This window comes from Micropterus dolomieu, linkage group LG18 (assembly GCF_021292245.1).
Source record: "Micropterus dolomieu isolate WLL.071019.BEF.003 ecotype Adirondacks linkage group LG18, ASM2129224v1, whole genome shotgun sequence".
Lineage (NCBI taxonomy): Eukaryota > Metazoa > Chordata > Actinopteri > Centrarchiformes > Centrarchidae > Micropterus > Micropterus dolomieu.
The window spans coordinates 15,131,343-15,255,594 of NC_060167.1; the positions used below are offsets into that span (position 1 = coordinate 15,131,343).

Sequence of the window (124,252 nt, forward strand, 5' to 3'; positions counted from 1 at the left end):
TGCAACTGAGCTGTGTGTGTGTGAGTGTGTGAGAGAGCTGTGTTGACTGACGCAGCTCTGAACCACGTGTTGGGCACATTCTTTACATATTTATTTTCCTGACTCATGAAAATGCTTCGACAAAAGTGCCGCCCAAAGGCAGCGATACATGTACCTTGTTAAACCTGCTTTGATTTCATGCCTGCAGTGCTTGTTATGGTCATCAGTATAAATGCGTTAAAAGGCTGCAAAATAAACTATTACACAACATTCTTGATCAAACACAGCTCCCTCTGGTGGAGATAAAAGGTGATGTGCACACAGACCCAAAGGGAGGAATGGACTCGTTTACTTTATACACTGCTCAGAAAAATAAAGGGAACACTTAAACAACACAATATAACCAAGTCAATCACACTCCTGTGAAATCAAACTGTCCACTTAGGAAGCAACACTGATTGACAATCAATTTCACATGCTGTTGTGCAAATGGAATAGACAGCAGGTGGAAATTATAGGCAATTAGCAAGACACCCCCAATAAATGAGTGGTTCTGCAGGTGGTGACCACAGACCACTTCTCAGTTCCTATGCTTCCTGGCTGATGTTTTGATCACTTTTGAATGCTGGCGGTGCTTTCACTCTAGTGGTAGCATGAGACGGAGTCTACAACCCACACAAGTGGCTCAGGTAGTGCAGCTCATCCAGGATGGCACATAAATGCGAGCTGTGGCAAGAAGGTTTGCTGTGTCTGTCAGCGTAGCGTCCAGAGCATGGAGGCGCTACCAGAAGACAGGCCAGTACATCAGGAGATGTGGAGGAGGCCGTAGGAGGGCAAAAACCCAGCAGCAGGACTGCTACCAGAGGTAGCCTGACTGCCATTAGGTACCAAGACGAGATCCTCAGACCCCTTGCGAGACCACATGCTGGTGCGGTTGGCCCTGGGTTCCTCCTAATGCAAGACAATGCTAGACCTCATGTGGCTGGAGTGTGTCAGCAGTTCCTGCAAGAGGAAGGCATTGATGCTATGGACTGGCCCGCCCGTTACCCAGACCTGAATCCAATTGAGCACATCTGGGAACGCCACGTTGCACCACCAGGAGTTGGCGAATGCTTGAGTCCAGGTCTGGGAGGAGATCCCTCAGGAGACCATCCACCACCTCATCAGGAGCATGCCCAGGCGTTGTAGGGAGGTCATACAGGCACGTGAAGGCCACACACACTACTGAGCCTCATTTTGACTTGTTTTAAGGACATTACATCAAAGTTGGATCGGCCTGTAGTGTGGTTTTCCACTTTGATTTTAGTGTGACTCCAAATCCAGACCTCCATGGGTTGATAAATTTGATTTCCATTGATAATTTTTGTGTGATTTTGTTGTCAGCACATTCAACTATGTAAAGAAAGGAGTATTTAATGAGATTATTTCATTCATTCAGATCTAGGAGGTGTTATTTTAGTGTTCCCTTTATTTTTTTTGAGCAGTGTATTTAATGTCCCCCTCCTGGTCCTTGAGGAACCAGCCAGGAACAACAGCTAGGCAAAAGCAAGAGAGGTTGTTGTTGCCTCTTGAAGCTTTTAGGACTTTTTTGTTTAGGCTCTGAAGCTCAGGCACGTTTCAACGTTTATTTTCTTTCCGTAGTAATCCAGCCTATAGAAAGTAATCTTATTGTTAAGATGTATGGGGGGTTTGGATGGCTGTTTACCATTATTATTTTCTCATGTGTTTTAAATTTTATTTCATTACATTTATTAATTATTTTATAATTAATTTATTTTATTTTTAAAAGTTGTTCCTTTTATCATTATGTTACATTGTTGTTTTGTACTTCTCACCAATTTTCCATGTCATTTGTCTCCCCAGTGGGATCGATATGACGGCCTTGCTGTGCAAACTGGGCTTCAGCGAAGCAGTCGTTCGGTCTAAAATGGCAGCAGGGACGAGCACATTCGTCTTGGCTTATGCCATCCACAAGCTTTTCGCTCCGGTTCGCATCAGCATCACTCTGGTGTCGGTGCCTCTCATCGTGCGTTACTTCAGAAAGACTGGTCTCTTTAAACCGCCCACACCTGCCCCCTGATGACCCTCTACTCCTCTGCTTCCTCATTAAGCAACAAACATCCTGACTGTTATTGGCCATAATTAAACCGCCTGTATATATTCTTACTCATTTGCCTTCATCTTGAAATGCGTAATCTTTCCTCAGCTGTTGTTGTGAAGTCAGGTGAAGAATTTCCTATATTTGTCCCAGTTGCAACAGAATGAAAATTTAAATTGTGTTACTGTAGGATTAAAAGTGTGAAACAGCGCTCCACAAAATAAGTGTATATAAATTCATGCCTTAATGTGTGCATTCCAAAAACAAAGCTGGGTTTGTTTGTCAATACTTATTTACAATCAAAAGTATGATCAGGGATTATAAGTTTTATTTCTGTGCTCTTTCAGTAGGCAGATTTCTCTCAATGCTGTGAAGGTTTCCCGTGGGGGAAGAAGTGGAAAAAGCTGATCTCTCCTCCATTGTTCCCTGTTAGCTGACTAGGCCATGTTCTGGTGTTATATGAATCAGCAGAATAATTCAGGTTCCCTCTGTCTCCTACTCCTCCTTGCATCCTTTCTCTCGTTACTTAGCTCAGGCTCTCTCTCCCACGGTCTGTTTTTATTTTCTGCTGTATAGCTTCCCTCCTATATTTCTTCTAAGCATCTCTCCTGGAATCCATTTTCTTCCCCTTTATATCCCTTTGCTTTGCCATCCTCCTTTTTTCTATCCTCCTTGTTATTTAATTTAGCAAATGCCAATGTCCAAGCAGTAATTTCAAGAACATTAATCTCAAATTAGTGAAGCTGATTATAGTTCATTGCAAGCTTTGAAGAAGAATGTAGGTTTGTGAGTTTTTTCCTGATTGAATGGACTATTTAACTAATAAAAGGGATGCTCTCTTTTATATTTGGTGTTAATTTGTCATGAAATATACTTTGAGCTCATTGTTTTGGTTTTATAGCCCGCAATTTAACGTTTTGATTCACTCTCACCACTCAGTGTTTTCACTGAGTGGCTATTTGCCTGCTGCAGCTGTTTAGAACAAATAGCTCTAAAAACCCACTGGAGGCTACCTGCCCAGCACCAGACAGCAAAGTTAGCAAACTAGCCGGTGAATGCTGTGGAGCATTTAGCAGCTAAAGAGCCAAAGATTTCCCTCAAGATTGGGGGAGATCTACAAGGAGAGTGAATATTGGCCAGAAATTTAATAGGAATAAATACCCGTTTGCTCATGTCAGCAATATCAAAACGTGAAAATTTGTTGTTGCATAATTGTTTTTTTTCCAATGCAGATAAGTTCATCTACAGTCAAGCTGGTTTCACCTTTTTAGTTAACCATTTTTATCCAGTAGAAAACTCCACATTTCTAATTCACAACAGATAACAAATGGAAAAAGAACAATTTTAACTGCCATTATTATATGTCTGTATTACTTTTCAACCAAATCTATGGAAGGATGTTTGAAAGGAAAAAAAACAACATTTTGAAACTCTAGTTGCACTTTTTAACCACACTGGGGAGCTCATGAACTGCAAATACAGTGCCGTTCTTCCTCCATTCCTCTGACACAAACGCATCACACAGTTCTCATCTCTTATAAGATTGAATGTATTTGTACTCTTAATGTCCTCAAGATGGATACCGGCATTATATCACAAGAAGGAGCATCCCTCCTCCATATATCCCACAGATAAGATCTACTAAAATGCATATCAAACTACTTAAGTGTTGTTCAACCTGACAGATTGGTGTGTGTATAAAACGATGAAACAAAATGAGTGTAAACATTTTGTGAAATTACTCAAAACATTACAGAAAAAAAAATTTAGTTTTCTGTCACAGACACATGGGAATTAGATTAAACTTCAACTTGAAAAACTAGGCTGGAAAAAAAACCCCAGTGATTAAGATTTGAATAAAGCATTTGCCATATGTTTCCTAAGGGGTTAGGTCATCATACGTTGACCAGTTTTAGTCCTCATGAGAATTCATTATTTCAGGGTGTATTTTATCACAGCAGGTGTGGCGCCATCCCTCTCCTCTCTCTTCCCTCCTGTCCTCCCTCTCCTTCCTCGAGGGTTTGATGGGTCAGCCAGCACAGCAAGCAAACCTCAGCTGGTGTGGCGTCCCTGAAGATCCGCAATGTATTGAATGGTGGTCGCCTTGAACAAGACTCTCACCCTGTGTGTGTGTTTCTTGACCCAGTAAAATATTCAGCCAGGAGAGTTGTATAAGGAGAGCTATGAGTGCACGGTGATCTGTGCCAGATATCAACCCTGGTTTTTCAGGAATAGTAGCTTTGGCAGCATTGTGACACGAACTGATACAAACTGATCTTTCTCTCTCCCTCTCCCTCTCACACACACACACACACACACACACACACACACACAAAGCAGGAGAAGCCTGGGCCTCATTAGCCATGATGAGGACAGGGAGCTGCCATCGCCTCTCCATCCCCTGCATATCCCCCATGGCTAGGAACAAATTGGTGACAGCGCTCCCAGCCACTCTGTCGGGCTACCTGCGATGCACCGGGCTCTGTCAGGCTCCTCTCCGTCACTGCTGTGCATTTGCGCGTGGGGGTCGTGATACAAGTGAACACTTCATCTGGCTGGCCTTGAGTTGGATGAGGGGCCCCTCCCCCCAGCATCAGGGGTTCAAGGGGGTTCAAATCCCTGCCTCAGCTCCTGACTTGTGCCCGCTGCACCTTTTATTAAAGTCAGGTACACTGTCAGCGCCACCACTGTCAGAGCAACACACAGAGTGAATCCATTATGGCTGTGTATTCAGACCCAGGCTGCATTTCTGACACAAGAGTCGGAAGGCATGTGTGTGTGCGCGTGTGTGTAGCAGCTGCAAAGTGCTGATGCATGCAGTGATATATCAACATATGGCAACAACACATCCACTCTTACTCCTTATACGCACTCCCAAACTAACTTCCTGACAAGCTGCCTTTTCCCCCGCCTTGCACCTTCTTTTATTTCATTTCTTCTTTTTTTTTTTATTATTAATATGAACTATTTCCTCTCCATCATTTTCTGCACCTGCTCATTATCTCCCCCTTATTACCTTTCCCTTGCCATCTCACTCATCTCCTGACCTGCTCAGTAAACTTGTTAGCCCTCCGGAGTGTCAGGGTCTAGACGTCAACCTCGCGGGTTCAAAGACACCCTATGAATTTCTTCACAGGAAGGGGCTGGCATAAAGTTTCAAGGTGCACGCAATCAGACACACCGCAAACTCAAACACTTATTCTCGCTCTCTCTTGCCTTCTCACCATCATCTGTCTTCTTTGCATAAACCCTCTTTTCCTCATATGTTTTTGGCCACTCCTCTCCTTTTTCCCTGCTCACTCTCGAGCATTTTTGTCTTTCACTCTCTTTTCCTCCCCCTCTCCCTCCCTATCTCTCCTCTCCTGCCTCTGAGTTAAGTTTAGCAGATGCACCTGATGGCAGCATCATCCTGGAGCACCTGTCAGCTGTCTGCCTTCATCACGGCTCCTCGGCTGCCACAGGGGCCACGGGGAAGTAAACCTGGAGACAGTCACTACTATCAACAGCTGCATCTTATTATTTTAAACGCCGTTGCCAGTCAATTTCCACCAGAGATGCGTGCATTTATTATTTTATTTTTTTGTGCATGTCGCCACCTCCTCCTCCTCCTCGTCTTTGCTCCTCAGGATTCAGAAGCTCAGCTGTTAAATGTGAGCAATTATAATCGAGCAGAGTGGGAGGCGAGGTTGGAGACAGAGAGTTTATCCAACAGGTAACAGAAGAGAAAGGAGAGGAGACAGCAGGCATAGGATTATGTTTTTGACTGTTACTGTAACTTAGACAAGTGACAGGCATTCAGCTAACAGGCAGCTGGTCATTGAGTTTGGGCTTTGTTAATGCAATACTTCAGAATGTAGGTGCAGTGTACTGCGACATGTAATGATATTGAGAGTCTCCGTCCTTTCTTAGTCCAATTAATGCCACAGTTCCCCCATTTTTGAGTCAAATCATGACCTCCATTTTGTCTTCTGTGAATTCACAATAACCATTTTTAAGAATTACATAGACATACGGGCATGAAAATACTGATCTGGCTGACAGGCTAATAGGATTTGTTTCCGCAAAATATTTTCTAGTACAGATTTACTCACAACAAACATATTCAGCATTAGATGCCAGACTGAATGCAAAATGAAATAAAACCAGCTCTCCTACATCTGTTGATTTCATATGTCCCCATCCAGAATTGCTAACATCACATACAGTATAACTGGTAGTTTAGGTGGTAGTTATCATATATTTGATTTGTTTACTTACAAATGAATCTCATCCAGGTTTAGTTTTAATAGATGTTCAGCAACGTGACACCTTCTGGTTTACTCTCAATCTCCCTCCTACATATACTGTACACATTGCATCACACTGACATTTAGCAATGGGGATGCCCCAACTGTTCCACTACAATTTCTTGTTAAAAATGAGGATGCATTTGATAAACATGAATGTTACATTGTTGGTGGAAAGGGTTTATCTCATTTCCTCTTAAGTCTACGGAAGCCTTAAGTGGCCATCCATTCAAATATACAGTTTTCCTGTGATAACGGATAATTTTCTCGTGATCTTGAGATAACAAACCACAGCTGAATAAAGGGGTAGGCCTGTGTGTTTCTTTTTGATAATTATAATAGCATTTTTCAGTGTGACTGGTCAGTTGGTAGAGCGCAGGAATTGTAATCCAAGGATTGTGGGTTCTAATCCTGTTTTCAGCAACTTGTTTTTTTATTATCCTCTTTAACAAAGTTAACATTTCCCGATGGCTATTTAAGAAACTTTTAGATAGCGGCCAGGTAATGTGTAACGTTAAATGGATTCCCCTGAATGAGAAGCACAGGAATTTCCGCTGCCTGGGAATGATGTAGAAATGAAAAGTACATAGGTTGATGGATGTGGACCAATCGCTGGGATGCACACAGTCCAGCAACAATCTCTTCATAAGAACTTTGTTGAAAAGGATTATGGAAAAAAAAGAAAAGAAAAAACAATTTTGGTCCTGTGCTCTACCAATTGAGCTAACCAGTGAGTGATTTGACCAGGGATGCACCAAATGTTCAGCCACCGAAATTAATCTGCCGAAAATAGCAAAAAAGGCACTTTCCGTGTTCGGCCTAATAAGTAAAAAGACCGAATAAATTTTACCAGACAATTAGGTTGACATGTCAGCAGTGTGGAAGCATTTTAAAGTGTCCGAGAAAGACACAAAAATCGCCGTTTGCAGACACTGTTCTGCTGAATTGTCTCCTACCACATCCACTCCCATCTGTGGCTGACTTCTTAGAAAAGGCAACAAACGGTCTGACCCGCTTTGAGTGTTTGAGTGTCACTCGTTTCTGAGAAGTCCATAAAGCTAGCCGCACCTAAATTTGGACTGCACACGTAATCAAGCCTTTATGGTGAATCCACTGAAACGGATCAGTGCGAGCTGACAGGCAGGTTAGCGACTTTATCCATTTCTCTCTTTACAAAGAGAAGTGAAGAGAGGCTAAGAAGTCTTCATGTTACGCAATTTGAGTCAACATTTATCAAATTGGGACGGACTTGATGAATTTAGCGCGAGGATACACACGTGACAACATCCGGTTTTTAAAATAAGGTGTATATACACAGTAGACACTTGCGCGGAACTGTTTTCTCGTTCCCGCTCCCGCTGATTTTGTGACCATAACCGCCCACTCCCGCATCATGTGTTGCTCTACCGCCTGCTCCTGCAACATGTGTATCCACTCCCGTCCGCAAACATTGTGACATGCAGTGTAAAAAAAGTACACAAATGTTTGGGCTAAGCTAAACGTTCAGAATAATCAACATAAATTAATTTTATTATAAGCGCGTGTGATGGACACCGATGAGGCTATGCAGTGAGTAAACTTTATTCCCCCATACCTTAAGAGAATCACTGGCGACCAACACAGTGCCCATGGGGTTTAGCCTCCTCGTCAGTGTATATACTTCTTTTACTCGAGGTCGCCGGTTCGAATCAGTCTCGTGTAGTACGTTCTCGGGAGCAGTGCATGCACTCACTTTAATCTTCTTTTCAACTTCATTTCTTGACTCCATCTTATCAGCGCTACTGCGGGACCCCCAGTATATTTTTTAACTGCCCACTCCCACCCGCAGCAGAGTTAAAACCACCCACTCCAGCGCGATTTGTGATGGGTCCCGGGGGATCCCAATACAGCATACTGTATTTCCCTACAGTATACTGTATTTCCATACAGTATGGAAATAAGATTAATTGGATTATATTCACAGAAAGTATAAAACATATTACATGTGTACATTAAAAGTAAATGGATACATGTAATTTACTTTACCGGACCCTCTTGGGCCTTGGGCCCACCCACCATAGTCTCTCCAAATCCTGTGGGAAACACTGAATAAAAAGCACATTTTGATTATTTAATTTATGCAATGGTAAAAAAAAAAAAAAAAAAAAAAAGGCAAAACTATTGGAAAAGTGTGAATTTTTTCAATATATTCGGTTTTGGCTTCAGCCAAGAATTTTAATTTCGGTGCATCCCTAATATTTACATTATTAACATTTTAACATCCTGGTACTCCTTTACAGGTCCAAAAGGGCAGACAATTAGGTTTTAAACAAATTTAGACAATAACTTAATTGTTTAAACCATTTATTCAGACGTTAGGTCATACTTGAATTAGAAAGTTGCTCTGCAAGATCTAATGAAGTTTACCCAAATGCAACACACTATGTCTGTAGATCAAGGTAATTGGTAAATAAATAGTTGGTGATAAAAAGAGAGAGATATGAAAATTCTAAAGACCCAAGTAGTTAAAAAGTATTTTCAACCTTCAACCATTCTTCTATAATATCATATTATTTCCCTCTTTGGCAGAGGGACAATAGAGATGTTGACAAAGGTCATTTGAACTGGCTGCTGCATTAGGTAGGTTTAATGTCTTGCTCAAGGACTCTTTGACAATGATGAAAACTGAACATTCAAGTTTACAACTGTGTCCAATTGCTTGGACACTATAATAGTGTTAAGAAATACACCAGTAACCTAATGACTTGCAGTAAAACCAGCTATAATCTCAAATCAACATTTATGGAAGATCCCGTTGTTGCATCTAAAACAATATTTCAAAATCACAAGGCTGAGATGATCAGTCATAATCAGTTTGTTTGCACTCTGGGAGAAGAGTGGACCAAAACTACAGCAAGTGCAGAAACAGCGCTGTAAACCACCACTGAGCTGCCATTACCGATCGAAGTCGGTTTGCCTGTACACACTTCATAATGAATGCATCTCATAAATCCTCCCTAAACGATTCCTCCTTAAATGATTCCCACAGCTCAGACTGTCCGCTCAGTGGAGGGCGCTCATGGATCAAACCATTAATGGAAAACTAGGCCCGGGTGACGAGCGGAGGGCAACAAGCTCAGGCCCCAGATCATCACCCCGCCCCAACCCACCGCCCTCTACAAACATAATGGAAAGCAAACAGACAGACAATTTCTTTCAATTAGCCCGAACTGGCCGACCCAATAAATTTTAGTTTGTTCCTCAAGACGTAAGGGCCCCACTGCATGTCCTGCTGAAAATGAAGACTAATGGGGTATTGTGGAGCTGCTGAATGCTTGATTTTGTGCCACTCTACTGGTCGCCTGCTCTTCTTTTCTTTCCCTGGCCTTCCCTCCTTCCTTCAGCTAACTGGAGTCAGTGCTGACCACGCACAACACAAATGTTTAATACATTTATTCACGACTTGGATTCATTTTCTGTTTTAAGCATTATTCCTGAGTGGTTAGGCGGAGCTATTCATCACAGCTTGACAACAGCCGTGATCGTAACCATTGTTCACCCTTGGTGTCAGCTGAAGTGATGGCCTGCAGAGAAAGACTCAGCCACTCAGCTGCCAGCTGAATTACTTTAGTTTCTTTTTTCTCTTTTTTTAAAAAAACATACAGCACATTTTATGTGAATTTAGAGCTATAATTAAAAACAGAATCTTTGTTGGGGCTGTTCAAAATAGGCCAGTGAGTAATTCACTATCTTTAAGATTCCAATTTCCCTGCGTCACTCCCAAAGCACTGACTTTACCAGTGGTTGAAGTAGTATACACAGATCCTTTATTTAAGTAGCAATACCACACAATAAAAATACAAGTAAAAGCCTTGCAAGTACAAAAGTATTAAAAGAAAAAAGGGTGACACTTAAATAAAGGCACATTAAATAAATGGTTTAACACATTCTAATGTAGTTGTGCGCAGAATTACATATTTAAGTGTACAGTATTTTTCAGCAATATAACTTCTCTTATATAGTGTCAATAACCAACACCAAAACATTTACTTACTTCCATTATTGATTATATTTGTACATCATGCACTGTTACTGTCTGCATGATGTATACAGACACGTGCATATACTGTACATAATTATCCATGTAGCCTAATCCCTTTAAACATTACTTTACACTATTTGTATTGTTTACAACTTACAAAAGCACTTGACTTGTATATAGATATTTTATGTTGTTTGTCATTGGTGCCTTTTATACATGCACACACGTACACCAATAAGCCATAACATTATGACCATCTGCCTAAAATTGTGTTGGTCCCCCTTTTGCCACCAAAACAGCCCTGAGCCTTCAAGGCATGGACTCCACCTCTGAAGGTGTGCTGTGGTATCTGACACCAACACATTAGCAGCAGATCCTTTAAGTCCTGTGATCCTTTAACTCCTTGTGTTCCTCAAACCATTCCTGAACCATTTTGCTTTGTGGCAGGGCGCATTATTCTCCTGGAAGAGGCCACTGCCATCAGGGAATACCAATTTCATGAAAGGGTGTGCATGGTCTGCAGCAATCCTTAGGTAAGTGGTACATGTCAAAGTAACATCCACATGAATGACAGGACCCAAGGTTTCCCAGCAGAACATTGCCCAAATCACACTGCCTCGGCCTGAATTGCCTTTTCCCATTGTGCATCCTCGTGCCAAGCAATTCCCAGGTAAGCAACGCACACGCACACGCCACCTTCTTCCATTTGGTCAAGTTCTGATGCCCATTGTAGGCACAGTGGACAGGGGTCAGCACGGGCACCCTGACTGGTCGTTGGCTACGCAGCCCCATACGAAACCAACTAGTTGCCAGTTTTCAACGTTCACGTCAACTATGGGGACAAAACATTCACTTGCTGCCTAATATATAACACCCACTGACAGGTGCCACACTAACGAGATAATCAGTGTTCACCTGTCAGTGGTCATGTTATGGCTGATACACATATAGGCTACATACTGTATATATACACACACACACACACATATATTTAGGTAGAGAAAATAGTGTTCCCACAGAATCCCTCTTTATCTGACCACTGTTTGATAACCTTTGAGTTTGTATTGCTGAACTACATGCCATTGGGCAAACATTTCTATACAAGATGTCTGTCTGATAGTGTTGTAGCTAAATTTAAGGATGCGATTCCATCAGCTCTAAATTCATTATCAAGTCACAAAGTATGGAGGAAAGTATGGAGGACTCTTATGCTAATTTCAGTCCCTCCCAAATCGATCATTTTGTTGATAGTGCTGCAGGCTCGGTGCGAATGACACTCGACTCTGTAGCCCCTCTAAAAAAGAACATAATCAAACAAAGACGGTTAGCTCCATGGTATAATACTGAAACTCGCAAATTAAAGCAAATATCACAGAAACTTGAGAGGAATAGGCATTCCACCAAAATGGAAAATTCTTGTTTAATTTGGCAAGATAGTCTTAAAACTTATAGGAAGGCCCTCCATAATGCCAGAGCAGCGTACTACTTGTCATAGAGGAAAATAGGAACATCCCCAGGTTTCTTTTCAGCACTGTAGCCAGTGCTGACAGAGAGTCACAGCTCTATTGAGCCAAGTATTCCCATAGCTCAGTAGTTACGACTTCATGAGCTTCTTTAATGATAAAATTCTAACTATTAGAAACAAAATTCACCAAGACCTGCCCTCAACTGGCACCGACTTATCTCCAAACTCAGGAACCTTAGAAACAGCTGTAAAACCAGATATATGATGTTTAGACTGCTTTACTTCCCTCAGTCTTTACCAACTAACTTCTATAATTTCTTCATCTAAACCATCAACCTGCCTCTTAGACCCCATCCTGACTAGGCTGCTTAAAGATGTTTTACCCTTAGTCAGCACTTACTAGATATGATCAATCTTTATCAACAGGCTATGTACCACAGTACTTTAAAGTAACTGTAATTATACCTCTTCTGAAAAAGCCCAAACTTGATCCAGATGTTTTAGCCAACTATAGACCTATATCTAACCTTCCATTTCTCTCCAAGATCCTGGAGAAAGCAGTTGCTAAAATAATCATACATTTTATTTAAGGAGCCTTTCTCGGCACTCAAGGACACCGTACAGGGATGCATTGATTTAGAGATGCATGATTTAGAGTTGCTAACGACCTCCTCATTGCATCAGACAAAGGACTCTGTACTGGTTTTATTAGATCTTAGTGCTGCATTTGATACCATTGACCATCACCAACATTTCATTGGGATTAAAGGAACCACTCTTAGCTGGTTTAAGTCCTATTAATCAGATCGATTTCAGTTTGTACATGTTAACAATGAGTCCTCCATGCACGCCAAAGTTAGTCATGGAGTTCCTCAAGGATCTGTCCTCAGACCAATCCTCTTCACTTTATATATGCTTCCTTTAGGCAATATTATCAGGAAATATTCCTGCCCTTGATGGCATCGCTCTGGCCTCCAGCACCACTGTGAGGAATCTTGGAGTTATCTTTGATCAGGACATGTTGTTTAAGTCTTACATTAAGCAAATTTCAAGGACCGCCTTTTTTCACCTACGTAATATTGTGAAAATCAGGAACATCCTGTCTAAAAATGATGCAGAAAAACTAGTCCATGCATTTGTTACTTCTAGCCTGGATTACTACAATTCCCTATTATCAGGCTGCTCGAAAGAGTCCATTGAGACTCTTCAGCTGATCCAGAATGCTGCAGCACGTGTTCTGACAGGAACCAGGAAAAGAGATCACATTTCTCCTGTCTTAGCTTCTTTGCATTGGCTTCCAGTAAAATCCAGAATAGAATTTAAAATCATTCTTCTTACCTACAAAGCTCTTAATGGTCAGGCACCATCTTATCTTAAAGAGCTCATAGTACCTTACTACCCCACCAGAGCACTGCGCTCCCAGAATGCAGGGTTACTTGTGGTTCCTAGAGTCTCCAAAAGTAGAATGGGAGCCAGAGCGTTCAGCTATCAAGCTCCTCTCCTGTGGAACCAGGTTCCAGTTTGGGTTCAGGAGGCAGACACCATCTCCACATTTAAGAGTAGGCTTAAGACTTTCCTCTTTGATAAAGCTTATAGTTATGGATGGCTCAGGTAAGTCCTGAACCATCCCTTAGTTATGCTGCTATAGGCCTAGACGGCCGGGGGACTTCCCATGATGCACTGAGGTCCTCTCTCCTCTACTTTCTCTCCCTCTCTACGCAACCTCATCCCATTAATGCATGTTACTAACACAACTTCTCCCCTTTCCGGTAGTCTTGTGCTTTCTCTTCCCTCTCCTCTCTCCTCCTATCATTTCCTGCAGGTGTTTCTGGCTCTGGAGCTGTGGAGTCTGGATCTGTGGCTGCAAGTCACCTGCTGCCCCCGTGTTCTATTAACTATTGTTACTAGTCCTATTGTTATTATTGTTATTATTGTTATTATAAATCATTAACATTACGATTATTGTCATTAACACTACTATAAATATCTGTACCATTTTTCATTTAGTCTATAGCAACATTACCTTTACTGTCTGTACCTCTGTGTGTATATTGTCCCCCTCCCTCCCCCTCCTTCCTAATCCTTCCTCTGAATGCTGAGTTTCTTTTTTATCTGCAGTATCAGAAACTTTTTTGGACTCTTCTTACTACTAGCCTACTCTATTGCTACAGTTGATCCCCTCTTCAGCTCTGGCAAAACAATCCTGCTGGTTGACATGAACCGCATCACTACCAGTGCACCAGTGCAGGAATGTCACCAGATTTCAAAACTTAATCAGTATTAGGTGAACACTTTTGGCAAGGGCTTGAATGTAACTGATGTTAATTTATATGTAAAAGTCCCACACTCCAGCTTTAAAGTGAGATGAGATAACCATGAAAAAAAGAAAATAAAATACTGGTTGTCGCCAAAAAACACAAAAAAACCCCGGACATAACAGCAATGCCAATAACAACAATAAAGATGAATAATTAGAGGTATATTTGCCATCAAAAGCTGATGTATGGAGATCCTGAGGCCACCGCTGGTTGATGAGGGAAGAAACAAAGCTTTGTCATAGAAAGAAATATTAACTACAAGAGGACAGGGGGCAAAGAGACATCGATTTTACAATTCAGGACTCAATCAAAGAGAATTATGGATGGCAATACTACTGTGATTTGCCTGTGCTGCTCATTAAGCGAAACATCCATAGTGTATGTCTTCCCGCTGGCAATGTAGGAATAAGATTTACAGGGGTAGGTTAAATACAGTTCAATATTTAAGAGGTGAAGTCACATGATGGCTAATAAAAAGGTGGGTGAGCTGAAAAAGGTAGTCAATACAACGCAGGGGAAGAAAGAAGGAAACAAAGAGGAAGAAGAAGTGGAACAGACAGAAAAGGAGGAGAAGGAAAAAGGAAAAGAGGATGCACACAAAAGACAGACACAGAGAGAGAAAGAAAGAGAAACCACCATTATTATAGCCTGAACAGATAAACTATGCATCAAAGTGTAGCGTTTATTGAAAAACCATTTTTATGTGTGCTTTGAGGGCATGAAAATGAGAGCCCCATGTTCAAACACATCAATACAACACTGCAGCAGCCAATGTATTTTTTCCCCCTTTTTCTTCTGATTCCCAATCAGATCGTGTGGCTCCCTGCAGGCTTTTATGCCAGCCACAAATGGTGCGACTGCCAGACTGACAAACACGCAATCACTCAGAGTGGAGAGGGAGAAAAAAAATTTAAATAAACACATCCTCTCTTACTCAGCCTCCTATCACAAAAGGCCCTTTTAATAAGCCCATGAAAAAGAGCAAGTAATCCTTTGTAATGATTTCATTAAATGCCCTCATCACACCTGGAGATAATTCCATTATGATTGTGGCAATAAAATGAGGTTTTCATCAAAACCCCCAGACAGAAGGAGGAAAAGCTATTATTCCTCTCATATTCAGATATGACGTTGCCTTTCATATTATGATATTAGGCTATTTGGCAGAATTTATGACACTCAAGTCAATCCATAATGCTTGTGGAGTGTTTCCCCCACTGACAACACCAGACATTTTAAACGTGCTTCATGATGCACCCGCAACAGGATAATTAAGTATGGTTTTAGAAATCGCACACGATAAAGAAACTGCAGTATTTCTTGGTCCCTTATATTATAAGTGAGGGTTTTCAAATGAAGATCCTAGGTAGGCAGAAAGGAAGGTGTAAGAATCTTCCCATAGAAAGTGTAAATTCACCTTTCTTCGTGCCTCAGGATAATACTACTTCATTTCATTTTTAATACACGGCAATAGGAGAGATGACTTATTTAGACTTAAAGCTACATTAGCTCAAAACTCAACCTTAGCATATTCTCCCCTTGTAAAGTTTTTTATGGCAATATTGTTACCAAACAGTTGCTTATTTACAAATCCAGCAGTCATGGAGCGACATCAGCCTTCATCTGAAATCATATTTCTGGCTGCCAGAAAAATATAACGAAACCATCCTCATCACGTGGACACTAATAACTATTAGGGCATTCATTAATTAACGCCGACAATTATTTTATGACACGTTAACGCAGTTTTAGAAAAGTTTTTTGAAAGCATTTTGAAAGTACGTTGCTCACTGGCTCTGAATACACATACAGACAAACCACGGGTCACAGGAGGGGTGGGATGTTGATCAGCCTGCATGCAAATCACCCACCCAAACAAGCAGTGGAGCGAGGCTTCGGGAGACTACTTAGATGCAGCGTGTGGGAGAAGTAGAGCAAGACAAAAGCAAGACAAGCGATCAAATGCCATAGCGAAGTGGATAGCTACACGCTGATTACTATTGGGGAGGATGTCGGTCTTAGGAACGTTTGTGGGGTTGCTCTGCGCTCCGGTGATCAGACAGCACTCCGCGAGTAAATGGCAGACGCTCTTTGGATAGTAACCATGGCAACGGTTTCTGTATGCTACACAGCTGTAGCCTATTTAACTTAAGTTAAAATTAAAACAACTTTACCTGATAGGCCTCTATCAAGATGCTCTGCCATGTGAATTCCCTCCTGTTGATGTCCTATCTAGTAAACAGTAATAGGTTCTTGAAACTCACAAACAACGAGGATCAGTCTCTCTTCAAATGATTTGTGCTGCGCTTCGCGTACAAAATGTTCAAGACAATTCAACTTCGGCAGTGGGCGGGCGTGTGTGTGAGGCGAGCACTTCACTAACAGAGACACTTGCTACTGAACACAGACCGTTTATACTGCTCCCTGATAAAAGAAAAATGTTTCTGCTGATACTTCAGAAAAAAAAACAAACAAGAAAACAGATTTACATTTGTTAACCTGTTTCTCAGAAGGTGCCTGTTATGATGTTATGATCGTGGCTCTGGATGATAACTTGTTTAAACAAGCTAGATAAAAAGGTAATGCCCTGGCAGTGTTTAATAGCTTTTGTTTTATATTTGATTTAATTACATTAATGTTTAAGTTGAGATTTACAAGAAATATTTTATTGCTATTGTGTAAAAGAACTACTGCTGGTAAAAAAGCCCCTTCTTTGTTTAAAGTGTTTGCAAATCATGTTATTGCACTTTTGTGTATATAGCAGTACATGCATGTTGCGGTACCTCGCGGGTCTATTTCAAGTAGCCGGCCATTTAAACACGATAAAATATTCTTTGTGTGGTTCATCAACGGTGATAAATTATCATAAAGTCCAACACCAGGGAAGTTGGGGCTCCATCTCTTCTGCCACTACACACACGGACGCTATGCCTACACATGCTCATTGACAACTCAATGTTAGGGTTACAATTTTGGATTTATTTATGCAGTTTAAAAATATTTATTGAAAGTTTTATTCTTTTTACATGTTCATTTACAACATTAAATGTTGAAATGTATATTGTAATGTAGTTCTATGTAAAATCTATGTAAAACCCCCAATATCTTCAAAATGGCATAATCCTTATTTCGCTGCGAAGCTTCGACTGTGAGATTGACAGTCGAATCAGGCTCCGCCCATCGAAGCATCGAATCTTCGACTATTTGGGGTCAGCCCTAGAAGACACCTGTCAAGATTTTGTTGAGAGCTGGAGGTGGGACGACATTTGACAGAGATGGCTACCTCGTAATTCTTTATGCAGGAAAAACCCTGTTTAAGTCCAATATTTAAGTCTATCCTTTTTACTCTGGTTTTTGTGTGCTCACCTGCTAGTCGCTAACCTTTCCTGTCAGCCATTTGTTGCTAGCCTGATAATCTGACTAAACCATCAGTTTGTTTTGCTCCACAAGTCATTTTGACTCTGTGTTCCTGTTAGCCATTTTCTGTTTGGGAGGGGTTGTTATTTTGCAGCCGTTTTTTTTTTTTTTTCCACGTGAAAGAAGAGTCATTTCTGTAAGTCGACTTACAACAACCCTTATTACTGTATCAATCTCATCCACTATTTCATGGCTTGGGACCAGGAAGCATAGACTGTATATTACTGGATGAAGCCACCCCGCGGGTTTCAATGGAGAGCAGTGAAGCCGGTTTTGGTCCTCTGAAATACTACTACGGGGCTACTTTCTTTTGGCACCAGTGTCTACTGCGCATGATCACACATAAGCATGGTTTAATGACGTAGAGCAACGGCAGAAACCCTGTAATTCTGGTAGCTGCATAGCTGCGTCAACAAAATGTCTCTTGGCTCACTGTGTTTGTGTGATTCGGATCATGACTGTTTAATCAGCCCACCTACAAGGCTTATCTGCCAAACACAAACGCAGCATCACTGATGGCCGAATAGTTTTTTTTAGATTCACAGAGAGTTTATAATCTAAGCAATACGGTTAAATCTCTCATGTGTGACGGTATGGCTCAGGGCTTTTGGGCCTACATTGAACCTTCCATGCAGGCTTTGGTCGGCTTTATTTTTATTTTGATGGACTTGAATTGAAGCTCACATTGGTCCTCAACTCTCTCTGTGTGCATTCTCAAAGTAAAAAATTGGTTGTTTTTTGAGGAAAACAACTGTCAGTGAGAGTAGATGTGGGCAGCAATTCACAGATTTGGAACCAGCACAATTATGTGCAGGTAAGCATATGGTGGGTTTCTTAATCCTTTTTTCTGTTAAACAGCTGTGAGAGTAGTGTTTGTGGGCCAGAAAACCACAATAATTCTACAATGCCAGTAAAGCTCTGTAGTCGGTAGATTATTCTCTGTGGGTTTGTGACACCTTTAACATTAAACTAGGGCTGTTTGATAAGATAAAACAATCATATTGTGATCATTTTGACAGATATTACAATTGTGATTCACAATTAGTGGTAATGATCATTTTAAAATGTTGCGTCACAATTTTCATTTTCACCAAAAAAAAAAAAATTAAAATCATGATGATGGGACATTTGTTGGGGTCTGTACCAAACAAACGTGTTTTATTTCTTGAGAATAACATTTGTAGACTGGGGTATATCTGCAGCACGATAGAAATTTTTGCACATTTTACCTTCATCAAAAAATGGCAGCTTCTACAATATTACACTTGGCCATTTCGTGATTTCGATAACATTTTGATTAATCACATTAAACAATAACACAGTAACGTTAATAAAAAGTTGGATATTATGATGAGACAATATCCAGATATTCTAGTTGTATTTTTGCCTCGGTCTGGATAAACACAGTCTAACCTGCAAAACATTATAGAGGAGGAGACAAAGAGAAAAAGAAGAGGGGGAGAAAGAGTTTCTTAACAAAGTGTACCAAAACAGAACTTGAGCACTGCCACAATTCTGTCAGCTGGCAGTGTGGAGCTACAGTATAGCGCTCTCAACAGAACTTATATTATTGTTACAAACGGCAAAGAAAACGGTAAGGCAAGAAAATGTGACAAAGGAGAAATGGTGAGGATACTGTGTGCTGTCTGGAGGAATGGGAAGCTATGTGTTTTTGGCATTCATGTCACAGCCCTTTTGAAAAATGCATCAAAGCAATTGCAGAACTCGTGGGACTGGGTTTGGGCACACAAAGTCGTGACCATCATCCAAACCTCAGTGGTGAGGATGGAAGGGAGCTGCTGCTGCTTATAGTGGAGGGTTTGAAATGCTACTGTGCCACTTAATAATAAAAACAAGCGCCCTGCCAGACCATGGTAACACAGATTCCTTTAATTTCTATGGCTGTGCCTGTTGAGATCTAAAATGTGTGTGTGTGTGTGTGTGTGTGTGTGTGTGTGTGTGTGTGTGTGTGTGTGTGTGTGTGTGTGTGTGTGTGTGTGTGTGTGTGTGTGTGTGTGTGGGGTGCGTGTGTGTGTGGGGTGCGCGCTACAGTGTACAGAAACAATTTGTCAGTGGCGGTGACTGGTATTTTCCATGCCTCTTGAAAACTTGGAAACAGATTGTGCTGTTTTTCATGCTTACATTCACACACGGCTATTAGCTGAAATGCCTTCTGCTTTAGGAACAACTCTCTCTTCCACCGTCTGCTCGGAGAAATCGCAAATAACGATGGTCACAGTCTAACTATGACTTTCTTACGTTTGCACTGGTAGTTAGGCAGAACTGAAATCAGATCATTCACAGATGGATTATTCCCCACAGACGTCATGCACTCCACTCATCTGCTCTCTAAGAAGGAAAAAGGAAAGTTCATCGCTCTGAGTTATTAAAGCAGCAAAGCTCATGCTGTTATTACTACTATTACTACTTCTGCTCCATTTCTGATAAGTAGGCCTACACACACACACACACACACACACACACACCCCTCTGAAGATCTCTAGGGGTAGAAACCCATATTGATATCTATACGCATCAGTGCAGAAACTCTTTTTTTTGCGTGTGCGAAAAAACTTTTTTCATTATCTGCAAATTATTTTCCCCTATCATTTTTTTTGTTTAAAATGTTGGAAAATGTGGCCACATGGGTGGCAGTGAAGGTCAGGGACCTCGACTGACCTGACCCGGGCGGCAGAGGCTGGCTATGGGGATATGGAACGTTACCTCTCTGTGGGGGAAGGAGCCGGAACTTGTGCGCGAGATGGAGCGCTACAAATTAGATCTGGTGGGGTGACCTCCACGCACAGTCTCGGTTCTGGAACCGTACTCCTTGATAGGGGATGGACACCATTCTCTGGAGTTGCTCAAGGTGTGAGGCGCAAGGCGGGTGTGGGGATACTCACAAGTCCCCAGCTGAGCACCGCTAAGTTGGAGTTTACTCCAGTGAACGAGAGGGTCGCCTCCCTACGCCTTCGGATACTGGGGGGGGGGGGGGGGGGGGGGGGGGGGGGGGGGGGGACTCTGTTGTTTGTGCGTATGCACCAAATAGCAGTTTAGAGTATTCGGCCTTCTTGGAGACCCTGAATGGAGTTCTGTATGGGGCTACAGTAGGGGACTCCATAGTTCTGCTGGGAGACTTCAATGCGCATGTGGGCAATGATGGAGATACCTGGAAAGGCGTGATTGGGAGGAACGGCCCCCCTGATCTGAACCCGAGTGGGTGTTTGTTGTTAGACTTCTGTGCTAGTCATGGATTGTCTATAACGAACACCATGTTCGAGCATAAGGATGCTCATAAGTGTACACGGTACTAGAACACCCTAGGCCGAAGATCAATGATCGATTTTGTAATCGTTTCATCTGATTTGAGGCCGCATGTTTCGGACACTCGGGTGAAGAGAGGGGCAGAGCTGTCAACTGATCACCATCTGGTGATGAGTTGGGTCAGGGGGTGGGGGAAGACTCTGGACAGACCTGGTAAGCCCAAACGGGTAGTGCGGGTGAACTGGGAATGTCTGGAGGAGGCCCCTGTCCGTGAGATCTTCAACTCAAACCTCCGGCGGAGCTTTTCTGGCATCCCTGTGGAGGTTGGGGACATTGAACATGAGTGAGCAATGTTTAAAACCTCTATTGCTGAAGCTGCAGCGGAAAGCTGTGGTCTCAAGGTCTTAAGTGCCTCAAGGGGCGGTAACCCTCGAACACCGTGGTGGACACCGGTGGTCAGGGAAGCCGTCCGACTGAAGGAGGCCTTCCGGGATTTGTTGTCTCGGAGGACTCCGGAGGCAGTTGCAAGGTACCGATGGGCCCGAAGGACTGCAGCCTCTGCTGTGGCAGATGGAAAGCAGCGGGTGTGGGAGAAGTTCGGAGAAAAAAATTGGAGAAGGACTTTCGGTCGGCACCAAAGTGTTTCTGGAGAACTGTCCGCCATCTCAGGAGGGGGAAGTGGGGAACCGTCCAAGCTGTGTACAGTAAGGATGGGACCCTGTTGACCTCAACTGGGGAGGTAATTGGGCGGTGGAAGGAACACTTTGAGGAACTCCTAAATCCGACTGACACGCCCTCTTTAGTAGACGCAGAGCTCGAGGCTGATGGGGGATTCTGGTCAATTTCCCTGGTGGAAGTCACTGAGGTAGTCAAACAACTCCACAGTGGCAAAGCCCCAGGGATTGATGAGATCCGCCCAGAAATGCTAAAAGCTTTGGGTGTGGAGGGGCTGTCTTGGATAACACGTCTCTTTAACATTGCGTGGAAGTTGGGTACAGTGCCCAAGGAGTGGCAGACTGGGGTGGTGGTTCCCCTGTTCAAAAAGGGAGACCAGAGAGTGTGTGCCAATTACAGGGGTATCACACTTCTCAGCCTCCCCGGTAAAGTCTACTCCAAGGTGCTGGAACGGAGGGTTCGGCCGATTGTCGAACCTCAGATCGAAGAGGAACAATGCGGTTTTCGTCCCGGTCGTGGAACAACTGACCAGCTCTTTACTCTCACAAGGATCCTGGAGTGGGCTTGGGAGTATGCCCATCCAGTCTACATGTGCTTTGTAGATCTGGAGCAGGCGTATGACCGGATCCCCCGGGAGATACTGTAGGAGGTGCTGCAGGAGTATGGGGTGAGAGGGGCCCTTCTCAGGGCTATCCAATCCCTGTACATCCAAAGCGAGAGCTGTGTCCGAGTACTCGGCAGTAAGTCGGACTCTTTCTAGGTGAGGGTTGGCCTTCGCCAGGGCTGCGCTTTGTCACCTATCCTGTTTGTGATATTCATGGACAGGATATCGAGGCGTAGTCGTGGTGAGGAGGGGCTGCGGTTCGGGAGGCTTGGGATCTCGTCACTGCTTTTTGCGGATGATGTGGTCCTGATGGCTCATCGGTCCGTGACCTTCAGCTCTCACTGGATCGGTTCGCAGCCGAGTGCGAAGCGGTTGGGATGAGGATTAGCACCTCTAAATCTGTGGCCATGGTTCTCAGCAGGAAACCGGTGGAGTGCCAACTCCAGGTAGGGAATGAGTCCTTACCCCAAGTGAAGGAGTACCTCGGGGTCTTGTTCACGAGTGAGGGGAGACTGGAGCAGGAGATTGGCCGGTGCTGCACTCGCTTTACCGCACCGTTGTGGCGAAGGGAGAGCTGAGCCGTAAGGCAAAGCTCTCGATCTACCGGTCGATTTTTGCTAGTCTTTCATGACTGAAAGAACGAGATCGCGGGTACAAGCGGCCGAAATGGGTTTCCTCAGGCGGGTGGCTGGTGTCTCCCTTAGAGATAGGGTGAGAAGCTCTGCCATCTGCGAGGAGCTCAGAGTACAGCCGCTGCTCCTTTGCGTTGAAAGGAGCCAGTTGAGGTGGTTTGGACATCTGGTAAGGATGCCTCCCAGACACCTCCCTAGGGAGGTGTTCCAGGCACGTCCAGCTGGGAGGAGGCCTCGGGGAAGACCCAGGACTTGGTGGAGAGATTAAATCTCCACAGTGGCCTGGGTACGCCTCGGGATCCCCCAGTCAGAGCTGGTTAATGTGGCTCGGGAAAGAGAAGTTTGGGGTTCCCTGCTGGAGCTGCTCCCCCTGCGACCCGATCCTGGATAAGCGGATGAAGATGGATGGATGGATGGATGCATGTTGGAAAACTGTGAAGAATAAGCATTATATACCTACCCTAGAGGCCAAGGTGCCAACTCAAAATTATCCAACTTACACCTCAAAACCCATTTATATTCAGTTTACAACCATACCTATGAAACAACGAATCAATGATCAAAATTGTTATCTTTTAATTGACTAATCGATAAATTAACTCATATTGGCTCTCATATTACTTTTCATACTACATCACCAAAAATTATCTCTTAAATTTGGCTGTGTTGTAGACTTGTGACCAAGACGTACAAGATGACATATGACAGCTGGAAAAAACACAACACAACGACTATTTAACAGCTGACATATGATACCAATGTGCTAAAATCAGCTGATAATAATCCGACATGCTGATGTTGGGCTCTAATTATAATGAACTAGTTCTGACAGGACACTATGTGATGTCAGGCTCCTCAGCCCATCACATCCCACTGTACTGGTCTGGTCAATTTAGAAAAGGCTCTCACTCTGTACCCTGACAGCAGTTGTGCATTCGATAAAGCCACATGGTTCTGCTCTGTTTATGTGTTGTTTATCATGTAAAACCATGGGAGGATTCTGCATTGTTCTCTACATTATCATATTGTTGTTTCATACGGTAATTGAAACTATTCTGTATCCAATACAGTATGTAGCAACAGATGCTGAGATTGGTATGTAGCCATCACGCTCAGTGGAAGCTTTGCATTCGGGAAACATAAGTTGCATTTTTATTAGAAGTTTGAGTAGTACATAACCCAGAAAATGCAGGTAACAGAGTTTTTCTTAAAGAATGGAACAATATAATATACTCCAACCTAAACCCCACAAACCTCTATTTTCCTGTAGCTCAGTTTTGTTGCAAGATCTTCACAAATAAACTTTATTAGTCTATACTGAAAATAACTGCCGCTTTGGGACATGTAGCACCTCATATTATAAGTGAAATAAAAAACACCTCACCACATGTTCCAGTAGTGAGAGGAGAAGGTGAGAAATACTCCTTTGGGGTCCGCATAAGTGACACTGTACTGCACTAAATACACAGAATATAGGGAACATTTACTCTCTTCATGAGGTTCATGAAGGTAAAAAGCCATTGTCTCTTATTGATTCCCAATCACAAATAAGTTTTATTATTATTATTTTTTACAGGAATCATCGTTTTAAATACAGCTTTTAGATAAAGAGAATGCAGTGTAAAAATCAGGAAACTGGCCCTTGTATTTTCTATCTTTTAGGGCATTGTAAATGACAAGGAGGGGGGCCTGTCTCACCTTGTTATTGGGCTACAATTTAATAGTGGCACCCTTGGTCCTCTGTGGAAACGGTTACAATTCAAAATAAACACAGTTGCAGTCTCTGTACAATCATGAGCCACAATCACAAGTAGAGAAATAAGTAATGATTACTTGGAAGCTTTCCTGTGAGATCCCATGTTGGGGTCACCATTTATTTGTACGGGAGGTGGTGGGTGGGATAATGCTGCTGTATTCCCTGGATGTTGGGTCACTGAGGGGCACTATGATTCCACGCGACGTGTGTGTGTGTGTGTGTGTCGGGTCATGAGGTGGATTTCTGAGATATATCAGGTTACATGACCTCATGGTAGCGAGATGTGTATTTATTTTCAAATGTGTGCAGATGTCTGTTACAGAGAGCAAGGCACAGACAGAAAATGAGAAACAAGAGCGATAAAAATAACAGACACTTGTTGGACACTTGGAGGCAGCGGAAACAAGCTAATAACACAACACCGACATATTAATTATTATTATAGTTGCTTATTTACACATTGAGCAGACATAATCATTATTATAATAACAAAATTGTTGATTATGGTTGCAACAAAGAAAGAAAGATGCACAGTCACATGTTTGTCTTTAAATGTGTATAAGCAGTATGTAAGTGTATGAATGTGGTGGTGGTTTGGTTGGGGTTGGGGTCAGGACTCCAGACAGGCCCTGCCCACTGTATCCATCCTTACAAAGAAAATCTCATTAAAGCCACTCTTCCTCTTAGCTACATCACCAGTGGGAAACAGATTTGGATATTGCACTCTGCCTCGTCTTTTAAGCACTCGGCCTGCGATCTGTTAGGGGGAACAATGGAGGAGACTGATGAGGGAGGGGGAGCATGTATTGACTTTTTCTCTCTCCTCTTTCATCTTAATGCATCTCATTTTCCTCCCATCCTCTTTTGTTGAACACCTTTCCTTCCCCATCAACCTCCATCAATCTCTCTCTCCTTGCTGGGTGAAAAATTGCACCCATTACTTTTGTCACGTGGTATACAGAAATAGCATTCTTTACACTGACAAACGTCAGGTAAAACAACTTACGGTGACTCACAAGACTGCAGGACGCAGGCAGCACAGCATAAATCACTCCCAAATATTGGAAAAACTTTCATACAGTAAAGTGAAGTCAAAAGTCTGGGGAAATGGGTGCACATCCCAAATAATGCAGGCTCTTCAGTTGATCCAGACTGCTGTGGCACCTGTGCTGACAAGAACCAGGAAATTAGATAATATTTCTTCCGTATTAGTTTCTCTGCACTAGCTCCCTGTAAAATCCAGAATAGAATTTAAAATCTTTCTGCTCACATACAAAGCCCCTAATGGTCAGCCACCATCATATCTTAAAGAGCTCATAGTACCTTATTATGCTACTAGAACACTGCACTCGAAGAACGCAGGGTTACTTCGAAAAGCAGAATGGTAGTAAGAGCCTTCAGCTATCAGGTCCCAGTTTGGGTTCAGAGGACAGACACCACCTCCACATTTAAGAGTAGGCTTAAGACTTTCTTCTTTGACAAAGCTTAGTTAGGGCTGGCATAGGTGAACCCTGAACCATTCCTTAGTTATACTGTTATAGGCCTAGACTACTGGGGGACTTCCCATGATGCAATGAGCTCCTCTCTACTCCTTTCCCTCTCCATGCATTCTTACCCCTAAAATCCACCGACTCCGTCTACGGCGCGTTACGGCTGCGCCAGGGTTGCCGGAGCTAATCACGGCCATTAAAGTCAGGCAGGAAGTCAGACACAGAACGGCAGAGAGGATCCGGTCAATTTTCAAAATAAAACAGTGTGGAGACTCCCGATCATAAAACAATAAACACGGTTAAAACGGACACAAAAGGAACTCATTAAACTACGTAGTTAATCATAGTAGAAGCACAAAATGCAAACACTGGTTACCAAAGCAACAAAATCAAAGTCAGGCAGGCAAAACGCTCTGATTCTGAAATGCTCCCTGTGGGAAATGCAGCCTGAAGTTGATGGAACGAAACAGGGTCACAGAGCTGTGAAGAAGGTAGAAGAACGAAAATGACAAATTAATAACAAGTCAATAAGGTGGGGCAGGCTGCACGCTCCGCTGCTGAAACGCTTCTGACATGCTTCCAGTGGACTTTGTGGTGGACGCATCAAAACTGTGGCGCAGCCGTAACATGCCGTAGACAGAGTCAGTGGATTCCCTGCGTTATACAATGAATGCATGTTACCAACTGAAAATCTTCCCTTTATCGTAGTTTTGTGTTTTTTCACCCCTCTCCTCTCATTATCAGCAGGTATTTCAGGCTCTGCAGCTTTGGAGTCTGGATCTGTGGTTGCGGGCTTCCTGCTGCCCACTGTTCTTGGTTGACACCCGCTGCTACATTTATCATCATTAGTCCTATTTCAAATATTATCATTAAAAGGGCATTATGGAGTTTTCACCTGCCACTGGCGGTGCAGCTTTAAGATTGCAACCAGGTGTGTGCTCGTAAGCGTGCTCACTTGAACTCATGGGCGAGCGTAATCCGAAACACAACTGCATTCATACAGAAATCCTGCAATAAACGTAGAAACACCGGCATGTCAGCTGTGTCTTTTGTCCAGACATGTTCAGGCTCTGTTACTTCAACGTTCCCTGCTCAGAGGCAGATCAACACCAGCTCTGTACCTGTTACACAGTGCAGCGAAACACCGGCATATTGGCTCAATACTCCAGGAAAAAAAAGGCAGTGTGAGAGCAGCTAGTAGACATTCAGGGAGACATCTTCACACAACATAGTGGAAACGCAGGTAAACTCCCAATGTAATGTTACAGAAATATTTTTAACAGCTGCTTGAAGTTGAACTAATCCATGCTCGTTAACATGATAACGTTACATTTACTGCATTTAGCTGACGTACTAACTAGTGTTGTAGTACTCGAGACCGGTCTTGGGAATGGTCTTAAGACCACTTTTTGGTGGTCATTGACTCGTCTCGGACTCGACCGCACCTGAGAATAAATCTATATTGAACGTTACGATGCAAACAGCGGCAGGTCCGAGCTAATGTAGCGTTAGCTGGCTGTCCTGCCTGACATCACTGTAACGTTAGGCTAGTAAACAGGGGATGCGTTATGCCAAATGTCTGTTGATAAGCTGGCTGTCAGGAACTACAGCTACACATTTGATAGATATAAGCAGAACAGCAAAAGAAGGATAAATGAGGTTCTGTCAATGACATGAGTGAGGGAGAATCAGACGGGGGAAAAACATGCCAAGAGATGGAGCATGGGAAAAGTGGAAGATTAGGTGTGTGCCTAACCAGGTTGGTGGCTGCTGTGCAGAGCAGGTTGGAACATACCTACCCAAGACTCCAAACTGAGCAGCATACGGGAATATATTAGAGGGATGGGCGCCCAAGGAGAGCAGACAGGATGATGCTATTTCCGGTAGCGTGACTAAAACCACACATTATTATGAGTCATCACTTTTAACTTTTATTATAGCCTACTACATGTTCTTTAATTGGCCTAAGATTATGATTTAAATGTGTTCATTATGTTAGTTTGCTGTTGCCTACAGTTTAGGCTACTGATTCATTTTATAATGTAGGCTATTTCACATTTTTTGATCTGTAGGATAATGAAATTAAGCAATTGTAAAATGAATGAACACTATAGCTGCCACACTGCCGTTGTCATCATTAAGTTTAAAGTGCTCCCACGCAGCTGAGGGCTTCATTTTTCCCTTTGATGTAAACTGGAGTGTTACATTCACTGCTCTGAGCAGAGGTCAGGCGCCTGAAAAAAACAACGATCGAATATTCAAATATTCGGGTCCAGCCCTAGTAATTTCATTGAAAAACTACATACAGCCCCTTTGATATTGATCATTATCTTAATTCCACAGGCTGCTAAGTGAAGATAACAGGGTGTTGAGTATTTGACCAGTTAAATGAGGTTTAGAAGCTACTAAAGCGTCTGGTTGTATTTTTTAATTACTTTATAGGCAACATTTGTTTTATTCACAGCAGAGTTGTCAATGTCATGTCTTAAAAGGACTCTGTGATGACTTCAAGTAAATTGTGGTTTATCAAGAATAAGCATCTATGGCCATGCCAGCAGCTCTGTGAGGCTGTACTTAGGCACAGCAATGCTCTGAGCAAAATGCTAATGTAAGGCATGCTAACATGCTAACATGCTGAGGCTGAGAGGAATGCACTTGAAATTCAGGGGATCCGATAAAAAGGTATTCCAATTCATCCTGTGGGTTACAAAAATGTTTAAACCAAAATGCATGCCAATCCTTATTCATTTTACTCAAAATAGAATTTCAAAGTCATTAGTGTAGCGTTTGTAAACCACTGATGTCCATACAAAATGTGATAACAATTCAGCCAATAGCTTTCAAGACATTTCACTAAAAAATGTCCACCTCATGGTGGGGCAAGGGAAAATTCCCTGGGAAAATTCAGTGGGATTCATCCTCTGGGCATGTCAATGTACAAAATTTCATGGCAATTGGTCCAGTAGCTGTTGAGACGTTTCAATTTAGATCAAAGCGACTGACAGAATTACAATGCCACCCTTTGAGCCACGACCTCAGCATTGCTAAAAATGCAACCACTTCGGCTCTTCCACTTAAACATGATAAACGATAAGAACACAATAGGTACCTTAAGTACGGAATAGTAATGACCCATGCATTTTGCACAGTCTAGTATTTTGGTGTTAATTACATTAGGTTGCAAAGTACTGTTAAGAAACCTGAAAGGTCTGCAGGCGCTGCATCACTGACTAATCAATTGCCATTATCATGCCTGGTACAACGGTCTCGCCCCAAGGGACATGCTGGACACTGCCATTACTTCTCCCCTGTTGGACGCTGCCATTACTTCTTTGCTCTGCCAAATTTTCCCCTTTTAATAAGTTTTAGAGTGATGGCTATCCATAAAAACAGTGGCTTATCATTTTAGAAACGACAATATAACCTGAAACTATCCAACACAATGGCTGCACTCTGGGTGTGAAGTCTAAACATGAAGCCATTACAGGACTAGCACTATTGCTAGCACTACTGCCGCATCTAAATGAGGAAATGTTTGGAAAATGTCAGTCTCTATCTGTGTGGAAACCTGCAGTTTTGTGGTTGTGTAACAAAACAATTTAGGACACTGAGTACCGAATGAGCCTCAGTGGAAACATACAGTGTCCTCAACAGATGTGATTATGAGGATTAGGACTGTCTCTCCCTCTCCCCCCTGACCCTCCAATGGGAGGGAGGGCGGGCGACAGAGTGGAGGGGAGAGATTGGCAACAGTTTCACTGCTCTGGCCAACATACTATACTTCAGCTAACAAACAACTCTTTCTATAAATCTGCACAGAGACATTCATTCATAAGGATACATTCGTCAGACTTTAGCTGTCAGCTTTTCTTTTTGTATGGTTTTATTTTTATTTGGGGGATTTATTTGCTTCTTCTTTAAGAAGAATAATAAAGATGATTAAGACCATGTTTCAACATGCGAAGAAACATCCGGGGGTAGGTTGCATCATATTCCCATTTCTATTGAGCTTTGTGAATATTTCAATGACTATTTCAACCTTATGTCAAACTCCTCAATTCAAATTATATAAATACGACCCATCTGAGTTGTTTTTCCAAAGCAAAAACAGAAGAAAACATTTGCTTCTAAAATGTGAGGATATAATGCTTTTCTTGGTCTAATGTGATACAAAATGTAATACCTTTGTGTTTTGGGCTGTTGGTCAGACAAAACAAGCGATTATAAAATGTCACCTTGGGCTCTGGGAACTTGTGATGAGCATTTTGTAGACAAAACAATTAATTAATTAATTGAGAAAAAGATGATAAGACTTCAATGATGAAAATAAGCGTTAGTTGCAGCACTACTACATTATTAATGTAAAATATCTGCCACAATAAAAACTGGCATTAATATAATATCAAACCAAGACTATGAGATAAAAAAAGTGGATAAAAGTGGACATTTGAGTTTAGATTATTCTGCTACATAACTTAAAAACAATTCTAATTACTGATTTGATCATCTGAATTGTTAAAAACTAAAACTTTGGGGGCACATAATTACTTTATATGATTGGCATGTTAATTTGCTTTATTGCTATCGTAATAAAAATGAAGAAAGAGACGAAAAAAAAAGACACAGAATCAGTCGGTGCTTGTTTTTTATTTTTTTCCTGTTGCCTCAGAGCTATGCTGAGGGTGACCCAAATTCATGGATTGACAGGGCTGGCTTGGCAGTGCACCAGAAAAGTAATAAGGGCAGCAACAGTATCGAACCCCAGCGAGTATAAAACACTTCCTATATCGGTCAGGCTGAATGATAAAAGGTGAAACACTCACTTGTGTGGCACGATATGAAGATATTAGCACTGGGGAGTGGACAGCTCCCAACACACAGGCCTGTCTTGATTATTTACTTAGAGAGTGTGTGCGTCTGTGTGTGTCAGTGATCAAAGCTGACCTGCTTCCGTGTTTTTGTGTGTGCATGGGTGTTTGTTTACTTCAGTGATCGAAGCAGAGTGTCTGCAGTCAAAGTATCTGTGCAGTGTTCACTGAGTGTGTGTGTGTGTGTGTGTGTGTGTGTGTTCACTGTGCGCACGCACGCACGCACGCACGTGCAGTGAAAACTTGGAGTGCACTATGAACTTTTTTCCGAGGTTAACTTGGAAGAAGTTGAGGAGTTCATAGTGAACTTGAACAATTCAGCAAACATAAAACCCATGAATCGCTGAAGTCATTCAACAACAAACAATCAGTGGTTTCACCATGTAAATTGTAAGGCATTGAGGCTTTTGTCTTTCGTATATAACTGCAAATGCAATATCTGGGGGTTTTAGACTTTTGATTGAAAGAAAAAATAAATAAATAGGACTTTGACGACATCACTTTGGCCTCTGAGAAATTGTGATGTAAAAATTGCATAAATTGAAATTCCAAGCAAACAAGTAATTTGAAGATCTCGTCTTTCTTCTTCTGGGAAATTGATGTTTTCTGACATTGAAAAAACGATAGAGCTACAACTAAGGATTATTTTCGTTGTCGACTAATCAGTTATTTAATTATTTACATGGTTTAATTAGGATAAGGGGGTGACAAAAATAATCGTGACTACTCAACTAATCTAATAATTAATTATCTTTCAAGTGAATTACTGATATCCAACACACAGCCTAAGTAGCTAACGTTACCATTAAGTGAACAAGGTTTACAATTCAGAATGAACACTAATTTCAACACCAGGGGGAAACCAGGGAAGACGACAAGACAGCATAGGATCAAGGTTATAATCGTTAACGAAGACGAACGAAAACTAGATGTGAAAAAAAGTGCTCATCTTGTGTGTGGGATAAACTTGCCCCTTGCCCACTGACTGCGAGCTCCCCTTGCGCTGGGTTAACGTGTCTGGTCATTATATTTACTGCATGTCAGCTAGTGTGTGTTTTATGGGCTCATTGAATATCTCTGCCAAACTGTCCCTTTGTGCGTCACATTGTCTTAATACATATTTTTTGATTAATAAAGGTTTAGATTTTAATATAACTGCTTTCCTGTCATACATGCCTTCAGGGTGCTAGGGACCTGTTTGTAGCTCCAAGGGGGGCCTACACTATCTTCCAGTTTTGTGAAAAAACTAAACTGGACTGAACTAAACTGAATTGAGCTTGACATCCTGCAGCGACAAAGACTAAAACAAACACTGAAACTAATAAAAACTAAAACTAAGCATTTTCCAAAAATAAAAACTAAACTATCAAACCCATGTTAAAAACTAATTTAAACTAAACTGAAATTGAAAACAAATGGTCAAAACGAAATAAAAACTAATGAAAAATTCAAAACTAGCAATAACCTTGCATAGGATACTCATTTAATTCACTGATTTATTATTGCACTTAACGTGTTTGCCAACACAACTAAAAGAGCATTCTCTTAGCCAGCATCATCCATGAGACCTCAAAACCAAGAATGCAAAGAACTATGGATAGGCTGCTCCAGATAACAGCCAGGCTTTTTCAACCAAAACAATAAGCTCACAATCTGAAAGTTTTAACTTTAAAACGTTTAAAGAGGTGGTATTATGCTTTTTGGCTTTTCCCCTCTCTTTATTGAGTTATATATCTTTTTTGTGCATGTAACAAGTGAAAAAGTCCTGTCATGAAAACAGTCTGTCGTGAAAACACGACAGACTGTTGATTGGTCAGAGAGAATATTCACTAATCACTGCATCATCATTGCGTGCGCCAGTCAGAGGCCAGAAACAGAAAACTTAATATTTTACAGTTTTTGTATGCAATTTCATCACTAAATCCACTTCTGAGAAGTTTTGGAGGTAAGAAATCAGCTGTGTAGATATTGAATATTGACAGTTTTATAAGAAGTGATGGCGGAACAAAAATGTGTTCTTCGCAAGTGGCTGTGGGGGATGCCTGTTCCAACCCGCGGGTGGTGTGTTTTTTGAAAATTAAACCATGTAAACCTGGTACAACCCCCAAATAAGATTTTGAACCTGAAAATGAGCATAATACCACCTCTTTAACTTTTAACAAAGATTTCTGATTTGGAACTATATAAAATAAAAGCACATTAAAAGTAAAGTAGAGTAAAGTACTATAACCACAACTGTACACTAACAATGTAATGTCTATTTAGAAATATAACGCAACAGCCCCCTTTCATAATACTTCTGTAATTTTTCTGCATCTTTCCAAAGTGCTTATAAGTTTTATAAGTGGAGAATATTCTGTAGGCTACCTCACGAGCCAGATGTTTATTTTATTTCTTCTATTTTAAAATGTTAAACCATTATTCAGATTGTAAAGATCGTCTCTCGGCAATGGCTGACAGATGGTCGAGCAGGCATGCGATTGTAAAACCCCACCCAGAGGGCTCTGTGGGCGTGACAGGCCAACCTGGCTAGCAGCGCTAACCTTGTGGGCATTTGTAGAGCTTCTCAATATTCAGGTTCTTCACAGCGGATTTCGCGCCACAAAACCTCTCAAAAGTATATTTAGTATTTGATATAGCGTACAAAACTTGTAAAAACAAACAAAAACCTTTTGCTGCTAGCCTCTTTCTCCGTTGCTATCTGCTTCTTGCATGAATGCTTCTTCTTCGTGAGTAGCCTTACAGTCAAGGCAGACAGTGGAAGTGATACTGCCGCCAGCACTTCCTGTAGTGCATTACTATTAGAAATGAACAACCACAAGTGTTCTTAATAAGAAGATTGCCATCTCCCCCCTTAAACGGCATCTTTGTAATGACACGACGACGACGATATTATTAATAATAATAATAATTCAAATTGCAAAACAAAACTGTTCGCAGTTGAAAGCTTTTTGCTGGTTGCACAAAGTTTACAATGGAAGACAATATTCTTTGCATCTCTGTGTGACAATGGCAGTACTTACAGCTGTGGAAAGAACACCTCTCCATCGTTCCCCATTCTTCCTTTGGCTTGTCGGCTAGCAGCTGTCTTGAACAACATTAACGTTAGTTCCGGTGTCGCTGACCTGCAGCACGGTCGTGCATGTTATAGTAATATGCGAAATGAAACAAACAAGCAGATCCAGCTCTGGAATGGGAGTTTATTATTAAGTCAACAAGAATTTAGAAACAATGCGTAATCTACACTGATACAGCGGTTGACTACAGTCTTCTGACCGACTACAGAAGCGCTTTTGCTCAGTGGCTGCGCACGCATCCAGTAGTGTTTGTATACAAGAAACCTGTCTATTAAACGATGAATTGAGTAAATAATTCGCCGATAGTCGGCAATGACAACAACTGATAGTTTCAGCCCTGCTGTGAATCTGTACAATACTGCTGTCAAGTACCTTCAGCATCTGATCACTTGAGTAAGAAAGTGTGAAGTGGGAGGTGTTAAATACTTGTGTGCCAAGTGGTTTGTTTGAGTCATCTCTCAACAGCAGCTTTAAAAAGGTAGTGAATATCAAAGTTTTATCACCAGACATCTCCTAATCAACAAGGCAAGTGGCAACGCAATCAGACAGAAGACAGATGTCTAGATACAGCCGAGTAGAGACATCCTTTAGTTCAACCTGATCAAACTGTCATCTCCCTACAGCTTAACTAGATCTGTGTGGGCTGAGAACAGCTGTTAGCCAGTGGTGTGACTCTCTCTCTCATACAGGGAGTATAATATCGCAAAGTAGACAGGAAATGCATGGTAGTGTAGTGTTGATGAATAGATGCTACGTGGTGAGAGGATTGACGCAGCTAAGCTTTGGGTGTTTAAGATGACATATTACATTATCCCCCTGTCCCCCTAATGTGCTTTTCTTTTTTAATTCCTGTCATCACCACCAATGTCAAGTGCAAGTGTGCACACATTCATGCCTGTGTGTGTTGGCTCATTTACGAGCATGTGTGTGTGTGTAAGTAAATGCATGTGTTTACGTGTGTCTCGCTCTCAGTTTGTGTGTGTCTCAGAGAGCGAGAGAGAGCGCGAGCGAGATGCTGTCGCTCAGTCTGACAGGTATAGTGCTGTGGAGCAGAGGCTGGCACACCCAGAGATGCGGCAGCTCTCTCTTCCACTGTGTCCTTGCCCATTCAACCCAGGCTGACAGTGATCTGCCTCACACATGGCCTGGGCCTCATGCATATGGAGGAGGGCAGGGAGAGGAAAAAAAAACTAGAACAACAACTATCTGTGTATGTGTGTTTGATGTGTTTATTTCACACAGGTGTATGTTAATGGTACATATCACAGCCGACCACTTGATTGTTTGTTTACCTTCATGTGTCTCTGGTCTAGAACTAATGCATTCCTCCTCTCCTCAGTTAATCCCGCAATTTTTCTTCCTGAGTGTGGGCATCACAGGGGCCACCCTCTATCTGATTCGTCTGGCGAGAGGACCTCATGTCATGTAAGACTGTCATCTTTCTACACTTAGAGCCATTGTAGTCTTAATCATGTAATCTTCCACCTTGCTTTTGATATTGTGAGATTTCACAGAATGTTCCAATCCAGTCAGCTGAATCCAAACCTTGCATAAATTAAGCTGCATTTCATTCGATTTAACGCTGCCAACAGAGTTGGGTTCCGATAGGTGGTCCCCTTTTGGATCTTGGACCAGGTTGGCAATATGGGGGTGTAATAAGATTAAGATATACTTTATTAATCCCAGAGGGGAAACTCAATGTTTTTTTTCCACTCTGTTATTATTATGTTATAATTTTACACACAGGTCCAAAAGACACACACATGCACAAAAAGGACCCATAGCAACACACAGAGAGATGTCAGAGTGAGGAGGCTCTCCGTGCAGTTGGGGGTTCAGGGGCTTGTTCAAGGCCTCCTTCGGCAGTGTCCAGGAGGCGAACTGGCACCTCTCCAGCTACCAGTCCACACTCCGCAACTCTGGTCCAAACTGGATTCGAGGAGGTAGAGCGGGTTGGCCGTTAATCGGAAGGTCGGCGGTTCAATCCCTGGCTCCCCCTGGTTGCGTGTCGAAGTGTCCTTGGGCAAGATACTGAACCCCGAATTGCGCCTGGTGGCTATTCCGCCAGTGTATGAATGTGTGTGACTGGTGAATGCAGATGTAGCGTAAAAGCGCTTTGAGTGGTCGAAAAGACTAGAAAGGCGCTATGAGTGAGTGTGAATGGTAGTTTCCGTTTGAGCACTTAGGCTCAGTGTATGAATGTGTGTGACTGGTGAATGCAGATGTAGCGTAAAAGCGCTTTGAGCGCTATACAAGTACGGAGCATTTACTATTTTGTAAAATTAATTGAGATATTACCTCTGAGTATTATAGGCTTAAAGCCTTTCTGAAAAAACAAACATCCATTTGATTGATTTTCCTGAAGTGCGCAATAAAAAAAACAAAAAAATCCCATAAACATAATTTAGGATAATTAGCAGCGCACACAAAAAGAACCAGATCGAGGATAATAAACACAAACGGGGAGATATCTGTTTCTACAAAAGAACAGCTCAACTAAGTTGTACAGTTTACTCGGGAATCATGTTAATCAATACTTGCAAGCAGTGCAATTTATTCTCATAAATAAGGTGAACAGAAGGACATATTTTGATGCAGTTTTCAATGAGTCAGTCGAGCAAATACCTGTGCATGGTTTCATGTAGCCTATTGTTATCACACGTTTATTGCCTTATCGAGCCAAAAGCTCTGCGCCAGTGTGTAGATGTGATTCGCTGCTTGTAAAAAAACGCTATGGAAAATAACACTATTTTATTAAGCAAATCTTTAAGCTTAAGTCATTTAGCCAACAACAAGCCATATTTCTTTTAATTCATCGACTGAATGTTTAGCCTAAATAAATGTTTAAACAAGCGGAATGCATTTGGTATATAATATAATCTCCTTTCAAAACGGGGGAATCCAAATTGGTACCTGGGTCATCCCGGTGTGTGTGTGTGTGTGTGCGTGCGTGCGTGCGTGCGTGCGTGCGTGTACACGCCAGTGACGTCACTAATCAGGAGAGATTATAAGGGAGTGGAGCTCCTGTGTCCCCTTTCCTCTGTTGCATAAGCATTGTGCCAAAGTGCATTTTTTTACCCACCAAAAGGAACATCACTGTCACACTGACTTAAATTTCATTTTCTAGCTTTTCTGTCATCATTTTCCTCCTTTTCTTCCTGCAGTCAGTACATATTAATATTAAAGCGGGGCGTTTCACTGACCATTTATAGGCAACTATGGGCGTTTGAAAGATTGTACATGGAGCTCCCTCCCTCCCCTCATGCGCTACATTTCAAGCTAATTGTGTTTACATCACATTACTTAGAAGTGTACGTACACACAATTTTATAAGTTTGAATATTTTTGGTGTACGCCATTTTTGTCTTTTGGGTATATGTACACTTTTAGTAAGGTTTCTACGCACAGTTTTATAAATGAGACCCCAGAGCTGGAGGATCCTTCAAAAACATTTAGATCCACTGTATGGGAGCATTACAGTTTCCAGCTTAGTTACCTCAAACACATCCTCGGCATTTTTGTACTGCAAGTTTCTTACTTATTGGCCAATATATCTGTGGTGAGTTAACATCTGCAGAAAATTTCAGCCAATTGATTTATAGATTGGATGTAATGATTGTATGACTAAATTCAAGTTCATGTTACTACATTCAGTTTCAAGTTTATTGGAATACAGCTTCAAACTAATAAATTCAATTTCAAATTATGCTATTCAGATTCAGTTTTTAATGAGATTATTCAAATTGAGGAATTTAAATTCAGATCTAAATTAATCAAATTCGGTTTTTACTGACACAAATATTAGCCCATAGTTGGGCCTTATTACAAAAGATGAAAGTGAAGCCTTTGATAAGGGATTTGAAAAATATTTGGATTAAATAAGCACATATTACGAGTTCAATGACTTTAATACTAGAATCAAAACAAAGATTTTTTGATAGCTACATTAGTTGAATTAAAGATAATAAAAAATATGGCTGGCTGTGTTAGATTTTCGTCTCTCAGTTGCACCAACCACACTAAATTCAGTCTCTGAACACATACTGTAAAATGTGCACGGTTCATGTCCTATTTTGGACCACACAGAACCACTTGTTCTGGAGGTCAGCCATAAAGCCTGACCTCATCACCAGCTGGTGATAAGTGCTGTGGTCAGTGGCTGCCTCTCTCTCAGAGACTATCTAGTGTTTGTGGTAATGGAGAGACGGGGGGAGACATGCCCGCTCTGCCATCAGTCTCTCTGTCTTTTTGTTTGTGCTTTGGTGGCATGACGTGCTGCCAGAGGGGGGAAGAGGAGGGATGGACAGTCGCAGTGGAGTGCTGTGAAATCCAGACTTTGGTTAATGAACAGAGGAGCACTGCCAAGTCACTGGGCTGAGTTCACCTCATCTCATAATCACCCCCCCACTCATGTCTCCATCCAGCATCTATGTATTTATCTTCCTTTGTCGCTGTCCTTCTGTTCCTTTGTCTTTTTCCTCCTATTTGTTTAGATCTCGGCCTGTTTCTCTTCATCTGCAATTTATATTGCTTTTAGCCTACATCATATATGCCTCTATCATCATGCATGCCATTCTCATACTCATGTTCTGAATTTTCTCTTCGTTCTTCATGCCCTGAATCTTTCCACATTTGCAGCTTCTGGGACAAGAAGAACAACCCAGAGCCCTGGAACAAGCTCGACCCAACCTACCAGTACAAGGTAATTACTCTCCTGTCACAGACTCTGCGGCCATATGCCCGCTCACACCAAACATGTCTTCCAGAAAACTAATCTAGATAAGAATAGAATTGTTTCATTGAGTCACTGAAAATCTCATATTTCACCATCATCACTTAAAAACTTACCAAAATAGATTTGGACCAACCAATTCTGGAAAAATGTCAGATCCATATGGCTGCTTCCTGGCTTTCTTCACATCTGTTCAAATAAAAGGGAAAATAAAGTGTCTTTCAAAAACAAATTAAGGCAGATGGAAACGGAAGCTTTTAGTGGTCGGTATTAATTTGCCTTACCCTCTTGAACAGGGCCAGAGCCACAGACAAACTAATGAAAATATTAACACTGATCCAAAATAGAGCAGAAAAACAACCAACTGACAGGTCCCAGAAGAGGAGATCTGGATGATGTGTTTTTCAGAGAAAAGATCATTTTCGGAGGGTTTCAAGGCTGCACTGCTTGCCAGTGGAATGAAAGTCGCTTCAGACAAAAAGGTCAGGACACGGCATGTTTAATTCTCGATAACAAGGCAAAGGTCTCGCATCGAAATTCCGTTGAAGTCCAAACAATGATCGTAATGAGGGGGGGGAGTGGGAAAGAGGGGAGGGAGAAGGCTGGGGGGGGGGGGGGCCACAAGGGTTTTAATGGCAGACCAATCAAGAAAAATATTCAGGGAGAAAAATAATCACTGCCAGTGCAAAAATATGTGTTTATCATGGTTGAAGGGATGTGATGAATGCGGAACACGTCCATGCAGTCACACAACATATATCATCCATGATGATGACGACAGGCGGGTAACAAATTAAAGGACAAACCTGAATAAATAATGGTTCCACACTTCACTGTATGGGTACAATTAAGCAATTAACATCCAATCATCATCATCATGTGGCATACATACAAATGCTGAGCAGGTCCAGATTATACTTTTGTATCAAAATTGCAAGACAAAAATATCTAGGTGACACTGAAGGAGGGTTCATTGTTGGGGGCACGGATGGCAGGAGATTCAGTCACAGACTGCTCAACTGGCGAGTGTTTCAATCAGAACAGTGACTAAAGTGACATCTGCAAATAGATCTTACAGAAAGACATCAGTAAATAGGGTTGGGCGATGTCTACAAAATTTCCATCGCACGATGTCTGCAATGAGACATCGGGAAGGACGATGTCATCGGTGCGGGGCAGCAGTCGTCTTATGTGCATACATGTGTTCTCGCACAAACTTCAGAGAGGCGGGGCAAGACAGACACACACACCCCCTTACATTTGGGGTCTGTCTGTCTGTCTGTCTGTCTGTCTGAGCATGGGGAGAGAAGAGAATTCCGAGGCAGGTACAAAGAATACTGTGGTCATTAAAAGCTGCTTTCACAGGATGTGAAAGTTTTAGATTTTTTTTTGCTGGGGGCGCGAGGGTTTTACAAGCACATCAATGTCGTGATGTCTGTCAGCCATCGCCAATGGACGATGGCATTGTCTATCGGCCCAACCCCAATAGTAGGTTTACGGTGCATAAACTAGGGCTTCACAATATATCGTTTCAGCATCGACACTGCAATGTGTGCATGTACAATAGTCACACTACAGGGTGTGTGATATTTAGTTAGGCTAATTAACTCAAAAGCGGCATGCTACAACTTTCTTGCTGCTTGATGCAAAAGGAAAACTTGAAGGGATGGGATATAGAGCAGGGGAAAAACGAGGTAGGCCGGAAGACCAGATAAGTGCAGAACTGGGAGGGAGTGTGGGAGGCTGAGCCGAGCAGGTTCAGGGCAGAATCTGGGAATATTTTAGCCGGGCTGAGTTCCAGGGAGAGTACACAGGATGAGCGCTATTTCCAGTGGCGTAACAATTCTGCAAATTTCAATTTTAACTTTTAGGATAGCCTACTAAATGTTCTTATCATTTTATTTTAACATGTTTGTTAGTTTGTTGTAGCCTACAGTTTACTGAATAATTAATAAAATGTAGGCTATTTGGTTGTGTTGATCTGTAATGCAATTGTAAAATTTATAAACCACATAACTGCCACACTGCCGTTGTCATCACTCAATTTAAAGTGCTCCCACACAGCTTCGGCATTTTCTTTTCCCTTTGATGTGAACTGGAGCTTTACATTCACTGCAGTGAGAGGGATGTCAGGCGTGCAGGGAAAAAGCCTTGAATATTCGGGTCCAGCCCTACAATTCACCCATCCATATGGCACAAGAGGCCACTGAATGGTTTGAGTAAGAAAGTAATGTGAATCATATCATGGTAGATTGGTGTGTTTGGGTGAGTGCGTGCATGTTTGTGTCTATATTTGCACTAGTGGAAAAAGAAAATGTTCACCCCTGCGACTGTTTTCCTCCCCACGTTCTCCTAAAGACAGCACTGATGAATTTAATTTAAGCAAAACAGATTTAAATGTATTCCTCCTGCCTTCCACAGTTTTTGGCGGTCAACACAGACTACAAGAACCTGAAGAAAGATGGCCCTGACTTCTAAAGGTCCTCCAGGCAACTCCAGGGGCACCGAGTTTGGCTTGACCCCCTGCTGTGGCCTCAGTGATGTGAAACGTCTTCCTGAACATTTGCTCAGTCTTACCTCATGCTCCACGACAAGAGCTCTGAATTAACACTGTAACCTGCGAACAAAAACTAATAAAAGGTCATGTGAGATATAAGGCTGGTTCTTTAGTGCATGAGTATATACACAAGGTGGTACTTATGTTTGCTACTTACTCTACTATTTATTTAGATGGTCCATATTCATCATAAAATATTTCACTTGGTGGATATTGGCCGAGAGGTCATAAGTTAGGGTCTGATACTGAAAAGCAAGTTTAGAACTAGTAATGATGCCAAAAGTCTCTCTTTAAAGCATTTCGCATTTCGTAACCAAGAAAAGAACAGTGGTGAGCAAGGTCTGCAGCTCAAAGATCAGTGACATGACCAACACAACATCGAACTTCATCCGTCACTACAGAACCCATAAAGAAAGGTACGTTACGTGACTGTGGCTTTTTAGCTAACTTATAGGCTGTTCAAACGCATAGAAAGCTAGCATTAAGTTTATCCAGTTGTTTGGCTGCAGTTTGGTGCTGTTGTAACTTTATGTGACCACCTCCAAACATCCCTGGTGATAACAGGTCCTGATGACAGCTTTTGTTATGTGCCCACAACTGCTATGTTAAGTTCATACTCATGATACACCGTTTGAAAGCTAAAATCCTGGTGATCCTCATAGTAACTTAATCCACCGATAGATTATATTCCAAGAAAAATGGTAACGTCAAATCCAGTAAAAACATTTAGTCCAAAACACATTATTCATCAATAAATCCCCAGTGTCTGCTGCTGAATAGTTTCATATTTGCCGGCAGAAATGGCTAGTTTGTCATTATAACTGTAATAACTCCAATTTGGATGCAAACAAATTTTGCAATCTCATGTATTCAAGTTAGCCACTGAACTCTGACCTTTCGACTGACTGCTATTTCGACCAAATAGGAGCTCACGTCACATCCACAGCCTACAACAGCCAACGAGAGCCCGCGCTGTAAGGAAGGGCCAGCCCCTATTATTTGGTGGGTAGGCAGAATGAATTGCAACCAATTGTGCCGATGACTGGCACTTTTTAAAATTTTGAAAATAACGCTATCCAACTTTAAGTAGGAAGTTCATGGTCTACCAGCAAAAAAAACAAACAAACAAAAAAAACACATCTGCGTCAATCTACAGCGTGATGCAACAGCAGCCCCTTGCCGCCAAGGGGCAGTGTTGTTTTTGAAGCAAAAAAAAAAAATAAACAAAAAACTGTAAAATATAAATTTTGCATTGGTATAAAATTTTTAATTTCACAGTAATAAAGAGGTTACCATAACTGACAAGTGTTTCTTTTACTCCATTTTTTTACCCCATTTCAATAATCAGTGAAGCCTATAGTAGACTAAATAATATAAAACCTGTGTATAGTTCAATATAGTTAGAACAGAAACACACAATGTTCTCACATCTTCCAAAATGATCATACAGTTGAATTGCCACCTCTCAAACGGTTTAAACAAACTAAATTCCTAAGAATTTCATATGACTTGACTTGTGACTTACTTGACTTTCATCAAAGTAACTTGGGACTTGCTTGAGACTTGGATATTTGTGACTTACTCCCACCTCTGGAAAATAGTGGAGCATTTAGCAGCTAAAAAGACATATTTCCCTCAGACGCTGGTGCAAACTAAAACAAAGCTAAAAGACAGTACAGCCACTGGCCTCAATCTGGAGGCGAGTGAATTTTGTAAAACCATGCTAAATTCATTTAAAGCGGTTTCTTTTCCGGTATGTCTCTCTTGGGTGACACAGCTTCCACGTGCTTTTGAGAGAAAAGTTTTTTTAAACTGAATTTTGGCCCTGCTCAGGAAGTGATTCTACATTAAGTTTCACATACTCTCAGGCAGCAATAGTTGTGCTGTTAATTGTGAGTGATCTATTATTTTAACAATCAATATCTAAAAGGGATATGTATGTTAGGCAATACCCTGAAAGGAATTTTGGGAGAATAGGGAGCTGGAAACAAATGTAAGAAATTAAAGCATATTAGATTAATTAATCAAGAATATTGAAAAAATCTGCTAAACATATTAAACAGTTATTTGGCACACTTCTGGGCCACCGTCTGGGAAATATTTACAAAGTGTCCTGCTTTGTAAAATACAGTGGAGACATTAAAGACAATCTAGTGCCAATATCTCACAGGTTCTTAAAAGTTTGTTGTTATGGAAAGGCTCAGTCTTATATTTGATAAAACAGTAGAGGACACCTCATCTACAGTAGGTTCTAAAGGTTAAGGACAATATCCTGGCTCACTAAGCCACCCTGCTGCTAAACTAATAAAAGTCTGTGACATTTCTATGCACACCATGAACAGCCAATATCTGTTAATGAACTATTAACACAAAATCAAAATCTTGCTTTTAATTTCCAGGGGAAAAAAACATTTACTGAGCTCATTATATCACAAATCCAGCTCTTCTAGGACAAGTAAGTCACACATGCTGAGATATGATGTTGCAGATGAAGAGGACCAAAATAGAAATCAATCATGAGAGATGAATATTTGTGCGGGTCATAGAGTTCTTTTAAACTAGTTTTCAGTCCCAGAAAGATGCAGTCCAAAGAGACACATCACTGAAGGGTTTGATCACTGCTTGTCTGTAAAAACCAAAACATTAATTTTCCACTTAGGTATGAAGCAGGAAAATGACAAGACTCCGAATCAGTAGTTTCTCCAAATATGCCTCCTGCTGGCTTAAGTCTCCCATGTTGGAGAGTTCATTGAATGATAAATGTTTGTCTGTGTGCTGTGCGTGTGTGTCTCTCTCTCTCTCTCTCACACACAGTATCACTGGACACCAAACAACATAAAATCCCGCTCTAATGGCACACAAACTGTCTCAATGTCAGACCCCTGGGTTCTCCTAATAGACAATCTATGTTCCCGACCCTGCATGGGCCCATTTATGTGTGTGCGCGCACGCCTGCTCCTTTTAAACAGCAATATGCTTCCTGCAACAGTGTGGTGACCTGCCCAGTGGGTATTGTCTGTTGCTGGCTGATGGGGTGTGTGTGTGTGTGTGTGTGTGTGTGTGTGTGTCACACACACGGGAACAAAACCTGCTGACAGGTAATCAGTGAGGCCAAAGCATCACACTGGGGCATAATCACAAGGTCACTCTCTCTCACTCTCTCTCACACACCCCCCCCCCCCCAACCCGAACAGCTTTACAGGTCGTCATGATTGCATTGCCTCTGTGTGTTAGTATCAGTGTAAAAACTTTAAGGTAGAGGGTGACGCCGGCATCTCACCATCAAACAATTTACCAATTTTGGTGACAATGAGTAAAATATGGTGAGATTTTATTTCAGAATCGGGTTTATTGCCAGGTACATTTTCACATATGAGGAATTTGCCTTGGTATGAATTGGTATTTACAGTACACATAAAACATAAATAGTAACATAAATATATAAAAAGTAAGGAGATCTAAAAAATTTACAAGTATACAAAAACAATACTATTACTATAATACAATGCTGACAAGTATGTGCAAAAGTTGGCAACATAAGCATAAAGCACAGTTAAGCATTGTTGTAAAGTGTGGGAGTCAGTCAGGAGAGTGTATGAGAGTTTGGGGAGTCACTGACAGTGGGGACCCGGCCTTGTTGAGGAAGCCCACTGCCATCGGAAAGAAACTGTTCTTGTGGCGAGAGGTTTTGGTCCTGATGGACCGCAGCCTCCTTCCAGAGGAGAGTCTGAAACAGTTTGTGTCTGAGGTGGGGTCAGCTGCAATATTTCCTGCACACCTCAGAGTCCTCGAGGCGTACAGGTCCTGAAGTGATGGAAGATTGCAGCCAATCACCTTCTCTGCAGAGCGAATGATACGCTGCAGTCTGCCTTTGTCTGCCTTTGTCCCTGGCTGAGGCAGCAGTGTACCAGATGGTGATGGAGGAGGTGAGGATGGACTCAATGATGGCGGTGTAGAAGTGCACCATCATTGTCTTTGGCAGGCTGAACTTCTTCAGCTGGCGCAGAAAGTACATCCTCTGCTGGGCCTTCTTGGAGAGGGAGGTGATGTTCAGCTCCCACTTGAGGTCCTGGGAGATTATGCTGCCCAGGAAGCAGAAGGAGTTCACAGTGGCGACTGGGGAGTCACACAGGATGATGGGGGAGGGTGGGGCTAGGTTCTTTCTGAAGTCTGCGACCATCTCCACGATCTTCAGAGCGTTGAAGACAGTGGAGATGATCGCAGTTATGTAGTATCTTTGTTTTTTTTTATGCCATTCACATTCTCCCCATTTAGCAAGTGCGGCTCAGAAAGTAGAGAAGGTCGTCCACTAATCACGAGATATTTGTATTGTCTACACTGAAGTCTGTGTCTGATTTTATTTTTATCATTGTGATTTTGTAAGTACATTGTGAGCAATGTACAATCCAGAATCAAATTCCTCGTATGTGTACACATACCTGGCAATAAAGCTGATTCTGATTACGTTGGCGGTTCGATCCACGGCTTATCCATTCTGCACGTCTAAGTGTCCTTGGGCAAGATACTGAACCCCAAAGTGCCATCGGTGTGTGAGCGTGTGTGCATGTATTCGTTTCTGATGAGCAGTTTGCACCTTGCATGGTAGCCACTGCCATCAGAGTATGAATGTGTGTGAACGGAGTGAATGCGACATGTAGTGAGTGTGAAGTGCATTGAGTGGTCGAAGACAATAAAGGCGCTGGTCCATTTACCATTTCTACAACTTATGTTTTCAAAAACATCCCCTGAACACACTGTCCCATCCCAAATGTGTGTTCTAAGAGGTCTTTAGCTAATAACATGTTTTGCTTTCCTGCTTTCGCCATTTTCCCAACTCATGTTACCGATAATAGGACTATAGAGCTGAATTACTAGACTGATGGCTTTAACAGTGTCAACACACCCACGCAGTCCTTTTTGAAAACAGCAAACATTAAGGCAGACATGCAGTCACAATCAGGCCTCAGTAAGCAGCGAAGTATGGCAGTGTGTGATTAAGATCTCAGTTTTACAAACACAGGTTGTGTTTGTCATTTTTCTACCTCAGAAGTAGAAGGGAGAGCACTTCCTCAACACACAGATACTTGGGCACTTGTCAGTGAGAGTGAGGCAAGGAGGAGGGAGGGAGACCATCTCCTCCTTGCATCCTCTCTGATGAGCAAGAGTAGGTATTTTTAGATGAGGATTAATTTTAATGGTTGAGATAAGAAGTTGGAGTTGTGGGCGGAGGAGAGACGGATAAATAAGTAAATAGGACATGCCGCAAAACAGAAGGCAGCGGTGGCAGCATCGGGGTAGTGTGGCTGTTGTTGCGAGGCCCTGGGCAGATCCACTGATCCAGTGGAGATAGTGAGGCCTTTCATCCTTTAATGTTTTCTCCCAGAGGTGATCCACGAAAATCAAAGAGCAAACCAGTGTTTGTCCATAACTGCAAATGGAGAGACCTCTCGTAAAGGAGAGGTTGTGAGGTTAGATGGTGCTTTTGTTCCCGACTTTCATTTCCAACAAGAAAGAAGTATAAGTATAAAAGAAGTGGACGTAGCCACTGTGACGTCACACATTGGCTTGTGGACTACCGTTTTGAAGCCCAGAGGCTGGCATTTTGGCCGTACTTAGTAGAGTTTCATTTCCACAAGGGAGGACTGCAATTTTAAATCTTTAAAAAGGTCAAACCACAGGGCATCCTGGGGATCTAGAGGTTTGTGTGTGTGTGTGTTCTGTGCGTGTTTACAACATAATATGTCTGTGTGTAATTTTCAAAGTAATCAGATGTCTGATGTTGAAGAAGAATGTGCTGGCATTGCTTGACTGGTAAATAATGTTAACTGGTCTGTTTGGAAGTAAAAGTAAAAATTTGTTTTTGTCGCATATGGCTGACCGTGACAGTAGCTGACAGTACATCCTCGTAGTACTCACTCAGTCTTTGGCAGATTTGAAAGCAGGGATATTTAAATATTACTACACCTTTCTATTATTGACTACTTCACTGACATTAGAACAAATGCACTGATAAAGCTTTTAATAGGTGTATTTTACTCAGGTTTAGGTGTTTGTGTGTCAACCTGTTCACTACATCTGCCCACTAAAACATAAAAAACAAATTTGATACAGTAAAAGATGACAATCCCAATTTAAAGTAGAGCCCGGCCGATATGGTATTTTTTAGTCCGATGACAATTTTGATATGAGATATTTAAAATCTGATAGCCGATATATCGGCTGATACTGTTTTTACCTCTTATTTTAAGAAACGCATGACATAAACAAAGATTATCCCTAAAAGTTTGTTAAATCGAGACCATACCATGACATAATAAAGTATAAAAATACATTTTTATTGTTATAAATAGTACTTTGAACTAAAGTACAACAAAATATATTAAGGTTGGACAAATAAGTCAAATCAAACTACAGAAAAATTTGAAAAATATCTGATGTTATAAATTATATAGAGTACTACTACTAATGAACATGAAAGTAAATAGTGTATTATGGGGGCCAGCAAAACAGAAACTATAAAAAAATATCTATATACTGCTACTACTACTACAACCACTAATACCATATATCAAAGCTCATGTCATTGCTATAATAATAATAATAATAATAACAATAACAACAAGGATAGGCAAAATAATTCTACAAAATTAAATTATATTTTATCATGTAATAGTTATTACCTTACATATAATCTGCCACAATGACTACTTTCTACTATGTAGCATATTCACATCTAGTTTATCCCTTTACCAGCACAAGAAACCATTTCCAAACCAGCACCTGACTCTAAAACATGCCGTCTGTGATACAGTGACACAGAGGAAATGCTGCGGTTTAATTAGTATAATACTACATAATTGTCTACAATGAGGACCTGCAACTTTGAGATTCAGACTAACGTTTCACATTCAAAAGAAGTAGTAACGTTTCAGAACTTTGTTAGGCAGGAAGCCGTGTTAGATTCTTGTTTGGCTCACGTTTATTCACATGTCCACTCTGGTTTAATCATTTCTGACAAACCGACTGTAACTAGAGACAAGCAGCTCGCAGATATATTTAGAATACGTTAAACAATATAATTTACTGCTCATTAAGAACGTTAGCACTATACTGATAAACATGGCATTGGCTTTGTGGCTAATTTAGCAACGGGCAGCGTTAGCTGCTGTAAGTGATTTTAGAGAATATTTAGAAGTAATGAACTGGGGAGAAATGAGGACCGTTCACTAGAAGTGCCGCGCTGTTTCAGAAATACATCTACGACACGTCTGTCAGCGAAACATTAGCCTTTACCAATCACCTACTGTAACATTAAACATCCTGCTGTGACCCAGGAGAGTGCAGTTAAAAACGGTCAGTTAGCAAGTCTGGTATGAATGTTTTCAGGAGAGGAGAAGTGATGAAGTTTGTTTTTTTTATTATTTAAGTCATGTAACTGACGTGACAAATGACCAACTCACCTTTAAAACTGAGCTATAAAAAGGAGCTACTCACCGTAGTTCCGGCAGACTGAGGGTGTTTCTCTTAAGGGAGAACGTTCTTGCTAGTTGTTCTTGGAAGAATGAACTTGCTTAGTCACCAGCACACATAACGCTGCTGACGGTTTGAGACAATGCGTTCTTGCTGATATTGCGCAATACCAAGTGCAGAGGTCGCCTGCATTGCTCTAATTATAACAGCCAGGCTTTATCCCCCAAAACAAAAAGCTCAGAATCGGGTTAATTGTAGGCTTTAACTTAACAAGATATATTTGCACAGACATAAAAATTATATAAAAGCAAATAAAAGGCAAATACTGTGACCACAACTCTACTGTACACTAGCAATGTAATGTCTAATAAAGTTTCACAAGACCAGATTTTTCTGTACATCATCCAGATCTCTCTTGATTTAAGTTAAAACCTTACAAAATTACTCAGAATGTAATTACAGAATAACGGCGGTACGAACGTTAAAACTACATACAGCTGTGGGTCTTTACTCTGCCATTGTTGCTGGACTCTGCTGTGTTGGCTGCAGTGGTCTGCGTGTCCGAGGGCTCTGTGAGCTGATCTGGCCGGCCAGCTCCTTAGCTTCCCCCGCAGGCTTGTTTGCTAGCTCCCCTCGCTGACAGTTGCGGAGTGTCACAACTCCGAAAATGTTTGAGCACATTTTCGGAGTCACACACACGCTTGAATGCCGAAATGAATGCTGGGATCTCTGTGTCGTCAAGTTCGAACAAGTTACCAACCGATGTATCCTCGGCAAAATGGGCGTGTCAAGAACACTTCGGGGAATTTGAACCGTTCTTGCCAAAATGCAAACTTGTGTACTGGGACAGTACTTGAGCCACAAAAGATGACGTTTCACAAGTACAGACAAGAACACAGATTGAGAAAGGCCCTGAGCTCAGCTGATGTTTTGTTATGTGGTGCTGCACTATTTTGAACAGAGGAGCTGCAAAGCGCCCTCTGGTGGGCAAACTATGCAACACTCATGACCTGAGGGAAGGATCCGACTGTGTCTTTAATAGTCATATCAGCTGTTAAAAATGCCGATGCAGATATATCAGCAAGTAGCTTATATTTGCCGATAATATCTGCAAGACGATAAATCAGTCGGGCTCTAATTTAAAGACCATGGGCATGGACATGTAATCAAGCTTTTTCCAGAGCTTTCAACCCTTTCACATGACTTGCGTCAGCAGATGGAGCATATTTATTCATTAATTGGCAAAAGGAAGAAGAAGATCTTCTAATCAGATTTAACTACTATGTAAATTTGTGATTAAAGCAATAGTTCAGGATATTTGAAGTGGGGCTATATGAAGTACGTATCCATTATTACTTAACTATGGATAAGTAGATGGTGGTCGGCGTGTCTTTTAGGTGGCTAAAACACATTTTGCTGCTGACCCTGTCTACAGCAGTAGATTGCTTAGCTTCTGTACCGGTACAGCTTGTTTCTCCAAGCTGGAGATGTGCTGACTGCCATTTACTACAGACCCACTTCAAAAATCCCAAACTATCCCTTCACAGCAATAGTATTAAATAATTGTATTTATACAGGCAGGTTCTTGCAAAAATATACTGTCCATAAGGCAAAGAAAGAACTTGATATCTGCCCCAGCAGTGATTCCAGTCCCATTGCAGATGTTTTGAAAATAATTTTTTCCAGGTTAGTTTATAGAGAATTCATAGTGAAGTTTCTTCCAAGAAATTCAACATGCCCCATCTTTGATGTGTGGCATATGCTAGTTTTAGTGTTTATAGGTTAACAACACAAATTATTCAGTAGTAAAATCTATTTAAAACCGGAATGAAATAATATAGTTAAAGTTCAACATTCTAATCATACATATGGTGACATGGTTTTGTATTCCCATCTTTCTGTCTGATGAGAATATCGCTATGCTTTAGTAAAGTAGTTTTTTCAGACTTTATATAAAGTTTGCTGAGCTGACCAATACAGATCACCAAACCACAACACAAGCGAGCCACACAAGCAGCACAGACAACAGCACATCCCACTAAAAATATGACAATGTACAAGGTAACATCCTGCTTATATGAATTCCTAAATATGCCAGCGGCATGTTTATAATATACAGCATGAGAATAGCTCACACTGTGTGAAAAGCAGGACAAAGAATTATGCTGCATTGGCAGTCTTGTTCCTAGAATCACTCACCGCTTCAGGAGCCAGAAGAGTTCCCATTGAGTTAGAGGTGGTGAAAAAAAAAAAAACACAACAGGTTTCAATTATTGGCTCCCTACTGAAGGTGTGACAAAATGTTTGTTTACTTGGAGGTTAAAAAAAAAATATAATAATCTCTCTCTCTCTCTGACATGCATGCACAATCTCATTGCCTACATCAACAGACTGGTTCTGATCTAGTTTCCACTTCCAGATCTGGGAACTGTTGCATAAATAATTGTTAGGGGGTAAGATTTCTCCAGCCTCCTAAGTACCAAGTAACATTAATCCAGCAATAGTGTAGATGCAAAGACAAAAACATAGCCTTTCTGTCAAATAAACATTTTAGATATTCCTTTTTAGTTTGTGTTTAAAAGAAGAAGATTTCAAACAAGTCTGAATGCACTTATTGCAAGTCACTTTGGGCATAAGAGTCTGTCTTAAAGGCATAAAAACTGTTTACAGTTAGTAAGTTTTTGTTTGCTACCTTAAGTGAGACGATGTAACTTTTGAAAGAAAAAAAACAAACAAAAAAAAACATGTTCCTACACATGTGTATGTTATTGTTAAATGTTACAATTCTTCTCTACCCCTACACTTATTTTTACTTTAACTATTCCTTTAATTTTGTTATACATTACAGCAGCATTGGCTTAACTGTTTTTACAGTAGATACAGTAAAGTGTTACAGGAAGAAATATTTTACTAATGTTATTAGCAGCAGTAGTAGCAGGTGCAGTAGTAAGGAAGGATTGGGACGGCGATTAGGATTATTGGACATGCAGACAACACCCACACACTGAAGTGATGCCTCTTACACCATGAGGAGCGCTCATGTTTCATCAGGGGATAATTACAGCGCATTAGTATGGCTTGGATGTCTAAATATGATTTGGAACATTACATCCGGTCAGCTCTATCTATATTTAGATCGTTTTACTATCATATCAACTTCTGTCAGGTTTAATTGTGGCAGGTATTGAAGTGACAGAGGTACATTCATGCATGCTATATCCACAGATACATATACTATACATACACACACAAAAAAAAACACACACAAACCCCCCCCCCCACTGAAGAAACATTTCAAATTAATTGCTGACATTGTCATTTATCCCTCTCGTCATTAAACAGACATGATTTATTGTCAGATCAGCTATCAAGGGAACTGAATTTTATCATCTTTTCATTTCGAACATTTCATTGTGTGTGTGTGTGTGCGCGCGCTTCTATAACAGCAGAGGGCAGATTAGAAGGGAGTTTTAAGGCTTTGATATATGACCAACATTATGAGCAAATGTAGCAGATGGGTTATACTGTGTACAATTATGACAATTACATCTGAAGAGTGCTTTTTCTTGCTCATGGCCTATTCATTTTACAGAGTTATTTTACGATCTGTTCTGCTGCTGAAAGATATCGCTCATCTGTGTTGCTTCTTATTGTGTTCACTCCTCTAAAAGAGAAGGCTCCTTTATATAAAATGAACAAAAAACTGCAAGGGGGACTTAAATTCCCCGACCTAAATGCATTTTGATGCAACACCAACAATGCTGCCTGTAAACGTTAGCATGTTCATTCGTACACATTGTAGCTTCTCAAAGCAGTTTCCATTATCAGCAATATTCACAAAAGTGACAATGTCTTCTGTTTAAGTGTGTGCCGTGATGCACAGATAATATTGGTCTCAGTAGGCATTGTTAACAAACCTGACAAAAAGACAGTGGGTACACGTCCGTCTTCATGTCTTCAAGTAGCTGTTAGCATATCAAACAAAAACTGATTAAATATTCTTCAGCGATAACAAATTTGGTAAAGCCTTTACTGTGAATTGCCCAATACTGAACTAACCGATGGAAGAATTAATTAATTACATTACATTTAGCTGACGCTTTTATCCAAAGCGACTTACAATTGCTATACATATCAGAGATTGCATGCCTCTGGAGCAACTAGGGGTTGTCTTGCTCAGGGACACAATATTTTGCTATACTGCAGGCAAAAATGAATAATAGTTTTTAACTGGAAGAAAACTGTTGCACCTACAATTGATGCTTGGATCAATAATATGGCGTAATGAATGTCAGTGTAAAAAATAACAAATTGGGTATTCAAGGGAATTTAGGAACTATTTTATGATTTCTTTTAAAAACATGGAGATATAGGAAAGCTTATACAGGAGAGAAACAGGACAGGAAAAAAATGAAAATAACTTTGTGTATTTATATCGTTACTTTGTTAGAGGTACCACTGAATTGTGTGATTGATATTGTCAGCTTTATTGATTTTCACTCTAAACGCAAGGGAGATGTTGTATTTTACATTAAGGCTGCAAATCACAGTATGGCCAAGTGCAATATCCAAATTACAGCCCGATCAATAATTTAAAAATATCATAAAATCGATGTGCCAATATGAGATAATTGCAGATGAATTGGTATCAGTGTTTATACCACGCATAAATGACAATTAAAGAAATTGAGAGAAAGGGATCCTTAAATCATGTTATGAGTGTTGTCCTTGCAAAGTTTGTTCACAAGAGGGCACTCACTCCACTGTTGGCAACACACGTTTGGAGGCCACAAATTCACCACAAAACACAGCAATCAGCTGTACTTTTGTTCAAAGTACCCTTTTAAACTGCATTACGTCATGTTATCTTGGTGAGATCTCATAACTACACATAACAAATGTTAGGGATAATCTTTGGACTTCCAACAAGTTTTTTTTTTTTTTTTTTAAACTGTCTTCATCACAATACTGTAAACAAACTAGTCAGTCAGCTAACTCATCTGGAACTGATTTTTTTAAATATCAATGGAGAGTATAGCAACAATTTAATGTGCATGAATGACCATTAGGGGCTTTTACCGATTGTGGTTTGATTCTATGACATGCTAAAATGTCCACTGAAATGACCTCATGATACATGTACGAATGCTCAATTTAGTGCTCAGATAAACAAATACTAGCACATACAACTCAAATTGCTCTATCAATGAGTAAGTGCAGTGTAGATATTTTTGCCATCAAGGCACTGACCTCTTCACCCATGCAAGCACTCATTAAACTCAGCACAGTAGAAACTGTGAAGTGATAATAATAATCAGGGAGAGGTGTTACAGGTGCCAGTAATATACCCTCCACCAAAACTGCATATTAAAAAAAAAAAAACAAAAAAAAAACAGAGCCCAATACCAGCTTTTATGTGAAATCTACTACTACGAACCTTGCACCACCGATTGCTGCCCAGCATGACACCTCCAGTAGCCTATATTTGTCCAGCACAGGTGGAAGTCTTGACTCACTTTGCTGATTTGAATCAGGTCATTTAGTTCAGTTCAAAGATTCGTAATCATGGACTATGCAGTTCCTTTGCTTTTTTCCCCCCACTAAGCCAAGTGTTCACATCACTTTTCAAATGCTCTTCATAGTCGTATGTACGTTAGCACGCATCACTGTTGATGAGGCCAGGTTCAGTACATTCATTTTGTTGCTGGTCCGGGCTGTTATATTAAGTTTAATGAGGTTAATAGCTCAGAAAAGCTACTGGTTTGTTAAGTGACTAATGATGATTCAATTTAGTCAGCTCAGTTTAAAGATTCGCTCCCAAAGATGCATTTGTACATGCACTGCTGCACTGAACACCTATACTGTGTAGTGTTTAGGGAATAGAGACTGATAACTCCAAGCAGAGCAATCCACCTGTTATGCAGCAGCAGGCTAAGGATAAGTATTCATTTATACATCTTAAAATTATTGAAGTTAATGGTTTTGAGCAGGCAACTCTCTCATAAAATGTTATGCGACACTGTGCAGCAGCAATGAAGGTTGCTGCTGCAGCTGCATAAATCTCACAAAAGGTAAGCATTAAAGTAGGCCTGAAAAACAGTAAAGCAAACAGTCACATGAACTCATTGGTTTCAGCTGAAATATTTCTCTCATGTGAAGCCTTTATCTCAAGGTACTTGTTTGAATGTGGTGGGTGCAAGGCAAAAATCATGTTAATATACAATATTACTTGACAATTGGTCAAGCTATATGTGGGAATTATGACACAATTCAGGCCATTAACACTTCTAATGCTCAAAAATATGTTTTCCAACATGTATGTCAACTAGTAAACGGAATGACGTTATACTGCAGGTGTCAAACAATCAACCAAAGGGAAAGTAACCTCAAACCACTGAGAAAGTATTTCACAATTAACACAAAAGCAAATACTGCACTGTAGATGATAGCCAGAATAAGATCAACAGCAACTAGCAGGCACCAACAAAAGCAGATCAGCATGAGCAAACAGCCAGAGAGCTACATCGGACAAGCAACTTGTCCAACTCATGACAGGCATGTTAGAAAAAAAACAACTAACACTTACTTGAAGCAGTGATGCCCGGCATCTTAACAGGTAGCAAGGTAAACCCTTTGGAACAGTGCCTCAAGTTTCAAGTGGCGGTAACGGTCCTTGAACACAGCAGCTAAGTTAAATGGTAACAGTTAGCTTCTTAATAAAAAGCTACTTGACCAGTGAAAGCAGCAGCAGCAGCGGTGTTTTTAGCAGTGTTACAGGTGAGTTGTGACGCCGCAGGTAAACATGGGCGACGGCTTAATTAGTCTGCCCAATCAAAAAGGGTGCGTTGGATTTGTGTTGCGGCTAGTTACAGAAACTAACGTTATGCTAGTTCCGAACTAGCTTTCAGGCCCACATTTGTCCTTTTAAACAGTCTCCTGGAAGGACAATACATACAAGTCTTGTTACCTGTGTTATGGTAAATCTAGTGACTTACGGATAACCGTTGGGGAAACACATCTAACACCGGAAGTGGAGGACGCAAACAAAATATGACTGAATTTGGCTAATTGTAACTAAACTTCTAATCCTGTTTGTCAACCTCTCACAGACTGACTGTAGTGTTGTGTCGTTCAAAGAAGGTTTCGTTCATTTGACCTAATCTTGTATGTGACTCAGGAGAAACGGGTTGTCTCAGTGAGTAATTCCATCATTTTCACGCATGCGTGAATAGTCTTGGACTCTTACGTTCACTCGTTACACAGCAGCTGTAAGGTCTCCGTCAGCACAGGAAACAGAAATGATCAGTTCACGACTCTCAACTGTGGTTCTCTGGATTTGAATCGTTCATTTGTCACGTGACAGCTGGCTACAGTCTATGGGCTGTGGTAAGCAGGCAGCTCAGGAAACTGAATTGATTAGTTCACGACTCATAACCGTTGGTCTCTGGGTTTGAGTCGTTAATTTTTCACGTGACATCTCGGCTACTGTGGAGCAGGAATGAACTAATCGTTCAGCGCTCACATGGGTCTTCACTCGGCAGGCTGACCTACTGCCAGCACCGGGGAATGAGAGGCAAGTCTGTTGTCAGGTAACAGTCACTGGACTGACATATATCTAATATCTATTTTGATAATTTTGTGATATTTAATAAAGCATAACGTTATTACAGCGCAGTTATGTTGTGCTAAGTTATAGTTTTAACACAGCCGCACCGTAACTTTAGTCCTGCTAGTGTTTACAGCCAACAGCTGATGAGAGTTGTTCTGGGTCCGCTCCACTTCAGAGCCCTGACAGAGTACTGCCGGGAGCTGAATTACCACAGAGGTCGTCTCCTGTCCAAAACAAACGGACCCGGACATTAAACCATCAAAACACAGCCACATAGCAGCGTTAGCGTTAGCCCTGTGGTTTGTTTACAGCTAACAGCTGATCCGGTCCGCCAGAGAACGCAACTTAACTTTTACTTTTTATTTATCGACAGAGCCCTGCTGTTGTTTCACCGGTCCTCACTGGTGAACAACCTGCAGTGTTTGAGATTATTATTAAATCTGTTTAATTTTAATAAGAGTGTGTTTTATTCATCTAGTGTGTCAAGCTTATTACTTCAATATATTCCCTGTAAATCTGATGTTAATACATAGATTTTACTCATGGATAGGCGTTAGGCTACTGTATGAATGAGCACTTTACAGATATAGTGATAGTAATTACAATATATATATATATATATATATATATATGGCTGGTCTGTTAGTATACTCAGGAAAGATTGTGAAAATGGACGGATTTAGCCGGAGTAGTGGCTTAATCGAATATTGACAACATATTTCTGTGGTTTTGACATGGTTTGAATTTGGTTGTGGCTCCATGGGGCTTTCTGGAACCATGATAGAGAAAGATCAAGAGGTGAATTTGTGCATTATGTGCATTACTTTGTCAATTAAAGCAAGCCAGGCAGCCTTCTGTTTGAGAACGGCGCTGTTTTTTTGTTTTTTTTTTAATCGCCCACTAGAGGGCTGAAGCACTGCAATAACCAGCCTAGTTAAAATGAACGAAATGACATAAAAAAAGATTTTAATGAACGAGATTTGGTGACTCGAATCTTTCAAAAGAGTGACTTTTCCCATCACTAACTGACTGAGAAATATTTCTAAACAGCAGTGCAGGAAGTATACTACACTGAAGATACTCTGTTACAAGTGTAACTCCTGAAAAAATTAAACAAGTATATAACTTAAGCTATGTAGGAGAGAGCGGGGTGATTTGAGCCTGTGGGGAAGTTGAGCCACCCCTTGTTTCTCCACAACCACAGACAAAATTGGTTATATGAATACACATTTTTGAAGAGTTCATCATTTTACTCACCCTGTGGTGGAGAGAGGCCCATTGAATAAGTGATAAGCACATGTAAGAGAATAAAAAAACTGTTTTTTGCCATTCAAAGTGATTTTTTTATGTTCAAGGAGTCTGATTCTTGGGTCTGAACAATTAGAGATAGGTTTGAAAAAATCTTATGCATGTGTTAGTGCTTTAGGAAGTTACAACATGAAGCTATAATGTTTGCATGACGTTACTCTTAAACTCCTATTGTGGATTTGGACAGAGTAGTGGGAGAGGTACAAGGGTGACCAGATGAGAATGGGTGAAATTCGGCGTGGCTACCGGTACATTGAGTGTCAATGACCATTAACACACGTGAAAATCAAAACACAATGCTAAAATTAATAATTTTTGTTCATGAAGTCACCTGTCTGTCATTAGGAAACACACAACAACTGTGGATAGGTAGGCCAATCATGATCTTTTACCTAATTTTTATTTTATTCCTGCGCAACGCGTGTGTCAGATCTCTCGGCGTGGGTGCCTGAAGCTACACTTTCCCTGTCCTCGCGACTGTCACGTCCACTAACCACAAGAAAACAAAAGGGGAAAAGAGCATGAGTGTTACTTTGAGGCTATAACAAGGCTGTTGGCACACAATGTGTACAGATAACCTGCAACCCCTGCTGGAGCAAGAGAACTGCACAATGATCAGTATTTAATGATTAATTAAGCTATAATCAAAACTCATAGGTCTGATTTTCGGGACAACCCAGACAGGAGTCTGAACAACGGCTAGTAATTCGAGACTGTCGCGGATCTTGCGACGTCTGTCACCCTAGGAAGTCCATTCATCAGGTGGCACGGGACATGACGACAAACAGGATACATAGATATGAAACAACTATATTTCACTACTAAATGCAATTAAATGTTTGGAACTGCCATTTGAGTTTGCATTATAAAATGCCATTGATGTCACTGACCCCCATGTGGCTCAACTTACCCCCTCATATGAACCACATGAGCCAAGAGTACACGCCAGATTTTGAAAAGTTTATTTTAGATCCAAATTGATTATTCCCAGGGATGCACCACATCCTAAAGACACCTCAAGTAAAAACTGGCTCAACTCACCCCACTCTCCCCTACATAACTAAGAAAACTCATTAGTTGACATCAATGTAGTGTAAAAAGTACAAAATTTCCACATAGTGGAGTAGATGTATAAAGCTGTATGAAATACTACTAATACTATAAGTAGCTAACCTAAGAAATGCACCCAAGTATTTCTCAACTGCAAAATAGGTCTTCTGAGCAGGGCAGCATTAGGTGGTGGGAATCTAGGTTGATAGGGACACATTTTCTTATCGAAACACTGCCACCAGATACTACATATACTGTAACTCCATTACTCCTCATCATTTTTGTACAATAGCTAGTTAAATATTATTTCACATACATTTTCTCTAAAGTGCACAGCCTCCCACATAAATTTATCAGAATTTTGACAGAATGACATCTTCCCACATACTAGTTGGTTGTGACAAGTGATGTATAATATTAATAACACAATACAGTGTTTTCAGTATTGTATTTTATTATTTACTCACCAAATACTAATTAATAGAAATGTTATGTAAAAAAAAAAACAGTTAGTTCAAACTTGTGTTGATGTACAACGGCAGGTACATATCAGAGATGATTGCAGGAAAACAGGAGATTTATGAACATCATAGTTAAAAATAACTTTTTGGTATATTTTGGCAAAGTCTAATATATTGGCTGTCAAAAATGTGTGATGTGGATAATTCATATGATTTGGTTCACTTTAGAAGCTGCGTTTTGTGCAAAGTAAAGTAACCACGCCATCCAGCTCTAATACTCTTTTCTCAATTGTGCTGTAAGACCCTTTCACAAACAGAAATCTTGCTTCCTCACTGATGCAGTGATAATGACAACAGTTCCAATCTGTGAACCGGAGAGACGACAAAATACTGTTTTATCAAATCAAGCTGCTTTACAGTTTCAACCACAGAACACCATGGTGAAATGATTGAGACTTAAAATGAGGCAGACTGCACTACAAATTTCTTCTGGTACAACAAACCAGCTGGTATTGGAAACCTTAAGATATAGGTGATGTGATGGAAATTACATAGTTAACTCTTTTTAAATATATAGAAAAGTATATACTCTTTGTAAACACGCTTAACAGGAAAGTATGAAATAATAATGGAGGGGAGATCTGTTAGTCCATTTGGTTATCTGTCATTACAAAAATAATAATGCAATTAAACACTGAAATTGAAGAAAAGGACAAAATCATTACAGGGTAGAAAGAAAATTACTAAAAATAGATTTTCACACAAGGTGGACATATTTTAGTCTAATGCAATCTAATACAAATTCCCATTTTAAAAATGTGTTTACAATGTGTGTGACATGTGTTATTAAACAGTATTTGTGACCACAGTTTGCAGTGTTGCTTTATTGGACTATACATTAAAAAAGGTGTTAGAATTATTAATCCACCTCCTCTATAATCTGACTTGTAAAAGACAAGTTGCACACATCTCCTCTAAATTGAAGGGATAACTTTAAAATGATATTCTTACTAAATTTTGGTTCTTTCTTTAAATTTTTTTGACTAACTTTCCACCACAGAAATGTAAAAGGCCATCTGTATGGAAGGACACCCCTTAATCTCATGAAGCCTCCTCATGTACCTGGTTTCCCTAAACAGAAAATGACAGCAGAAAGCTATCGTGCACACATCTCCATGTGAATGTAATAATCTACATAAATGGGATTTGTTAAGACTCTTTACAGCATTAAGACTCTTTAGTATATTCTTATAACTAATTATACACTAATCAAGTCACAGAGACTGTGACACCAAGAGCTATTGCTTGTTGTTTGATTTGATGTTATTTTTTTCCTCCCACACACCCACATTATTGAAGATGCATGAAGACAACTGACAAGTATATTTACACATACCATAGAAAATAGGTTCTTCGGCTCTACAAAATCAGCCATATTTTATTGTTTCTTTACCTCGACATGGAGGGCATGACTTTACAAGAATAGCTTGATGGATAACTGCAAAGTAGTATGAAAAAAAAAAATGTGGTTTCCCAGATGTGATTAGAATAAAGGGAACGAATCACAGGCACCGACCACATTTTTCCCCCTCTCCTTGCACACTTCTGCCCAGCCAGCTTTCTGCCACCTGGCTTTTATGGCCTCTCGACTCTATATTGGCTTGCCTAATGGTCGTGGAAACCTGGCATGGGGAAGGGCCTGGCAAAAGCTTCTACGCGGTGGCGCAGTTCGGCGATGCGAGCCACTGTCTCTGGGTCCTGAAGAAGGAAGTTCTTGAAGTCTTGGAGCTTTCCTGGAGAAGACAACAGAGGAGAGAGGGGAGAGGGAAGGCTCAGTTTTCAATTTCTTTACTTCCTTCTTTTTTTTTTCTCCCCACCACAGGCCTCCCCTTATGTTTCAGTATCCAACAATTTAATATTGCACTTTTGTTGCCTTTCTCATAAGTGCATAGCTTCAAATTATGATTTAAAAAGAAAAGACAAAAAAAGGCTACACTGTAATCTGTCTCCCTTCTCACAGTTGACTCGCCTGTCTTTTTCTTGACGTCCAAGGCAATCTTGAAGCCCTCGTCCATGAACTCGACAACCTGCACAAAGTCAGCTTCTTTGAACTGTCTGGAGGTCAGGGCTGGAGCACCTGTGGCCGAGAAGAACACAAAATCTGCAGCTTGAAATACAAAGTAAGTAGCAATTACTCCCTTTTGCTTTTACAGGCCCAACAGTCTCCAACTATTTATTTTTCTACTTACCAACCATATGGTCTTTGGGAAAAAAAAAAAAAAGAACCCTGGAGCTACTTAAAATTTTAGTAATGCATCTACACAGACTCCAGATGTGTCAAACATACACTGATACTAATGGCTGATGGGTCACTAAGGTGCAGCCCAAATCTCAATATAATAAACAATTAATAGAACCTCGCCTTAAGTCAATGCTATAAATGTGGCAGTGTAGATGGGGAGCTCTTGAACTTCCTGGAAGATGATTAAAAACCCAAACATGCTAAATTAATCATGATGTGCTCAGTGCTTGTGGCTTAATTGGTGGCTGACTAATTTCCATATGCAGAACTACATTTTAAGTAAAACAGATTACGTGAAGAGGAAGTGCAAAGTAAATTTGACAGAAAGACAACTCACCTTTTAGTTAAATATTGAACACATCAGGCTGAATAGCAGACCAGCTTATCAAAAATTATTATCTTGACAAAGTGGTGATATTTACACATGTTTTGAGATTTAAAACCTTTTGTATATACAAACCATAAAATGTGGTTTCTGATTATACCCTTAATAAGTATGACAAAACCTTAAAGTTAAATGTAATGTAACGTGAAGTTTACCAAGCCTGAGGCCACCAGGAGTCAGGGCACTCTTGTCCCCGGGGCAGGTGTTCTTATTGGCAGTGATTGACACGAGCTCCAGCACCCTCTCAGCCCGAGCCCCATCAATGCCCTTAGGCCGCAGGTCCACCAGGACCAGGTGGTTGTCGGTCCCACCTGAAATATTCAGCATTTTTAGTCATAACTTTTGAAGAGGAGGAAAGTCGGAGACTGTAAAAACAGAGACTTCACTTTTAAGCCTTTGATTAGACCACCTCAACTTTACTTTAACATGGATGAGGTAATTTTACTAGATTTGTGAGCTTTAGGATATGAAACTGAATGCAGTTAATTAAATGACGGTTGGGTAGTGTGTTATCAGGTCTAGACATGGGCCAGTTACCGGTTTCAATGTATCCTGCTGTATGCAAAAAGTTATTTCTGTTATAGCGTTGCTGTGGTATGAGCCGCTTTTTTGTCTCATCAAATACAGAAAGTGCAGGGATCCTGCAGGTTGGTTGTGAGCAGCATAGCGCAAAACACGCCCTCTCCTCAGTCACCTGTGTGTAGGATGGCCGAAGGAGGGGAATCCCTGAACATTGTGTGTGTGCGCATGACACACTTGCGCTCTCTCTCTCTCTCCTTATGTTTATATGTGCATCAACACTGAAATAATAATAATGGATTTTATAGCGTTATTTGACATTATTTTTAGCAGCAGTAGAATATCTTATTGCTTAAATGTAAAAAATTGTGTTCAGTGGAAAAAAGGTGATGTTTTTTACCCAGACATTTAAAAACACATTTTAGAGCTGTAAGCGCGATACCTTGATACTCTTGCTTAAGGTTACCATACCGTGAAAGTCTCATAGCGGCCCATGCCTAATCAGGGCCTCCAATGAATCACATCTTCACCTTTCCCATACATTTCCCCATGTTTATATACATATCTGCTTTGTGTCAATCTGAGAACTGTAGGTTTACTTCATTCTGGGACATGAAATTCTGTCCACCCTTTTAATATCAGTGAGGGTATATAATGCACTCCAGGTCAAGTGCACCTGCAGCCTCCAATATGACCATAAAGTTGAATCTACACATCTGTAAAACCAAACATCATTCATGAAGGAGGACTTGTTGCAGGACTGTTGTATTAGACCGCATTAGTTTTAGCTAGGTGTTTCTATAAACTGGCAACTGACTGTATATTATTACTAAAATGTGCATACTTGAAAATGCCTACATTTTCCTTCAGCCATTAATGTAACTAACTTACCTAAGGTAGCGCCACACTCCTTTTTTTAATGTTTCGTATAGACTAACAGTATTCAACACCCCTTTCTTTTTTACACAACATCTACAAAGGAGTGGGAAAAGAATGGAGAATGCACACAATGCAGTGTAAGCACAGCACTCTGTGTTGTTTAGGGTAGCAATTGAAGGCTATACATCAAAAAAAAGCTGAGGCCAGCGAATTAAACGCAGTACAATATTCAAGCATTCATTCACAACCAGAAACAGACCACTTTCATCTGGTTTTATTTTCTTGACTGACAGGACAGCTACACTGACATTAGCCTTCTGCACATCATGAATTTAAATGCTTTTCTGGTGTGTAATCTGCATTTTGTGACAGGACATTACTCTTTATTGACTTGTGTTTTTCTGCTTCTTGCTGCGGTTTGCTGAGGCAGTGTCTCCCAGGAAATAATAATAAAAATAAAAAAAGAATGCTTAAATAGTTGCTTAATGCTTAAAAAAAAAAAAGTTAGATTACCTGATACCAGGGTGTAGCCTTTGGTGAGGAGAGCTGTAGCCATAGCCTTGGCGTTCTTTAGTACCTGGCTGATATACTCCTTGAACATGGCAGACTGTGCCTGGCCAAACACAAATTAACAATAGAAGGCGGTTGAGCTATATAGACATACTTAAGTTAGATTAAGTTTTTTTTTTTTGTTTAAGCTCAAGAAATGATTTGAGAGTTATCAACATGTCATGAGAGACATTGGCTTCCCATCCTCTTTAACAGATTATATTTCAGTAGCACAGCATTAGACAGTTCACACTTGAGAAAGAGAAGGTGCAGATGTGCACAGTAGCTTAGGGAACAAGTTCCTGAGGTAAGATTTTGTTTCACAGTAAAATCTGATCATCAAATTCTCATTAGGAAATAGAAGACCAGGGTAATAAAGTGTTACATCAATACAAATAACGTTAGTTACTTTTGCATTGTATGCAGTTTGTGTGTTGTGCTGACCTGTCTGAGCGCCACAGCCACACCAGCGATGGCATGGTTATGAGGTCCACCCTGCAGTGAGGGAAAGACCGAGAAGTTGACCTTGTCCTCCAGGTCGTAAATGATCTCTTTCCCCTTCTTATCCACCGAGCGGACACCCTTACGATAGAAGATGAGGCCAGCCCTGAACAGAACAGACTAATTGACTGACAAAGCATTTTTACCTTTTTATTTTTCTCTAAATCCCAAAAAAGGTATCATCCTTCATAATTTGATTTGTCGCTATGCATGGCAGCTGTCTGATTAGGAGGGCATCATGACGTCACAAAATACTACTAAAGACAACAAATAATTTTCATGATGCTCTAAAAGGTATGTGACAGGGAGAAACAATAATGCACTGCTATTGAGCCTCTTAGTCTGCTCCCTAACTTCAGTCACAACAATGCAACAGTTCTAATGAGACATTTCTGACTTTTCTGCTGCTCTTACCTGGCTCCTCTGAGGGATTTGTGTGTGGTAGTGGTGACCAGGTCAGCATATTCAAAGGGAGAGGGGATGGCTTTGCCTGCCACCAGGCCACTGATGTGGGCCATATCAGCTAGCATGTAAGCCTTAATGTCAGTACACAGCTGAGGGTGAAAAGGGTGGAAAAGAGGGAACAAACACAAAATTAGGATTAGAATTTATACCATGAGGCAGCACATTTTATATTACATTTTTATTTTATAACTTTTTTGTACAAGCCCACAGTCATGAAATTACTGCCTTATAAACAGTGAACTAAGTTTGCTCCAGAGCTTTGGATTTAAAATGAAACTGTGAGTGAGTTTGAAGTGCTGACTCAAGGTGTTTGCCCCTCCAGATTTACGGTGTAGGAACAATACAATTTTATACATAATCCCTTACTTTTAGGTGACCGAGTCATTAGACAAGTTCAGATAGAAGTCAGTAACGACCTTAAGTCTACAAACTCTACGAAACTTCTTAGGTTCTCACTTGTTTAGGGGGGTGGGGGTGGGGTTTGCCTTCAGTTTGATCTTTAGCAAGTGAACAAATACTCAGTCTGATTGAAGTCATTGAGCATTTTAGTGTTTTGCCATGAAAACCTCTTCAGCTGCCTTTTCAGTATTCTTGTTAAAATTGTGGGACTATGAACAAAAAGTCTACACTGCTAATCCAACATAGATGGGAACACACTCAAACCCCTATAATGCTGAGTGTCAGCACTTCAGCCTCAGCCACTGATGTAGTGTCCTGGAGCACAGAGTAAAAATGTGCACTGTCCAAATATTTATTAACAGCACTGTCTTTGCATTTATTATTCTTGATATACAGAGTGCTACCAGAAAGGACTTTACTATAAAACTAAACTACTATTTGACTGTGCTCCAAGTAGAAATGCAAGATACAATCTCTTAGCGCTATCCATTTATATAATTCCCCCATAGTTAAGACTAACTACATCTACATCTGTTAGCAATACCTGTCTTCTCCAAGGGCAGATATTTCAATTCAGAGCTGGTGTTATTGCACTCTTCCACAGTCTTCAGAGGCCCAAAATATTACAGTGTAATTCAATAAATCCTTGCCGTCTCTTGCCAACATTTATTGAAAAAGGCACAAACAATAAATAGCTCGCTAACATGCAAATGACTCGCTGGCAAATGATCAGAGCAGTAAACAATCTTTTTAGTGCTCCAATTAATATGCATTATCATGACAATCTCCCTTCCTTTCATATCTAAACTGGATCAGCGCATGTTTATTAGATTAAAAGGCAGGATAGATGGCAAGGTTACTGGAGGGGGTAAAGAACACAAGAGGGTGATGTGCGGTAGCTGATGAACGTCGGTAGTGAAACAAATTTCAGATACAAAAAAAAACCCCTACTCCAATCTAAGTAACAACACTGAAAATCTGGAGAGGAGCCCGGCCTGGCAGATTCTGTCATAAAACAGTGAACAGTTTCACACACATGCCATGGGGAAAATATGGCCCCACTTCAGGCCTAGTGGCAAAGTAGTTATGGTGCTTAATAACAACACAGCTCTGTAATGGTGGGACACTCCATCTGATGGTACTAGCTAAAGTGGAGCTCTGCAACAAAAGGGAAGCAGTCATGGAGTGAATGAAGTGAATGAGCGGGTGGGTATAGCAAAACAGATAAAAGGGGCCTCTTGTGCACTGTCAAAGAGAGCAATGAAGTGTGCAGTTAAAAGTTGCTGCTGTATGAGTCAGTGCGAGTATCCACGTTCAGTCCGGATGAGTAGGCAAGAGAGGAAGAAAGCATCTTTGTTGAGTGCAAGTGTGAAAGACCCTAGAAAATTGATTTGTATTTGGAAATGTTGCCGTTTGAAAGTGAATGCTCGGTATTTAGAGCAGACAGGTCTCTGCTGGGGCACAGAAATTAACGAAGATGTGGTTGGAAGTGATCCCGGCTAGGTGCGACCTATCACTAAGGGAGGCAGGTGAGTGTGAAAGTTCGGTGATAAAGGCTGACGGAGTTTTAAATAAAAAGACAAAGCTGGTCTGACCTCCCTAATGCAGGATGAGAAGTGGAGAAAACAGGTAGCGGGTGAGTTTGAAATACAGAGAGAGTTCTCCGTGCACCTTCTTGATGCGGGCGTAGTCAATGAGGCGGGCATAGGCGCTGGTGCCAGCGATGATGAGCTTGGGCCGGAACAGCTTGGCCGTCATCTCCATCTGGTCGTAGTCTATGAGTCCTGTTGCAGTCTGCAGAGACAGGGAGGGGGGGGGGCAGATTGAGGAGAGAGAAAATGAGGCAGAGAGGGAGGAAAGAAGTGGAGGATAAATATAAAAACGTTAGAGGGAGTGTTAGAGGGAGAGTAAGGGTCAGGGGGAAGAAAAAGGAACATGAGGATGAAAAAAAAAAAGTTGTCAGATATCTTGAGGATCAAGAGCAAACATATCAACACGGAAGACAGATTTTTTACCATTTGAAGATCATTTGATGCAGCTGCATTTGAAGTACTTTGGCTACCTTAAAAAGGGGAAGGGATTTATCTAAGGGAGACATTTCAACCCATCACATCAAGGAAGAAGATGGAGCAATTGCAGTAATGCACCCCTACTTATCCTAATTCAACCTTTCAGGGATCACTCAACTGGTGTGATGAGGCTGAACAGATCAGACGTTGGTTTGGGGACTTTTCCCTGCTCTTTTCATTGAGATAAGCAATTTGAGAAATATGTTAGACAAACCATTGTTTGGGGGATGTACTTCAAAAGTCACATGAAATGGAGTCGACTAGTGTGCCTGAATCTCCAGTTTTACCCCTCTACTCCTCCAACGAGCACAAGAAAAGAGAGACACTACAGGCGAGGGAAAGAGAGCAGCACGGAGAAGGAAAAACAAAGTGAGAGACAGAAAGGATAGAGAATAAAAGGAGACACAGGGAAGAAAAAGGCGAGAGGAAAGGAGGAGGGAGAGCTTTATTTAGACAACCTGATAATCTCCCATCTCCAGAGCACATCTATGGATGCCCCCTCACTCCATCAAGCTGCTCATTGTGAAGACAGAGCCAGTGGTGCTGGCCAGCCTGTCGATTTCCCATTATCTCTCTCGCAGAGGGGTCCTGCCTGCCCATACATCAGCGGGCCTGGGCATGCAGACTCTCATGGCCATCCATCAGCTGCTACCAACACTACCACACAACCATGACCCCGGGAATAAAACACTGTACACTAAAATACGATGCACACTCATCATATCAACATGTTGAATCAAAAAAATTACGTCACTTCTGAGGGAACCTGGTAGTACAGATCTCAATGAGTGATTTACATACTATACTAAACTAATAGCACTGTATGGTTGCATTGTGAGGGACATCAACCAAAACATCTACATGCAAGCCCTTCTGTCACCTAGCATCTGCCAGCAGGTGTCTGCTGGGCTGAAGTTTGAGTTAGCGACTGTACCCCTAACCACACTGCCTTGGTGTTATCCCTTCGGGGGCATAAGTGCAAATAGGATTTCCCAAAAAGGGAATCAATGTTTTTATTACACTTTTTCTTCTTTGCTGTTTATTTTGAATCACTATCTTGTTATTGAATTCGTTCTCAGAGGAAATACCAAGACCAGCATATTTGCCATTTGAAATGTAGATGTTGGTGCTCATTGTACTCTCTACTTACTTTAGTCAATGACTCCAACCAGGGTCTGAAATTAGTTTTTTTCAGGCAGGTTACTGAACATTTCTACCAGCCACTCAATTTGTTTGACACTCTTCTTATAAACACTGAGTCAGTGGTACCTGGCTGTGGACATATGGAATATATCATGTAACCTTAATCCCTTGCTATTCTTTCCTTAAGAATTGCTTTTTAAATTAAAAGAATATTTATTAATATGACGAAAACCTATCTGTCATGGTGGCAGGTGACCTGAAATTTTTACCTGCCACAGCAAACATTTACCCTGTATTTGCCAGGTGGCAGGTGCTAATTTCATTCCATGACTCAAACAGAAGTAATTTAAAAAACAAAAAACAGTGCGTACATTTTGATCAAAACAACAAATGTGGTATATTCTTCACATTTGATACCTACTGATAAGGATGACTGAAATCACTGTGTACTTTACCGCCAACATAATGACAGCAATATCTATTAAAAAAAAGAAAAAAGTATGGTTTATTATAAGCAGCACATACACTACTTATTTTATGTCGTGGAGGTACAGGCACAAACTGGTATTTATCCAGTCCATTTTTCTTTTTTTACAGATTTACAGTGAAGGGGCTTAAGAAAATTCAGTTAGCAAGGAACACATCTTAACTCCACAACATACATATTCACTTGCAAACGTTCACTTACAGTCTTGGTGTGGTTCCTACATTAATACCAGCACAATCTATTAAGGGCAGAAACTGACAAAGCAGAAGAGATAACTAAAACACATGAAACCTTGTAGAGAGTGCTACAGCAGAACAAGCAATGCTTTCCACTGGCAGCTATCAGATATCTAAGACGGTAGATCCTGACACATCAGCAGTTCTGACCAACAGTACTGGTTCATGTCGGTTCATGAGTCAGAACAAATTCCCTCTTATTGCCTTGACATGAAAGGATGAATCATGGCTTGTATCGCTGTTGTCCCATTCCCATCAATTTTACTGGTGATACTGTTCCTCACCATTACCAAAAGAGCTGACTGTTTATCACTGGTATGGGAAGTCATATCAGCTGTAGGGTTCTCTACTTACATTTAGCTTGTAGGGCATGGACTCAAAATAGATTGAGGTTGCTGAGATCCTCTTCACATCGGACATGTAGCCATGAGTCAGACTGGGGATCAAAAAGAAACATGTGGTCAGTCAAATGTGCAGGAAAAAAGGAGGTAAAATGCATGTCAGTAGCCACATTTCCATCTAATAGTCAAGTAAATTTGAAGCAAACATTTGAAATGTTACCAAAAAAGAAGATTACAAAGAAAGAAAACTGGATGCTAGCAAATGATACAAGCAAGCCCATATGAAAGTGACTGAGCGGTGTTAACGAAAGAGCAAAGCACCTGCAGGACCGACACGCCGTCCTCTATAAAGAACCTGCAGAGGTTGGAGATGTCTCCCCTTTCAGCATTACTACAGTATTAAACAAGATGGCCCAGTAAACTGTTGTTTATAAGATAGTTGTCCTGTTGTTTGCTTAACAGACAATTCTCAAAACAAAGCTAATGCCCCTCAGAGCTATCAGACTGAGGAATCTCAGACAGCAGACTTTGAGTTGAAAATACTTTGACTAAAGCATAGTTTTACAAGAAGTTGCCAGTAAAGGCTACTTTACGCTGTGGCTGTAAAACCGAGAATAAAAAGTAGAAGTTGACAAACAAAAGTAGCTAGAAACAAAACCACTTTTCTGCCAACCACCGATAAAATCCAAAGAGACTGAAGAAAACACAAAATTAGTCACCTTGGCCATCCAAGAGAAAAAAAAAATGGAGGGGCAGAATTCCCTAACCCTTCTTCTCCTCCTCCTCCTCCTCCACCTCCACCTCCTCTCAGAACAGAAACAGCTGATCAGACATGTGAGTTTACATTTTACATCACAACTTCTTTTAAAAAGGTGTTTCCTCTCGGTGTTGACTCTTTTTCAATTGAGCATAAGAACCTTTCTGAATAACTGAGGAGGTTTGTTTGAATTTTGCCATTTCTATCAACCTTTTCTAATGCAGTACCTGAAAATGCACGCAAAAATAAACTGATGGAAACACAGCTACTGATTCTTCAGGTCCTGCAAATGACACTAGTGTTGACCAACAAAGAAACAGGGACAGAAAATTCTAACAGGAGAAAATAAGTGACAGGGTGAGGATTAAGAATAAAAAGAAATAGCAGTGACTACTGACTGTCCTCCGTCGGGCAGGTCCAGGCCCATGATGCGGTCATGGGGGTTCAGCACGGCGGTGTAGACGGCAAAGTTAGCAGGAGAGCCAGAGTACGGCTGGACGTTGACACCCCACAGAGCTGGGTCCAGGTCAAAGGCCTCCAGGGCTCGTTTCTCACACAACAACTCAATTTGGTCAACCACTTCTGCTCCACCATAGTATCTGAGGGTGGGGTAGGAAAAAAAAAATAAAGACACTCTTCGGCCATTTACTTACAGATTCATCTCTCCTGCAAATATCCTTCTGGATTCAGCTCCAATAGTAATTAAATTAAAACCCGCAATAATGTTTTTTGCCACAGGAAACAAGTTATGAACAATGACATATCATCCCATTTTAAGTCGATATGGCGGGCCTGTTAGAACATAGTTTCTTATTTATAAGAAAGTGTATGGGGAGCAACATTATCACTTATTCAGGGTGTCATTCAAAGTCGTGTTTCTCGTGTTTTTGGTCTCTACCAGCTCCTGAGGGAAATATTTAACTGCTAACTGTTCCAATATGTTCACCAGCTAGTCGCTAACTTTTTCTGTCTGCCGTTTGGTGATGAGCAGGTGTACACTGAGATTTTCAAGCTTTTTCGCTTGAAACAATGCTATGAGAGATGTGAGCTGAATGTCACTCTAAAGCTCTGTAAAGCCATGAGGAGCTGCAAATCCAGGTGATAATTCTCTGTAGGTTCACTACAAGCCCCTTTCACATTGTCATTTGATAAATTGTTATTATAAAAATACTGGTTATAGCTGCTTTCAGTCAATATCAACAGTGCTTGTTACCAATCATGCATTTGCCAAAAATGGCACTGTTGGTCACAAAAACCTTTTCAGAGGAATTACAGATGAAGGAGCAACAGATGACTACTGTACAAACCACTCATTCAATGAGGTCACCCTTTTGTTTCATTACATTAAAGTGTAAAACAGCAGATGAGTAGGATGTGGGGGGAAACAAAATAAAATTAAAACCACAGTGGGAGGGAGATTTATAGTAGGCTTGTATTCCAGGAATCAAAGGCATAAACTGAGAACCATTTCAAAACATGTCAGTTCTCTGTTTGCTGCTGATAAATGTGAATTATCTGAGGGAAATAACAGAAAATAGGAAAACTGAAAATAGAAAACTATCAGCCTGGGCACTAAATTCTTCCAATGTATCCCCCCAGGAACTTTCTTTGGCAAGGCAGAGGCTGTGGATTATTTGCAGTGTGGTTGGCATGTATTATTATAGGGCAAGCTAGAGAACACAGAATAAATCAGTGTCTATGTACGTGTTTAGGTGTTCATGTCTGCAAATATAACAAATATCCTAAAGCAAAGAATATCAACAGTGTTAATAAGCTGGGTGTGACTGAATGAACACACTCACCTTCTCCCTGGGTAGCCTTCAGAGTATTTGTTGTTCAGACAGGAGCCCAGAGCTTCCAAAGCTGCTCGACTGCAGAAATTCTGTGGTGAGAGAACGAACACACACACACACACACACACACACACACACACAGATCAATGGCGCAAGTGGACAGAAGGGACAAGGACCGCAAATTAAAGTCCGTTAAGTGATAGTAAGAAATCCCCCTCCAGCTAAAGACAATCATTACAGTATTGAACCTCTGGACTTCCATAGACTAACACTGCACTTCACAATGCTTATCGCCTCGCCGCTGGAGGATACGAGATAATGTAATAAACTTTCCTGCACATGCTGGGATAGATTGGTGTGGCCATTTTTAATCACTTTGCAATGCATTTTTCAAGAAAAACAAATTATAGTTTGTATGGTTTGCTGCTAAAGGGATAATTATTCTCCAAAAGTGATTCTTTGTATCTTGTCTGTGTGCTGCAAGATGAAAAAGACATGTCAAATAAACACATTGTATTAGCTTGATTTCAGTATTCATTCCTTGAAGTTATTTTAGTGAATTTCTTAATACTATCAGTGGAGTTAGACCAATTAAAATCTGGCTACTGAATTACAATACTGTTTTTTTGATTGCCATAAAGCTACAACAATTAGTTGATTAAATCAGTAGGATTCGGTATCGTTTGGGGCTTGTTGACAATTCCGTTGCCAAATTGAGCCTTAAAAAAAAAAAGAGAAAAAAAAGGGCTTTAATAAAAAAAATTATATTTAAAATTTAACTTTAACTTTTTGTTGATTGAACAGAAAAATCGACAAATTTAAGTGGCACCGAAAAGAGGTACCGCAATTTGCATCCAGAAGGAACTGGTTCCATATTGGTACCGGGTTTCAGTGCCCAACCCTTTTAAATCAGTTGTTCAAACAAAGACTATTTTGATTAATATTTATTTTTACCAAAAATACCAAAAATTCCGTTGCTCTAGCTTCTCAAATGTGTGGATTTTCAGTTTCTGTTTGCCTTATGTGATAATAAACATGAAGATCTTTTTGTTTAGGACTATTGGTTGGAAAAACAAGCAGTATCTGCCCTTATAATACCCTGCCCCACAACTGACCCACAAGACACTCTCCCCATAGGTATTGTACATATTGACAGTACAGTATTGGACATTATACAAAATGTTGAAGGAAAGTATACAAGAAAAAGCCATGTTAATTTAAAGAGCTATTTATATTTAAGATGCTAAAAAGAAGTAAGGCTACTGCTGTATGTGAAAAAATCATCAAGTACCATCAAGTATGTTCTTTTTATACCAGGGTTGGGCACTATGGCTTAGTAAAGCCCCCTGAAACACTGTATACAAGGTCACACACACACACACACACACACGTCTTCACTCTGTCTATTGTTCAGGTGATGTGTGTGGTTATGCTAATGCTTCACCTAGCCAAGAGGAGATCAAGGGAGATAACAGCTCCAGTAACAGCTTTGTGCTGCGTCCGTCTGTCATGCCAATGACTGTGCATATATTAAAAAAGGAATTGCATTTGCTTCTCAGCGTCTTTAAGTGTGTGTGTGATTGGGGGGGGGGGGGAGAATAATGTATGTCTTTTCATTCATTCCTTCCCTGCCTGAGTTGTACTGTGATGTGCCTTGCAGAGTGAGTTGGGGAGGAGGCGGAATGAAGATATCAGTTTTATCTCACACTAGAGCGGTCAGGCTTTGTGTAGAGAGAGGGCTGATATACTCCACTGAACAACTACTGTGGCGAAGAAAAAACAGGCGGGGATCGAAAGAACATCACAAGACAAAACCTTGTCTGCTCTTTTGAATAGTAAAATTTCCCAAAATCCAGCCTTGGAATGAAAACAAAGTTACCCAAATGTTTCTGTAACAAGCGAGCTATTCTGCTAACATTTTCAAGAAGCCACGTTTGAATGATCTGATGTGATTTCACTTGTCAGAGTTTATGATATCTGTTTTATCATGTTTGAGACAGAAGGTCGCAGTTTCTCTGGCCTAGCAAGCCAATGAAAACACTAAAAACCAGCAAATTTACTCCTATAAAATATTTTATATATATTTTTTTTTTGCAGTGTATGGCTTTTATGCAAATATGTATATAATTTAAGGGTGGTGATGGCTTGATGTAACCCCTTGTTGCTCCAGAGGCGTGCAACCTCTGACTTGTATAACAATTGTAAGTTGCTTTGGATAAAAGCATCAGCTAAATGAAGGAAAATGTAAAATAATTTGTTGTACTTGATGTGCTGTGCTATATTTATCTACAGTATGAGGCTTGACAAAACACTGATACGGGCTTTCTGTTAATGCTGCCAGCAGTAATATGAAGAGAAAAAAAAAAAAAAAAAAACAATAGATATCCATGAGTTAGCAAGTCTATTCATTCATTCATTTTGCAAAAAACTTTAATCAGAGGTGCTGAAGCATTCTCAGCTTCCTGCACTGCCAACATATATAGGGGATGTGCTGGCAGCTCTTACAGGCGTCGAGTGACTGTCTTTCTTTAAAAATGAGTCAACTCAATCAACAAGAATTCTACAGAATGGGACTTTATCTTCTACTAATAGGCTGTCTGAATGACAAACCTTTTTACTATAATTCAAACTATCTGCCAGCATGTAAATTCCAAGACAGCATCTTTAAAGGCACTGACCAATGATGTCCTTGCCTGACCAATCAAGAGGTTCAAGGAATTGCATTAGTGTGCCGAGGCTATCTGGTAATCATCCTTCATTCCCATCATTTAATACTTATAATCAGGCTTGAGAACATCATACGTCGTCACCATTTATTTTGCATCCCATTCTTCCCATCTCTCACCACTGTAAAGTGAATTTAGCAAAAAAACCAAAAACATTGATATTTTCAGAAGAGAACAACAGAGATTAAAGTGAAGAAAGAATTTTGACTGAGGTAATTGTGGAAACGCTAACTTGAATTTAACAGCATCACCTTGAGATAAGAGTGACATTATATGTGCCTGAGTACTGGGTGAAATGTTCAACCCACCTCCAACATTTTGTTTCCCAGTTTTAAAGTTTAAGATGCACAAAACAAACACAGAAAAATATGAAGAAAGTGTCACGGGATCTAAATAAAATAAAGAACTATGATCTGAACACCCGACTGTCAGCAAGTCCTACTTGCGTCACGTGGGGATTTGAACCCTGAAACTTCAGACCTCCAGAGTAGGTGACTTACTGACTGAGCTACTGGTGAGAGCTTTTTCCACACACCTTCTCACAAATTGAGGCAGTGACATCACATGTGCCAAACCCGAATATTCTTGTCAGTTTAAACTGTCAAGATGTTAGTAAGAAAACAAAATCACATCATTCTGGGGTGTGTTGTAAATTATTTTGATGGCATTTGATCCAAAACTGAGCAAACAAGAAAATGTTGTGCATACTGTACAAGCTGGGAATTGTTGGGCTTCTGTAAATATCAGAGTATGGTCTAGACCTGCTCTTTTATGAAAAGCGCTGTGAGATAACTGTTGTTGTGATTTGATGCTATATAAATAAAACTGAATTGAAGTTACAGCAAAATACTGAATATCACTGCAGACTCACCGTTTGACTGATTTAAAAACTCTTAGAAACACTTGAAATCAGCCATCTAGAGAATGTCTGTGTTGATTTTGGTAGCGTTTGAAGAAAGACTTGTGGAGATATAGATGTTAATTGATTTAGCATATTCTGAAAAACAGTGACTGACTTCTGAATTGACCATAGGTTGCAGTGAGGCAAACGTTTGTCACATATCAATAGATAGGCTGAAAAATGTTCAGCTCTCTAGGACGTAGGCCAATTTTCTTAGATTTTTGGAAGAAAGAAAGATCACTAAAAACATCATTCATATCTGAGAAAGATGTTTTACCTCAGATGCAATGAGCTCCAAGCCGCGGCTCTGCCTGTCCTTTTCCTTTCGCAGCAGATCCCACATCTCGGGGTCGTCCTGAGCCAGGCTTTCTTGGCCCGTCCATGGACGATCTTCATCCACAGTACGAGTGGCGGCGTGGGACTGCTGGCCGCGTACACAGACACGAACTGGGGCTCGCTGGCATAGCGGCTGTGGGCAGAAGAGAAGTTGTAGGGGGGATGGGTATTGACAGAGGAGATGCAGAGAAAGGAAAAGGATTAATTGAGACTATATTTGTGTTACTGATGTAACAGTTATGGTGAACCCATTTTCTAGTACTGGGTCACTGCACTATATGGGGTCATGTAGGAGTCTGGTGTAAGCAACCAAAATTTGGGGAGTGTTATTTTTTTTTTTTTCCCCTCCTTCATCCACACCTGCAGATTTTGTTATTTAACCAAAATCTTACTGCACTGCAGATGACCATAGCTTTAATAGAAGTACCATAAAAAGATGAGCACTTTTATTTATTTTTTACAACTGGTGTATGAATTTTGAGTTCTATTATCTCTGAAGATTAAACTAGTTGGGGCCCCAGAATGTCATGAAAAAACAATTTTTCTACAGAATATATTTGATCATATTACATATTTGATGTAACAGCCTGATTTGTCCTATATAAATAAGGAGACATTTCAAGTCCCCTCCTCCGTTCCTCATACTCTAATGTGTAGCCTGGTATAATTAGATACTGGCGTGTTTGTGTGATATCAATAATCAGCATGGTTGTTCAATTATGCTTCTATCAGCACTTCCACAAACTGAAGTACTGACTTTTACAGCCTCAGTGTACCGAAGGAGGCATATAGAGAACAGACTCAGCACTTCCTGCTTATCTAATCTGGACTGAAGCTGGCGAGTTCTCCTCCTGCTGCTGCAATGCCTGATCATGCGAGTGTGCAGAGTCCATACAATTTTCATGGTTTCTGGATTTTTCCAAAGTTAAACATGAATCCTATATACTGGGTATAATCCAGGTTCATCTATGCACTATGCCTCTGATATATTATCTTAAATTGCTGGCTCCAGTAGTAGATTCTTTGCATAGATAATATAAAACCTTTCGTAAGTATTAAAATATTGTCATGTATTAAAGCTGTATGTGTGCCCTTCAGTGCATAAGTCCCCTTTATAAACCTCAATCAACAGGAAGAGCATTGTGTGGGAGAACACAAAGAGGTTAAAAAAAAATCCCTGACAGGTTGATTGCACTCAGAACAAATTGGCTTTCTTCCATCATTTAATCAACAATATGATGATGACTCTGTGTTCAGCTCAATCCAACCACTGCCAACATATAGTTATCATCTGTACAGGTGTGCTGGGGTGTGAGGGACAACCTCCCTTTAATAGCACCATTAAAAAGCAATTAACACAATGCTCAGGACTGGTTAAGAACAGCCATATGAAAGAAAATGTGGTGGGTACTTAGTCTTTTTTATAATGGCTTTATTGCATTGTCAATCTAGCAAAAGAAACCAACTCTGTAGTTTGTAACACCTTTTAAGACAATTATTTTTTAATAATTTTAATGTTGGACAGAAATGATAAAAGCTGCACCAAATGGGGAATCTTCTCTGTAGAGATGCACCAGTGACCGGACCTGCAGCACTTTTTTTTTTGAGATTTGTATAAGTGATAATGACAGAAGGTCCTGTAACCTGGTGCAGTTTTGGAGAAAATGTTAAAATCTTCATAAATAGTCATTGTTTTAAGAAGAACATACAATTGAACGGACCCCAGAAAGAAAAGCCAATGCTTATGTTGGTGCTAATTGGGATCTTAAAAAATAAATAAATAAATAAATAAATAAATAAATAAATAAAAGGATTTTGCATTAAAGAAAAGTTACAGAAATGTTAAAAAAAGCTCATACTTTTAAAAAACTTGGAATCATCCGAAAAAATTGCGATCGGTGCATCTATTCTTCTCTACAATGCAAAAATGACCAACTGTAATCTTATAATGCAACAGTTAACAAGAACCCTTTATCCTTAACAACAGCTTGCAGATAGTTTATCTACTCCATCGCTCTTCAGCCCATCCTCTCTACTCCACCTCTTCATCTGCTTGCCGGGGTGGCAGAGGGGACAGTGGTAGCACACCAGGGGAGGCGTCTGGCACATTAATGACCGATTTCTAACTGTCTCTACTATGGCCTCCTGTCACCAGTGGCAATGGTGATTGTGGAAAAGGGGAGAGGCCCTCCCCTCTGGGTTCTGGAAGAGATGAGGGCCTGGGGAGACAGGTCAGGCTGCTTCTGAGGACGCGTTTCTTGCAGAGAAATCACATGGGTCATTAAATCTTGACGGGAACTGTCCTTCGCTGTCTGCGTTTCTGCTGGGACACACCAAGACCGGGGAAAGCAGTGGCAGAGAAACCAAATACAAGTCAACGCTGCTATGGTTATCGCACCACTGACAACTGCAAATCAGACAAGGGTGCCTCTCCCTCCTCCGTCACCCCTACTTTCCTTTTCCCACCCTTGTCCTGTCCCCGAAATGTCACTAATGCTGCTAAGCAAGCTCAGCCTAGTAGCACTCGTGTGGCGTTTTTATTAGTTCGTCTTGTCATCAACATCACTTCCATGGCGTCCCACAGTGTGGGCCTAAACAAACAACATGCAGGTCAGTCCCTGTGGTCTGCCTCTCCACTTTCCTGCCTCATTTGCCAGTCCTGATCATAACGGGAGATTAATTAATAAACACAGGGTAAAATGATCCAAGAAAAGTGAGAGCCGAGATACAAGCACCAAATATGTCACAGTGGCCCTATTTTTAGGCGGCAGATGACACCGTCGTTTGAAGGTGAACTTGATGAAAACTCTGCTGTGAGAAAAGGGGTGGGATATGCCACATCAACCTGGGCACCAAGCACGAAATAATGGCAGTCACAGATGTGCTGCATCTGCATGACATTGATACGGTAATTATTGGCCGTTTACCATTCCTGAACAAACATCTGTGCCCAAAGACAGAAGAAAATCATTTCATTAATCCTAGTTCTGTTATATTTTGCCCATTTCCTGAAGCAGCTCCTGAGGCAAGTCAATTTTACAGATGAATGCTGTCCATCAGCGACTAGGATATACCAAAGAACAATCAACCTGGTAACGGAAGAAAAACAGAAGGGACATGAGAGGAGAAACAGTGAAGAAAAGAAAGATATAAGGTTAGAAAGAAGAAGTGTCAACAGGGCAGCTGCATCCCTCAGTCTGACACAAAGTTGCCTTGCTTTCCCTGTCACTGACTAATAGCAGGGCTGTCCGTTACAAATTGCCCTGTGATTCAGTCTGGATAACACTAGACTGAGAAATCTGGATGGGGTGAAGAGGCGTGAAGAGGCGTGAAGGGACGGAGGCAGAGTCCAGTGCGACTCCACTCTATTCAGGTCAAAGGGATGTCAGGGTGACAATCAGAGACTTATGCGATGCCGGCAACAAAGCCAATCTTCAGGAGGTGTAGGCAGCGGAACAATACATTTTTCGTGTAATCGTTCCACAACACTTCCTATGATGGCGTAGATGATGGTGAAAGAGCTCTACACTGGACTTCCTGGTGCCTCAGGGAGTCTAGGTGCACGCTGTGTATTGTACTGTTGACATAGTCTGGGTCAAGCCTGGCTCATGGTATTTCTTACGTCTGTGCCCACAACTGTCACATTGTCCCTGCCACATGCACAGTCTGTTAAATCAAAACTAGAAATACTTACATTTCCTGCATTGTATTATCTTGTTCTAAAAACTTTATTTTAATAATGATTTTATGCCACAATGGATATTAAGAGTTTCTAACAGCAATAGGAGAGAGCGTCCATTGTGACTCCACTCTATTCGGTCAAAGGGATGTCAGGCAGCCTTGACATGAGGAACACTTGAAATTTTGAAGTTAGTGGCAGCCATCTTTCATGGAAAGGATGTCAGGATGACATCTAGGATTTTTGGCATTATAGAAACAAGTTTCCTAACTATGTTTATGAAAAATATCCCATCTTTCTTAGCATAGGAATTTAACTATTACAGACCCGTCCTAACTGAAGCATTTCCTAAGTTAGGAATCAGACGTTAGAATGGCATAGACCCTGTCCTTAATTAAAAATAACTGCCTAAAATGGCAGCACTGTTGTTAGGTCTGTGTTGCAATTACATTGAAGATGGGGAACAACATGAAAACCGAAATATTATAACTGAAAGGCTCCTCAAACCCTACAATTCCCGGATCTGGGGCCTCAGGGCTAAAAGACTGTGCAGCTTTTATACTGAATTTGAAAAGTACGTACGCACAGAAATATCCACATGTATAAAACCAGGCGTACTCCAGGTCCTGCGCACCTTTCCTTTATACATCCCAGTCAACGTGAAATTGAGCACACATGCATGAGCCACAATAACTTTTAGGGATGCACCGAAATGAAAATTATTGTCCAAAGCCGAATTTAATGAAAAAATTTGCCGAACACCGAACAAGTACATTCACACCTTTTCCATTTATTTTGCCTTTTTTTTTACCATTGCATAAATTAAATAGTCAAAATGTGTCTTTTACTCAGTGTTTCCCACAGGATTTGGAGAGACTATGGTGGGTGGGTCCAAGGCCCAAGAGGGTCAAGTAAAGTAAATTACATTTGTCAATTCACTTTTAATGTACGCATGATGTAATATGTTTTATACTTTCTGTGAATATAATCCAATTAATCTTATTTCCATCATGTACAGACACCTCATTTTGAAAACCGGACATTGTCCTTGCCCTAAATTCATTAAGTCCGACCCAATTTGATAAATCATGTTGTATGTGTTTCTCGTATTGCATAACAAAGACTTCATAGCCTCTCTTCAGGTAGGACACTCATACTGCAACACATGTCTTTGTATACGTGTGCAGTCCAAATTTAGGTGCAGCTAGCTTTATCGACTTCTCATAAAAGAGTGACAGAAACACTCAAAGCAGGTCAGACCGTTTGTTGCCTTTTCTAGGAAGTCATTGGATTGGATGTGCTAGGAGACAATTCAGCAGAACATTGTCTGAAAATGGTGATTTTTGCATCTTTATTTCATCTGTAAAAGGCTTCCACACTGCCGACATGTCAACGTAATTGTTCGGTCTTTTGACTTATTAGGCCGAACACCGAAAGTGCTTTTTTTTGCTGTTTTCAGCTGATTAATTTTGTTGGCTGAACATTCGGTGCATCCGTAATAACTTAGTACTAAGTTAGTACTAACTAGTAAAACAGAAGAACAGGAACGCGTTGCTCTCAGGAGGAGGCAAGAAGGAGCACATATTTGCACTCTGACATCCTGTGCAGTGGAAATGCATCTTTCCACTGCAGAGGCTCTTTGTAGTATTAGTGTTGTAATATTATAACATTAGATAAAAAGTAAAACTTTAATCTAATAGTATACTGTTAGTATGTAAATATATTAGTTATATAATTTTACTATACTTTTATATAATAGTATACTATATAGCCCACCACTGGTATACTATTAATTCCAGCTGGACAAAACAGCAGTTTCATGTTTGTGAGTTGTTTTCATTCCATGTCCAAGAAAAATGGCCTATATTGGTCTCTTGATTTGATAATGCTACCATCTCATCATTGATCATAACCATTCATGTAGGAGGAGTTCAACATTTGAAAGTTTAATGTGGGAAGTCAAACTTTTTTTAATGTCCCGCCCCATCCAGGCTGTGACTGGTCAGTTGACGAAAAGTGACATTGACAAGCACATATATTTTATGAGAAGTTGAATAATGTTTCAACAAAAGGCGCCTGATACAGCTAAATACCGAGCTAGCCAAACCCACAACCTCCTTATCTTCTCCCTAAGTTCTTGCTTCTCAACACTTTAGCTGCTGACACCGCATCTCTGTCTTTGTTTTTGAAACGAGCTGCTCAAGCGGCCACTGAGCGCCCGGCCCACCGGTATCTCTCCCGGTGCTCCAGAGGCTAGCTGGCTTTTTTCCTGTCAGGGTTTTGGCAACTCTTTTGACTGACACCAGTTTTAAGTCACATCCTGCCCGCTACTCAGGGCGGGGTGTTTTGAACGATAAGCAGCGGGCGGGGTGGGGATTATGGCAGGTTGTAATTACTCGCACATTGTGTTTGCAAGTCATTTTTCCGGTTCACGTATAGATTTTTAGGAGCATATGTGAACAAAATGGTCACACTGTAGAGCCATGCGGACCATGTATTGACTGCCATGACGATTAATTTTGAATTTGATCAACATGCTACATCAGGTGAATATCTTTATCCTGGGCCGATAACCGGGAATAAAACTTTCCCACAGAAGATTTTTCTCCTTCACTGACACTATGAATGCCTCCAACTGATCGCCCAAATTAAATGCCAGTCTTTTCTTGTCCATTATAGCAAGCTAGATATCCACTGGCAAGTGAAGTGAGACAACTCCGTTGTCAAGGATCCAGGCAGTCTTGTGTGCATTCCTAACACAGATTCATGCATGACAGGACAAGTGCCTGTTGAAGAATCAAGTTTACTGTTCTAGTTAGGATGTCTTAAGTTAAGAATAGATATAGCGTCGGAGACAGGATAGGACACAGCCATGAGTTTAGGAAGTGCTTCTGTAACAGGAAAAAACTTAGGATAAGACATGAATGAATAAAACAGAATTAAAAAATGCTAAAGTGTGAAAAACGTGTGAATCCATCAATACCACTCAGCTGGTTGATGTTGCAATGAAAAAAACAAGTCAACCTGTATTGACTGGAACTTTTGAGAAAAGTAGGATTGCTTCGAATCTTTTCCTCAGAACTTCAAACAAAAGCATGATGAGTAGGAGTTATGCACCAAACTCCAAAGGGCAGCAGGTCTTCTAACCAACAAAAAACAAAGCCCTGCAAAGCTGATCTCTAGTCTTTCAGTACACTGCAAAGAAAATATGAGAACTTTTATTATTGATTTTGACTAATAAGTAGTTATTTATACATTCTCATTTATACAGCAAGTTACTCTGAAGTGTGACTTCAGTATTCAACATAACCAAAGATACAATAGTTAAATTGTCTACTAGTAATTGGGACAAGTCACTAACTTTCCACATACTTAACACCAACCATTTTGTCCAGAATTGATAGCCTATCTGGTAGGGTTGCAGGATTTGGAGAAAAAGACATATTGTGATAATTGTGGACAATATTGCAATTCCATTATAATGGAAAAAATGGTACTATGAGTCTACTTGCTTAATTATCAAGCAATGCGTTAAATACTGACATTTTGAAATGTGTATTTCTCAACTTGAACAAAGTTAAACAATAAAGTAGCAGCAGTTTCATTTTTGTGGGTTGTTTTTATTCATTAAATCCTTGTGCAAGCAAAAGGCTCTACATTGGTCTCTAATTTATTAATGCTTAGTACTAACTTGTCAATAATAAAGCTGCACAATTTGGAGAAAAAGTCATATTGCGATTATTGTGGACAATATTGCGATTCAGTTATAATGGAACAAACGGTACTATGAGTTTACTTGCTTAATTATCAAGCAATGTGTGAAATACTGACATTTTGAAATGTGTATTTCTCAACAATGTTTATAAGAACAACTAGTAAAACAGATGTAAAACGAAACAAGGGGAGCGTGTTGCTCTACAGAAGGGGCGGATAGAAGCAGCAAATATTGGCACACTGGCACCAGCTCAATGTACAGCTGTCTAATGCAGAGTCTCTATCCACAACCTGGATGCCACATAAGGTCCTCAAGTTTTGTGATGATCCTTTCCAAGCCAGAGATATGTTATACTTACTGTTTTTAGCGTTTTCGCAAATATTTGTTACCGTGCAAATGGGACATTTTTTGTCAGATCAAAATTCCCTCTACAAACTTTGTTCGGCTTGGTCCAGAGATGGTCCGTGCCAAGTTTCAGGCCGATCGGACTAGCGGCTTCGGAGGAGTTAATTAAAATAGATTTTCCAGTTTTGCGAAATGAAAATGTCATCGCACAGAGGCGTGTCCTTTACCATCGGAATCGGCAGCATCCCCCAAACACGTAGACGTAAGGTTTATGAATGTGCAATGTAGTGAGCCGTAGTTATCCGGCAAAATGTCCTTTGATTGAAAATCCCATTGAAATGAATGGGGTATTGGAACTTCGATTATAGCGCCACCTTTTGGACGACTTGAAAGAAAGTTTTCAGGTGTCATCAGGGCCCCATGGGGAACAATTGACCCAAATTTGGTATCAATCGGACTTGCGGTTATGGAGATATAAAATGCATGTAAGTCAATGGGATTTTTGCTGACGATTTTAAGCTGCAATAACAGTGCCACCTATGGGCATATTAGGGTGAAGTTTGGTGCCTGTAGTAAGGGGAGCATGCTGAAGAATTCGGCAGTGGTTTGATCAGTGGTCAGTGTGACTTGTGGTTATAGAGGAACAATTTTCTTGGATTAAATAGCGCCCCCAGGGGCGAGTTGCACCAAATTTTGCACAGGCCCTCAGGGGGTCGTCCCACATTAACGCTTCAAGTTTTTTGTTGATCGGCCATTCCAAAGCAAAGATAAGACATCATTTCCTGTTAGTGGCGTTTTTCGCAAACGTTTGCTAGCATATAATTGCGACATTTTTTGTCGGATCAAAAATTCCTCTACAAACTTTCATCAGCTTGGTCCATAGATTATCCGTGCCAAGTTTGGTGTCGATCGGACTTGCGGCGTGGATATATGGTTTTTGATATCCACCACTGTATGCGGGAGTTACAGCGCTTTGAATGTGCTAAACTTTGGACCTTGCTTGTAGCGCCCCCTAGTGGCCGAAGTGAGTGAAATGTTTTGCATGCCGTCGTCTGATGGGCCTGAACCTACCCTGTGAGTTTCGCGTTCCTAGCACTTACCATGTAGGCTGCAGTAGTGGAATTAGGCAAAAATTCACAGAAGAATAAAAATAATAAATAAAAAAAATTAATAAAAATCAGAGCGAAAAAAATAGGGTTCCCAGCTCCGCTGGTACTGGGAACCGCGATGCCTTGCATTCGCGGGTTCTCAGCCCACTCGTGCTTGGACCCCTAATAAAAAAGAAGTCAAACTATTTTTAATGTCCTACCCCATCCCGGCTGTGATTGGTCAGTTGACGAAAAGTGCCTAACAAGCACGTCGGCTCTGTGAAAAGTTGAACATGAACAACAAAAGGCATCAATGCAGCTAACGTTAAATGGTCTAGCGAGCCAAACCCAAACCCCCCTTATCTTCTCCCAGTTTTCTTCTGTCTTACCACTTCAGCTGCTGCCGATAAGCAGCAGGACGGAGAGAAGGGTTAGGGCTAGGTTGTTGCGAGAGCCTGGTATGGGCGGAGATAATGAGCAAACTACAGCGCACACAGAGAAGAGTGTCTCACACACTTTTACTGTTTTATTAAATCGCACACTTTTTGCGGCACATGACGACATCGCGATTGCGATTAGATTAATTGTGCAGCCCTAGTCAATAATCATATTGTTCAACATTTAAGGATTTGCTGTAGCACGTCAAACTTTTTTTTAATGTCTTGCCCCATCCGGGCTGTGGTTGGTTGACGGAAAGTGACTGACAAGTACATCGGGTTTATGAAAAGTTGAACATGCTGAACAACAAAAGGCACCGATACAGCTAATGTTAAATAGGTCTCGAGCCAAAACCCAAACCTTCCTTCCTTGTTTTCTTTCAGTTGTCTTACAGCTTCAGTTGCCGACGACATCTCTCTTTCACAGAGCAATGTCTTTTCTCTCGGTGCTCCAGTGGCGAGTCCGACTATCATTTGAACGATTAGCAGCGGGGCGGGAAGGGGTGTTACGGTAGGTTGTTGTCTTAAAAGTTACTCACACACAGTTCATAAATAATTTTTTAATTGCAGATAGGCTTAATATCTGTTTTTAGAGGCACATGCGAGAGCCCGGTGTGGGCGGGATAATGAGCAGACTGCAGCGCACAGAGAGAAGAGAGCGTCACACTCACTTTTTCTGTTTTATTAAAATCGCACAGTTTTTGCGGTTATGTAATCTCACGTACGACATTGTGATTGTGATTACATTAACCAGGCAGCCCTATCTGGTAAAAAACAAAACAAAAGAGAACTGTCTAGATAGGTTAATACTTTACTTGGATTTGTTTCAATGCAAATTGATGTCAATTTCCTGGTTCCAACACTGGCATGTTGACTGTCCTACTTGTCTAGTTGTGGCAAGTCTAGACTTAGGTAATACCAGTAAATTATTATCAAGCAGTAGCAGAAGGCTGATAAACAGCTTCAGGCATGGGAACTTTTCTGTGTGTTTAAACTGAAAAAGGAAAGGACACATTTGTTACTGACAATTTAACATTTTTAAGTGTTTAGAACAAGATATTTGAGCCACATCTCAGTTTTCTATTTGACCTCTGGCTTGCAGTTCTTACAATCAGTAGTTTAAAAAGAAAGAGTTTCTGAGTTTGTGGTAATATCAGTACTCTCTCCAATGATCTCATGCTGTTGAACTCTCCAATTCCACAGATGTCTCACAGAGCAGAACCTAAACGGCCAAAAATAAGATCTTAAAAAAAACAACATTTGGAAATGCTACATTCTTTCATATTCACAGTCAGTTTCTTTGACTCAAGTTTACTGCATTACAATTTAAATCTGTGTCACTTTGCACTCAAACCTTTCCCATCATTATACACTGAATACAAAGCTTAGGCGCCTCCAAAAGGCCTTAATTTGGTCAGAAGTAGAGATGCCAATTAGGATTTTCTTCCAAGAGCTATAAATGACAGTCTTCTCTCTCTCTCTTTGCATCCCCATTAGCACCAGCATAAACATTGGCTATTCTATTTTAAAAACATAACTTTAACATAACTACATTTTCTCCAAATCTGCACCAGGTTACAGAACATTCTCTCTCTGTCACTCAAGAGAGGAGGTTTGCTGTTAATGACGTAGCCTATCACAACAATCAAGAGAACCATGGTACCGAATAACATTGGCACCAACAGGTGTGTTCACTTTTGCTTTACCAGGGACCTCATTTATAAACGGTGCGTATATACAAAACAGGGCTGGATACGTGCGTACGCCACATCGCAAGCAAAGGTTGTGATTTATAAAAAACAAACTTGACGGGAGAATGTGCGGTAAGTAAACTCTGAACCATGCGTACGCACATAAAGAGGAGAAAAGAGAAACTGCGACTCACATATACTACATGTAATAATATTACCTCTGAGTATTATAGGCTTAAAGCCTTTCTGAATAAACAAACATCCGTTCGATTTATTTTCCCTGAAGTGCGCAAAAAAACATAATTTAAGATAATTTGCAGCGCACAAAAAGAACCAGATTTAGGATCATAAACACAATTGGAGATATCTATTTCTGCAAAAGAACACCTCAAGAATATTGTACAGATTAATCGGGAATCATATTAATACTTGCATGCAGTGCAATTTATTCTCATCAATAATGTGAACAGGAGGACAAAATTTAAAATGATGCCGTTTTCAATGCATCAGTCGAGCAAATGGGAGTGCACAGTTTCATGTAGCCTATTGTCATCACATGTTCCTTGCCTTATTGAGCCAAACGCTGTGCGCCAGTGTGTGGATGTGATGCGCTGTTTGTAAAAACACGTTATGGAAAATATAACACTATTTTATTGTAATTTTCAACAAGTCATATTTCTTCTAACTCATCGGCAGCTTTGTTAAGTGAGTGGACTGATTGTTTAGCCTAAATAAATGTTTAATGCGGAATGCATTTGGTTTACTGGGAAAATCCAAATTAGTACTTAGCTTACCCCAGCGACGTCACTAATCAGGAGGGATGTCCCTTCCTGTAGATCACTTATAAAAGGAGTGGTGCTCCGGTACCCCCTTTCCTCCGGTGCACAAGCATTGCGTGAAAGTGCGTTTTTTACCCACCAAACAACATGCTTCAGCTTCACCAAAAGGAACGTCATTGTCACACCGAGTTAAATTTCGTTTTGTAGCTTCTCTGTCAGAATTTGCCTCCTTTTCTTCATGCAGTCAGTACGTATTAATATTAATGAGGGGCGTTTCACTGACCATTTATAGGCAACTATGGGCGTTTGAAGGGTCGACATGGAGCTCCCTCACATGTGCCACATTTCAAGTTGATTGTGATTTATAAAGGGAACTTGCTTACAAGTGTGCGTACGCACAGTTTTCTAAGTCTGAATTTTTTTGACGTACGCCATGTTTTGGCTTTTGAGCGCACATACACTTTTGGTGAGTATTCTACGCAGTTTTATAAATGAGACCCCAGATCTGTGCTTTTCAACTGGCTGCGTCAGATAACGTCTCTCTCTCTCTCTGTTCTCTGCCAAATATACTTTGGCAGCTGTTAACATACCTGGGCAGACTTACACCCACAGCCTACTCCCCGTGAGCCTGATTAGCTCAACAGCAACAAGAAATAACTGCACAAGGACTGAAACCTCTCCCTCTCAAACTCATATCCGATGAGGAGGCTGCTTGCCTTAACCAAAAAGAACTCAAGAGTCTTGTGAGTCCTTTAGAAGATGCACACTTAACCAATTAGAACCAATAGGAAAAGCATGCAAGCATGTGAGTCAGTCAGCTTCATGGGAAACTTCAAACACACTGACAGTGACTTATAAAACTAGGTCTGAATACATGCCACAAGATTTTGGCACAAACTTGGCATAGCCTAGTTGTTTCTGAGAAACTACATGAAATTCGCACCATCTCAAAAATGGGTCACTTCATAAAGTTCAAAATTAGGCTATTATTAGCCCTCAAAAAACTCCCCTTCCCCCCAACACCGCCATCACCCTGATGTCTCAACCATAGGCTGTATAAAAGGTCTCAACTAATCAAACAACTTGTTTAATACAAAACTGTCAGATTAAGAAACTTTATTTAACTTTGGCGTGACCACTGGGAAACTAATTTGTCAAACCAAATGATTGTATTAAGGGGGCTACAATTACTCTAACAGGGAATAAGATTTCAAAAACATGATAACTTACAGGGATAATATTGTCCACTGTACATTGTAATGCAGTCCTGTACTTAAGCACACTTTGTGAACCATATAATGTTAAGTTAAATTATTAACACTGCAACATAAAGGCGTTCATTAAAGTATAAGGAGATATTTGAGGATTTGTAGTGTTGTTATGGTCTTCATTACACAGTATTGTAAAGTGCTGGTTATGACGTGTTTTTCCTCCTGCATTTATGTATGTATTTTATGTAGTAAAATATTAGGATTTACACTCGGTTGCCAGTCTATTAGGTTATGTAAAACTAATGCAGTCTAATACAACAACCCTGCAATAAATACTTGAAGATTATAATGTTCAGATTTTGTTCGAACTGGTTTCAAGAGGTACTGATTCAATTTTATAGTAATTTTGGTGAATGCAGTTTGTGCTGCTATTGAAATGTATTGCGTTATACTGGAACGTGTTTGAAATATTTTGTCTGAAGCAGGTATATCAACAAGAAGAGTAGACTAAATATTAGAGTTTTAACATTAGTTTTAAATAAGTGTTTGTTGTTTCCCCAACTGCTGGAAAAGTGAAGCCTGTTTGCACTAAGTTAGCTAACATCTCCCCTCCCCTTCAGACTGCACAGCTGAGCAGGAAAGCTTATACAGTGGGTTTCGTCTTTTGGCTGTTATGTAACTTAACATTAGCTCAATTTATACAAATTAACTGGTAGCTGTATTTTATTACTACGTACTTGTCCAATGTTGAGAACATCAGGTATAAACTTAGACTCAAGTGGTTTAGACTACAGATCTGTTCTGTATAGACTGATTCAATCATTTTTTCAGATGAGTCTGAAAAAACAGTGGTGACTGGAGTAGCTGTGGTTAGTAAAGCAAATTAGTGATGCAAACTAGTCCTTTTACGCTAATGAGGAGACGTTTCTTTTAGGATTTTAATGTGCGGATAAAATGCACCTCAGAAGAGAAGCGGTTTCTCATTTTGCTTATTTCTTTATATTAATGTCTATACAGATGAATGTCAAAAGCTTTAATGATTCTGAGGTCATATTAACAGGGATTTCCTGCCGTTAAGGCTTAGGTGGTGATGCCCAAAACATGCTGTGCCATAAATGTAAAATCACTGTGGAGAGCATCATAACCAACCAAATTAATTTCCCCAAATCTAATGGTTGTAGTTCCTCCCCAGTAGACTGATCTTTGGGCGTTGTTTATTTATTATCTGTTCTAGGTTTTCCAACTATTTTTTCAGAGATATTTGTGAAAATGATGGCCCAATACAATGTGAATTACATATTTATCATTGGAAAACTTAAAGTTTTCTTGGGGAAGGACCCCCAAACCCCTGACACTGATTAACACGACCACCACCAAAACATTCCTCTAAAGCTCACAAAAACATATGGGAAAACACTGAAATTTTAACTAATCTAATGTGCATCGCATGCTCATGGACACAAGAGCAATACTGCTGAGACATGTTGTGTTTTTCTTTTCAGACATACTACGTACACCAAAATTTTTTTGCTGCACCTCCGCTGTTACAACTCCATCCCAGGGTAAACACTGGAATCCAATGCGGAAGTGCCTTAAAACATGCATTCTATTGAACGGCCAGAAGGGGGCGACTCTTCTGATTGCAAAAAGAAGTCCGGTTCCATTAGAAATAATGGTAAAATTAGGTTATTTCTCACCTGATTTATTACCTCAGTAAACAGTTTCCTAATGAGTTTGTGGTCTCAGTCGCTAGTTTCAGGTCTTAGAACATGATGTTCATTTAGTAAATTATGGTCCCATTTAGAGGAACATAGACCATAAAGCAGAGTATGCTTCAGGGCGGGATTATCTGTGATTGACAAATCGTTACCATGGCGACCTGTCAATCAAGCTAGAGTGACTCGTCGTGTAAATTTAACCAGCGCCGTTGAAAAAGCGTATTAGGGGTAGGCTGTTCACTTTCTCTGGTGAGTACATTTAGTTTTAAGACTGGTATTCGCCAGACAAAATTGTCAGCCCTGTTAAAATGACGTGAATGAACAATGAACCAACGCTGAGGTGCCCGTTCCACCTGTACATCATCATCGCAGGAGGTAACCCTTCCACCTCTCTCCCCTGTCCCTAAGGAGCCTTATGGGTTATGTCATTAACAACAAGCCGCCTCGACACGCAATATGAATTTTAGGCCATACCGCCCAGCCTAAACTGTGTCCTGGTGCACCTCAGTAAAAAAAAAAGTTAAGGCAACAGAGCCACCCATGGGGGTATGAGACTAATATTTGCTTGGTGCACCTCCAGCTTCGTTTTGCACTTTGAACGTTAGTGGACTACTAATTTCTAGTTAATATTTTATTGTCTGTAACCTTCCCTTGCATTATCTTCACAGAGTTATCATATCTGAGGCTTCTGGCTTATCTTTTTAACATTGTGTAAAGTGCTCATCCACTATAAAATAACTTTACAAAGTAACGTAGCGCTTCACTTTTTCAAATAAGCGTAACGTTAGCTAAATATTCCAAGATAGGTAAGTTAGTTAAATTTGGTGATACGTATACACATGATCAGTGGTGCTGTTTCGTTCAGTTTTCCCACATGATGAAACTGAGCGGTCGCTGTTGCATCATTAAGGCACTGACAGCTAGCCTCCTAGCTTTTCAGCTAGCAAACAAGATTTCAAAAATGCAATGCGAACAGGACAGCAGAGATAGCTAGCGGCTAACTGCTGCAAATATACTTCCATTTGATGACAAGTGCACATACTGCTAAAGCGGAGGTGGGCAACTTAACACCCACGACTGTTAACGTTACTGAACCACACTGACGTTAAGCTAGCTAACTGTTCAACCATACACAACCGCTAGCTAAGTTACACAACTCAAACACACCGTCAAGGAAACATTGACACAGCAACAGCGCTTTATAATGCACGTACCCGTGTGAGTTGTCTCAGAGCGAAGAACATGTTTCCAGGTCTCAGGCCGGAGGAAGAAGCAGCACAGCCAAGCGACACGCTGCTGACAGGCTCCAAAAGGGCTGTTCGGAGTTGTTAGCAACGGCTGGTTACGCTTGTCCTGCCGCATGGGATGATGGGAATCGTAGGCCGTTAAAGCAGTACTGGATCTGTCATTCATTTACTCATTCATTGTCTATATCGACTCCTTCCATCCGTTGTCAGACACAGACAGTATTTTCAGCAGACCTTTGTCTTGCATGCTGTAGCAAAGTACACAGGCAATTGTTTGTGGTGGATGACATGTTCAGATAATAGAGGTAATAAATTGTTCATAGACAACTCTATTGTAATAACTTTGCAGGTAGGGGAGGTTATTGAGTAGCCTACCTTTTGTTAGTCAGTTTCTTGCACAGCAAGAAGGTTCACAGCTTGTACCTCAGCCCCTGGTGCTTCCTTCCTTTGGGAGTTTGAATGCTTTCCCTGTGTTCCTCTGGTGCTGTGTTTGCCTTTTCAAGCCACTGCGACTTTAATTTTTTAAATAAAAATGGATATGAGTGTGGCTTGTCTGATTTTGTTTGTTCAAACTGGTTGCATTGTGCACTCAGTGTAAAACTGTAATCCCAGTGAATTTACATGTTGGGGTTGGGGAAGCATAATGTTTACATAAATTTACTAATAACTCAAATTTTTATTCAAAGGCGTCTGCAATCTGATGTTTGTCCAAAACAATCTTTGACCCATTTTCACTTATTAGGTGCACAAACTGTTGCATAAATACGTGATCAATATGTCAAGTGCTGCTATTTTGTTGTGACTTGTTAAAATCTTTAATACAAACATTCTTTTACTATAGTGTACTTTCTTTCATAGTTTATTAAATGTTTTTTTTTGTTGAAATTCTGAACAACCGCACACAGGCATAAATAAAGATAATCAGAGTCACATACACACAAACACGCAATCACATGACCGCAAATGTATGTATCTGTCCAAAACGACCAGTCCAGTGATTCTTCACCAAACCACAGTAGAGAATCTGTGCAACTAAGAGGGGAACTCCAGAGAATCTGGGTCGCTGTGACTCCATCAATCTGTGTGTCCCGACTGTCCGCAGCAACTTGTGTAAGATACATGGACCTCCCTGGACCTCCATCTCAATGTAATTGATCAAGAGCATAATAGGGTATCGAGCCAGAGTGAGGTGAAGATTCAATTAGCATCGACTGTGTGCTTTCTAATGAAATTCTGAGCGGCATTATCATCAGATCAAAAGTGTGGAGAGCAAAGAACCAACAACTCTGCACTGAAAGAGTAAAAAGGGTAGTTTGTGACCAAGGAAGAAGAGAGACAGTGTGAGCGGAGGTGTTCGGGGAGTGCGGAGGTGTTCGGGGAGTGCGGAGGTGTTCGGGGAGTGCTTGTTTAATTTAATCAATGAAAAGGTGGGTGGGTTGATTTATGTGTTCAGTTTCAACCTCTAATCTTGATGCACGAATAAATATATTTTTAGCAATAGTGACGCTACCTTGCTTCATTTTTTCCATAAGCTCATATTTTAGGCAAAAAGATAGAAAGTAAATATTATTAGGTAGCTGACATTATAACAGTAATACAGCAGTCAATAGAATGTGAGGAAGCCACCTGGAGGTTTGGATGCAAATGAAACATGTTTGCTCAGATGTGCAATTCTTCCTTTGCTTGCATGATCAAACAATCTGTCAGTCATATTACCTCCCATACAGTAGTTATTTTTCTTTTCAGTTTCGGGGTAAATGTAATCAAAAATTATGTCAGATAGGGATTCTATTATTTTACCAACGTACCAACTCCCTCAAAAGTAGCCCAACATTATCATCTTAAGAATGTTTCACAGCTGGTTTTCATGTTATAATTGAATCCATAACCAACTTCCCTTCAATATATTTTAGAAAATTTAAATTACATATCTTCACAGAAAGCTTCCCAATCAGAGTGAAATGTAACTTAGTTCATTATAGTGTCCTTGCCGAGTTAGATAGCTAGAATTATGCTGCACAACTTGTGCCCTGCTATTGTGCTTCTAGCTCTAAAGGAAAACATTCACCCAGTAAAAGACAAGACAGTTTAAGAGATTTTAATGTGCTTTTTCATACAGTATATTGTATGCATATCCAGCATAGCATTTCTCATACATATAGCTCTCTCATATCCAGGTTTGAAACGTAGAGCTGAGAGCATGATTAACAGTCAGTCTACCATAACATTACGTCCGCCATACAGTGATGGCACAGCCGTCTCAGAGGCTCCCTTTGTACTCGGAGGGCATAATACTGATTCCGGCTGTTTTCAACTGAATTCTCCAAATGCAAAAAGTAATAACACTGAGAAACAAATATCTAAAAACAGTAGGTGTGCTGAGGTTAAGTACATTATTTACAGAAAAGAAAATCAAATAAAAACAGAAGTTAACAAATACAAAGTTGGAAAATAAGTCAGAGAAATCAGCCATATCCTAACCATCCATAATTCTGATTATATTTTAAATCCATGATTCACAGCAGTTTAGAGGCAAAAAACTGTCCCCTGCTTCTTCATCATAATCAATATGACTATCATTTCCATCATCATTGTTATAATCGTCATCATCGTCATTAACATTGTCTCTTAATTTTTTCTCTTTTCAGTTCAGTCTCACGTACTTATCCAAAGTAAGGGTGCTCACTTTGGAAGTTGTAGTCTGGACACACTTTCTGAACCAGCTTGTAATCGATGCTAAAGAAAGAGATGAAGATGCAGATCACCTTGAAGGGTTTGGCACAGAGCCAGGCAGCATGGGACTGGGTGTGCTCTGTGAAGCAGGTTTGAGATGGATCGTACAGGCAGGGTTTGGGCTTCTTGGATCTGTTGGTTTTCTCATACTCCACCCGACAGTTAAAGGTCTTTGTCTCTTTGGGGTCGACAGTGGACTGCTGGGTCTCCTGGATCTGGACATCCTGCTGGGTGTGGGGGTGCAGCTGCTGCTGCTGGAGGACCTCAAACTCCACCACTTTGGTTGGAGGCACAATACTGACCGACACGTTACCCAGGCTGGATGAGTTGTGGCGGAAGTAAACAGTGAACGTCCCGTTGATGTGGTCCACAATCTTCCCTGTCACCAACAAACTGAACTTCATGGTCTTGACGTTAAAGTAGAAGTCTCCCCAGCCGAAGATCTTCTTAGTCTTCATGGCGGTCTTTAGTGAGGGCTTGCGCTTAGAGCGGTAGCCTGTCTGGTCTAGAAGCAGGGACTGGTTCCGGGCCGAGTCATATGGGTTAAAGAAACTGTAGGTGGGTGGCTTGGATTTCATGGGTGTCTGGTCAATTGAAGTGGAAAAGATACGTGTTTGGTATGGAGGTTTCACCACTCCCCCTGACGTTCCACCCACTGTGCCTTCACCCATGCCATATGGAAGAGTCTTCATCACTGACCCCACTGGGCCCAGGTCTGAGAAGTCCACTTGCTTCTCCAACCCTTGGACCTGCAGAAAAAGGAAACAGAAGAAGAAGAAAACTTTATTGACACAGTCCCAAAGGCTTTTAACTTTGTATTTTCACACATTCTCCAGGAGACTGTCCTCCCAAGAAAGACGACAGCGTCAATCATTTTTACAAATGCCAAAAAACAACATATATTTACGTTCCAGTGACAGAGCCTGAATGAGTTAAGATTCTTGTTCATCTGGAGCAAAGCAGGAAGTGTGATATTGTTATAGAGGAGGTTGCGGTGGATGGAGTGCATGGAGGGGTCAACAAAACATCAGACATCGGCACAGGAGATCGCTGTTTCTTTCCTATTTCCTACTGACAGTCAACGTTGGTTTCTTTTAACCATGACCACAATTCTTCCCTAACCATAACCAAGTGTTTATTATTGTAACTATGGCGATGAAGGTCCCCTTACCATAACAAAGTATTAATTTTAACCCAAATTATAATCTTCACTGAAACTATCAAAGTCGTTTTTGAGTTTTAATCGGCCTTTCAACACAAACTAAATGTATTACTTCTATTCTTTGTCAAGACTACAGTCAGTCACAACATGTAAAATACAACTCCAATAATATTAAAACAAGCTTGCCATAGTTTATTAAATGGATTTTTTTTAACAGTAGCCATGTTGCCATGACTATTTATTGTTTGGGAAATTTATCAGGTGATGGTACCTGGTGGAAAATTAATGTGAAGGGATCTGGTGGAAATTTGGGCTAGTCGGGTTCCGCGAATTCGGGATTAAAATCTGTCTTAATACATACATCCATGGAGCAGTTAAAGGGTTCTTCCCCTTGTTCAAGGGCACTTAACATAAAATAGTGCAATCCATACAGCTGCCTTTCAAGCCAGAATACACTACTCTCACTACTAGGAGTTGAACCAACAACCTGCAACCAGTTCTTGGTTCTTTACTTCTAAGCAAATCTAATTTATCTACAAATTTAAACTAATTCCAGTCCAATCTTGCAACAATCTAGGTAAAACCTAATATGGAGAAGAAAATCCATTATGTCCCATTTCAGTTTACACACATTATCATAATCTTACATGTTGTATAGGTCACCCTTTTGCAGAGATCGTTTTACCTCATATGATTTTTATTTCTACGAGCCTCCAAGTTGTTAGATGTTGCCATGTTTCATCTCTTGAATTCAAGAAAACAAAACCATCTATTTTTGTTAACACACTTTAATTTTGTTGTCAGTGTTGCTCCAGAGAGAAAAACAACTCGGCATGTAAGGTAATGGATGTGAGCCTTTGTTAGTTCAGACAGCTTTCTGCCTTTAATCCACAGCCTAGTTGGTTATTCACAGGGCTGATTGACTAGAACTCTTCCTCTGCTCTCTTTCATGTCTCATCAATCACATCACTGCCATGCTCCCATCCTTACGCATATATGTACACACACACACGCACGCACTTTTTAACACTTGAGCACACAGACACATTCGCACATGTGCAAACATCAAGCTTGAAGCTGTCATGAAGTGACAACGAGAAATATTACAACTGTTCAGAGGGGTTACATGTGCTTCCCCCAAGGACACATTTGGATGGAGTTTTAAAACCATTCTCCTACTAGATAAACAAACCACAAAATAAAAAATATATAAATGAAAACACGATTTCAAAACAAGTACAGGATCAGATCTTTGTGTCTACTCATGCGAGGACAGTTTCTGTCTCCCTTCATTCCTATCCAGGGCAGTGGAACCGACAGGTTTGTGCCAAAGCTCTCCTCATCTTTCATCAATCACCGAACCTAATAATAACTCCATACTACTATTCGTAGAGGCAACAGTGTAGCGCTCAATACAGCTCCTAATGTATTCAGCCATTCAATTAATGTATCTATGTCGGTTGGCCATTCATTAACATGCCCTCAGAGGTGATTTCTAAATAGATTGACTGAGGGTAAAATAACTGAAAGTTTATTGACCACTGGAGGAATGAATTGCCAAAAAAAGAAAGGTGCTGATAAATGACCAGAGACTGGGATAATGACCCACTGAAGATCATTAACAGACCCCGTCTCCTATTGGTGCCATGACAAGAGGCCTGTGTAGTGGCCTTGTGATTTTTAAGCTGGTGAATTGGTGATGTAAGCTGACTTTGGTGTTGATGGGTAGGAAAAAGTTACAGTTGATGGCAGAAAAACATCAGAATACGGACAGCAACAAACAGTGTGTACAGCGCATACAAGATGGGGACTTCCTATGAATGCGCTGTCAGCAGTGCTGTCAGCTAGCTCCATGTGTTGCCATCTGTCAGGCTAACACTCTGCTGGTGCAGTTCTAATCATTTCTCTTGCTGATGGCACAGAGCTCGAACTAGCACCATCATCATAATCCTTAACCATCTTCCGCAGTAACATCACGCTATGAACTGCAACCTAACCTTCAGGGTCAACTGTATGAAGCTCAAAAATGATTGTATGATGGGGTCTGAGGTCAGCGTGAGTCTTTCTGAGGGGGAAAAAGCAACTGTAAAGTCAGCAGCTTTAACAAACATCGATTGAGTGGAAAAAGATAAGTATGGAGAGAGGGCTTCTTCTATGGTACGAAAGTAATAAAATGCCAAGAGAAACCAATAAATAGATGGACTTTCTATTAGCATAAATATGAAATTTCTTGTGCTTGACAGTAAATCCATTTAAAGGGTGAGAATTTGTTATAAGAAATATCAGATTTTTTCTCTTGACATGAAATCTATAAGCTATAGACTTTCTGCAAAACAGCGGATGTTTGCTATAAGGTCATATCAGGCTGCCGTAACCAGCGAAAGATGCTTGAAAACTACAGCTTCATGCTTTTCTTCATCCTTAGCCTCTTTTCAGTTAGGTTACAACACAGTGAGAAGTAACTTGTAGAGCAATAGCCAGAGGGATATTGTCGGGGTGATCAAGAGGTGATGAAGCAAGGTGCGCACAGGTGCAAACACACACACACACACACACACACACACGCACACACACACACACACACCCAGTAGACACATTAGATTTTCACACTGAGCAACTCAACTAGAGAGGCTTGTAGGTTAAAGTTGAAAGGAACTTGAACAGTAAATCAAATATGGTCACTAAAATTATCACAAGGAATAACAATAATACATATTATGATATAAGCTTTTTGGAGGATGGTATTACCCAAAGCACATTTTAGTCATACATGCTAGGCTTTAACCCCTTGACGCCGATTGTCGCGAATTCGCATCATACCTCTTCCTTGCAGACTGCAAGCCAAGATAGCACATGGATTCCCCCAATGCCTGTTGGTGCATATTCGATACGTAGCTAGGAACCTTTCGCAAGCCCTGGTTTCTCATTTATGCCTGTTGTCGCTAATTTGCATCATACCTACACATACCTGAATTTATATCTTTTCTATGTTCTATAGACAAATTAACAATCTTCACTTAATTTAACATCAGCTTGAAAGCAAATGAAAACAAATAATTTTTTTTATTTTTTATTATAAGAATATTCAGGGGTTAAAGGGTTAATTTACATCAGTTACTTTAATCTAAATTTACTGTAATTCTGGGAAAGCCTAAATTAGCAGGTAAAGCTTTATTTTCCTTTACACTCTGCTAATTTCTGTATAGATTTGACATTAATATGACATCTGGTTTTGGTGTGATCTTTATGTTAAATTTAAAAATGCTGAATATAAGCTATGTGTGAATTATGTGTTCTTCAAGAATGCTTTTCCTCCAATGCTAGAGGCTCTGTGAGCTAAATGCTAACATCAGCATATTAACATGGTCACAATGACAATGTTAACATACTGATGTTTAGCAGGCATGTTTACTATGTTCACCAACATTTGCTAATTAGCACTATACAAAAAGTACAGTTGAGGCTGATGGAAATGTCATTAGTTTTGCAACTGTTTTGTCACAAACCAAAGTGCTAGATAAATAAAAAGTTCATGATGGCTCTATATAAAAAGTCTGGGACAAAAGTTATTACAATTCATCCTGAGCGGAACATACAAAATTACATGGCAATCCATCCCATATTTTTGTTGAGACATTTCACTCAAAACCACAAAAGTGAACCTCATGGTGCTGCTAGAGGAAAAGTAAGGGAATCACAAAAGTCATTAGGAATCATCCTCTGTGCACCATGAACGTCCTTGTATTAATGTACTTTACAGGAAACATAGATGTAACCTGCCATGCTCCCGTAAAGAAGCTACACAACACCAAGGCTTTACCTTCCTACTCTCCTACTAACACATGAATTAACAGCTCTTTTAACAAACCATCTCAGGAAAATATAACTTTCAACCTATTCAGCCCACTCGAAATTACTTAAAGTAAAGGACAGAGAAAACGTGACTTGTGCGGATGCTATGGGTTCCCTCTTGTGGCTATTTGGGGCTCCCAAGTTCCCTACAACAAGGAATTAGTGTTTCCTCCATTTAGGAATGATATCCTTGTTTGGCAGGATGCTGGGGGAAATTGCAGCAGAAGATGGAATAAGTATTGTGGTGGACTTATACATATGTATGATACAGACAACTCAATAACAGCACAATCATAGAAAGAACAATCAGATTAGTGAGCTTGGGAAATAGAGGAAGATAGTGAAGAAAATGTTATTAGTGGAAAAGTGAGATGAGAAGAGGACAGAGTAAGGAGAGCTTGTACATTTTCTAGGAATGGAGAACATTAATCATCTTTAACTTCATTTGGAGGTTCATATGAGCAAAAAGCATCTTTAGTTGCTGGTCAGTTGGGAGCCGTATAACCTACCAGGAAATACATGCAAGAATGAAATGTAGAGATTGTTCAATGAGGAGATTATCAGTGTAGCTGAGACAGCGAGAGACCATGAGTTACAGAAAAAAGAAGATGAGAAACATGGCAGACAGAAAAGCGTTTAGAGAGATCGACAGATAGACTGTGTGGTGAAGGGCTACACACTAACTTATTAAAGGTCAGATGAGCTCTAGAATTGACTGCTGAAACCTGATATATCACATGCCACCACAATTAAGATCTCTTTTCATCATTAAGGAAGCTTTGGATCAATCATAGCACCTCTGTCTACTGTCTACTCTCTCTTTCTTCCACACTCTCTCTGTCTATTGGGTATCTGATCCTCTGTCTGCAGTCCGCTCACTCCCACATTCACCCATAACTTCCACACCACCTTGATAGCGAGAGTATTCTGAGTAAATGGACATCGCTCACCGGTGCCCCAGCAGCACACATCTGACTCCCTCTCGTTGTCTCCCGCCCTCCCGTCCTTCCCCAGAGGACTGATGAGAAGATGAGGGCTGCTTGTCTCAGAGCTCTTTCCCAGGCTTGTCCCTTTGTTTAATTGGAGTTTTATTAGTGACAATCAATTCATTTCTATCTGTGCTCCAGGCTGCATTGATCTGCTGTCACAGAGAAGAGTCAAATGTACAGTTCCACTCCCACCACACTACAAACCACAGGCTCTGATGCCAGCTGCTGATAGCTAAAAAAAAAAAAAAAAAAAAACTTTCTGTATCGACTTCTTTAGTGCTTGTTGTGATTAGAAGCAATGAGTTGGCTTTTTTGTTTGTCTTTTTTGAAATTTTTTATTTTATTTATTTACATTTTTCAGGTTTAACTCATATTTAAGTTGTTTAAGTTGTTATACATCATTGATATTGAGGTATGAGTTGTGAAAATGACCCTGACATTTCAATGACTTTCATTTCAGCTATTACAGGTATTTGCATAATACTGAGATCCAGAATGCCTTTAAGTGACAAATAGGTGAAAAGGTCTTTATTTTATTTTAAATCTCCATAGGACTTTATCTCTGCTTTCTCTCCATGATGTAGTTATGTTGGCTTCACTGGGCTGTGACATCCAGTGGACGCTGGGACATTTTTTGCAGGCGAGTGTGAAGTGGAGGTGATGGTCAGCAGTTCCAAGTCAATGCACTGTTGGAAAACAGTGGATAGGCCTCTTCAGGTTGGGAGAAAGTAGCTGCCCCAAGTGAAGGAGGTCAAGTATCTCGGAGTCTCTGTGACAATTGAAGCTAGAGTGCAAGATCAACAGGTAGACTTGCACCATCCATCCAGTCATGCAGACTGTTGCGGTGAAGACCGAGCACGGCCTGAAGCTCTCACTTTGCCAGTCAATCTATGTTGCAGCTCCTACCTGCTCATGAGTTCTAAGACTTAATTTCCACTTGATGCATCTTAAGGAAATAACTATGCAATCTCAAAAAAGCTGTGTGTAAAAACATCCAAAAAGCATTTGAGATGGATTAATATCCGATTGCTTAAACCACCGTGTGAGATAGCTGGTGATTGCAATGGTGAGGAAGCAGCGTGAATGAAAGCCTGGAAGGATGATAAAACTCTTGTCGCCCCGACTCCATAAATGTGATTAATCTGTGTGTGATAGTTGTAGCTCACCATCTTAATTGTTACTGTTGCAACTAACTTGCTAAAATGTACAAGTTGTTCTTTTGGAATTAGCAAACAGCTTCAGGTGCAATACCACCACCCTGTGGGCTGGAGTAGGGTCAACCTGTGTCTGCATGTAGGCCACTGTATCCCAGGAAGGATTGCAATTCTGCAACGCCGCAGTGTCTGGTAGACAAAGCAGGGACCCAAAGGCAGACTTCATTTGGCAACCTATAGGCAGGTCTGGAACAGGTAAACAAACAGAATCAAGCAGCGGACATCTGCAGCAGTTAATCCACTCAAGAAAACATGTTTAGGTAGCAGGTAACAGGCAGCAGGTGGGCAGAAATGACTTTAAAGACACTAAGGCAAGACAGAAGACATGACCTAAGAGCAAAATGAAGAACAAGCTGCACTCTAGATAAACTGACGCTGAGGACTGATAAGATGCAGCTGGGCGTGTGATCTCGCTGAGGGGTAAGGACCTAAGACATCCAGAAGGAGCTTGAAGTACAGATGCTGTTACTTGCATTGAAAGGGGCCAGGTGAGGTGTGTTGGGCATTTACAGCTGTTTTAACGTCATAGGCGCCTCCCTGTAGCACCTCAGGGCTGACACATAGGTCTCATCCCAGGGATAACAAATCCCATCTGCCTTATGAACATGACAAGATACCCCTGGAAATGTTATAGGACGTGGGTGAAAAGAAGAATGTCTGGGATACTTTTCCTAGCTTGCTGCCACCACGACCTAGAGCTCAATAAGCGATGAAAATAGATGGATGTGTTTGAACAGAGCAGTCAAAGGACACATTAATAGAAGCTGAAACTGTGTCAATCTGGTTAAAGGACATTTCATAATTTTACAAAGAGCTCGTTGCTGCTGTAATAATGGAACTAATTTGTAAGGCAAATAACATATTTTGGTGCTGGTAGTGTGGTACTGTGGCTCAGGTTCAATTTTACCAAAAGAGACTCCACTCTGTTTTGACAACGATCATATAATAAAAGAAACTTTTCTTCCTTCTCCCCCAAAAAATGGGAGTACTGAAAATGACATTTAATTACAAAAAGCAAAATAAAGCCAGGAGGAAAAAGATAAACCAGTAGGGGGAAAATGGAGAGAGGGAGAGAGAGGAAAAAAGGAGAAAAAGAAAAGGCAGTAAAAGCGATTTCGCAGTCCAGTGGTGTCGCTGGATTATCATGAAAATGAAAGCTACTGAGTCAGGGAGTATCAGGGAGCAAGGAAATGGAGCCGAGACAGATAACACAGTAAAGGAGAAGAAGAAAACGAATAAGAGAACTAGTGTAGAGAAAGCAGAAAGGTCTGTAAGACAATATGAAAAGAAAGTGAAAAGAAAGAAAAGGTAAAAAGACAATATATATACGACACACAGTGAGATTATGAGTGCAATAAGCCAAAAATGAGAATCACTTCACCCCATAGAGAATAATCAGAGGTTTCTTGAGAAGTAATATCTGTAATATTGTTTCGAGAAGACCAGCTCAGCTCTGAAATAATTTTTAGTTAAAGAATGCATGACTTTCCCCCCCATGTATCAGGCAACATCATGAGCAAAAGTTTCACAGAGAAGAATCTGTACTTTCTGTATAGGTTAACATTCTAACATCTTGTAGAAAGAAAGAAAGAAAGAAAGAAAGACAGAAAGACAGAAAGACAGAAAGAAAGAAAGAAAGAAAAAAAGAAAGACAGAAAGAAAGAAAAAAGAAAGAAAGATTTATTGAGGTAGTGTATGCCAGTTTAAGTTTTATATGCTGACAATATTGCAAAATATTGCAGATGCCACTGGGCTGAGATGGAAATGAAGACATTCACAGTTGTGGCAGGCAATTGCCGTTGCATTGCTTTTAGCATTTTTATGATTCTTTATGGTTTTATGTTTTGCTGCTCTGGCTCTGTTTCATTAGCATCTTAAATTAATTTTGAGTGTTGAGGAAAAGCTAGATAAACATCGTTGTTACCTATCACTATAACCAGTTAAGCCACAAGAGACAGCTTGTTGAGACAAGCCCAATTGCCCTATAAAAGATAACAGGGGGAAACAACAAGCCAGACTCCATCTGAAGGTAACAAAAAAACCTACCAGCAACTTTAAAACTCACTAATTAACACATATCTTTTTGTTCAATCAGTAAAAACCGAAGAGCAAAACAAAACAAAGTGTGGGTTTTAGATACTGGACTGTTTCTTGGCTTCCTGAAGTCTCTGCAGGATGCCTGCCAACCTCATGGTAACAACAAAAACTAAACTAGCTAGCTGTTTTTCTTTATGCTGGCCTAAGATAACTGGCTGCTGGCTGTAGCCAATGTTATCGATCTTCTCACCTAACTCTCAGCATGTGAGTGTATTTCCCGAAATGTCTAGCTATTCCTTAAAAACACTGAACTAGTAAAGTCCCATAATGCTGCCCAAGGTCTACAGCAGACAGCACAGCTATAGTATGTTGCAATCATGGTCTGAATTCAGAAACATATTGCCATAATCTAACAATCACTTTTACCAATACTCATCAACGCAGCTTCTTTCTTGTCTTAAACTGTCCCAACTGTCTCAATCTGTTGTAAAATACTCCAGTGCACATTGGGATCGCAGCAGTGGCGGTTCTAGACCAATTTTATTGAGGGGGCCAGACTGGGGCCAGTTGTTTTGTCAGAGGGGCACATTCAATCGGTGACAAACGAGACAAAGGCAAAGTCCCAGCTTTCAAAATGTCCTGTTTAGTATATAATGTAATGTTTTAGTATGTTTCAGTAACTTACAGTTATTTGTTTCAGTAACAGGATCTTTTCAGTAACTTTATATAGTTATATATTTATTATATTACATTATACAAAACAAAACATTCCTGTTAGACCAGTAGGCTACTGTTATCGCTTTTTGTGTATGAAAAGTGCTGTTTAAATGCAATTTCCAGCAATATCCAAAGGCTATCCATGCCATGGAAACATGGATTACAAGGACAAAATATTGTCTACAATGCTGAATTCAGTTTAATTTCGTCACAAGCAGATACATTACTAAGATTACTGTAGACCAGGGCTATTATATTACAAACTCAATTGGGCTGGATTTTAAAACCAGGACACAGAGACCGGACATTTTCTAAGGAGTTGAGATCATTAAGATTTTATTGACACACTTGTATTGGTAATCCTTATTACTTCAGTTCTTTATTGATGCTCTATTATCAGTCCTATTTATTACTAAATAATCCATCCATCGTCAACCGCTTATCCTGTACAGGGTCGCAGGGTATTACTAAATAATTGCATATATTATTAAATTTGTTTTTTTTAACTACATGTTGTTTCTAGAGCAGCAACAGGATTTACAGCAGCAAAGTCACTAATATCTCACTGGAAACAAATTTAACATGTAAGTAAAATAAATATTACATATTCCTGACAACATACTGTGTGAAGTTTAGAAATTATGAACAACTCAGTCCCTCCTGTCCTCCTCCTCCCTCTGCTGCTGCTGGTAGAGAGGAGGGCTGGTTTGTCTCAGCCACCAGCTGAGTTTATAATGTGCCATATTTTAATGTATGTGGCAAACTAAGCTGAATAGTTACTAAAGACAGACAGCTTTCACTTCAGCTTGTTTTTAACAATAAGCTATTATCTGAACTAGGGCTGTGCTTGTGTAAAACCAAAACACAGCTGCAGTGGATGAGAGACTGAGCAGATTAAAACATCGCATTTTGCGTATTATGCTTATCAAAAAGGTGTGTTGGTAAAGTAGTGGCTTTTTTACTCACCAAGTTTTTATTGAACCACGTACTTACACTAACGAGAGGAGTAGTCATCAATGTCGGTAATGTACACTGACCAGCTGGCTGACTTCGCTCCGTGTCATGCTAGGCACTGATTCCTTAAAATGTTGGCCGTCTTAGCCTTTGATAGTAAGACTCATATGGGCATCCTATAAAACTGGAAATGAGTCCCGCCTCACACTTTGAAAACCCCTGTATTAGATTAAGATGATGTGTACCAATGAGGTTATGGTTGCTAACTATGTATGTGTCTCCCTTGGTTGTTATATGAAACAAGTATTACTGCAGAATATCAACCTTGTCCGTGTTAATGACAACACTAATAAACAACTAGAGTATAACTCTATTAAAACAAAACAAAATTTACAAAATAGAACATTTAATTAAAAAAAAGATAATTGGGGCTTGGTGAGTTTAATTCTTACAACTTTTAGTATTTACCCTAACCCTATAATATTTTTTTTAAAAATCAATTCCAAAACAGGACTGAGAAAACAGAGCTAATGTCTAATATCCTGCATACATCTTCTCTAACATTTCTGTGGCGAAAAAGGTAGACACGGGCGGCAGTGAATACAAACCGCAGTATGCTTTATCTATAAAGTCATTAGAAGATTTTGCTCTCAGGAGCCTGACTTCAGTGGCCATAGATCAACTGTGTGCAGTAGTCCTCCCTTGTTTCTCATATCTTACTGATCACATCAGATCAGCATGCCGCAGTGTTGCTGGGTGGGCAGACTTCCCACATGTCTCCAGTGATGCTGTGGCACCTGATCAATCACCCGAGGCAACTCTTTGGGGACCCATCGGAGAGGCGGGGAGGGACGCAGGAGCGGGAAGGCATTGGTGGAGTGAGGGTGTCTCCTTTGCATGCAGGATGGCAGGCAATGCATCAAAAGATGACAGCTATCCCATTCTTTCTTAAATAAGAGTGGTGAGACTCTTGCTGGCTGTGCTTTAACTTTAATCATTCATCTAAATAACTGTTCCAGAAGTCTGCTACTGAAGGGGGCCCCAGCGCCAGGAAGGCTGCCATGGGCGTGGGGGAATATGAAAACTGACGTTGCACTCCTGGATTTCTCATTTGTAAACGTGTAAACATATATTTGACTCAGATTGCAAAAGCAAAAAAGCTCTTGTCCTCATCACCCACAACCCCCCCCCCCCTCCCCTCACTCTCTCTCTCATAGATTTATGTATTGAAAGACTTTGAAATTCATCGAGGTTAGACTAAGCAAGAAAGGAGGAGGTGAAGGGTACTCTGGCAGCTACTACGGCTCTGGCAGCATGAGCGACGTGTTGAGCAGCTAAGTGACAGTGATTGATGCCCTCTGTGTTTCGCAACTTATCAAGCGCGTATACACGCTCACTCTGCAAACAGATAAACAGCAGAAACATTCGAGATAAATAAAGAATCAAATAAACACGAGGGACTGGCAAAGTAAAAAAAACAACTATCTGCATAATGAATAGAAGAGATGTAAAGGAGGAGGGAGAAGAGAGGCAGAAATTCCCAGCGGGTGAAACTGAGCCTTGGAGACGTCAGTTTGGGAGGGATACAGGGACACATGGGCCTGTGACGACTCCGACAAGTCACCCAGGCGGCAAAATAAAGCCCGGCTTCCTCAGATTTGTTTCCAGTACTCATCAGTAGGAGAGCTGGATGACGGATGGACTGGCACTGGGCGCAACACGAGCGTGTCAAAGTTACTCACCATAATAAAGACCTGTTCTTTTTCCCTCCATTCGCTTTCCTTTTTTTCCAGCCACCTGCAATCCCACTGCTTACAACCCATTTCATTTCATTTTGTTTGTGTCTTCCTTCACCCCCAATTCCTCCACTCTTCCTTTGCTCCATGATCTGTTTCCCATCCCTCCATTTTCCCCTTTCTTCCTTTATTTCCTCTTTCTTGTATCCTTCCATGTCTTTATCCTTCCAACCATCCATGACTATAACATGACTAGAATAATGACTAGCTCTGGATTTTTCCTTCCTTTATTCTTTCCTCATTCTTCATCCTTCCTTTTCTCCATCCTTCTATCGGTCTAACAAACCCATTCATGACATAAGTAGGAATTGTGACCTCACCCTGACACTTCATCCCTTCTCAAATATTCTATCTCATCTGTCCTACAACCCTCTATTATTGCTTGTTTCTTCCTTTATTTGCCCTTACTCGTGTCCTTCCAGTATCCATCCTTCCACCCAACCATGACAAACATTGTGATTAACTCCTGATGCTTCCTTCTCTAAGTCATCCCTCATTCTCTCTCCACCTCTCCATCCTTTCTTCCTTTAATTCCTCCTTTTATATCATACCATTCATCATGACTAGAACTGTACCTTGTTTCATACCTTCTTCCTGAAAACTTTGATTACCCATCATTGTTTCTTCCTTGACATTCTCCATTGCTGCCTTTATGTCGTCCTTCCTTGCGTCTTCTCCATCCTTCTATCCCTCTATCCATCCACGACTACTACAATTGGGATTAGCTCCTGATGCTTCTGCCCCTAATTCAAAAGCTAGCTCCTAATAATTTCCATCCTTTCTTCCAACCATCTCCCTTAATTCATCTCTCAGTTATTTCTCTCTTCATTTATTTTCTCATCCCATCCTTCCTTCCTTTATCTCCTCCTATCTTCTAACGTTCAAGAGTTCTCCCTCCTGTTATTCATCCATGACTCGACTACAGCTTGTTTCTGATTGTTTCTTCCTTATTAACTTTGTTCCATCTTTACTTCCGCCCTTCATTTTTGCATCCTTCTTTGCTTTATTTCCTCTTTCCTTTCACCCACACACCACACATGACTATGACATGACTACAGTTACAAAAACCTTTCATTCCCAAATGTCTTTTGTCCCTCATCTCTCCCCCATCCCTGTCTACCTTCATGTTCTCATCTTTTAATTTTTCCTTCCCCTATTTCCACTTTCCTTATTTTCCCGCATGCATCCATCCATCTGTCCCTCCACCCATCCATGTTCACATTGCCAGAACTGTGACTAGTCCCTGATAATTCCTCACGTAATTTCTTCAATCCCTCGTCCTTAATTCGATCCCTTCATTCTTCCTTCCCACTTTCTTTCATCCTACTGCCAGAGCCCAAGCCTCCCAGTCTCTCTCCCCGGTTTGTCGACTTTTGGGATGTAATAGTATGATTAGACAAAGATGAAAAGACTAAGAATGCACTCTGTGCACTCCAATGTCGAGTGGGGATGAGTGGGGCTGAGTGGGGCTGAGTGGAGGCAAAGCTCAAACCTGCGTGGGGATACATGGGGATCCAGCTTAGGGCAGACTTTCCTCACCGGGACTGATGGCTGAGTTAATTGGAGAGAAAACAGTGGGAGGTGCCAATGAATAAAACCCCTCAGAGATGCTGGCAGCAGGGCACGGCGACATTCCCCTGTTCACTTCAAGGTTATGCACACACACGCACACGAAAACACACACCTGCTACTGAGGCTAAAAACCACAAGCCTCTTGCAGTATTATTTGCATAGAAAGCACAAGCTCCGGCATGAATTTATTCTGTGAGTAATTTGATTAAAAGGAACTGAAAATGACACGATAGATAAGATAGAAGAAGATAAGACAAAACATTCGTGCACACAATGTATAGCAAGTTTTCTCCTCTCCTGCCTTTTGGATGCCTTTGCCAGTGTATAAATCACCCGGCTTCAAGGACGCAGCATCGGGACCCCTAACTGGGATCTTTCACATCCACCATCTGGACGCAGAAAACCAGAGTGCTGACCAGCGGCCCTGCTCTCATTCTGTTCCTCAGGACGAACCACAAGATAGGGGGTGGGGGGTGTATACTGTAGACAGAAAACTAATCAATCCAGTGACTGCTTAATGTGTGCTGGACTTCATAGAAAATCCTCTCTGGAGATGAAGAAGAGTCACAGAGACCGGAAATGATATTTTGAGGGGGAAAGAGAGAGAGAGAGAGAGAGAGAGAAGCTGTCAGCCTCTTTGCTCATCCAGAACTATCCAAAGTATTCATTCATATACTCCTCACACACCTCCCTCTCTCTTTCCGCTCGCCCTCCTCCAGAGACGGCATCCTTCCATCACACTCCGAGACCCAATATCAAAGTAGATATCTTTCCACAGACAATTGTGTCCACTGCGGTTATTTGTGTCATGCTATCCACTAGTGTAAGTAGGCCTCTATCTCTACTGAGGACAGCAGTATTCCTCTCTCTGTCCCTCTCTACCTAATAGGACAATCGCTTTGTTTTAGCTCAGGTCATTTCACCTGCAGGGTGCTGCCCAGTGGCTGATCGCTTGGTCACTGTCAACACCCAGATGTGCACACATATACACACACACACACACACACGTATATGTGCACACATGGACATCATCCTTGAACGCAGATGCCCTCATGCACACGTTCAAAAATCTATGCATTCTATGGAGAGATGCTCAGAAGACTCACACACATATGTGGTGATAATGCTGAACCCTTTTCTTTAAATGTTGAAACCAATGAATTAAATATCTGACAATGAAGTTACTTTATCATTGTGATAAAAGATTATTTTTATTACGAACAATCTGCAGGTTATTGTCTTGATTAAACGTTCTACAAAATGTTCAAAATGCCTGTCACTATTTCTTGAAACACAAGGTGATGCCATCAAAGTGCTTGTTTTTACTGACCAACAGTGCATAACCTAAAGATATTTAGGTTCCAGAGTAACAGCAAATCATCATCATTTTTTATCTTTTAATCGACTGATCATTTCAACTCAAGATGAAAATATCCTGATATTCCAGTGAGGCACTAACGCAGTCTTGGTAACTGATTCACAACATTGTCCAGAGATATATAAGGTAATTTGTTTCTATAACTTTTTTCTCGCTTTGGTTTTTGTTTCGGTTCTGATAACATTAGCTGCTATTGATATCTTACAGTTTAACAAATCTGAATGTGACATATCGGGAGATAGTAATCTGTTCTTAATTTCTTATTAACAGATAAACATAAACATGTAATTTTAATATTAATCCCTTATTACACAGGAAAACAGTGTGCGTGCACAGCTACAGCAAGCAGGCAGAATGCAGAAGTCAATCGGGGAACTGTGATGGAACTTTGCAACGGACAATTTGAACAATATTTTTACTGTTCACCTTACTTTTGAGATAAAAACTGTGTAATCATCTCCCCAGTTTTATGGCTTAGATCAAATTAATCTAATCTAATCTCAGACTTCAGATAGACGTATAAATTTGTCTGTTTCACAAAGCTGTCTAGTTCTTAAATGTCTCAGTCAGGACTAGTTTGCTAGGACTTCTGGGTAAATTAGGACATTTTTTTAAACTAAAAAACATGGCTGACCACTCAGCGCCATTCACTCTAGAAAACTGTGTGTTAAAACACTTCTAGTAGCAAAACCTTTTAGCACAGTTCAGACCTGTAGCAGAGCTCAGATGCTGTGGCTTCTTAATGTGACGGGGCTTAATTAGTACTGCATTGCATTTTTTTGTCTCAGGACAGTTTCCTTGGACAAATGAAGTTGACTGATGAGGTCCCCCATGCTTTATATTTCCAACGGGTTACTGAGGTCTATAAAAACGTTCTCCCTTCTCATTGCTCGCCCCACAGCACTGTTAACAAACCACGAATTATGAGCCGTGGTTTCCTCTTTTGTTGTTTTGTCTTTTGCTGTCAATGATTGTTACCATGGAAACATCAGTCTTAGTTCTGAGTTAGCCCAGGGGTAGGGTGGCTAATTTACTAAGCTTAAAATATGTCAGCCTTTATTTTTGTGAAACTATCTAACTCGCATTAGACTATTCTAAAAGCAAAATTAAGACTGGCCTAACACTATAGACCAGTCTCTAATATCTTTGTGAAACCGGCCCCTGAGCACTTGTTTTTTGACTTCTTCATTTGCTACAGGGGAAAAAACTCCCAATAGCAAACGATGGCCAAACCTACAAAAATGACATGCATGTTGTAATTAATCCAAATTTATTCTTTAAATGGATCACTTTGTATAAAAAAAGATATGGTAAAATCTGACGATTGACAATTTGTTATCATCTCATTGCCACCAACCGTGTATGATTTCTGCAAAAACAGTTTTCTGAGGTACTGAAAATCTATTGCAGAAGATTTGTATAAAGGAAAATTGTGGAGCTGTGACTGTATGAAAGCTACATTTGTGTTGACGACCTGCTCTCATTCACACTGCTTGTGTTGATTCTACAGCGATTAAAGGCTCTGGACAGACCAAGACTTGTAACTAATAGTCCAGCAGGATCTGTGGTTCAATTACTGTGTGGGGCAGCTCTCCTCTGTCCCTGGGCTAGATGCTTTACTGGAATAGCTTCAGTAAACACACACAAACGCAAACACAGAAGCATGCGCCAGAGCCCACGCACACACACGCGCACATCCTTTATAAATGTGATGTCACTGACCAAAGGATATCAACACTGATACATTTCTCTCCATCGTTTTTTCCTTAAAGATATGTCCAGAAGAAACGTATTGGAAGATTGGATATTGGCACTATCTAAATGAATGTTTTCAGGCCCCTGGGGAGGCAAGGTTCACTGCACCGCCTGGGCGTTTAAAAACCAGGGGACAGCTGATGAAAAGCTTGGCTGAAGCAGTTTATCCACAATGAGAGAGAAAACACAGGAAATGAATAGTGACCTATGAAGTCAATTTCAGCTCTTTCACATAACTCTTTTGACAGTTAGTGGATGGGAATATTAACCAGTTTTAGCTGAATGCATTCTTTCACTCGGCTGGCAACCAGTCTTTTGTAAGTTTGAATCCAAAGACTCATAACATGCATCTTCAGCAAACAAACTTGATTTACTGAAAGATCTCAGTGCTGTTCTGTGAAGAACAGCCTCAGTTTGGACAATATGTGCTTAAAATATCAACAAAACCAGCTCAGCCTTGGCATTCACATCATTTGTGAATGCAACAAAAGCATGACTAGAAATCTCTTGAGCTCCCCCACAGGTCCTACCAGACCTACAGCGACAAAACTGAACTAACTAACACATGTGCGCACACACAAACACCCGCATGGCGTAAACACAACACGAGTCCAAGGATCTGGCTTGTTTCCAGAGCAGATGGGTGGGTTGGGTTGGGTTCGGGAGTGGGTGGGCTTGGTGGGTGGGGGGGTGCAGGAGAGCGTCAATCTGTCATTTCTAACAAGCCAGGAGACTTGGAGCCAGGGCAGGTCACACACTCTTCGTCCTTAAGCAGACGTCACATTCCAACTGTGGCATTCCTGCTAATTAGAACACAAATTAATGATCCAAGCAAGTGAGACAGGCTGACTCTCCCTCCATCCAGTCAACATTTAGCCTCCCCCCCGGTTGCATCTTCATCTGCATAGGCTTCTCATTCTTATTCCTTTTCTCTTTTGTTTTGTGTTTTTAAAAAGCCCTTTTTCTCTTCCTCTGTTTATGCACTTTCTCGTCCTCCACGGCAGGTGATAGAAACACTCTGGGAATGTTGTGAAAACACAACCTGTTTCTAATGCAATTAAGAAAAAAAGTAATTTGCATACTCAGGTTTTGTTCTAATCTGACTACATAGGTAGGCAATCTCAGTATCCTCTTTTAAATCTTTTTTTGCTATATAAACAAAGTTATTATTATTATAGGAATCCATGTTGTAGGTGGAGGTAAACAAGATACCATTTGTAACAGACTGCTGTTATCAGCTCCAGCAACAATATGAGACTCTGATAAAGAACATGAAGTAAAAGCCACAAGCCTCTCTTCCATGTAATAAATTCCACTTTTATAAATCTCCATTAAATTGCTGGCATGCTGATAAAGGACCAACCAGGGAAACCTAATGACTGAACGGTCTGCCTACATGGGGTCGGTGGCGAGCCGCCACTCCACATATCTCTTAACAATTTTAATTAGCTACTCCATACAGCACTTTGACATCTAGAATGGGAAGGTCAGACAGAAGCCATAATGTTATGTTAATGTTATTTCCCCCCCCAGTTCTCTGTGTTTGACTAGTGCTTTGACATTGAATAACTTCCACATTCATAAAGACTACCTTTAACATATCTGCTTTCACTAGTAGTGTAAATGTGTTCAGTGGAACTCTGCATAATGGCATCAGTGTTTGAGAGGATGGAACATAAATTGGCAGCTGGATCTGTCTAAACATTTGGAGGAAGTTTTCATGTTGCTACAATGCGAGAAGAAAAATACTATAAGTATAGCTAGCCAGGTAGTTAAATCACAACTTGCTCTGTCTCTTTGAAAATCCAGCATGCTTTGTCTTTATTATTTTTCCATTAGTATGATATAGAAATTATCAGAGCATACCTTTGCGAAAGAATGAAAATCCAGGTGAGTAACTTGCAGAACAAGTGCTGGTAGTTCCTTTCAGAGCCGCACTGCTGAATAAATTGCTTGTTCTGTGATTGTATCTGTTATTCTTTCAGGGAGAACAGTGATACATTCTGGGACAAAGTCACAGAAAACCACAACAACAACAAACTCAATCTGGCAGTGCTCCTCCGCGGTCCAGGACACCTTGCCTACCATGAATCAGTGGAGGGCTGACCTTGAGTGCTAGGCATTAAGGTCAGGACACATCATTAGTCCTGCTTCCCCACTGCAAAGCTAAGAATAGGAACACGAACACCATCACTCACACATCATCTCCATATATCATTCCCTTCGTGCTTTGTTCTTTCTCTAATTCATTATTTTTGGTCAGGGTTTTCTGGAAAGACTAAAACAATGAAACATCCTACAGTAGTACAGTAGTCCTGTGTGGGATTAAATGAGCAGTAGAAGAGCTCTGAATTAAGCATCACTAAATTATGAGCATTATCCACAATGTCAAATCAAACTGGAACATGTGTCTAATGTGTCTCCTTTCGTCACATCAACTAAAATAAAATAATCACTTTCCCTGTTCTGTCATTCTCTCTCAGGTTGCCTCTTTCAGATAATATTACAGGTGTATTTTTCTAGCATTCATTGGTCATGTTGCTTTGTGAACCACACACCAATTGTTACTGTTAGATTGTCTCTACATGCCAGGTCTTTTTACAAAAAATGTCAGGAACCGAAGTACAGTAGCTTCGTTTTATTCAAAAAAATAAGTGCACCCCGCTTGTTTGAGTAAAGTGCTCTGGAAAACAACACCTTACATGACGGAGAAAGAGCATGTTTTTTTAAACACCTACAAATCACCTGCTGGTAACAGCCCACACCCTCCATCTCTAGTTTCCTTCTCTTCAGTCCCAGTTGGGGCTCTGGCTCACAATCAATACCTTTCACTGCTAAGCCAATCTGCAATAATAAAGGCATTACAGACAGGGAAAAATAACACCAATCTTATTAAATATAGGAGATGGTTTCTTCGCTTCTGTGTCTTCCTGTCTCGCGTTGCCTAGGTGAACAACATTGGACAGATCGCAGTGGTTGCCTTGATCCCTAAATGTTCTGGGATGATCAGCGGGCTCAGGATCAGGGCCGGTATTGTGGGTTACAGGTACAGTTTGGAGCTTAACATTCTGCTCAACTCTCCTACCAGCCATGTATATTTCACAGGATTGTCTTTTATATTCAGTCTGTGGCTCAGTGGAGCACTCATCTTTATTTCATTTTGTGGCATTTTTTTTAATTTTGTGAGTTTTTTTTAGCACCCTCCTCCTCCTACACTCCCTCCATCCTTCCTGACAACCCCCTCTGCTGACTGAATCAGTAATAACATTATGGAGCTTGCACTTTAAGCTTTCAGCAAAGCAAACACTAACTTCTTCTGTAGCAGTCTGATTTCTACCCTTACTGCATCATGCTTGAAAAGGGAGATATTCACACTGTCAAAAAAACACCTATGCTCAGTTTTTCTCCCCACAATGAGCAAAAACAACCATCTAGCAAACTCACTTCTTTAATTTATAATCACCAATGTAATTTAGAAATTACACTTTATTAGTAAATTGTGATATTTCAATGTAATTTATTTAAAGCCAGTTTACCAAAATCACATAGTTTTGGTTTCATTTGCTCAGGTTTTGAGATTTCTGCTGCTGAAATGTCCCTCCACCAATAAACGGACTTTTGTTTATTGTGTTCAAAGCATCAAAAAACAATCTTTTCAGAAACAGTGTTCTAGGTTCAATTGAGTACCATTATAAAAAGAGTCCTGAAAATTACCACTACAATAACACTATTTGCATGGTTTGATACCATTAAAGGTATAATATTATTTGGGAAAATATATATAGTATACATGCCAAAAGGTGAATATCTGGAGTGGTGAAGGACCAGATACTTTACCTTAGTAGAAGAAGCAAAATCACTCTGTACAAATACTCCATTACAAGTAAAGGTCCTGCATTTAAAACTCAAATTAGGTAAAAGTATTGACAAAATATACCAAGTCCATTAAAGGTACTAGATAACCTTGTTCACAGTGCTAATGTTACATATTATAATATCGAGTGATCATTTTGGATGCATTAGCAGCATTTTAATGTTCTAATTCTAGTTATTCTACTGTTGGGTACTTTACTGTTTAACAATGCTGCATATTTTATACGATCATTATAGATTTTTAAAATATGAATATGAAGCTGTCAAATAAATGTAGTGGTAGTACAACATTTCTCTCTTACAAGTTTAAAAGGCAAATAAAAGACTCTAGTGAAGCACATATACCTCAGAATTGTACACAACTTGAGTAAATGTTACTTTCTACCACAGGTTAAGAGTGACAGCAACGAGCAATGACAACCATATTGTTTTGTCTCCCCTTTTAATCCTAAACACATGAATCTAAAACATTCTGTTGGGTCTCCAGCGACTTCTGAATGACTAGTGAGGACGACAGAGCTTTTCAGATGGTCTCATTTCAGTTGGCTTTGGCATTACAGTTTGTCTGTGGTCTTGGTAAAGCGGCTGTAAGGCCCACCGGACTATCCCCTACCACTAGCTGGTAATTGAAAGCTAAACTGAAATCTAGGATTCTTGATAGTGCCAGAATGATTACAAATCCACACACAAGTCAGTTTACTATAAAAGAGCTAACATCACTCACATACTGTGTGTTCAAGATGATCCATTCATCACCCCCCCCAAAAATTTGGAGAATTCTGCAAAATAAAAGGCAGCGTGGATTATTTTTTCTACCGCTGTTGTTCCACCTCAACCTTTTCCCTTCGATGTTAAAAAAGGACACTAGTAAATCGTCCAAATGTTAACAAACGACTAGCTTTTCTCCATTTTTAAAACACAGATTTTGGTTCTGAGTCCTGATTGAGCGAACCTCCTTGTCAGCTGTTAAGACGCCGAAACAACACATCACAAACAACCCTCATTTGTACTAAAGCAGTATTGCTGGGCAGAGAAAGTAGTATTGGCAATTTATTTCAGAAGCATTTTTTGTTGTATTTCTTGAAATGCTCTTTACATTCCAACAACATTGAAAAGGGTGGCGATAGAAGAGTGGGTAAGACACGTGCCTTTGGTGTTGGAGACCAGGGTTCGATTCCCACTGTGACCCATGCATCCACCATTGTCTCCCTGAGCAAGACACTTAACCCGTTGTTGCTCCAGAGGCGTGCAACATCTGACATGTTTAGCAACTTTAAGTCGCTTTGGATAAAAGCATCAGCTAAATGAATAAAATATAATGTAATGTAATGAATCAAATGCTCTGACACAAAAATGAAAAGAATCTGGTACGTGGGGCTGTTGCAGCCCTGTAATGAACATTCAGTCTGAATGCTTGCCTACCTACTGTACTTGATTGTCAACTTGCCTTACTACCTGCCTTCTTGCACGCACTCTGTCCGTGCTCTCACTGCACATGAACATGTGTTTTGGGAGGGAGGCCTGAAGGGAGTGGATGCTTTTCAGTCGGATACTTTCCACATCTAGCTGTCTCTTGCTGGTTTCTCCAACGTTGCCCACCTTTAAGTTGTAAAAGGAAATCACAGCCTCTTGTGACATACTGCTTTCAGTTATTTTGCATTTTATACCATAACAAAAAAGAAAAAACTATGGAAAAAGAAAAGTAGAGTTCTTCTACCAAATTCTACTATTCTTCTATTTTAGAATGTATCCTACATACTGTATGTTATACAGTATTTCTGAATAAAAAACTATGAATCACTTCACTAATAAGTCACACTACTTTTTCTACAAAACAAATAAAGCCTTGTTCTGAGGGCTCGGGGCACATAACATCAACAAACCGAACTTTGAAAAAAAAGCAAATGGCTGAATTTAAATGAATGACAAACATCACTGATAAAAATGTCAGCCGAGCCAGTTGCTGCATAATGATAGTGAAACCACCTGTGATGACAAGGTAATTTTATTCTCACAGAACACTACAGGATATTTTCTCTCACATCTTCTTTAACACAAATGAATGATGAGCTTCTTATAAAATAAAAATTGATTGAAAAATGTATCGTTAAGTGTGTGTGTATGTATAGTTAATTAAAGAGACAGTTTTGGTTTTTTGAAGTGAGGTTATACGAGGTACTTACTCCTTCAAAAAACTCAAACTACCCCTTTAAGCTCAAAAGTATCATAGAGAGTTTACAGAAAACAGGATTTTAACACTAACTATATTGCTAAATTATGACAGCAATATTTAATAATTAGCATTCCTTAAGAAATCCTACAAAATTAAATACATGTAGTTCAAAAATGACTAAAGCACGTAGTACAGTCCCTCAAGAACAAGCCAATTAATTTCTTTAACAGGGTAAAAACAAAATAATACATTTACTTTGTTGTTGATTTTGTTTCCACATACTGATGTTGACATTCCCGTGTGTTATGGTCATCTCAAACATCATATCCACTTCATTAACTTGATTAAGATTGCATATTTTACATGCACCATAAATGCATTGTAAAGTTCTGTCATTCAATTACCTACATGCCCTAAAAGTGAAAGAAAAAAAAATCTCAAACAAATGTGTAGCACAAATCCACAGCTGCATGTACATGTAGAAAAACATCTGAGATTAAGGATTGACATCTCTGTATCTAACATGACATTCAGTCTGATCTATAAAACAATTATGAAATTATTTGGCAACAGATTGTAATCTCCAATGCTACAATGAAAAATGAGACGCTTGGGTTTGATATCTCAATGAAGAACAGGAATGAAATCATTAACTGAACCATTTGGCAACAAAATCCAATCTTTGCTACATCAGATGTGGTAAATGAAAATGGGAAGGTGGGTTGATATCTCAACTAAGAACATTTGTTGTCACAGATGAAAATCAATTCTTACCAAAATAGAAATCATTGTAGAGGCAATATGTATAAAGACACCAGAGGTGTTTGAGCAAGACCCTAGAAATGTTTACATATTAGATACATACAAAACCTTTTGTAATCTACGTCCTACAAAAGATAATAACTAGAGCAGGTAGTGTATCTGCTTTAAAAATGCTAAAAATCGTGGGGGAGGAATGTGAATTACAGAATTGATGGGTGATACTGGTGGAAGTACTGACCTTGTGGATTAAACATCTGAGAAAATTACAGAAAACATTTATCAGCAAAATTCATTTGTAAATCTCATGTTAATCTCTGTTTAGTGGATGTGGCAATCTCCAAATAATGCACATCCAGTTAAATACAAATTGCTTTGCGTGATGCAATTTCGTATGATGTGATGAACCTTGAGGCACACAATAAAGTAGGAGAAAAATTTGTGCACACATAATTTTTGATATTGCTCTAAGGTTAAGTCCTCAAGTCTATCTCAAGAATGATGTTCAGCTAGTAAACTACGCCATAAATTGTGGGTGAGTCGCTCTTAAAGCGAGGGTTTACTCATTCAAGGTCTACACAGGGATTTTTGATAACAGACTACTGCACAGGTACATATATACTGTGATATGTTTTTTAAATTTTTTTTTTTTACTTTTGGCAGTTCCATTTTACAAGGCAACAGGGTAGTCAATCTCACACTGATATCTTTTTAATCTCTTTCTTTCTGTCCTTGTGTGTGCATGTGTTTGATTTATGTGGCTCAGCAGGCCATCAGGACACAGTGCTGGCCTCTCAATACTCTGCTGTCTGATGTAGCAAGACATGTGAGATCACACTGGCCTCCTTATCTAAAGTACAAGAAAACATCCAACCACACAGAGTGATAGAGAAAAAATGTAAAGGAAATGAATACCTAGAGAACAAGAAGAGTCGGGATAAAGTTGAAGACTTGAGAAGTTAGTAGTAGAGGTGGTGAGGGACAGAAAGTGCTATAGTTTCCTATTTAGCACTGAACATGGAGTGCAGAAAAATTTAAATGCTGACCAGATGGTGGCCCTAGATACAAATTTAAGGGAACACCAAAATCATTACAATTCATCTTAAGCGGAATGTCTGTACCAAATTTCACATCACTCCATCCAAGAGTTATTTCATGGAATTTCATGGCAAACCGTCCAGTTATTGTTGAGATATTCAATCTGCACCAAAGAGGTGGACCAACTGACATGCCACACCTAGAGCCTCCCTGCTAGCGTGGCCAGTGTCCATGTTTGACTGGGGAATGGAGAGACAATATCAACAAACATGCATTAACTATAGCTAACAAGCTAAGGGCGAACAGTGTTTTGCTAGCAATGGTACTGAAGAATAAGGACAACAGCATTTAGCATCTAAACTGACCCATATTGACAGTTGCGGTTACGTTTTTAAGCTGTTCAATGCGCTACAGCGGACTAGCTAATAAGCTATCTAACTGTTCAACCCGTTCGGCAAGGCAAGATATGTCTCTATGCTCGTGAGCGAACAATGGCAAATACATAGGAAAGCTTTGTGAGTTGTGGTTCAAAGTCTGACTCTTTTGTGTTGTGTTTATCAGTGTTTGTCGACACCTACTGAAGTTAATAATCTTTAAGTGTTTTTGATAATTTACTGAATGGGGCTTTAAAGTTCTGTCATCCCCCACAAGTATTGTTTTTTTGGGGAATGGTTGATTGCTTGGTCCCTAGGATTGGTTGTTGTTTCACGTAGACAAAGTAATAACTGCCTTCTAACTGAATGGATGTGCAAACAGTCATAAAACCCAAAATATTCAATATAAATCGTTTCCTTTCTGGGAGTGGTCAGATATCTTTCTGAACAAATAACACAGGGCATGTAATTTACAGAGAAAATCTTTTTTCTGTGGCAGAACGGACTGAAAAGTTTGCTATACAAAAAGAGCATGAAAGAAATAACTTGTATAGTTCCTGTAGTGTTAACAGGCTCACAGAGCTTGCAAATGAACTTGATTCATTCAAGCGATCACTGTTCATCCCTAAACTGTTAGTTGAACTTCATGCAGTCAGTCAAGCAACATATTTAACTACAGCTGACATGCACTGAGAGTTTACAGTTATACCATTGCCAACTTCACCTCCCAAAGTCATGAGTAGAGGAAGAAGAGTTTGATCAGCATTCCCCGGGTTGGTCCTTCAGGGGTTACACTGTTCTGCTGCTGCCCTCTTTGCCTACGCTGTATTACATTGTTCACACTCTCCTTACCCGAACATACAGAAGCACAGCCCCCGCAGTGTGATGTCCGGCCTCTCGCTGGTAGAACATACGTGTCCGTTTCTCCGTCTGTCTCTCTGTCTGTCACTTCCTAGTCCTAATTCTCTCTCTGTCTCCTTCTCTAGGTGCCAAATTATGTCACTGTCACTGACTGGTCATGTCGCTACATGCAGATTGGGGTCTGGTCCAAGTGTTTACCGAGGGGAGGGTGACATCTGGTGAGCAAAGTGCACTGAGGCTTCAGGAAACTGGTTCCATCTGTGGTTTTCTGACCACAACCCACAGAGAGGAAGCAATTTTTGTTGGGATATGGGTATGTGTGATCCAGCTGTGACTCAGAATGAAAGACAAGGACGGCAGTTCCATCTTTATTAAGGCCACATTTTGAATTTGCGTCGTAACCTGAAGTTTCATCCACTCGATTTGATTCAAAAGTGTTGAGTTCTTGTTAGCTAGCTAGTTCTGGCATATAAAGGTTTTTAAAGGGAAAGGAAATTTATTTTAAGATACATTTATGCGGTGACCCTGTGATTTTGGTGGATTGTGATTACCACTTAAAAAATGTGCCTAAATCTCACAAACTCCATTGTTGCCATGATATTATAATCTTAAAACATTCACTGAGAATCAAGTCTTGACTGTGGACTAATGACTGACCTAAGAGAAGTTGTTTCGGTTATGAAGACAAGTAGAGCTTGTATTTTGAAGAGTATTTTGAAGCAGAACCGATCAGCACCTACCTGCTCCCAGCTTCTGAATCTACAGTAGGCTTTAATCTTAAATCAAATATGATTTAGTGACTCCATTGCCTATATTTATAATTACCAAAGATTATCCAGAAGACAGTTTTGTTAAATAACAAGTCATATAGACGTTTTCTGCCCCGGCCCCCCTCACATAAACTTTGTTTTTCAGTGCCTCACAAAATTACCACTATGCCTGCCTAGAAAAACTAAATTGGCCTTTACCTCACCGTCAAGGAGTTATTGTCACTGTTGGCTTAAAAGTTGAAATGGAAGGTGGATCAAATCATCAGCTGACTATGCCTCTGACTCAAGCAAACACAAGCCTTGTCAGAAGGTAGTGAGCGAACAAAGTTTTCTACACATAATAGTAACTTCCTCACAGACTGCTGCAGCCCTTCAATACATAATTTACTTGTTCAGAATCTGTAATAACATCAGTGGCATAAAGTGGTAACATGCATGTCAAAGTTATCTAACACACGCTGACAGTTAAGCCTCCGCATGATGATCTGATCTTCCTATTTGCTTACAGCCTCAAGTTCAGTTTGCTCTACACTCCTCTCCTTCCTAAGCCCTGACCTAGACTCCCTCCCCAGCAACCTCCTTTGGGCCAACTTGGACCACGTTAAAGGAGGGAAAGTCTACCCTCGCCGCCTACGCACACACCATTCCTTCCCTCTTGCCATCAATCTCCCCAGACCCCCCGCCCGCTTCTTCATTGCTCTGGCTAATTAACTAAAAACCAAGCAGAGATTTTATATAATTCAGCATCAAGAACTGCCATGTCTTGATCCAGAAACACCCAGAGAGAAACATGGGAAATCGAGCCAGAACCACCAGGAGAGGAAAAGGAAGACTAAAACGCAAATGTCGTCTCTACCAGCACAAGCTATCAGAGCACAAGGAGCTGGAAGCTGAAACTGTGAAATTCTCCTCACATATTTTGTTTCTTCCAGGGCTACATTTTAATCAGACACACTGGTAAAGTAGTTGCAGGCCAGGAATGACCAGTATCAAGGTGGGGGAGCGGGGGAGAGAGGAGGAAGTGGAAAGAGCATGAAAGAGGAGAAATGGGGCGATGCAGGGCAAGATAGAGGCTCGATTGTGAAGGTTTTGACAGGCAGGTGGCGGGTGAGAGAGGTGTGAGATGAAAGACAGTGAGAGAGAAAGACAATGAAATAGACTGAGAGAGCTGTGAGGGATCTGTGACCAAGTGGTTCTGCGGAGTGCTCGCTTCTCCACTGAAATCTCATGACCACTCTCCATTAAGCTCGAGTCCAGGAAACGATAGATAAGGAAAGTTTTGACGTTGGAAAACAGTCCGCAGGGAGCAAATCCAAAAAAAGAGAACAGCTTGTACGAGCATATTGTCCTGCTTTCATCTCAATAATGCATCCCATGTAGCTTCTGAAATCCTGAAAGGACAAACAAGACTCCTTTATTGGATTCTTCTTTCAAAAAAAAAAACACCAACAACATCAAATCCTTGAGATTCTTGCATGTCCAACGGATCTCCGCATGATGTTTTATTTATTAAGATAGTGTTATTGTAGAGGTTCATCACATACTGAGGCTAACCAGAAGGGTCATCCCTCTAGCTGGGTTACCTATGTATGTGTTTTTTTCCCCTCTCACCCTGCCTCAGTTCTTCAATAAATTCAATGCATCTCTAAATTAATGCATTACAAGACCCGCTGGAGATATTAAAAAAATGATAAAAACTAATCCCTCCTCCACAGTCCCATCTGTGGCAGGGTCCTCACACTGAGCTGACCCTGAGCATTTTCTGCCGTCTGCACCGTGAGTTATGATATTTGGTGTTGCTCGGATTACACTTTAATATTTCATTACATGCACAAAATCCTTTTCCATATATCTCCCCCAGGTGTGTCACTATTAATCATGAGATGTTGTGAAAACCCAAGGCTGTCTAATACCTTCTAACTATGTGCGTTACACACATATACAAATATTGTGTGCATGCATGGAACAAAAGGTGCACCTTCAGTATATGCAGAGGTAATTACAAATTGCACACATAAACAGCCGCACACCAACACACACATACACAGCATGTCATTTTCGGCAACAATTCAGCGCTCAGTGTGAGCCCGTGCTCAGTTCACATGCCTGTCTCTCGCATCAGTACACACACGTGAAGGCATCAGAATACACACTGCTATATCAAAGAGCAAAAGTATGAAGCACAGTGTGTGCTTTCACCAAGGGGGAGCTGAGACCAGGCACCACTGTGACCACAGGCAGCGGCGTTATGCCATAACTGGTGGCCCCCGCCGAGAGCTGAGCTACTCAGCATGCATGTATGAAACAAACACAGTGCCCATCATCAGGAGCCAAGCGTCCATTCTGATGTGACTTATTTCTGCTCCACACAGCCAGGAAAAACAGGGGGGGGGGGGGGGGGGATTTAACC

At 40.6% G+C, this 124,252-nt stretch overlaps 4 protein-coding genes and 1 long non-coding RNA gene across 6 annotated transcripts in view; 3 read left to right on the plus strand and 2 right to left on the minus strand.

Moving 5' to 3' along the window:
* Positions 1-2,921, plus strand: part of fam210b (family with sequence similarity 210 member B) — an 18,965-nt gene extending 16,044 nt beyond the window's left edge. The window contains exon 3 of the mRNA XM_046029622.1: positions 1,843-2,921. Coding sequence (XP_045885578.1) covers positions 1,843-2,059 — 217 coding nt within the window. The 3' untranslated portion in view covers positions 2,060-2,921. The remainder of the gene's footprint in view (positions 1-1,842) is intronic.
* Positions 2,922-29,794: 26,873 nt separating this feature from the next.
* LOC123957025 (cytochrome c oxidase subunit NDUFA4) lies at positions 29,795-41,333 on the plus strand. 2 transcript variants are annotated; one of them, XM_046029630.1, is made up of 4 exons: positions 29,795-29,982; positions 35,290-35,375; positions 38,589-38,652; positions 41,104-41,333. In XM_046029630.1, exons 1-4 carry the CDS (start codon positions 29,941-29,943, stop codon positions 41,158-41,160), a joined length of 249 nt encoding a protein of 82 aa, XP_045885586.1. In that variant the 5' UTR covers positions 29,795-29,940; the 3' UTR covers positions 41,161-41,333. The 2 variants fall into 2 exon arrangements, with proteins under 2 accessions (XP_045885586.1, XP_045885585.1); XM_046029629.1 differs by lacking the exon at positions 29,795-29,982 and having other exon boundaries at positions 35,002-35,375.
* A 19,025-nt stretch (positions 41,334-60,358) lies between these two features.
* LOC123957027 lies at positions 60,359-121,590 on the plus strand. Its single transcript, XR_006821698.1, has 3 exons — positions 60,359-61,317; positions 113,980-114,121; positions 121,198-121,590. It is a non-coding gene; the product is annotated as an uncharacterized LOC123957027 (long non-coding RNA).
* shmt2 (serine hydroxymethyltransferase 2 (mitochondrial)) lies at positions 60,543-91,961 on the minus strand. The gene is made up of 12 exons (XM_046029621.1): positions 91,803-91,961; positions 75,867-76,058; positions 71,972-72,051; positions 70,568-70,768; positions 69,426-69,507; positions 66,808-66,930; positions 64,687-64,826; positions 64,216-64,378; positions 63,736-63,835; positions 61,980-62,135; positions 61,167-61,274; positions 60,543-60,930 (listed from the first exon to the last, which is right to left on the minus strand). The coding sequence occupies exons 1-12, from the start codon at positions 91,830-91,832 to the stop codon at positions 60,803-60,805; spliced, it is 1,503 nt and encodes a 500-aa protein (XP_045885577.1). The 5' UTR covers positions 91,833-91,961; the 3' UTR covers positions 60,543-60,802.
* LOC123957020 (neurexophilin-2) lies at positions 93,919-95,605 on the minus strand. The gene is made up of 2 exons (XM_046029623.1): positions 95,476-95,605; positions 93,919-95,317 (listed from the first exon to the last, which is right to left on the minus strand). The coding sequence occupies exons 1-2, from the start codon at positions 95,575-95,577 to the stop codon at positions 94,499-94,501; spliced, it is 921 nt and encodes a 306-aa protein (XP_045885579.1). The 5' UTR covers positions 95,578-95,605; the 3' UTR covers positions 93,919-94,498.
* Positions 121,591-124,252: the final 2,662 nt, after the last annotated feature.

What these genes read in the sequence shown, in the direction of transcription:
- LOC123957025 (XM_046029629.1), top strand. Translation starts at nt 35,197, where the DNA reads ATGTTAATGGTACATATCACAGCCGACCACTTGATTGTTTGTTTACCT. An exon ending in GCGAGAGGACCTCATGTCAT is followed by an intron (nt 35,376 to 38,588) that starts GTAAGACTGTCA and finishes CCACATTTGCAG; the next exon opens with CTTCTGGGACAAGAAGAACA. An exon ending in ACCCAACCTACCAGTACAAG is followed by an intron (nt 38,653 to 41,103) that starts GTAATTACTCTC and finishes TGCCTTCCACAG; the next exon opens with TTTTTGGCGGTCAACACAGA.
- shmt2 (XM_046029621.1), bottom strand. Translation starts at nt 91,832, where the DNA reads ATGTTCTTCGCTCTGAGACAACTCACACGG. An exon ending in GAAGGCTACCCAGGGAGAAG is followed by an intron (nt 70,769 to 71,971) that starts GTGAGTGTGTTC and finishes CCCCACCCTCAG; the next exon opens with ATACTATGGTGGAGCAGAAG. An exon ending in TCCTGGTGGCCTCAGGCTTG is followed by an intron (nt 61,275 to 61,979) that starts GTAAACTTCACG and finishes TCTCGGCCACAG; the next exon opens with GTGCTCCAGCCCTGACCTCC.
- LOC123957020 (XM_046029623.1), bottom strand. Translation starts at nt 95,577, where the DNA reads ATGCACTCCATCCACCGCAACCTCCTCTATAACAATATCACACTTCCT. An exon ending in TCAGGCTCTGTCACTGGAAC is followed by an intron (nt 95,318 to 95,475) that starts GTAAATATATGT and finishes CTTTTTCTGCAG; the next exon opens with GTCCAAGGGTTGGAGAAGCA.